Below are 133,294 nucleotides of genomic sequence, written 5' to 3'. Positions count from 1 at the left end.
AGATAAATAGGTACCGCTCTGGTGGGAAGGTAAACAGTGCTTCCATGTGCTGCTCTGGTTCACCATTAGTCATGCTGGCCACATGACCCGGAAAAACTGTCTGCGGACAAACCCCAGCTCCCTCGGCCAGTAAATCGAGATGAGCGCCACAACCCCAGAGTCGTCTGCGACTGGACTTAACTGTCAGGGGTCCCTTTACCTATTCCTACAACATGCCTGTCAGGGACTGGCAAGGTGCTGGAGGGTGTGCAAGGGGGAAGTGAGGCCGGAGTCTGATTTGGGAGAGGGGGTCAGCGCTTTGTGGAGACCTGTACCAGCCAGGAGACAAGATTTTGAGGCAAGGGAAACTTCAGAGCTGGAGGGTGGAGCGCAGGATGGGTCGGAAGATGAGGAAGAGGCAGATCAGGCAAGTGAAGGTCCAGGTGCTTCCCCACCCTCTCCTGCCCCACTGTCTCTCAGAACCAGCAGGGGATTGAAAAGGGATGAGTAGAGGAAGGCGCAGTCTCCAGTTGCATGTGTGCAGCCTCCACACTAGATTGGGGTGCCTAAGTCTCCAGAGCGGTAGAAGCAACTGTGTTATCTTCTACAACTATCCATTGTGTGTTTTCCTTTGGCTGGGAAGCATCTTTGATAATGCCCATAGGGCAGCAGAAGCCAACACAAGGCCCTCCCTATATTGATGGACTCCAGCTCCCATCATCCTTGCCCACTGGCCATGCTGGCTAGAGCTGATGGGAGGAGCAGTCCAGCAACACTGGGAGAGCACCATGTTGGCATGTTGCCCTCAGGCCTGGGATCTTCTTTGAGGCACAAGGAACTTCACTGTTTTGCACATGGAAGAGGTAAGGTTGAAAGCCATTGCTCCAGACAGTGGTCAAGGAAGTGGATTTTGCCACTCAGGTGGCCCTCCCTTGGAGCAACAGACTCTTACTACACCGAGTCTCTAAATAACTGTTAGCTGGAGTATTCCATACCAAAGCATCCCAGACTCACATGTGAATGAAAAAAACGTGGAACCCAGCTGATATTTTTTGTTCTTTGTTGTTGTTTTTAAGTTCCCTGAATCAAATTGGGTTGGACTGGGAAAAAATGGCTTGGGGACAGATCTCATCCAAAGGCTGCCAAAGTTAGACACCCCTGATTTAGAGGTATGTAGAAGTAATCCCAAGAAAAAGACATATCCTTATTCATTCTTGGCTAAAAACCAAACAATAATATGGACACATCCAATCCACGTTAAGCACTTTAAAGTCCCAAGGAATTACTTAACTCTCCCATTGAAACTAATGGACTTTGGAATGCTTAACTTTGGCAGGACCATGTCCTGTGTGGGTTATTGAAGGAGGCATTCGAAAGGAATAAGCTCATCCCTAGACAGCTCAAACAGTTTACATGAAGTTCACTTTCTATCTTATCAAAAGCAAGGAGTGACTTAGGCAATGCTTGAGCACAGAAAGCACAAGCAAGTCACACTTCTTCTAGCTGGATACACCACCAATATCGAAAGTGTGGATTTGAGCATCTCTCTCATGAAGCCTGTAGTCCAGCATCTTCTCCACAGCTCCATCTGTTCTCCTAATCCAAACACACCCAAGAGATTTATTGCCATAATGATGCTTCCAATGTGGAGGTTATCAAACTGGGTTGCATCTTGTGGGTGATTTGCATGGATTGAGATTGCTTCTCTCTCTCGTGAGTTTCTTCGCAGGCATTTCTTAAAATAGCTTGACTTCCTATTCCTCTGGAGTTTTGCCAGGTATTTGCTGTCTTTAACACTTGAGGAAGCAGAGCTTATAAATGATATAGTCCAGGGACTGCAAATTAAGAAATTATCTTTACTTACATACTCAAAGCCTAACTCTCAAGCAGAAGCAGGAGTAATAATAACAGCAGTTCCTCAAAATATAAGATGTTCCTTCTAACTAAATTTTCATCCTTGTAAACATCACTATAGAAACACAATTCTGCAACTTTTTCTTATAAGATTTTTTTTCTCACACTCCTTCTCCAAAAAATCTGTTTAGTTTAATACATTTGCTTTAGTATTGTTTTAGAAGGTGCGACGAACCCAAGGACTTTGCCACCAATTAATATGCGACAAACCCAGTCCCAGCGTTGTCACTAAACTTTCGGGGATCCGCTACCACCAATTATGTGACGAAAATGTCCTCCCTCTCTATTACTAAAAATGCGACACAGGAATCCAGGGGGGAAACCACCCTCCCTCTTCTCCTGCCGCCTTAAGATAAACCCCTTTTACTTGTGGGTTTCTTAGTAAAGAGAGTCTTCCAGCTTACGTGGCCTGGTATCATGAGAAACTCTAGGCTGTTTGACGGAATAACCTCCTGCCTACAGTAAAGGGTCTCACTCAGTTTGATTCCCCACTGCAATAGTTTGCCCTTTCCACTCTGGCAACTTTGTAGCACCCCAGGTTATCCTCCTAAGCCACCTCAGTGTAACTCTAAGACACAAACCGTTGCCTCTATTCCCGAGGTAAGTTTTGTCCTCTATTGAGCCACCACTTCTGTGAGTTTAGATACCCAGCTGGAATAACTAAGCACATCCACTAACATTTAAGAAAGCTTTATTCAGACTAGATGACTTTTAAATGCGTAATGGTTTCATGTGTACAGGCGCTTAGATCATATTCTTAGTTTCAATTAACAACGGCTAGATAATACAATTCAATTAAACTCCTCAGAACAATTTAAGATCTCCTACGCCTACCCACACTCTCCCTCGCTCCCACAACCCTCTCCCACTCAAATAACTGCCTCCCATTCCTTTTAAACTCCTGGCAGTCCCGCCCCTCAGGAATGGAATGCGTCATTTATCCAGGAGGTTGGGGTTTAACTCTCTGCACCCTGGAGTTCTTTTGCCCACCAGGCCAATCCGTCACAGAAGGCAACCTTCTAAACATTCCTTTTAAACCAGGCCTTTGGTTGTTTTGATTGACATCCTATGCCCTTTTAAAATGTGGGGTGTTTCTTTGGGAGGGGGTTATTGGGTTGTTGTTTTTATTTTGAATATGCATTTTGTTGTTTTTTATTTTTATTTTATTCTGTGAACTACCCTGAGACCTGCAGGTATAGAGTGGTATATAAATTCAATAAAAAAAATTAACCTGCAAACATCTTGCAACTGTGGTTAAACATAAAAGTGAACATGAGCTGAACAGTGTGTTGTTATTTCTTTTCTTTTTTTGCAAAGTTTGTTTTCTGAGCAGGTTAAGCATGGGTGTCATTTGCAAAGTTACATCAAGAAACAGAAATATGGGCATACTGCCTTCCTCTGTCTGTACATGACCAGCAACTGAAGAGCTCAAGCTTCTTCTTTGGCGATCACTCGTAGCCGAGTAAGATTGTCTTCCATATACACATTTTAACAATGAGTCCGTAGGTGATTGTGGAGGCCAATTCTGGACCCACACATCCTTCCACAGTGGGGACATTGGTTTCTAGGTGGGAGTTGATCACGGTGTAGATATGCCAAGCATGCCTTCCTCTTAGCATGTTTCTCCCTTGCATCCCGAGTTTGAGTGTCTTCAAAGCCCATGACACCTTTGGTAAAGGCTGTTCTCCAATTGGAGTGCTCACAGGCCAGTGTTTCCCAGTTGCTGGTGTTTATACTACATTTTAAAAGATTTGCCTTGAGAGAGTCTTTAAATCTCTTTTGTTGACCACCAGCATTACGCTTTCCATTTTTAAGTTCAGAATAGAGTAGTTGCTTTGGAAGACGATCACCAGGTATCCACACAACACAACCAGACCAACGAAGTTGATGTTGAAGAATCATTGCTTCAACACTGGTGATCTTTGCTTCTTCCAGTACACTGGCATTCATTCGGCTGTCTTCCCAAGTGATGTGTAAAATTTTTCAGAGACACCGTTGATAGTATCTTTTGAGAAACTGAAGAGTTCAAGCAATTAAACAAGAACAACAACAAAATGGCAAACACATTATTTTTAACCATTGCTGAGTGTCATTGAAGCCCTATGCAACTTTGAGAGAGAAATTGGGTATTAACTCCAGGATGGCGACATGTTCGGACCTGAGAGACTTAAGTTTGAATCCTCACTCAGCCATGAAGTTCACTTGGAAATAACTCTGTGCATGTAATACTTACTCTTCCTAGTCCATTTCCCAGGGTTGTTGTGAGGATCAGGGGAGGAAGAGAGTACTAGGTACACTGCCCTGAATTTATTGGGATAAGGAGTGGGACATAAATATAATACTACTACTACTACTACATCATCATCATCATCATCAACAACAACAGCAGCTCTCCAGTTGCTAGGTGACACTGTCAAATTTTATCAGAAAATAATGGTCAATGGCAGTTGTGTGGCAGATACAATCAAGAGCAGAGAGGAGCCACCCCACCCACAGCCAAAGCACCACAGTTGTTGACAAGTCCTCTTAACAGCCAGTGTTATCATTCATAAAATGCTACCGGTGTAGAACATGGCAGAACATCACAAACCAAAAAGGATAGGCTACTATTTCAAGGAACTTACAGTCTCCATTGTGACAGTGGGGAGAGAGAAGGCTTGTCCATGTATGTGGGGGAGACTATTGGGAGCATCTTCCCTAATGTGCCCATTCGAAGCTGCCTAGTTGCTCCATCTAGCTCAGTATTGTCAATATTGTCTGGTATGTCTCTCCAGGGTCCCAGAGAGGAGTCTTTCCTAGCCCTATCTAGAGTTATCAGAGACTGAACCTTAGACCTTTTACATCCAAAAGCTATGACTTGAGTTATGATCTATTGCAGAATGTTTCCCTCAAAAAAAAGCAGAAAAATAAAATTTAACCCACATTGAAATAGGAAATTCAGGCCTGGGAGGTGAGTTGGCTAAGAGTGTTAAGGTGTGGAACAGGAGGAAGCCATTAATAAATTTGTTGGTGCAGTTGTAGTAGCTGTTTGGTGTACAGTCGAGTTAGCTATAAATGGGATAGTTTCAAAGCAACTCCTTCACAGTTGGAAAGCTCAGTAAGACACTCCCAGACAAGTGTGCTTTCTCTATTTTTAGAAGACACATCTATCATCATTTTCTTTCTTCTGTCATGGTAGGTTTATTTTACAGCCAGCAAGGGTGCCAACTACATTTGTGCTTTTTTACTATTAAAAAGCAAAACTCGAATGATACTTAACAAGTGGCAGGCATTGGTAAACAGAAGCATGTTGGATCCTCGGAGAAATGGCAAAGGAGCTGTCCAGGTGCTGATTTCGACTGCTTACAGCATGGGTAGGCAACCTAAGGCCCCGGGGCCGAATGTGGCACAATCACCTTCTCAATCTGGCCTGCGGACGATCCGGGAATCAGTGTGTTTTTACATGAGCAGAATGTGTCCTTTTATTTAAAATGCACCTCTGGGTTATTTGTGGGGCATAGGAATTCGTTCACACACACCCCAAAAATAGTCCTGATAAACAGTGTGAGATATTGTGTTATGATATAAGATAAGATTAGAATAAATAATAGTTAAATGGTAAATAAGGTATAAGAATAAGATTTAGAAATTACTAAAGAGGATTTACAATGTAACGCAGTTAGAAGGGATATGAGGAAGTCACCAATATTAGAATAGATATATGTTGAAGTTTCGGAATTTTTGTTTTTCTTTTCTACATTTTTTCTGTATTTTGTATTTTGAATTTTTTGTATTTTGTATCTTTTGTATTTTCTATTTTTTTGTATTCTGTATTTTGTCTGTTTTTATGTCTTTGTTACAAAATAATAAATATATTTGGGGGAAAAAATATAGCCCAGCCCCCCCCCAAGGTCTGAGGGACAGTGGACCGGCCCCCTGCTGAAAATGTTTGCTGACCCCTGGCTTACAGTGTCTGCTTACAACACACAAATAGCCAAAGTTAATTTTTGTTTGTTTGTTTTTTACCCAGGAATGCAAGTCCGTGACTAGGCAGTGGGGGAAGGGAAAGAGGTTAACCTGAGTATCAAATGCTGCAAAGTGATCCAGCTGAAGTGGTGCAGTATGAATAGAAGACTAAGATGAATTTTTAAACAGCTGGTACAGAGGCCATAACACTATTGACTAAGGCTGGTGCTTCCCATCCCCAAAGGATCATGCAAGAGATGATCGTTTGAAAACTGTTATTTTTATGTTTTATAATTAGGCTGATGGTATAATTTGTCTAGTGAGGTTATGATACTTTTTTTTGTTAACCGTAACAGTTGGAGCCATTGCAGCCCTAACACCAGATGAAAGTTGTTCATCCCTTAGGCTCATACATCCAGATAAGAATTCCTCTTGGGGTGACTCAGTGCTTTGAGTAGCTTGATATTTTATCATAATATGTGAGGATATTAGATTATAGATTTTTATAGCTCTTTTGGAACATTCCTCATGGATGGAATCCGATGCTGCAACCCATTATTAGTCCTTGGGGATGTTTTACATAACGCTGAAAGGAGCAAAACAATTTATCCTTGGCATAATTCCAGTGACAACATGGCAAAAATGTAAGATGGAATAGAATAAAATTAGCCTCTATATTGTCTGACTCAATAACAAATTCAAAAAAAATCTGTTCCTTGAAGATTTCTTTTAAAGTAGCTTTCTACTTAGCCATCTGCGAAGAAGCGAGGTCTTTTCAACTACGTAAAGTTAAACAATGCTCCCTGCCTTTCCCAAACAATCATAGTGCTCAGCATATATAGATGAGCAGGGAGGTGTAGACACAGCATGACAAAGCCATTTCTGACAAAGCCATTTCTGGCGAACCAGAGCAGCACATGGAAACGCTGTTTACCTTCCCGCTGTAAAGGTAAAGGGACCCCTGACCATTAGGTCCAGTCGTGCCATTTACCTTCCCGCTGTAGCGGTTCCTATTTATCTACTTGCATTTTTTGACGTGCTTTCGAACTGCTAGGTTGGCAGGAGCTGGGACCAAGCAACGGGAGCTCACCCCATCACAGGGATTCGAACCGCCAACCTTCTGATCAGCAAGCCCTAGGCTTACCTTCCCGCTGTAGCGGTTCCTATTTATCTACTTGCATTTTGACGGGCTTTCGAACTGCTAGGTTGGCAGGAGCTGGGACCAAGCAACGGGAGCTCACCCCGTCACAGGGATTCGAACCGCCGACCTTCTGATCAGCAAGCCCTAGGCTCAGTGGTTTAACCCACAGCGCCACCTGGGTCCCTTAGTGAGCAAATAAATTATCTGAGTCTGAATCCTGACAAGATGGGGATACTGTGGTTCCTGTGTCTGAGAATCAGATGTGAAGCCTGTTCTGGGTGGTTTGCACTCGCCTTGAAGGAACAAGCATGTAGTTTGGAAGTAATCCTGGATCCACCATTGTTGCTCAAGGCCCAGGTGGCCTTGGTGGTGATTACAGCCTTTCCATTCCTGGATAGGAATAGTCTGGCAAGTGTTGCCCATTTTCTGGTAACCTAGGATTGTAATGTATGTGGGGTTGCCTTTTAAGGTTACGTGGAACTTCAATGAGTGCAGAATGCGGCTGCCAAAATTTTGAACAGAACAATCTAGAGGGATTGCATTATACCTGCAATGGAATCCCTATTTGCTTACATGCCCAATTCTGGATGCTGATGCTCACTTTTAAAGCCTAATTGGCTTGAGACCCAATGACCTGCAGGAGTGCCTCTCCCTGTCTCAGCCTCTCCTTCATCAGTTGTCTGTGAGAGAAAAGAAAATGCACGAGAAAGTAACAAGTGTGCATGGCACAGGGTATTTTAATAGTTTCCCTCATCCTCTAGGGACCCAGGTGGCACTGTGGGTTAAACCACTGAGCCTAGGGCTTGCTGATCAGAAGGTCGGCGGTTCGAATCCCTATGACGGGGTGAGCTCCCGTTGCTTGGTCCCAGCTCCTGCCAACCTAGCAGTTCAAAAGCACGTCAAAATGCAAGTAGGTAAATAGGAACCGCTACAGCGGGAAGGTAAACGGCGTTTCCATGTGCTGCTCTGGTTCGCCAGAAGTGGCTTAGTCATGCTGGCCACATGACCTGGAAGCTATACGCCGGCTCCCTTGGCCAATAATGCGAGATGAGCGCACAACCTCAGAGTCGGTCACGACTGGACCTGATGGTCAGGGGTCCCTTTACCTTTACCTCATCCTCTATTACAGTAATATACTAGAACTGCAATATTATATTTCTTTTTGCAGAACTGTTTTCATCTGTCGTTGTACAGCACAGTTGTCGTTGATAGTTTAGTGGTTTATAAATCTTCCAAATAAATAAATGCCTCAAAAATTAATGCGTCCTTTGATTCACAACTTCGCCTATTAAAATGGGTGCCTAGTTGATTACTCAACTGAAATTTTAGTTCATTTATCTACCAAATAAACCTTGGAGTCATAACTATTTGGCTTTGAAAATACTGGGTGGGGAGGGAGAGATGATGCTATATCCAAAAGGGGCAGATCAGCCAGCCAGATACTGCATGTTTTAATTAAAATATTTAACTGTTCTGACTCAAGTACATCAATCCAATTGCAGCTCACCCCCATTTTCGTCCTTCCCCATTTGGCATGCCTTCTCACCAACTGCGGCGTCTGCCAGATTGGCTAGACTATGAGTCCATCTGCATAATGTAAAGTAAACATGAGAGTTAACTGTATCTGATAATAGCAGGGTCCAGAATACATGGACAACCGTGCCCATATGAGCACCAGGAAAGTTTCTGGTCACATGGATAATTTCAACAGGAATTGAACAGCAGAAATTCAGTTATGGGCTGCTTGGCCAGGATCAATGAGCAATGGAGATGCTGTAATTTCTGAAGGATTTATACCAGCATTTGGCAGCAATTCACGGTTTGCAACAGAATGGCAGGTTTAATTTTAAAAAAGGGTCTAATTAAAAAAGAGTCTAGCACATATTGTTATGTTTACTTTAAATGAAATTCTGTAGAAAATGTACTTGTGATTGAATCCCCATTACAATCCCCATTAGCTTTAAATTTAAAACTACTTACAAGTTGTCAATCTTTCTCAGTTGTCCCACTCTCCCTCATTCATACTGGAGTGGAGAAACATGCAGCTTCCACGGTGCTGCCTGAAGGAGCTCCTCTCCAAAAAGAACTATCTAACAGATGCCAACACAGGCCAGAGCCCACACTTACTTCATAGCCTTGGGCATTTGAAGCAGAAACCCAATCCAAAGAAGGACCCGTGCCTAGAAGTGTATTTCATTGCATTAATCCTTCTCGGTGCACTGGGGGGGGGGGGAAGGACTTCAACAACACAAAACAAGAAGCAAATAAAAGACAAAATAGACCTTCTACAACAGTGATGGGCAACCTTTTGAGCTTGGTGTGTCAAAATTTGCCCCAAAACCGAGCATAACTCGGGTGGTGTGTCACTTCGAGAAAAAAACCCCATAATTTCATGATATTTATAGTTTAAATAACAAAAATGTATAATTGTAATATGTAACTGTATTCAATAAACCAAAAACTAATTATTTAACCAAACCAAACCCAAAAAACCCTTATTTATCACAAAGTGCCCAGAGTTGTTGAGCTTTTTGGGGGGAGCTGCTGACCAACGTTTTGGAGGTTTTTTTGGGGGGGTGCAAAAGTTGCTTTGCTTTTTGGGGGGGATGCCCCAAAGCTGCTGCGCTTTTTTGGGGGGAGGGAAAGAGAACAGAAATAAATGACAAATACAGTGGTGCCTTGACTTACGAATTTAATCCGTTCCGAAGGCACCTTCATAGGTCGAAAAATTTGTAAGTTGAAAAGCGCCATTGGAAACACAATTTCCCATAGGAATCCATTGGAAACAGAAAAATTCGTAAGTCGAAGAAACCCCATCTAAAAATTCGTAAGTCGAAAAAACCCTATCTAAAACCGCTATGGTTTCCATTCGGAAGTCGAGAAATTCGTAAGCGTGCAGCCATTTGCCCCATTCATAAGTCAAAAAATTCGGTTGTCGAGTTGTTCGTAAGTCGACGTACCACTGTAATACCTTCGCTGGAACTAACACGCAGCACCGACATAGTCTGCCAAAGCGCCAAAAAACCCAGCACAGAACGGGTTAAATGGGCCGATGGGGCGCGTGCCAGCAGTGGGGGCTCTGCGCGTCATGTCTGACACACGTGTCATAGGTTCGCCATCACTGTTCTACAATCTGTCAAGGCAGATTCTGGCCTGAAGCAGAACCTGGATGTCTCGGTGTCTCACTGCATAAGGATTCTAGTTACGTACAATCCCCAGCACTTAAAATTAGCAGTTTTGTACATAGCAGATTCCTGATTTGACAAGCTTCACATAATATTGGGGGTATACTTCGGATGGTTTAAGTGTAGACCTAAAAATATAAAGTGTGACTGCGATACACATACATACATACATACACACACACACACTTGCAATATCATACAGGCATGTGCATCAAGGCGCATTGATTTGTTGGCAAACTGAGGTGTCTCCAGCATAACACACGACATGGTTCTCTGTTGTTCACATGATCGTTAAACTTTCAAAGAGGGTCTCAAGCTACTCTTTCAAGTTGTTTGAATTAAAAAAAGGAACAATGGTTTCTTTGGTTCAAGTTTCTCTCTCGGTAGGGAAAATATATCATCGTTGTGGACTCATTTTCCCATCTAAGAATCACCACACAAACTCCTGGGAAGCACTTTTACCAGTTGATATTTTCCTGGGGAGATGGTGGAAGCGGGTGGGTGGACATCTTTAAAAACATTCCTTCTTAGTACATGTTAGTTCAGGGTTTTATTTTTAAATCCGTCAACTGAAGTCAGCTTTGGGTTTAGCAGCAGATGCAGCTACATCTTAGGGTTTAACTCCTGCCAATAACCATGGGAAATAGATTAAAGTCTACATAATTGACATGCCTTTAAATTTTCATTCCAAGTGTACTGGCCTTATGGGGTGGGGGAAGAATTATTTCTGCCTCTTACTTAATTTGAATTGAATTTACCTCTAGGGGGAAAGTTTGCAAAATTGAACGTGGCAAGAGGACTTAGCACTGTACAACCAAATGCTATGCAAGACGACTCAGAAATAAATCCCACTAAGTTCAAGGAACTTACACCCAGCTACATATCACAGGAGTGCAGTCACAGAAACCTGTGACTTGAGATTCATTGTTTGAAAACCACTGCCCTAACATACCGTATTTTCCCCTGTATAAGACACCCGTGTGTATAAGACGACCCCTATTGTTTTAACCTGAAATTAAGAAATTAAGTTGTTTAGCTTTTGGGGGGTGGGGTGGGGGAGGTCACTTCCACCAATCGCTCACCCGCCTGCCCGCCACTGTGGATCACTTGCCACAGCCACTGCCGATTGCACACCTCGCCACAGTCACCAACAGCCCACCCGCTCGCCGCCACCAACAGCCCACCCGCCCACTTGCCGTCAATTGCCTGCCCGCCTCGCCATAGCCGCCACTCACCTTTCTGATTGCCGCAGCCAATCTCCTGCTTGCTCCTGCCATTAATCGCACGCCCCCCCTCTGCATTCACTACCCGTGTATAAGAGGACACCCAATTTTTGCCTAATATTTTTTAGCAAAAAGCATCGTCTTATACATGGGAAAATACGGTATATAAAGCTGCAAGCTACAGCTATTAACTAAAAAGGGCAATTACAGAAACCGTGGATGTAAGGGTGACTCCCTACAGGGAGCCTGCCCCCATCATCCTGACATCCACCTCATCAAGTACAGAGAGCACCAGTGGTTCTGAAGCAGCCAGAGGGGGAGGGGGAGACTCAGATGAGGAGAGAAATCAGAGGGAGGAACAATGGGAAAGCTCAGGGGTGGATACAGGCAGCTGCTCAAGGATGTTGCAGAGCCAGGGCACCGTCCGCTTAGGGAGGAAGCTGAAAGGGCATCACTTCTTCCGGCACAAGAAGTAAGGAGAGCGCTGCAACGCAGGTCAAGGGGGCGGCGTTTGGGGTGCCCAGACTACTTTGCTGGCATAGGAACAGACGTATGCCATTGCCAGATTCTGATTCAGGATGAGAGGTCATGTTTTAAGCTGTCTCTACACTGTAAATAAATAGCACAATAAACGTCTTTGAAGACAAACTGGACTCAGGCGGAGTTACTCTAGAGTAGCCACGATGACCCTCTGACAGTAGTGAAACAGTGTAATATGCCTAAAACCAGGTCCTATTTGCAGCAGATAAGATCGTTCACACACCATGCTCACTTATAAAGAGAACCATTACAATGGACAAAAGCCAGACAAAAGCATTAGTCATGCCAAGAACTGACGGAAATTTTTCTTCTCACTACTGATTTTTGTATAGGATCCATGTAGATGCTATGGAAACATATATTATTGCAATCATACAGATCCACAAAATGAGGCTAAAGTAAGCTTTTACTAGGATTTAATCTTCCTCCTCTTTTTTTAAAGCTGTGACTCCATCATATAGCACAATATAGTTCAGAGAGGACAGATGAGCACACGAAACAATATGCAAACATCTGGGATTATGTAATCCAGATGATGGTACTAATATATGGGTCAGAAAGACTTAGGTTTAAACAGCAAGAGGCACAGGAAAACAATGTGGTTACATGTACTTAAAGACAGTTTCATTCTCCCCATTTCATTTGTTTTATTTTACTAACAGGATGCTATGGTCTATGAAACCTGTTTAGCAGCCAGGGGGTGGGAGACGAGCAGAGAACATTTCGTAGCACATTCATGTAGCTACTGCAAATCTAGAGCCTCTGGAGAAAAGGGCGCCAGCTTTTCGCTTCGTTATGGCATCATGGCAAAGAAGTGAGCCACTGCACACTTTGAAGCAGATGCTGTTTGCCTTCTGCTTGCGGCAACTATCTGGTTCATGTGAATGCATGCAAGGGCCAAGAACTGGGGTGCGCACAGAACCCACTAAATATGGGGTGACATGAAAGGGATCCTTGGAGCTGTCTGCGCCTTCCCCCCAATGTGTTTACAAAGATCTCCTGCAACAGACATTATGCACATCATATATTTTCCACCCACCAACTGCATCCAATTGGGTATTGGGTGTTTAGGGGATGGGGTACCACCTCTGGTGCAGAGATGGAAGTGCTTGGTGACTGCTTAGCGACTGGCAGCCTAGAAAAATTCAGAAAAGATATGAGCCACCGTGGCAAATAGATGGACAGATTTAAGTGGAACCTCCCAGTCCAGAGGCAGTATACCTATGAACAACAGGTGTTGGAAACAAACTACAGGGGAGGGCTGTGCCTTCATGTCGTGTTTGTCAGCTTTCTGGGGCATTTGGTTGGCTTGTGTTGTAAATAGGATGCTCAAAGTAGGTAGAACCCTGGTCTCCATTGGCAGGTTGTTGTTTTTTAAAGTCTTACCATCTTCTGGCATGCTTCACATCTTAGAATTACAACTGTTTTGAGGTCCCCTGAATAAAAGGATAAGGTACAGATGAAGACACAATCTTGGTCAGGCAATGCATGTACATGTTCCTGAATGTGGAGCCCCAAAGAGTTCATGCGCTCGTGTACAAAGATCAAACTGCCATTTCAGCTACGACTTCGAGCCCGTTGACAGGCTTTAACTTTGTAAACAGACCGTATCGACTCAATTACTTTCCCACTTAGGTTTACTTGTCATTCATTAGTAGAGATTAAGCAAGCATACAGGGGACCGCATCTGAACTGCACAATGGTATATTAGGGAACACATTGATTACTTCCTGGCTGCCGGCACTTGAAATCCACATAGGAAATATCAGTGAGCTGGATGATTGAAAGAGTCCCTCTTGCTACAACCACAGCCAAAGTTACATACATATACACACACTGTGTAGCAGGCATTGACAATGAAGCACCGCTCCAGTGAGCCACATTAAAGTAGTCACACATAGAAGAATATAAGCTCTCAACATGCCAAATGTTATTATTTTTTCATCTCCAAGATGGCACTGCCTGGACCTCTGTGTTTAGCACTGCAGATGTTACAGAAGTGTACCGACGAATCCTGAAAACAAAAATAAAACAGTATTGGTTTTGTAAATCTATTGTATATTATTTCCAGGCACATTTGTGCCAAAATACATACACATGGCCGAAAACAAATAGGCTATGGCTAAGATCCAAAGAGCTATGCCTAAGAGCAAGTACAGTGGTACCTCGGTTTATGAACACAATTGGTTCCGGAAGTCTGTTCATAAACTGAAGCAAACTTTCCCATTGAAAGTAATGCAAAGTGGATTAATCTGTTCCAGACAGTCCGCGGAGTACTTAAACTGAAGCGAACTTTCCCATTGAAAGTAATGGAAAGTGGATTAATCCGTTCCAGACGAGTCCGCGGAGTACTCAACCTGAAGCGTACTTAACCCGAAGCATGGGTGTAATTGGTTCCGGAAGTCTGTTTATAAACTGAAGCGTTCATAAACTGAAGCAAACTTTCCCATTGAAAGTAATGGAAAGTGAATTAATCCGTTCCAGATGGGTCCGTGGCATTCGTAAACCGAAAATTCATAAACCGAGGTGTTCATAAACCGAGGTTCCACTGTAGTGCGATTTTGAGCATTTCCCCCATGGCCTTATTCTCCATGGATTTGTCTGACCCTCTTTCAAAGCCACCCAAGTTGGTGGCTGTAAAAAGCAATACTATATCACAGGCGCGTCCAACAGGTACAGGTGAAACTTGGAAAATTAGAATATCGTCGAAAAGTGCATTCATTTCAGCAATGCAACTTATTATTTTTTATTTTTCTTTTAATTGTTACAAATGCTTTCTTTTGGAAATTCCACAGTAATAAAACAAATAGTTACAATAATACAAAAATAAACATCGCTATTACATTTCATTAATTACATTCTATTTATAATTGACCCTAACGACAAATAATTACAATTTCAACAAATAAAGGCTTGACATATCTTGCTTTGCATGTCATGCATCTATCTCATATATTGGTTTCACCTTTTAAGTTGCATTACTGAAATAATTGCACTTTTTGACAATATTCTAAATTTCCGAGTTTCACCTGTAGATCGTTACTGGTAGATCTCTGGCCCCTCAGTGATCTACTCCCCCCCCCAAAAGCTCAATAACTTTGGCTTCCCCAAAAAAGCTCAACAACGCTGGCTTCCTAAAAAAGCTCTACAACCTTGGCTTCCCAAAGAAAGCTCAAGAACTTTGCCTTTCCTACAAAAAGCTCTACAACTTTGGCTTTCCTGAAAAAGGTCAGCAACTTTTGCTTCCTAGCAAAAAAGTGGGCCATCAGATTAAGTTCCATTTCATTTGCTCCCTAAAAAAAGCTCAGCCACCTTGCCATCCCCAAAAAAGCTCAACAACTTTGATCCATCCAATGACAATGGGTAGATCACTGCCAGTTTTTTTACACTATGAGTAGATCACAGTCTATTGGGAGCTAGACGTCCCTGCAATATCATATTAATATTCTTTGAACATCAGCCTCCCATGCCATATAACACCCTAGTTTTGGAAGTGGTTTACCGTGTGGCATAGTGGCTTCCAGTAGTGCCAACTTGAATAAAATATTGGGGGGTGTGTGTCCCAGGTAAGCTCCGCCCTGCATAATTGATCACAACACACCCCATAAATGTTTTGTTGGGAGTTGGCCTCTATGGTGGCTTTTGTTTGAGAACTGTTAAGTCCAATGATCCCTTAATAATACACAGTTATTTAGATGCTAACCTATCTGTGCAATATGGAGCGTATTATTTTTTAGGGATTTATATAATGCTTACATGCCACATAAAAAGAAGATTATGGCAGTTAAGTAAATACAATTTTTAAAAAGATATACGTTGCTGCTACTGCTGCCTTATAGAAAACTCAGTTCACACATTCTGTTTTGCTCTACTTTCTTGTTTTAATACAGTCATACCTCAGTTTAAGTACGCTTCGGTTTGAGTACTTTCAGTTTAAGTACTCCACGGACCCTTCTGGAACGGATTAATCCACTTTCCATTACGTACTTTCAATGGGAAAATTCGCTTCAGGTTAAGTACAGACTTCCGGAACCAATTGTGTACTTAAACCGAGGTACCACTGTATTTCACTATTTTATCGCTGGCTTTTAGATTAAATTGCTATTGTGAAATTTGGATTTTATTCTTTTGCTTTATGATGTGAGCTGTCCTGTTCACTCAATATGATCTCAGTTTAGTAAACTGAAATAAGAGATCGTCCGGCCACTCCATGCATCAACCTGGTTTTGCAGCACCTCCAGGAACAGTGCACCAATAAAATAAAATAAAATAAAACTCTAGCACATTGGAACTTATGGAAAAGATTTAATTTTACAACAAAATCGGTAAAACAAGATGTGTCATGAGATAGAATTATTTCAAAAAACAGTAAACTCTCTCTCCGATGGATGTTACAGGCTTCTCAGCAAGATGGTGAATGCGGAGTTTATATTCACTTCAGTTCCTTAAACTAATTGCCGAGGTGTTACAGCTCAGGTCTTAATACCTGAGTTCTGAGACAAGTTGGTACTTTCTGTCAGCTTCCTAACCTTTTATAAACTCCAGAGGTTCCCCTAGGAGTATAACAGACAAGGGGGTCACCACACCCCTGCTAACTGGTTGGGGCTTGTCATTGTGTGTCTAGGATTGCAACCCAAATACCATGTCTTCAATCACTTGCCAATTATTTTGACTTTGTTATGTAGCATAAGAGTTCGTTCTACAGGTTAAGGCAGGGGTCCCCAGAATAAGGCCCGGGGGCCGGGTGTGGCCCAATCGCCTTCTACATCCGGCCCGCGGATGGTCCGGGAATCAGCATGTTTTTACATGAGTAGAATGTGTCCTTTTATTTTAAATGCATCTCTGGGTTATTTGCGGGGCATAGGAATTCGTTCATATTTTTTTAAAAAATATAGTCTGGCCCCCACACAAGGTCTGAGGGACAGTGGACCAGCCCCCTGCTGAAAAAGTTTGCTGACCCCTAGGCATGGGTAGGGAAACTAAGGCCGGGGGTGGCGCCGAATCCGGCCCAATCGCCTTCTAAATCTGGCCCATGGACAGTACGGGAATCAGCATGTTTTTACATGAGTAGAATATGTACTTTTATTTAAAATGCATCTCTGGGGTATTTGTAGGGCATGGGAATTCGTTTTTTTCATATCGAAATGATTATTGTTCTTTATCTTTGCAATAAAAAGGAAGTATTGCTTCCTTTTTGTCAGAATCAAGTTGAATGTTTCCCCTTTGATATCAAAGTTACATTAAATATCTGGCTGAGTGGAGACCACAGTTTCTTGCTAATGGAAGCAGTTTTTAAAACCTGTGGTGCTGTAAGGCGAAGGGGCGGAAGAGGTTATTTGGATGGGCTCAATATTTTGGTATTAAACACCTACTGAGATCCAGCTAAGAACAATTACTATAATTATTTTATAATCCTTGATAAATGCTTGCCCTGCTCAGCAGACGGCAAAAATAACTTATTTGTCCTTTTGTCTTTGACTATAGCAATTTATAGAATTCACAGAGATTAAGCTGGTTACTTACTGTGCTAAGTTCAGGAAAACACTCTTTGTGGAACATATGCCTGCAGTGAAACACTGTTACGCTGAAAGATTTAGATGCATCTGGCAAGAGAAGAGAGGAAAAATACATGATGTATTAGCAAAATACATGAGCTGAAGGCTATAAAAAGCACCAAGAGAGATGTTACCTCAATATATGGCAGCTTATTAAGCAGCAGCATCCAAGGATATTTTGAAAAGGGTGTTGTGTACACACACACACACTTTTCACAAGGCAGGCAAATTAATTTTGGGTTTCCTACCTTTTTATGGTGACATCACATGACCTTACACTGACCACGTTAAAATAATAAAATAAAAAAGACCACGTCTTTTAATGTTTCCATGCTCTTAGAAACACAGTGCTCGACTGGCTATGCTTCAGGAAAGAGCTTCATGTTCAAGTGGAGATTTGAACCCAGGGCTCTCTAATTCAAGTGCAAAACTGGCTTTCCATGAGTACCCAACACTTCCTTAAAATAAAACAGCTGCATTTCTGGAGACGGTCATAAGCATATCCGCAACATTCTGCTGTACATACATAAACAGATGCGGGGCATGAATCATACTGCATTAAAAAAAACACCCTGTTCTTAGCATCTGTTGTGAAATAAACCTTCAATTCTTGGATCCCACCCCCCCTGGTTTAAGCGAATCAGAAGAAAACCTAGCAGCAAAGGATATAGAGGCTGATTCCTCTACTCCCTGGAGCAACCTAGTTTGTCCCTTCCGGGGAAGCTGCGTAGGAAGAAAAACCACAGACGTGGCTACTGTATGTGGCATATTGTAGTGCATGCCAAGCAGGGCCAGCTTACCAATGAGCTGAAGAAGCCACCTCAGGCTTCATGGGTGCCCTGCTGCTGGTGGAGAAGCAGAGGCAGGACCAACAGTGGCTTCTGGGAAGATCTCCCCAAATCTCACGAGAACTCTGCAAGGAACCTTGCCTGAACCTCCCACCGCCACATGACCCAGGTGAGGGATGCTATGCAGAGTGGCAGCTTCCCTTTTCACCTCAGGTAGCTAAACAGGCCACACCATCCCTGATGCCCAGGTAAAATAGATACCCAGGTAAATTAGATGCCCAGGTAAATTAGTACAGGGTCGCAGGAAATCCCAACGGAAGTGGTTTCATACCAACACCATCAAAGGTGGTGCAAAGGGGAAAGGAGTTGGAGGACAGGCCCCTGAGGACTGGTCTCTATCTTCCACAACCACCACCCTTTCAGAGCACCCTAACAGCCAGGGATCTTCTCTCTGGGGGGCTTTGTATTTTGGACATAAAATATCCCACCTGTAGGCAGTATAGGGGAAAGGCATGTTTCACATATATTCTCCTCTGTAAGAAAAGAAAGAGTTACACAAGTCAACACAATTTATCTGAATAATGTTATATCACCTATCTCAGGCAGGTTTGCACACAATGAGATGGTTTGCACACAATGCTAAGCCAAACTATGGCTTAGAAAGGTAAAGGTAAAGGACCCCTGACAGTTAAGTCCAGTCACGAACGACTCTGGGGTTGCAACGGGAGCTCACCTCGTCGCGGGGATTTGAACCGTCGACCTTCTGATCGGCAAGCCCTAGGCTCAGTGGTTTAGACCACAGTGCCACCCATGTCCCAGCTTAGCAAGAATGAACAAGGGTCCCATGGCTTAGCAAGAATGAACAAGGGTTCCCAGAGAGAAGACTGTAGTTGCTGTACAGCCCCCCAACCTCCCACTGGGCTTATGGTTTGTCTCAAGCAAACCAACCACAAACTGTTTACCTAAAAACAAGCTGTGGATTGTGGTGGGTCTGGAGCATAGCTGCCAAGTTATCCCTTTTTTTAAGGGATTTTCCCTTATGCTGAATAGGCTTCCTCGGGAGAAAAGGGAAAACTTGGCAGCTATGGTCTGGAGTGAGATAAATCATTTAGTCCAGGTTCAGATGACAAACCAAGCCAAACCATGGCTCAGCTCACAGCAGACGGAATAGAGGAGCAAAGCAGCTACAACCTCTTTTGTGGGAACCTTACACATTAATGCTAAACCATAGTTTGGGTTTAGTGTTACAGGCAAAAGTTGCCAATGTATAAAGGTAAAGGTAAAGGGGCCCCTGACCATCAGGTCCAGTCGTGTCCTACTCTGGGGTTGCGGAGCTCATCTCGCTCTATAGGCCGAGGGAGCCGGCGTTTGTCCGCAGACAGCTTCTGGGTCATGTGGCCAGCATGACAAAGCTGCTTCTGGCGAACCAGAGCAGTGCACGGAAATGCCGTTTACCTTCCCGCCGGAGCGGTCCCTATTTATCTACTTGCACTTTGATGTGCTTTCGAACTGCTAGGTGGGCAAGAGCTGGGACCGAGCAACAGGAGCTCACCCCGTTCCAGGGATTCGAACCGCCGACCTTCTGATCAGCAAGCCCTAGACTCTGTGGTTTAACCCACAGCCCCACCTGGGTCCCTATGTGTCAGAGGGCCTGATGTGGCTACTCTAGAGTAACGACTCCAGCATGGTCTTTTTAGGTTTTTATTAAGTGCTGATTATTTACAGTGTTCAGAGCGGTTAATATACATCCTTAAGGTGAGGTGTCAGAACCTCCGAATGGCGATTGGCACGTTTTCCTCCAGCATAGAAGCTTTGGAAGACCCAACCTCTTCCCCCTACGTTTGCGTCGCAATTCCGGAGTTGGGGGAATTGGCCTTCCCCCCCTGCTCCCATCTTCCTGTCCCACCTGGGGCATGGGCTCCGCAACCTTGCCTGAGCCTCGGACACTACTTCCTGACTCTCCGCTGGAGGCAGAGCTCTCCTTGCTCTCTCCAGCGCTTGGGGATGGGCTGGAACTTAAGATGGGAGGGACTTCCCTGTATCCCTTGTCCCTCACACTATGTATAGGTAATATTTAAAAAAGAGACTCTCCACAATGCCCAATAATTGCTACTCCATGAGGATAAGAACTTGGTACCTTTAATATGCCCTAAAAACTATTTTGCAAGCTAAATAAGATAATACAAAATTTGCACAGGTATTTAGATGTTTTCTGTCATGTGTTTTGTTACTAATAAATGTAATCCCACAGTAAAAAGTCCAATAAAGATTTAAGAACCACATACTGCAACCTACATTTTAGGACAGTGTTTCTCAACCAGTGTGCCTCCAGATGTTTTGGGACTACAACTCTCATCATCCCTAGCTAGCAAGACCAGTGGTCAGGAATGATGGGAGTTGTAGTCCCAAAACATCTGGAGGCACACTGGTTGAGAAACACTGTTTTAGGATATGTCAATAACGTAATAAAATGGAAGTTATCCCAAAAGTTTGGATGTGAGCAATGGAAACTATTATGCTTCAGAAATTTCCAGAGATGTGTTGAACATACCATCCACAAGGACTCCTCTCATCTGTGTTCGGTGCATCTTTTTCAGCAAGGAAAGTGAGTCAGCAACAAGAATCTTCTTGCACCCCTCCCGGAGCAAAATCTAAGGCACAAGTGGATGCAACACTGTGACAATGCTTCAGCTGGTTTTCACTCTCATGTTATGCAGAAGTTGAAATTACATGTTTTACATTATTCTTTGATGCCAAGGTCCATTCTCCTACTAGTAAAGCTTTTTGGTAATGACTCACCTGGAGCCTCAAAATGTAGTAATCAAAATTATAGATCAGTTATCCTAGTGCCCTGCTATGGGCACCTGCAGCTATTGGATGGGATAATTTCCTTAAAATAGTCCTTTCCCAGTAAATTTTCACATGCTTGATCACAATATTTAACAGCAACCCTTCTGGACTTTGGACAGTAACAAAATGATTTGGTAACCACAACAGGCCCTGTGTCCCTTGTCAAAGCTACTTCTTAGAGGACCTAACACAGAGCTTTGTATTGCAAAGCGGGGGGACGGGGACTCCATGAGTGGGACTGTTCCACCCTAACAGATGCACCACAAGCTGTTCCAAAGAATAATATGAAAATGAAAAGTGAAAAATTAAGCCAGTAAAAGAGAAAAAAGTCACGCGGAGCTCTTCATCTCGTGAATCGCAGGAACCAAGCCACTTCCACTGGCAGTGTGACCAATGTTCCAGACTACTTGCAAAAGGCAGGTACAACTGGACAGGGTTAGATGTGCCAGAAATCAATGAGCCTTTTATTAATATTATTCAGCTTGTGTTGCATGTCTTGTGTTTGTTTTCTACGCAGGACTGTCCTCAACGCTGCCCGGAGCTCCACTCACGCAACAGGACTTCCTCTCATCTCCCCATGCACCCCGTAAATCTGATAAGGAGGGGCGGATTCTGTGGGTGGGGTTTGTGGGGTGGGGAAAGGAAGGAGAAGTTGTTCCATTGTGCCAGTGGAAGTCTGTTGTGCAAGCAGATCAGCCGTCAAGGACACAACTCCTCTCCCCTCCCTTTTGAACTGCCATGGTCGCTTTCTCTCTCGTACCCCCCATAGCATCCCAGGCCCGGCTCTAGGGGTAGTCTCGGTGGTGCGGGGTGCCAGGGCAGCGGGCTGGCAGGAGGGCGCTGCGTGGCGAAGCCGCACGGAAGCCATGCTGCGCGCGCCCACCAGGGTGGGGGCGCCGGAGCGATCTCCGCGCCACGGTGCCCGACCGGCTTGAGACGGCTCTGTAGGATCCCCTTGGACTGACTTGGAGTGCACAAGGCCTAAAGGATGAGCACAGCAGAGGTGTCGTTTTGGATGCTACTCCCTGGAAGCTGAAGTAGCAAATGCTTTGCTTTGTCAGCTCCCGAAAGATACCAACCATCTGGATGAGCTAAATAAAGCAGGATCTCACAGGGAACAGTCACAGCCCCTCTCCAACAAAAAAGCCCCACTTCACTGAACTAACATTGCCTTCAGGCAGAGCTGTAATCATGGGCTAAGCAGGTGGTGACACGCCTCCTAGTGGCCACTTGGCCAACTTTTGCAAACTGGTTTTAAAACAGAACCCAGTAGGATGCAATTTGCCCTTGCTGTGTGCGCTGGCCCCAGAGAGGTGGAAATGTAAAATGTTCCAGGTTGTTATCTTCATATTGATCGGAGGGCAACAAACAGAGCCTCTTTTGCAAAAGGCAGACCCATGCTCTGCCTTGCGTCCCTTTAAAATGCCCAGAAATATTGACTGTGAAGGGACTCTCTGTGGGGAAGAATGCAATGCATCAACTCGGAAGTCACTGCAAAATGAAAGCACAGACTCAGCTGTGATGGGGAGACACACGGACACAGACCCACACAGACATGAAAGCTCACCTTCAAAGTGTCAGCAAGAAGTGAGGAGGAGTGGGGAGCAATAAATGCAAGGGGGGGGGGATATGCTATGGCACTCCCTGTAGACAAAACACTTTGAGCACATCATGTAGCTTTATGTTTCGGCTGGTCGTGAGAACACGTTAGAGATCAGTTACTAAATGTTTCATTGGTACAAAGCTATAGGAAGCACCACTGCAGATCTCACCCTGCATTTATTCCATCTCCTCGTGTGGCATAGATGTGGCACAACAATAAATTACCCAGGCAAGACTGTGAGACCAACAGGAGGTAAAGAGCCACTGGGAATGAATGTCTTGGGGGCTGTATACAGCCTGCCAGGTTGCCACCCTCAGTCAAAAGGATCTGAGTTGAAAACATAAAAAGTGATTTCTGGGCCCCTTGGCAATGGCCAGTAATCACTTTTTCAATCTGATCTATGAGGTGTAGCCTCAAGGGACAAATCTTTTACACTAGTGTTATCTGTTTAATTGCTACATTTCTCTAATTGGATCTTAACTGACGGGGCAGCTTTAATTCTGGATATTACTTCTGTGCATTTTGATTTCCAAAATCCACACACATAGGGGCACCTCTGCTAGTGGCTGGTCCCATACTGACATGTTGGGGCTAATATGAAGCTGTGACTGGCCAGACCTGGTTCTTGCCCATTCTCTAGTGTAGGGCCTTGTCAGAATTGAAGCTAAACACACCCAGCTCCTTCAACTGCTCCTCATAAGGCTTGGTTTCCAGACCCTTGATCATCTTAGTCTCCATCCTCTGCACACCTTCCAGCGTGTCCACATCCTTCTTAAATTGTGGCACCCAGAATTGGACGCAGTATTCCAGGTGTGGTCTGAGCAAGGCAGAAAAGTGATGATACTGCCCACAACAGAATTTTAATGCTGGTTCTAAATGTGTTTTGTTGTACTTTCACCACTGGTTTGTTTTTCTTACTTCATATTTGAAAAGGATGCTTTTAAAAGGCCTTGAATCCCAACTTGGAAGAAAGGTGGGATGCCAACATGTCAAATAAAGGCCTTCTCTGCCTTTGCAGCTGGGGAAGTCTGTAATAACAGTTATCTGATTTCTGATTTTAAAAATTTTATTTGAGAAGAAGAAGAGTTTGGATTTGATATTCCGCTTTATCACTACCCGAGGGAGTCTCAAAGCGGCTAACATTCTCCTTTCCCTTCCTCCCCCACAACAGACACTCTGTGAGGTGAGTGGGGCTGAGAGACTTCAGAGAAGTGTGACTGGCCCAAGGTCACCCAGCAGCTGCAGGTGGAGGAGTGGAGAAGCGAACCTGGTTCCCCAGATTACGAGTCTACCGCTCTTAACCACTACACTACACTGGCTCTCTTTTTGGCTTTATGTATAACTGTTGCAAACCACTCTGTGTGTTTTTTTTAAATTATGAATAACGACATACAAGTATTTGTTATAAAATAAATAAATATCCATGGTTATGTGTGTGCAAGTGTTCATGTGTGTGTGGTGGTAGAATAAGCACCTTGAAATTGGGTGCTAACCACAAGATAAAACACACACACACACACACACACACACACACACACACACACTTCCCTTCTTCTGTTAGCAAAACTGCCAGCTTGGAATTCAGCAACAGAAAGGACAGGACTAGGCAGGGAAGCCAGGGCTAGAGAAGAAGGTGGGGGCTTGGGGGCTGTGTTGATGGCCCTGGTTGATTTGGGAAGCAGAGCCGGGATGGAGAGAGATGCAAAACTTAACATGCCCCGGTACTGAAAAATCCTACAGCTGACCCTGGGTAAATGGCCATTTTTTTGTTTTTGTTTTTAATCTATATGTGAAAGCAAAATATTGATTTCGCCCAAAAGCTTTCCAAAGCACAGGTGCTGAAAATACAGGATACTTCTCTCTCATATATATCTATATATATAGTCAGGAGTCGACATTAGGAAATTACTGTTTTATTGCCTAAATTTCAATGTAATCTTGCTCATTCTGGCAGGCTTGTCAGAGTTCCAATTGTGATTTAATTATAATAAGAAAACACTGCCAGTGGAACAGCAATTTATTCTCTTCTAGCTAAACACTGCTCCCAGGCATGTGTCACTTTTGATGCACGAGTGGCTCCACTTTAAGAGAATGCACCATTTTATGGCTATATAAATTAAACTGCGGCTGTCAGTAGTCTCCTTTATTTATGATTTAATATTCATCTCATTGAAGAGCGAGATATAAACTACAAGCACTTTTAGAATGCAGCTTTAACTTACTTTCTATTTAATTCCAGACAGACAACTCTGTCTTGCCCTGCCATGAATATTGGAACGCCTTCAACTCATAGCACTGCCATCATTATTAGGCAGACTTAAATCATTCCCACCAAAGATGACAACGGCATTGCTAAATTCATAGATCTTCATGCTGCTTCTCTAAACACAGTAGCGAGCCCCAGAGGCACAGGGCTTAAAGCAAAGCAAGTCTGGGTAACAATATCACCTGGGCCATAGCTATGATTTGGAATTACATTGATCATCTGTGCATTGGGCCCCTCCTTGTTCAATGTCTTTATAATGCTGCAGAAGACAGAATCAGGATTCAAGATGACCGTAACAGATTGGGCCCAAAATAACAAAATGAACTTCAATAGGGATAAATGTAAGGCTCTGCACTTAGGCAGGAAGAACCAGATGCACAGATATAAGACGGTTACAAAAAAGGAGATTCCAGCTAAACATCAGGAGAAGCTTTTGGACGGTAAGCGCTGTGTTTGACAGTGGAACAGACTCCCTCGGGAGGTGGTGGAGGTTTTTAAGCAGAGGTTGGGGGAAATATCAAGAACGACTATTGGGGGGGGGGGGAGGCTGTCCTGAAAAAACCCAGTGCTGTGTTCTTTTGAATATAGGTGCAAGTCTTCTTGAATGCAACTGTGTTGTGCAAATCCTTTGTAAGCCCATAGCTGCCAAATCTCCTGTATTCCCCGGGAAACCCCCGTTTTTCCAGCTGTCTCCAGCCGAAAAAATGGATTTTTTTGTTTCCCCCCGGTTTATTCTGGTGCGACGGCCATTTTGGAACTGGGCGGAGCATGCTCAGAAGCGACTTTTGATGCTGCTCTGCCCAGTTCCAAAATGGCTGCAGCGCGACTTCTGGTGCGACGGCCATTTTGGAACTGGGCACAGCAGCATCAAAAGTCACTTCTGAGCATGCTCCGCCCAGTTCCAAAATGGCGGCAGCGCTACTTCCGGTCTGCTACTTCCGGTCCGGTCCCTTATTTCTCGGGCTGGAACTTGGCAGGTATGTGTAAGCCACTTTGAGAGACTTGTGGGTTTACAGAGCAGGATGAGCATTCTAAATAAAATAGACCATTTTCAGGAGGATTGTGGCGAGGAAGGAAATACCCCAAATGTCCTGGAATTAAAGATTAGGAAGCGGGGGTGCGGGGGGTGGGGGTGCGTGCTGAGATCCACTGATGCCCCACCAAAACATGGGACATAATCCACTTGTGCTGCCATCAACTACAAAATAGCAGCTGCACAGACTCGGTCCCCATCCTGCTGTCAAGTGGTTGAGAAGAGATGGGGATACCCTTCAGTGGTGCGCTGACCTTTGATCTAGGTGGGGAAAGTAGCTCTGCCTTGAATTCACAAAGTCACTACCTCAGCCACAGTAAACAGGGAGGCCACAGAAAGTTTTTGTGAGGCTGTGTTATGAGAATGGTCACATCACAAAAGTAGTAACAGCAGCAGCATTTTTTATATAAAAAATGGTTCAGCATTACAGCACAAGAAACCTTCATAGCATGATTTTTCTTTTAGCTTGATTCTATTCCTTTAAAATTACTGATCTTCCTCTATTCTTCATGCCTGATGGTGGAATGAGAAGAATGATCACTGAAAAGCAGTAAATGTTACCTGTAAGTTATAATCCTGGAGAATTTTTACCAGTGAATCTCTCAGGTTTGGAATCTCCATGCCTTCCTTAATGCGATGGATCAGGAGGATGGGGTCAACGTGGGTCCCAATGTTATTTAACAAGCCGGTAATAAAAGCTGTAGAAACACAAAAGGGGGTTTGTGTAACCTGAAACCTAAACATACTGTTGAACTGCCTTTCTTCGGAGACAGGCCTAGTCTCTTAACTGCATGTACTGCTCTCAAAAAAAGGAAAAGGAAAAGGAAACAGTATGCTGGCACATCTAAAGTGGGAGAGATCTCACTAGCAAGAGGCCTAGTTTTCAAATTTACATTTTATAAAGCTATGCATAGAAATAAAGGCCGCGTACCATATAAACAAGTTGCAATAAACTTGAGATATTCTACTGAACTATTTCTTGGTTCTACAAGCACCAGTAACAGGGCCTCATTTTGTTGTTGTTGTTTAGTCGTGTCCGACTCTTCGTGACCCCATGGACCAGAGCACACCAGGCACTCCTGTCTTCCACTGCCTCCCGCAGTTTGGTCAGACTCATGTTGGTAGCTTCGAGAACACTGTCCAACCATCTTGTCCTATGTTGTCCACTTCTCCTTGTGCCCTCAATCTTTCCCAACATCAGGGACTATTGCAGGGAGTCTTCTCTTCTCATGGGGTGGCCAAAGTATTGGAGCCTCAGCTTCAGGATCTGTCCTTCCAGTGAGCACTCAGGGCTGATTTCCTTCAGAATGGATAGGTTTGATCTTCTTGCAGTCCCTGGGACTCTCAATTATCTTTGTGGCAAACAATGATGCTGACAACCTTCCTGCCTCCTCTTTCCATCAGACCTTTCCATGCTCCATCCCTAAATTCACACAAGGCTCTGCATTTCACACACCATCTGATCTGCAAACTTTCCAGCGTTGCCTTTGCCTCTTTCCTTGTGATGCTTCCCCCTGTCTCCCTTTTTTATAAGTATCCACATTCTTCTACATCAGACATGTCCAACAGATAGATCGTGATCTACCGGTAGATCACTGGGCAATTGTGGTAGATCACTGGCAGATCACTGGCTCCCCCCAAACAGGCCTTCTTCCTCCCTACAAAGCTCAATAACTTAGCCCTGAACCCCAAAACCAGGGCTTTCCTTCCCCCAAAAGCTCAACAACCTTCACCTGAACCCCCCCAAAAGGGGGTAGATCACTGCCAGTTTTTAACTCTGCGAGTAGATCGCAGTCTCTTGGGAGTTGGCCACCCCTGTTCTACATCATCTTTGATTCCTCCAGATCACTATTTCTCAGTCCACGGCTCCTCTGCCTCCACCTTCAGCTATCCTATCTAGATCCTGTCGCTTAGCTTTCCTACCTCATCCACTTTTTCATAAATCACCTCTTTCTTCTCAGCTTCCACCTGCCTTCACACAGGTCCTTCTGTTCCTACACACTGTGGGGTGAATTCCCCGCCTTGCCCCCCAGCCGCAATGGCCTTTCATGTTCCTCATGGGAGCTGGACTGTTTGTGAACACTCTTGCTGATTACAATGCCATTCCATCAAAGCAGCTCACAGCTCAGCCAAGGCATCACACCTGTGGACAGGTGCCCTTGGTTGGCCTATCATCTGCCTTTTCATTTAAAACAATACTTAAGAAACAAAGATGTGTAATAATCAACTTTTGAAGACCTTTGCAGTGAAGTGCAGAGATAGAAAAACATGCTAGCATTTCACTCAATTTGTCAGCCAACAGCACATGCGCCAGCAGCTGTGGAATAATGTAATTACTTATGCTTATCAGTTGCCAGATGCGGCAGGATGACAGGACATTTCCCCCCTCAGTACGCTATAATACTCCAATTATTACATTGCAATTCAGACTTCTGCCCCATGCAAGCTGGCATTAATCCCAAATCAATCTGACTATATTGTTTTTCTACTGTAGAGGGATAAATTATATTCTTTCACTGCTTCACACTTAATTAAAATCTCTCTCTCTCTCTCTCTCTCTCTCTCTCTCTCTCTCTCTCACACACACACACACACACACACACACACACACACAGTAAATTAATTGAGCAAGGACTACTTTGCTTACGTGGTTTGTCAATGGAATACAAGATGAGATCTTCCCACAATTCTGCATCATCTTGCTCCTTAGCAAATTCAATAGCCTTATCCACATCATATAATTCCTCCATGATCATCTTCAGAGCACTTCGACTATTGCCCATTCTGCCTGAAATGACAAAGCAGGAATTGTGAAAGAACAGCCGACCGTCACCAAGCTAAGCTAGGCCTCAGGGTTTAGGGGAAAACAATGTCCTCTGTTATATTGTCTAAAACATTTCCCACTTACGGCTTATATTTTAATAACATGAATGAGTAGATGTCTAAATTAAAGCAATATATTTCAATCCCATTGAAATACATGGGTCCTGTGTATGTCTTAATAGTTGCTTGCTACATTTGTGATTGTGTCCAGAGATGCAGGTTCATCCTACAACTAAAGCCAGACTTCTCCTTTTGGGGGGGGGCAGGGGGGAGAACAGACTAAGGTTGCAATCCTATACCAACGTACTAGGAAATAAGCCCCATTGAAGTCAATGGGACTTGAGAAAACATGCATAGGATTGAGCTGGGAAGCTCAGTACGCACTTACAAGGTACAGCACAGGCCATTTCAGAATTAGGATGTGCCCCTGCAAGGTTTTAACCTGAACTGCCCTGCAGGACAAAAGGACCCTGGACAGGGTCAGGCTCAACAGCATCTCCTTAACAGCCATGGCCATCATTGAGCAGCAAGGACATGCACATACATGGCACTGGTGACTGTGACAATCTGACATGGAATCATGGATCTGAAGGGTTGGAAAGGACCCCCAAGGGTCATCTAGTCCAACCCCCTGCAATGCAGGAACCTCAACATCCTTCCATGCAGAGATCTGCCACAGTCTTAAGAATCTGCATTTTTCAAAACCAGTGCAGGACTTTTATGTCTGAGTTGATAGATGGTACCTAGAGCTTAGGGACACAGGTGGTGCTGTGGGTTAAACCACAGAGCCTAGGGCTTGCTGATCGGAAGGTCGGCAGTTTGAATCCCCACGACGGGGTGAGCTCCTGCTGCTCGGTCCCAGCTCCTGCCGACCTAGCAGTTCGAAAGCATGTCAAAGTGCAAGTAGATAAATAGGTACCACTCCGGCGGGAAGGTAAACGGCGTTTCTGTGCGTTGCTTTGGTTTCACCAGAAGCGGCTTAGTCATGCTGGCCACATGACCCGTAAAAACTGTCTGCGGACAAACGCTGGCTCCCTCGGCCTATAGAGCGAGATGAGCACTGCAACCCCAGAGTCATCCGCAACTGGACCTAATGGTCAGGGGTACCTTTACCTTTTTACCTAGAGCTTACACCAGTATGGGATCATAATATTGGTTTTACTATCTCTGGGTTGGGGGGGAGGGTAAGACACCTTGCTTGGTCATGAGCTTTTAGGATCAGCAGGGATACAATGTAAGAACCTGCTCCTCGAAATAATGAGCTGTGGATGTCGCCTTTTAATAAAAACAAACCCACCAAGTCATTGCTATTAATCAAAATCCAGCTACTTACTCAAAAGATAAACTGTCTCTTCTACAAAGTTTCTTTGTTGACAGATTTCAAGAGCCTGGGATTTCGAAAGGAGAAAATTAATTATAACCACAACTTAAGTTATCAACCAGCCTGTCTCTGCCGTAAATTAGCAGCACAGCCCCTATAGCTGTTTACTCAGAAATAAGTCACACCCAGTCCAGTGGAATAACAGCCTGAAAATATCACCAGTGCTCCCAAAGTACTTTTCTTTAAAGGCACATAATTCATGTAACAGAAACGGTAAATATTTATAAAAATCTGGACTAAGAATAAAAGAAAAGCAATTACAGCCAACATCTGCTTGAGTTTCTTAAAGAACAACACTACCATGTGTCATGCATTGTTCCCCAAATAAAGGTTTTCCAAAGTATATTTCATAACTACAGAATCTCCTGAATTTTTTTAAATCAAGCTCCACGTACAGAAGCTAATGCTTCCCTTCCTACATGTGGAAAGGAAATGTGACACTCCACAGTTTAATACTAGTCTGTGCAGCATAATTGAGCCAGACGCTCTCTATCCCTCGTGCACCTCAAGAGGCTGTTGTGGAAATACCGGTAGGATGAGCTTCTTGGGCAAAGGGGCTGCATGCCTATGTGATTAATTACTGGGATTATAGCTTCAGTTCTGCATGCTGAAAGGCCCCAGGTTCAATCCCTGGCATCTCCAGGTAGGTCTGTCCCCTGCCTGAAGGCCTGCAGAGCAACTGCCAGGCATTGTGTTTCTCATACTTGGGTCCCCAGCTGCTGTTGGACTACAGTTCCCATAATCCCTGACCACTGGTCCTGATAGCTAAGGATGATGGGAGTTGTAGTCCAACAGCAGCTGGCGACCCAGGGCTGGAGAAACACCATATGTAGACAGTACTGAACTGGAAAGACCAATGGTCTGACTTGGGGTGAGGCTCCTAGGTCATACCTGCCAAGTTCCTGCCGGAAAAATAAGGGATCGGCAGACCGGAAGTAGCGCTGCCGCCATTTTGGAACTGGGTGGAGCATGCTCAGAAGCGACTTTCGATGCTGCTCTGCCCAGTTCCAAAATGGCCGCCACGCCGGAAGTCGCGCTGCGGCCATTTTGGAACTGGGCAGAGTAGCATCGAAAGTCGCTTCTGAGCATGCTCCACACAGTTCCAAAATGGCCGCCGCGCCAGAAATCGCTTCTGCGCATGTCCAGAGACTCCAGACATGCGCAGAAGGAGCCTCCCCCGGCCGGTAAGTAAACCGGGAAGAAAAAAAAATCCGTTTTTCCAGCTGGGAATGGCTGGAAAAACGGGTTTCCTGGGGAATACGGGAGACTTGGCAGCTATGTCCTAGGTTGTCCCTACAATAATAAAGATGTCCCTTGCCCAGACAGATATATTCCTGCATTTCATTCCACACTCACCTAACAAACACCAAGCCTCAGTCATAATTGTAACAAAAACATCTGGCAGAGTGAACAGAATCAGGGGAAAAATGAAATATTAAAAACTCAAATAATATGAAAATTAAGAAGAGGATGAAAAACATTTCTGAGTCATCACGGTACTCTTTAAGTCAAGATCTCTAAACCAATGTGGTTTCCATGCTTTCCAGCAGATGGCAGCGTAACATACAGAGTAGCCAGGACAAGTCGGGTCACAATTACAAACTGAAAAGCCACAGTCGGTAATAGTTTTGCTGAGATCAACTCAAATGTGACAAAGACATGGAAAAACAACAACCTTGCAATTGGAAAAAGGAGGAGGGAAAGGAAAAAGGGGGGACCCACCCCCCAAACACCAACATCTTTATTATTTAACAAGGAAAAAGAAAGGGGAAAGGATTTTCCTCACCTTTTCTAAAGGGCAATGAGTGCTGTCTCTGAGAAATGGAAGCAAATTTGGCCGGTCATATTCAGCATACAGACTGATCTGTTTCTCATGATACTTCTGTCCTTTGTGATGGTCTCTCTTGAACAGCTTGTGCAAGTACTACGAAATCGACCCGAAGAATGAAAAAACAGAAACACCCATGATATGGCCATAGTACCAAACAGGCGCTCCAGAAGCACAATTCCCCAAGGAAACGGGAGTTAAATACTATTGCGTCCCGATGTTACAGACCCCTCTACCATTGCTGACCGACACCGACATGGGGAATGAAGTGGTTGTGTGTTTATGGTGGTGGTGGTGGTGGTGGGGAGATTGCATCAAATTATCCATAGTGGGAAAGAGCTGCTTAACTTTCCCCAGCCCAAGCAATTCTTCTCACAAATAACCTCATTCCAGGCACTACTTTATTCCTCTGAAACCAGGAGCAAATCTAGCTGCAAATGTGGCTTGAATGCTGGACTCAAGAGGTTGCTTCCAACTCCCATCAGCCCCCAGCCAGCACAGCCAACGGCCAGAGGAGATGGGAGTGGTTGGCATTTGCAAGGGGGAATCAGCGGAAGGTAGTTAAACACGCCTCTCACCCTCCACTCCTGTCCAGCAAGGGCTCCGTACCCTGATTATCTCAGCAAACCTGAGATAATCCACCTAAACATTAGGAAGAACTTCCTGACAGTAAGAGCTGTTCGGCAGTGGAATTTGCTACCAAGGAGTGTGGTGGAGTCTCCTTCTTTGGAGGTCTTTATGCAGAGGCTTGACAGGCATATGTCAGGAATGCTTTGATGGTGTTTCCTGCTTGGCAGGGGGTTGGACTGGATGGCCCTTGTGGTCTCTTCCAACTCTATGATTCTATGAGAGAGGCTCTGACAGGGTCCTAGAGTCCTCCAACCTCCTTCCGAAAGCCTAATTAGCACTTTCCCAGTTTGAGAAGAGGGAGGGAGGGCTCTAAGACCCTGCCAGAGCCTCATGCCTCCTTCCCTAAGCCCGGTGCCTCACTTATCCTGTTTTCGGAAGGCATCCTGAGTCAAATGACCTTGTGCTTCCTCACCTACCTCACAAGGCAGTGGGTCTCCTGTGGGTTCTGCATGGAAGTACTCTTGGAGCCCACTTGGTTTGAATGCTATAGAGCAGGGGTGGCCAACTCCCAAGAGACTGTGATCTACTCACAGAGTTAAAAACTGGGAGTGATCTACCCCCTTTTGGGGGGTTCAGGTCAAAGCTGTTGAGTTTTTTTAAGGAAGAGAAGCCCTGTTTTGGGGGGTTTAGGTCAAACTTGTTGAGCTTATTTAGGAGGGAGGAAGGCCCATTTTTGTTTAGGGCTTCAGGTCATAGTTGTTCAGCTTCTTTTAGGGAGGAGGAAAATTTTGGGTGAGCTTTTTTTTGGGTGCCAGTGATCTAGCAGTGATCTACCACAGACATCCAGTGATCTACCGGTAGATCACGATCTACCTGTTGGACATGCCTGCTATAGAGGGCCTAGCGAGCACAAATTTTGTGGGCAAACCATTTGTTTTATTCAGTGTGGTTCCTTACTGAAGTGACTAATGAAATGTCCCCCACGCCCCGCAACCAGCATCTTTTGAGCGTCAGCTATGAAAGTATTCTCCCCCACGCCAATTGCAACCTTGCTGTTGGAAGTTGGAGACCTGTTCAGTTGTCATTGAGGATAAATATTTATCAGTTCGTGCCTCCGGTTGCCCCAGGAACACACCTGCTGGAATCTGCCTGGAAACCTTAAACGGCCACTTACCACATGCTGCAATTCAGGCCTGTTTTTCAATTCTTCCACCACTTTATCAATCTAAGAGGAATAGATAAGATACAGAAAGATAAGAAAAGTTGGCTTCTGGGCCAAATCTCTTGCTCACAGAGAGGGATAGGAAGGAGTCGGTCAATAACATAACGAAATGGTTGTACTCACAGAGATCTTGTCTTCATTATCCAAAAGCATGTCAACTGCTTTCTAAAACAAACAAAACGTCCACGGCAGATAAGAGATATGTAAAATCACAATTTAACACGGTTCTGTGTACAGACAGATTTTGAAGGAACTTACTCTGTCTTGTGAACAACAAAAATGGCTATGCAGTTTATAGTGTGTGTTGGGAAGGAGAGGGCAGGGCTGTCGGTGGAAGAACGAGATGCTCGCTGGTTGCATTACAATGTCTATGGCTACAAGCCCCGGCGTATGTGGGGCTTCCGCGGCCAGCGAAGACAGATGGTGCTTGATGAGAACGCAAAATGCTTTCCGGAATTTGGCTGGCAGTGGAAGACTGCCACAGGTGCCAGATCTATATTGGCATAATCAATGATGCCCCATACAGAACACGTATTAAAGGTGAAAGCCGTAACAATGCAAATTCTCTGTGTAAACTCCTATTAAACTAAACACAATCTTTAGTGGCTTTCATCCCAAGGCTATGTTCACCCTTAGAAAGTGGGCTGCAGATCTGCACACTCCTTATTCTGCTCTTTTCATTGCAGTGAGAAGTGAATGGCTCAACCAGGAAACAGTGATGGGAGTTGTAATCTACAACATCTAGATACTCCCAGAGTTGGTCGTATTTTAAATGCTTACATCTGCCTTAAGACTTGAGAAACAGCTGCTGTCACATGAATGAAAGCAGCTTCCAATGCTCAGTGCCTCTAACACTCCCTGCCCAAAGCTTTTCCAACACTTGAGAGTTTTTGGTCAATTGATTGAAAGCAAAGAGGGTTTTTTCCAGGCACACAACTTTACTTTTTGAATACAGGTTAAAGAATGGAGAGCTTTCACAAGTAGATTAACCAACAGAAAATTGGGGAGGGGAAATGGCGAGAATATCTACACTACATGTGTGATGTGTGCTAAATTAAAACTGTTTCTTCAAACAATTAGCACTTTGGTTCATTAAGTGACATATTTTTGGGGGAAGGTTATAGGGATCTTCAAAAAGGACCTATTTCAAATTTCTCAATGTCTGGATTCCTGCTGTTTATATTTGGCTCTTCCACCTAGATTTATGGATGCAGATCACACAAAATATGATTTCCCCAAGTTTATATGACCATTTTCTTTTCCTTAATGTCAAACAATAAAGATGTTTTTCCCCAAAAGTGTTAGCGTAAAAACAAACTCACTGTAAAAAATTGTTTTGTGAAAATATAACCAATGCAGCCATTTGGTGTCGACATTCTCACACATCAGTTTATCCAAAATATGAAGTTCACTTGGTTAAATAATATTTTTTCCTCTCTGCTAAAATTCTTACAGCCAAAAATATAAAAAACCCACCACTTTAAAGCCATCATACCTCTGAATCAAACTCCATTAGCAGAACAATTTTGTCCCTGATGGAGCTGAAAAGATTGTGTTTGTGGATCAGCTGGAAAACATCTTTATGTCTCAGTGTGAGATAAATTTCAAGGGCCTTTCCGTAGCGTTGGTCATAGGTGTACCTGATAAAGAGGATCACACGTTATGAATAGACCTAGATGTGGGCCTTTTGAAAAAGTCATCCACCAGCATTCACAGTTTTGCTAAAAGCTCGACACAAATTGCTTAAACGTTGGGCCATCATTTAGAATAATGGAAAATACTTCCCTTCTTTATATATATATGTATTAGAAAAGTAATTGGATGCAATTCTCGGTTCTTCATTGTTCTTGTGTACTGGACACCAATGACCCATAACCCATGGCCCATCTTCTCATCAAGAAACATTTCAAAGGTTGTCACAAGCTTCACACAAACGGTGAAGAATTGCACTTCAACACAGGGATGTTTGTAGGGGTGTATTTCTCTTCACCTAGATATCCTTATAAAGGCTTTCTTTTGGGTGGGGGTGGGGTGGGAACATGATGACCTGGTTCATATGTCACAGTAAACCAAACTATGGCTTCCTGGAACCATGCAAATAAATCTGGGCTGCAGCTCATGGCCAGCAAGGATAAAACTTAACGACAAGACTGGGTTGAGATGATAATAATAATAATAATAATAATAATAATAATAATAATAATAATAATTTATTTATACCCCGCCCATCTGGCTGGGTTTCCCCAGCCACTCTGGGCGGCTTTCAACAGAAAAATAAAACACAATAATCTATTAAACATTAAAAGCCTCCCTGAACAGGGTTGCCTTCAAATGTCTTCTAAAAGTCTGGTAGTTGTTTTCCTCTTTGACATCTGTTGGGAGGGCGTTCCACAGGGCAGGCGCCACCACCGAGAAAGCCACTTCCGCGCCTGCGTCGGAGGTGGGACGAGTTGCTGCCGACCATCAAAAACCGGGCTGCTTCACTCGGCTACCCTGACCTGCTGGTGCTGCAGCTAGGGGAGAATGACCTTGCCTACCGTAATGCAGTGGACTTGAAATTGAAAATATTCAGTGACTTTGATATCCTATTGGACTCCTGCCCGGTGATGACGCTGCTTTGGTCCTCCTTGCTGGAGAGGCGCATTTGGCGCGATGGACGTTGCCCTATCGCTCTGAACAGAACCAGGCGGCGCCTGAATTCCTTTGTGATCCGCAGAGTGTTATCCTTGAATGGCCGAGTCGTCTCACACCCAAGTTTGAAACAGAGTGAAGCAGCCCTTTATCGCTATGACGGTGTACATCTGTCGCCTATGGGGAATGATATCTGGCTCGAGAACATAACTACGGGAATCCGAGATTGGTTACGTGTTAGAGTACATAACTAGGCGAATAAGAGATTAGGACCACAGCCCTTTAATAATGTTGAAGCGTTAAAATAATTAAATAATTAATTTCGAATTGGGAAGTAGGGTGGTATTCACATGTGAGCGGATTGGCGGCGAGCCTGGAGGGGCTCGAGTGGCGGTTAGGCGTTGGAAATTTGCATAACAATTAGATGGAGGAGGGGCAAGTTACGTCATCAGCTGCCCTAATTTGGAGAAGTAATTCCGTTAAAGGATTCCGGGGGCGAGGCTTGGTCCTGAGCCTGGAGTTGCCTGGGCCGTAAGGCACGCCCCTTCGGTGGCCACAGGAGGAGCTCTAGTAGATCTACGTCGTGGGGCTCCTTTCTGGTGGTTAACTTCTCACAGACTTCAACACACGGGTTGGAGTCGGATATAGTCTGTTAGGTTCCAACGCCTAAGCCAATTCCGCTCTACATGCATAATTAATAAAGTTGTGGCCTTAACCACCCAATTAATTAAATCTTAATCCCGGTGTCATGAGTCTTTATTCTGGGGAAGGAGGGCATATTGCCACACAAGGCCCTCTGCCTAGTTCCCTGCAACTTGGCTTCTCACAACGAGGGAACTGCCAGAAGGCCCTCGGTGCTGGACCTCAGTGTCCGGGCAGAACGATGGGGGTGGAGACGCTCCTTCAGGTATACTGGACCGAGGCCATTTAGGGCTATAAAGGCAAGCATCAACAAGAAGAGGAGGAGGAGGAGGAGGAGGAGGAGGAGGAGGAGTTTGGATTTGATATCCCGCTTTATCACTACCCGAAGTAGTCTCAAAGCGGCTAACAATCTCCTTTCCCCCTCCTCCCCCACAAAAAGGCTGGGGAAGAGCAAAATGGCCGCAAGCTTCTCTCTGGGGGCCCTAATGTTCATGTGGTTCCAGTGAGCCAGAGTTTGGCTTATCAAAATGTGCGAGCCAGGCCAATGTGTGAGGCGACTGTCTGTCAAATGACTGCACTTGGCCTGAGGACTGGGAGAGATACTCAGAAAGGGGAGAGAACGAAACCACGCTTCCTTGTGCAAAACCAAAATAAAGCAAGAGGGTTCTCCCACTGATTCCATCACTCAGAGTCTGGCTCCATTGAAAATAGGCGAAGATGCAAAAGGCTGAGGATGCGATCTCAGAGAGAGTGGTGCTTTGGTTGTGAAGGCTGGCAAGGAAGGAGGGATGGATGAGGCAGGTTCTCCCAATGACAAAATGCTCACATGAATGTTAGGGCTTCATGGCTTCTGGTATGAGCTGATTGGCAGTATACATGCCAGTGTTCATGCCCATGGGATGCCCCATATGGCAGCACCTACCCGCGTTTGCAAGGGGTGCAGAACACTAGCGACACAGGAAGGAAGGTGCAAAAGGTTCTGATTTCTGGGTGCCCCAGTCTGAGACTCTGCCTCTCCTGTACTTTGCAAAAAACTCTTTGAGTAATACATTCCCTGGCTAATTTTAATTTTAAAAATGGCTTCCTTATGCCACATTCTATTCTGCTTTCCCTAGTGCAACAGATTTTATACACACACACACACACTGAAAAGGATGCAAACCTGCCCAGCGACTGTGAAATAAGGGGTGGGAGGAGCACAAACTAATTCTCTGTAGAGATAAATGTGTAAAACCCTGGCGGTCCAAGGAAGGGCACTGTAGTTAAACATGCTCAGTTCTTTAAAGAACAGAAACAGTTAAAAAAAAACTCAGGGCAGCCATTCAAATGCATTATAGACTTACAACTCTGCGAGGGTTTTCAGCAAAGTCCTGTTCTGTGGATCTTTCTTCAGATGGTCCACTACTGCTTGGACAATGATTGCGTTGTTATAAAGGTTCCCAGGCCACTCCTTAATTAATGTTGCAAAACCCTTGAAATGGGAAAAAAAATCACTCATCATTCATCAACCAGTGCATTCAAACTTTAAAACCAGCAAAGCCATTGCCTAAAAAGTTGAAGATCTTCCCAATAGCCATACCACTCCCTGTTTCCCGGGATTTCAAGTGCTATAAAACTCTGTTCACCACACAAGTTGGGCGAGATCTATCTATCTGGATCACAAAGTGATTCTCTACATCCTGTGGTAGGTTGCCTTTAGTGAGTGTTTGGCTGTATTGACCCAAGGTGATTTATGTGCAGGAATATATACAATACTGCACTGCTATTGAACAAATGGAAGTGGATCCCCCCCCCCATTCTGGGGAGCTTAAATTGCTGAGACATTTTACATTTTTCAAATATAGAATCCAGAGAGTATGGAGATGTTACCTTTACTATTATGAATAACGAAGTGGAACTAAATTGTCACACTTTAGAATAATTGAACAGAGGAAGAAAGTAATATTCTGCTTATTTCAATTCTCCTAGAATAGTTCTAAGATAATACACTCCCAAGACCATGGAAGAGCAGGTCATTGATTATTCATGCATTTATTTGCTCATTTTACAGTTTCCTTTGTTTTCACTTATCACTGCTGAAGGTTAACCTGAAAGTACTTTGGACACTATTGTGCTGTTTGCAGCGCAAATGCAACGCAGCTGTTTTTCATTTAGTAAAACAGATAACTCAACAAACTTATATAAACTGTTGCCTATTCCAGCCTGCAGTCAAACAGCTTCCTAAACATTCCTATGTTTTGCAGTATTCCTCTGTATACCGGATAATTCTGTACAGCAGCCTTTGGCAACGCGGTGCCCTTCTGCACATGCTGTTGGTCTACAATTCCCATCAGCACTAGCCAGCAAAGGCAAAGGCTGATGGGAGTTGTAGGCCGACAATATCTGGAGGGAACGAGGTTTGCTGAAGACTGGTGCAGAATTCAAATTGAGTATGTTGAGTGGATTCTTTTGCATTTCAAGGTTTTATGACATAAACTGCTCTGGGATTTTTACATGGTTGCATATGAATGAATCAATAAACCGAGTTCTTGCATTTTTATATTGCCTTAGAGTGCAAGTGGTACTCCATGAAGTGGGAAGGACAGACCACGCAAGAGCTCTTGCCAGCATCCAGACTGCAAAGGTTTTTCTCATGGAATCATAGAGTTGGAAGAGACCACAAGGGCCATCCAGTCCAACCCCCTGCCAAGCAGGAAACACCATCAAAGCATTCTTGACATATGGCTGTCAAGTCTCTGCTTAAAGACCTCCAAAGAAGGAGACTCCACCACACCCCTTGGCAGCAAATTCCACTGTTGAACAGCTCTTACTGTCAGGAAGTTCTTCCTAATGTTTAGGTGGAATCTTCTTTCTTATAGTTTGAATCCATTGCTCCGTGTCTGCTTCTCTGGAGCAGCAGAAAACAACCTTTCACCCTCTTCTATATGACATCCTTTTATATATTTGAACATGGCTATCATATCACCCCTTAACCTTCTCTTCTCCAGGCTAAACATACCCAGCTCCCTAAGCCATTCCTCATAAGGCATCGTTTCCAGGCCTTTGACCATTTTGGTTGCCCTCCTCTGGACACGTTCCAGCTTGTCAGTATCCTTCTTGAACTGTGGTGCCCAGAACTGGACACAGTACTCCAGGTGAGGTCTGACCAGAGCAGAATCCAGTGGTACTATTACTTCCCTTGATCTAGATGCTATACTCCTATTGATGCAGCCAAGAATTGCCTTGGCTTTCTTAGCTGCTGCATCACACTGTTGACTCATGTCAAGTTTGTGGTCTACCAGGACTCCTGGGTCCTTTTCACATGTACTGCTCTCAAGCCTCCCATCCTGTATTTAGTGTCCTTGCTTAGTGTCAGTTGTCAAGGGAGAAATTCTTCATTGGCTGAATGCAGCCCACTGACCTTACACTGCTTTAAGGGTACTACTCTGTGTGAATGTAACGAGAGCAGCAGCTGTGAACCGCCCCATTGTGCTATACCAGGAAGCAGAGCGGCAGAGGCTGGCCACATGGCGTTATACTGGCTGCTGTGTCCTTACAAGATCCTCGCCTGGCTCACAGTGTCGCGCTCACTGTTGGCTGTGTGACAGCCATGTATCTTTGTGACAGCTGCTATGCCTCACCCCAATCTCTGCTTCACCACTGCGCTGCTAGATGCTATTCCCTGTCAATGGCATTCAAAAGAGATAATGTGGTACCTCATAGTCACTCTCCAGAAATTCATGCAGGACCATTTCATAGATAAAAGGCTTCAGGACCGAATCCCGTCTTGGCAAATAGCGGCTAATCGCCTATGAGAGGAAATGGAACAAAAGAGGCTCAAAACCTTGCATTTGAGAGAGAACAAAATTTTGTGAGTGTGTGTGTGAGAGAGACTGCTCAAATTGCTGTGGAAAACTAGAATGCAGTAAAATGCTATCAACATCAAGACATTCTGAGAGCGTTCTCAATAGAAGGAGTGAAAAATTATACCGGCGGCAATTTTGAAAGAGCTGTGCAATGAAATTTATCCCAGTTGGTCTAAAGAACACCTAATGCATTCAGGTAAATGGGGTTGCATTTAAATAGGGAGGAGGAAAAGAGGGTAGGCTTGATTGGAGTCCTAAGCCGTTTTGGGTTTCTTCCTTAAGGAAATTGTATACTGGAGAACAAACCTAGAATAGGGCACATGACTCCCTGTTTCCATGCCTATGAAAAGGCTCTTGTACAGTTGCTGGGGATGGATTTTGGCCAGAAATAAAAGTGATGCTTAAGAGTTTAAGGTAAAGGTAAAGGGACCCCTGACCATTAGGTCCAGTCATGACCGACTCTGGGGTTGCGCGCTCATCTCGCATTATTGGCCGAGGGAGCCGGCGTATAGCTTCCAGGTCTGGCAAACCAGAGCAGCACATGGAAACGCCGTTTACCTTCCCGCTATAGCGGTTCCTAATTATCTACTTGCATTTTGATGTGCTTTCGAACTGCTAGGTTGGCAGGAGCTGGGACCAAGCAACGGGAGCTCACCCCGTCACAGGGATTCAAACCGCCGACCTTCTGATCAGCAAGCCCTAGGCTCAGTGGTTTAGCCCACAGCGCCACCTGGGTCCCCCAAGAGGGTAACAGAAAGCAAATAATATCTTTTGTCCAAAATTGAGCCCAACTACATTCTGACACAGGATGCATTTCCAAAGCAGCATGGAAGGGGTCAATAACTAGATAGAACTTTTTTTTCCCAGGGCCTTTTAAGTGATCCAAGTTTTTTTAAAAGTTAGCAGCAGGATCAAACTAATTTGCAGCCCAGACACATTTTGAGGACCCTGTTATGTGATTAAATTGGATGCACATGACAGATACTAACGCTTGTTGACTACCACCACGGAACCATAGTAGCTCAAGGTAGATTAGAATCACTGCAAGAGGGATAAAGGCAGCTCATGTTAACATTGCAGCTTACAAGAGAGGAGCTTTATTGCACAGCATCTTCTGTCTTTCTGTGATCTGCTTTCAGAAAGGTGAAAACAACCACCTGTTTAGAAAGGCAGTAATTTAACAGAGAGGCTTTTTGGAAAGCCTACAAATATTTTCTAAATTTTACAGTCTGCTGGATGGCATAAGTGGAGACATCTGCTCAAGACATTCACATCCAAGCGGCAGGAAATAAATTCAGAAGGGAGTGGTGATGGTGAAAACAGCACATCACAATTTTACCTACACACATTCTGAAGACCCTTATTGAAGCGAAATAGAGGCAAACGGACTTGAGAGGTTATCTTTCAATGTGGCAAAGTGCACACCAAACCTCTAAAAAACCCGCAAGCGGTGCTGTTGTCTCCCCCTCTATCTTTAATTCCGTAAGAAGGCAGATGCTACAAGACAAGCCACAATGCTGCGACACCTTCACACTCCCGAGCAGAATTTAACAGCTCAAAAAGCAGCAAGGGGCCACCTGCTGCGAGATCTTAATAATATGCCCCTTTTGGCTCATCGACTTTGAATAGGAAAGCATAAAACTTGGAAAGAAAACGTGTATATGTTATTAGAGGGCATGTTCATAAATGCTTTCTACTGCTCTGGAAGTGACAGTCCTTTAGCTGTATGCCACGGGCAATTTATTAACTTAAAAGCTTGCTAACAAACATGCTCCATTAGATTACTTGGTTTGCTATGCTAGCAAGGCACAGAAAAGTGGCAGAATTCTTTCCTCTCCCTCCTATCTTTTGTAGCACACAACAGAATAGCCATCTGTTCGCCTGAAACGTAATTATTTCTTGGTGCTCTTACTAATGAGTCAAAGGATGTGCAAAAGAAGTGAGTCACAAGGTCAGAGAGACCGACTATGCTCTCTTCTTCCAAGCAGGGGCTTTTGTGAACAAATACAACTCTGCGGGGAAGGAAAAGGGGTAAACTTCAACCTGGGAGGGTTGCAGTTCGGCTGTTAGTCACCACTAAGACGTAACATATTGTACAAGAACCGGAAAACTGTGCGTCTTGCTGCATTTTAAACTTCAGGAACAGTTTTGCAGCATCTTGTGCCAAGCTTTCTGTGTGGCAACGAATACCAATCTGTTAAGTTTTGGAATCAAAAGATACATGATGCTATTCCTTAACTCTGTTCACACACTCACCTAGGAAGGGATTTTGTGTACATGATGGAGGAATATCAATCAATCAATCAATCAATATACTTTATTCGACCGATAGTCAGAAACAAAAAACATTTCTCAATACAAAGATAAACATATAAAACTGAAGGCATCAGAGGGATACATAAAAATATAAAAATATAAAACTGAAGGCATCAGAGGGATACATAAATGGGGTATGACCGTGCTACTAAACCTCCTACAGATAACCCACAGATGGAGGAATATGCAGATACACACAAACCTCCCATGTGGGCAAGGTAACATAAAGCACATGTGCTAGGAATGTGAATGTTCTTTCACGGAAAAAGGGGTGGGGGGAAATGTGGAAAAGCCTATATTCCATAGCTGTAAAAGGGTATAATGCTCACACTAGCCCAGGCATTAGCTTATACGCATGGTGAAGAAGTGCGTTGAGTCACACTTCGCCACATGCATAGAATCCTGGCAGGTGGCTCTATGAACTGACATAACCAGCCAGAGAAATTTCCTGAAAAATATGTGACTCTACATACCTTAAGCTGTCCGATTTCTTTAAACCTGTGCACCTCAAATTCCCAGAGATCTGTGTTCTTGCCAAGTATTTTCTGGCATTTCCTGGTATATAGAAGGGAGAAGAGGCTCATAAATCAGGTTGCCACTTCAAAATCATCTTCCATCTATGCACAGCAGCACCATTTGTGTACCAACCTCCAAGTTATTTGGGATCCTTTATTGTATTGCTTCTAATTCCAGCTTAGGTCACTGTTCAGAACATAAACTTACTGACCATAATCCAGAGCCCAACATGCACAAGGGCTCCTGCAGCCTGCTGAAACTACATGGAGCTCCAACAAGTCTTGGGGCACTTAACCTCAGAACCATTCAGCACAAGGGGAGCCCAAAGAGCAAAACCAAAATGGGGAACCCCCCCCCCCAAATAGGTGGTTATGTACATTAAACCTCACTCACTGTCATCTATATCAAAAGCATACTAACATTAATCTGGGTAAGCAAACAGGCAACGTTTCAGAATAATCCAGTTTATCAAAATATTACCCGCCATGTGTACAGCTTGCACACACAAACAGTGTACACAATCACAGAGGTGCACACAATTGTACCCCAATGCATTCAAACTAAACATATTACCGTGCTGCCAGGTCATACTCTCCAATTTCCATCAGATGGTTTATGTAGGCTAAACCTATATCCTGGGGCGAAAATAAAATACAATTAGTTAAAAGTACATCTAAGAATTGCACACATCCTTCCGCAGCCAAGGGTCTGGCATTTGTATTCAAGTGACTTGTTAGAATCAAATACCAGGATGTGTTGTTGTTTTTTTGTAGGGTATCTCAAGTTTCTTATTCCTCGGTAACAAACATGCTTGTTTGTGTATTATCAAACGGCTTACTATAAAGAGCACTTAAAATAATTTTAAATTTTAAATATAGGTGCAAATCAGATTATATTCTTCCTGGTCTTGTTTCTATTATCTCCCTGTCCCTCCCAGCTCTTGGGTAATAATTCTCCTATGTTGGGAAAGTGACTGAGCAGAAAGAAAGAAAGAAAGAAAGAAAGAAAGAAAGAAAGAAAGAAAGAAAGAAAGAAAGAAAGAAAAAAGAAAGAAAGAAAGAAAGAAAGACTTGCAGAGGTGCAGGGCATTAATAGAGAGGATCAGTCTACACCAGCCTTTCTCAAAGTTGCTGGACTACAACTCCCATCATCCCTAGGCAGCAGGACCAGTGGTCAGGGATGGTGGGAACTCAATGTTGAGAAAGGTTGGTCTAAACCATGAAGTGTTATTGTTCATGAATGCTTATATAACAGGGATGTGAAAACTGTGGTTCGCCCAGGTGTGATTGGGCTCCACACGCCATGACCCCCAGTCTAAATGACCAGGGATGAGAGAAGTTGGCGCAACGACACCTGCAGGGCCACAGGTTCCTTACTGTTGGTTACTAAGATAACATTCCATTCTGCTTTCTGAACTGTCTTAAATCACGAGAAGCCAATGTAATCTAGTAATGTCTGGAGGAAACCACAACATCTGGAGAGCATTCCCTGTCCGACATCTAATCATATTGGACTAATTGCCACTCTTCCTCCTCTGGATAATCATTACTATTTATTAAATTTCTATACCGCTCTTCATCCAAGGATCACAGGGCGGTTCGCAATATTGTTTTCCATTTTACTACTTTGCAACTTTCTAGCATGCTTAGAAAAATGTTTTTGCTCCTAACACACTACTTCACATTTCTGCAGCACGATACATTTACACAGGAAAAGGGTGGGTGGCGGGAACAAACATCCAAGTAGTTAAAAGTAGTGCAAACTGGGTTTCTTTTTTAAAAACAGCAACAACAGTATCTCTGTTCCAGTACTTGCTTCACTGAAAGTCTGAGAAACATTTAACTTTAACTTACAATGGGGGAAACATCAAATACAAATATAAGCACAGAAATTAAGGCAGCCTTGTGCATATGGATTGCATGTGACCCTGCATGCCCAGAGATCATGAAGTTGAGGCAGGCAAAAGGTGGGGAACAGCAGCCAAAACTCTCTCCCATTCTCTCTCTCAATCCCAGAGAAAAAGGTAAAAGAGTCACGAGGCTGAAAGCAAAATCCTGACTTAGAAACTAATTTCACATGTAGGGCAGACCATATTGGCCAAGTGGCAAAGTTTTTGATTTTGTTTCGTTTGCACAGGCTTAGAAGCATGATTTTCTTCGTGATCCTGGGACTGAGCCATGCACTCCATAGCCAAGAACTGACAAGCCCTGGCTCAAACTCCGCTTGGGATGCCCTTAGGTTTAGAGTGGCAAATTAAACTGCCTGAGTGTGTCACTAAGATAAATAGTGTATGTATTAAGGTTGACTGGGCAGTGACTATGATCTGTTCCTGGGCCAAACCAGATCTTATGACAAACAGCAATAATGCGTCTAGTTTCACCCTCTCCTACCATGACATATGCAAATTATCTGCATCCCGATACTGGCATTTCCCTCCCACAGCCCCACACCCAGAGGGAAGAGAACGGTGGGGCACTTTGACTTCAGGGGGCAAGTTAAGTGCTAGTCATTGCCGTCTCTAGGCCTGGGCTGGGTGGCGCAATGCGCAAGGGCGTCTGGCCACCTGGGGCGCTGCTGCTCTGCCCCCCACCTCCCTGCCCATGCTTCGAGCGTGCCCTGCGGGGCCAATGGGAAAAGCTTCTCCCCCGCCCCCTGCAGTCGCCACGGCCTCTGTCTCCCTCCTCCCACAGCTGAGCACCTCGCACTCTGGAGAGCCGAGCGCACTGCCTGAGGGAAAGCGAAAGAGCAGCTCAAGAGAGAGCGCGTGAGGAGGGGCCGTCTGCGCGTCTTCGCCCGCCTACCCGCCCTTCCTTCGTCCCCTCGCCTCAGGAGTGGCAGAGCCCAAAGTCACTGTTCGCCTGGCGCTTCGCAGGGAGGTGGGATGGCATGGAGACCCCCTCTGCCGCTGCCACCCGCTGCAGCCGCCTTCGCGGCTTCTCCTGCTGCTCTCTGCCCTTTGCCTGAGGCCAGCTGAGTGCCGGGCTCCGGCGAGGCGCAGGTGGGGGGTATTTAATAGGGGCTGGGGTGCCCGGTAGCTGCGTGCGTGGGGGGGGCTGTTCTGGAACTTTCCGAAGGAGAGGCGGGGGTGGGCAGGGGCGAGCCCTGTGGAGGAGGCGGCTGCAGGTGGTGGGTCTGACTGGCCCCAGGTCGTGCGCTCCCTCGGACTCGCCGCTTCCTCCTGCTGTCTGGGAGAGAGAGGCTCCTTGCCTCGCGATCCCCTTCCCTCCCTTGTGATCTCGTGGCACTCACATATTTTGCATTTTAATAAAGTTATGGCCAAATTTATGCCCAAAACCTTAAAAAATTCTGTGTGGAGTGTGTTTTACTTTGAGGGGTGGTTTGGGGACCTCGACACGCAATAAACAGGCAACAAAAAACAGTTTGTTTATGTTTCCTGTTTTCTTTTCCCAAGCAGAGATAATATGCAAGTGTGGTATCAGCTCCCTAAAAAAGGTCAACAACTCTGGGGATCCCTTCCTAAAAAAGGTCAACAACTCTGGGAAAGGGGGGGTGCCGGAGGGATCTTCGCACCACGGCACCGGATATGCTTAAGATGGCCCTGGTGCCAGTAGATTTTACAGGTGGAATGGGGGGAACTAGGCACAAAACAACCCATACATGTAACCTTAGGCCTCGCTTAGCGCAGAGGGAAACTATTAATTTATTTCTGAAAGGTCGGGAGCCTTTTGTATGCCTTCTTTTTCTTAAAAGAATTCAAATCAAGCTTGCAGACTTACCTGAATCTTGTGCTTTTTCATGGTCTTCTGACTGATCTCAGCTGCCATCAAAGCCTCCTATATAAATACAAGCAAAGATGACACCCGAGTCAAGTATTCAAAACTTCTGTAGAGAAATCTGGAAAACTGTGGCTTTGTCTCTTGTGCCTTGTGTTTGAAAACACTAGAACGTTTAATGTCACGGTCGAATGAACAGCTTTGAATTCATACTCAAACAAAAGCAATTGTTAAAAGAAAAGGGGGGGGGATCTTGGGATCCATCTGGGTTCACTCCACATTAGTGCATCAAGATCAAATTTCAGGAGGATGACACCATATGAGGTACAATCACAGGAGTTCATTTTCCAGCAGAAAAGCCTCTGCTGTAGAGACACCTGTCAAAAAAGGTACCTTGATTTGTTTTCTGAGTGCTCAACTAAAAGACAAAGAATAAATCCACCACTAGTAAGAGAATGATTTTTCATTAAGTTTAATTTGTGGCTTATCCATTGAGCTGGCATCTCGTGGGTGCAGAAATAGAGCTACCTTCTTGCTACCCAAAATGAAAACTGAAAGCTTAATGCGGGTTACAACACAAGCTATTCCCTGGCTATTAAACAAAGGGCTTTCTGTGGAATATGCCTGAAAGCCTTTACAATCCAATGAAACAGTGCTTTGTGCATAATGAAGTTCAATGTGGACCAACTTGCATATATGCCTTAGGAAGAATTAACCCACTTGAACGTTTTCAGCGTGAAACGCAAATGAGACTATAACAAACCGGGAACAGAAGCATGTGTTTGCTCCCTTTATTTACTTGTAGTTATTCACAGCATAAGAGAGTTCACAAACTTCATAACAAAAACCTGTGTTAGAAACTACCACCTTTTCCTGGGGAACCCAGCCTTAAAGGCAACTGAATACTTAAATGCTGCATAAAGTGTTTATCACATACAGTGGTGCCTTGGTTTATGAACACAATTGGTTCCAGAAGTCTGTTCATTAACTGAAGCGTTCATAAACTGAAGCGAACTTTCCCATTGAAAGTAATGGAAAGTGGATTAATCCGTTCCAGATGGGTCTGCGGCGTTCGTAAACCGAACATTCGTAAACCGAGATGTTCGTAAACCGAGGTTCCACTGTATATTTTTCAGGTTCCCTTTCTTTGATAAATGAAAAGCCTAACAGATAGCTTGATGAACCCCAACAATTCCTAATGCACAAGCTGGAATTCTGAGCTAAAAGTGCTGTATTATGCAGTCAAATGAACTTAAGATGATTAAAAACTGAAATAAAGTATGCAAAATCAGGAAACTAACTTTCATTTTCAGCGTCATACTTCATTTTGACTGCTTGCAGCCACTGCATCAGGAATTTCCGACAACTGTTAAACCTTAGACCAGGGTATGCAATCTTTTTTCCTGGTGGGGCCTGGTGGGTGGAGCCAGAAGCAAAAGTGTTCTGGATGAACTAAACTAGAACAGAGATCACTCCGCCTCAATTTTCACCATGGTTATCTCAAATCAGAACTCCTAATCCAATGCAGGTCTATTTAGATGTAAGGGCTTGATGGGGTCACTCTCATGTATACAGAGGATTTCTGTAGGACAACAGACTATTGGTCTCTTCTGATAGGCAAGTGAAAATAATTCCCAAATAACTCCTCTGATTTTAGTCTCTCTCTCTCTCTCTCTTTCACACACACACACACACACACACACACACACAGAGCGAGAGAGAGAGAAATTCTCCAGTCTGGTGGACAGTTTCATTCTTTTAAAGCAACTAACCTATATATTTTTAAGGAAATGCTGCTAATTCTAATTGTTGTGAAACACCACAGAGGAAGGGGGCAACACTTTAAAGGACAGGAAAAATAAAGTGAACACAAATAGTACAATTCAGGCAGAAGCAGATGCTGCTCTCATATATGTTGCTTATAGTGCAATCGTATACATGTCTACTTATAAACATGTCCTACTGAATTCGATGGGACAAACCCCAAGCCTACAACACTATGGCAAATGCACAGCAATGAGCTGTGGATGGAGAGGGCAACCTCTTGTCACCTAAACCTGTTGGGTCTTTTCTAATTAACACAGGAATGATTCCTGTAAAAAAACCTGAACTCTATTTAAGAAGTCATAAAACAGAAAACAAGTCACTCAGAGAGGTCTACTCATTGACACTGACAAGAATTTAAAGAGGAAAGTGCAAAAGTTACTTCATATTTCTTCTTTTCCAAGAGCCATTCAATATGGTCATCCTGGTCACGTTCTTTGGCCACAACAACATCTCTTGGGCTGATGATATAAAACAGGGATTCGCCCTCTGAATATTCTGCAAAAGACAAAAAGCTTTGACTTCTTTGAAAGCAGGTGCTCTGGATGCCTTTTGCTTGAGTAAATTAATGTGGCATCTCAGTATTTCTTAAATTCACCCATGTGCATTACCAAAAATAAACCCAGCAACAAACAACCCCCCAATGAAACAAACAAAACACTCCTTAACAATGGACCTCTGCAAACAGTCGCTGATCTCTCTTAAGGGACTGGTTAAGAGATCAGAAACAAATGTACTGGTCCATTAGAAGGACTAAGGGTCCACGGGATCAGTTTCAGAGTACTGCCACGCAACCAATTGCAAGGCTCTTGCTGAAATCATCCACCATCAACACTGTAACATTTGGACATGCCGATCCTGACAACCGGAGCAATGCTCTAATTCCACCCTTAGCGCCTTGTGCTTCGCAGAACAATGGCTTAACCCTAATGGAATCCTGGACCTGAACGCAAATTGACAATCAAAACAGCATATAAAATAATGGCCAGACTACTGCAAATTTCTCACCCAAACAATAATCACGGCATTCGTTTTCTTGGAAGCGCCTCACAGTTAGAGCATCGGAGGAGATTTCTTCACAAGATTCAGGAAATGGCTGGATTATATCCAGCCTAGGTCTGGCACAACACTCCTTTTCCTGGGGGAAAGAAAACCACATATTCAGCACTGAAGCACACAACGTGTTGTTGATGTTTTCTACCGGTAATATACCTGAAAAGATCGTCTGAATTGTATCCTTTTGCAACCAAGTTTTTTTTCTGCATAAGCAGCCAATGGAAACCCCCCGAATAGATTTGCCTTCTAATGTGTCAGCCAAATAGCTCCCATTTAACCAAGTGCTGCCTTCACTTTGACTGGCAGCGTTTTCCCAGGGTCTCAAGAAGATGTCTTGCGCTGCTCCCTAAAAAGCTTTTTGCCTGATGTGTGCAATAATGGTGCAGGGGGGGGGGCAATTCATTGGGATGAAAGTTTGTGCTAGGGGTCAGATGAGAAGTCCCAAGCATTTCCAACTGCTCATTTGGATTCTCTATTGCCAACACTTAATATAGCCACAGAAATATCACTTGTGTTGTAACAAGGTTTGCTGCCTTGATTATTGTCAGCGGACCTACTGCTATATAGTTTTGAATGACCTGGCATCTGCTGAAAAGCAAGAGAACAGAATGGTGCTTAGGAACTGGAAATCCATCTCAAGCCTTTGTGACGTCACAACTTCCAGCTAGTGGAAAAGACAGAGGAACATGTCAGGGGTTTCTGGTGACTACTCTCGAGTAACGACGCTCCTCAGGTTACTTTTCCATAACGTGTTTATTAGTGCTAATATGTACAGTGAAGCAGGTGCAGAAACATGTCTCCTTACTCCGATGCAGAATCCGGAAGTGCCCCTCGGCGCGAACGCTCCCAACATAAAAGGCGCGGGACACTGAATCTCCTCCCCTTTCGTCTTCTTCGTGATTCCGGAACCGGAGGAAAGGGTCTGCGTTCCATGTTTTCCCTCTCTCCCTGGTCCCCTTCTCTCTTCTCCCGTCTGTGGAGTCTGGGCTTTTTCATCCTGCCTGAGCCCGGGCACTCTCTCTCCGTGTCCTGACTTCCCTCCCCGGAGTCTGTGTTTCCTTCGCTACTCTGTGAGGAGCTACACTTGATGATGGGGGGGGGGGGTACTCTGTACTCCCTCCCCCTTACAGAACAATCTGGTGCTAGTTGGGTAGAGAGATTGTCAGACTGAGCTGGGAGCTAAATAGGAGTTAGCTAAACTGGAAACAGCCATGGAGGAGCTATAGGGGCTCATAAATGTCATTCTGTGGCAATGTGATCTAGGATTAGCTGTTGTGTTCTCCCTGTTTACAGGAGTCTGCCTGCTCCCCAAATGTTCTGCTTGTATATTTGCACATCTGGTTGTTCAAAAACATGTCTCTAGGACTCTCTCTATATAAGGAAATGGACTCTGTAACGATCCTCTGAACTTTATAAAACTCAAGGAAGTCCTTTTTGTAACAACATCATGGCTGCACATGTATTCAAACAACAAAATCGTCTCATCCTTGTGATGGACTGAGCGAATTTTTACTACTCTGACTACCTATATTGTAATACATGGCAGAATCTGGTTGCAATATTGTATTTGTTGTTAAAGGAACAAATTTATTGGGCCAGATTCTGCTGATATATGCGAGCTGCTGGGTTACACAAAAAATCTTAAATCAGGCAGAATGGAAAAGCCAAACGTTAATTGGTCGGATTTCTTTACACATAAGCTTACGATATACAAAGTGCAATGCTGGCTACAAATGATCACAAATGTCTCCATTCTGCAGCTGGATTCATAATATCATTGGGATGTGAACAGAATGCCTATTAAACTTGAAATTTTCAGAGAACTGCACCAAATCATGAAGATCTTTATATAAGCCATTTCCCTTTACTTTAAAACTATGTTAAAGATCGAGAATTCCCAGAATCTGTCTCTTTAAACACCACAAATAGCAGCTGCATCACACCCTTACACAAATATTGCATTTTCCCGTCTTGCGCAAATGTGACGAGCAGCACTGGCTTCCTAGCCCATGTATCTCCTATGGCTGAAATACTGTGGTATTGGTTTTTTCAGTTTATACATAAAAAGTTTCAGGTGTGCATGTTCAAGATTAAAAAGTTTTTTTTTTAAAAAAAAATCTAACATCCGTGAAGGAGCAGCAAGCAGGTGATAGGTGGTATGTGTTCTTGATAAGTTTTCCTCGTGAATTCTCAAATAATCCCCAACACAGTTTCATTCTTCCCGTGTTGTTGCCAAACACCTGCTGTTACAAAAAAATCTCCTAAATTTTATATAGCTATCTAGGGCATATCATCGCTTTGGAAAATGAACCTCTACCCTGTTGGCTTTTTGACAAACAGGGGTAAACTTTGATTGGCCAGATTTCTTTATCCTGACTCATTGGTATTACTAATTGCATCCTACCATCCCCTCATTTCCCAGCATCACCTCCTCCTTCATAAGTTTTCTTTGACTCACTCATCGAGAGGAACTACAGCATTAGCTCTCTCGGGAGAAGCTGCACAAGCACCTTTGTTCCTTTTCCTTAAAATAATAAATAATAATAATCTGGCTGTCCTGCAAGAGGGCTAGAAGCTGACCCTATTGATTTCAATAGACTTGAGCGTTACCATGAGCCAACAGCATTTCATTGCCTAGCAACAGTGCGCACCCCATCGCTCAAGGTTACTATAGCAATGGCTGTCTAATGCCAGCTTGCTATCAAAGGGACGATCAAGAGCATCTGCCCCTCTCAATGCTGTAACTTCAAGGGTTTCTCCTCTTCCTTCCTGTCCTCTCTTTCATTTTGTATTGTTAAACTAATGCGTCGTGAAGACTCTGGAGATTCACTCTCGAGAAGAACTGGTGATCCAATATATCCTTTGTCTAGCTGGACACATATAACAGAGGCAAGGGTACCAAGCAGCTGCTCTCCTCACATCGCTCACAGCGACATGAGTGACCTGCAGCCAATCATCTTTACAGGCTTTATTTAAGAGCCTGGGCAACGTCAAGGCAGCACTCTGCAATTTAGCTTTAATTCCTGTTCACACACGTGCCAAAAGATTAAAGATTTAAAACAAACACAGAGGAATGAATGAACAACTTCTGGCTCTTCAGCATTCAATCCGTTGTTTGCTATGAGATGGGCAAAACACCTCCCCATCCACCCCCCCAAAATATGACTTTTGCTGCTTTAAGTGTGAAGAGTACTGCAATGGTACTGCAAAAGCTAAAACTGCAGCCTAACCTGGAAAATGAAGTAGCTGCAACAGTCCGTCACCCCACTTAAATCCCTTCGGTTACTACTAGGCCAGTTTTGGCCAACATGGTACCCTCATGGTATTTTTGGACTCGTTTCCATTAGCCTTTGCCAGCATGGTGGTATTTCCTAGTGGTGAGAGCTGTAAGTCTGGAATTTTCTGTGAACTTCCCTCAAGGGTGAGTAGGGTTGCCAGACTCAATAGAGGACAGGACTTCTGTGCCTTTAATTGCCCTGCTCTCTTTTGAGTCTGGAAACCTTGAAGAGAAACCAGCAGACCCTTTGCTTGGAAATTAAACAAAGGGTCTGCTGGTTTCTCTTTAAGGTTTCCAGACTCAAAAGAGAGCAGGGCAATTAAAGGCACAGAAGTCCTGTCCTCTATTGAGTCTGGCAACCCTAAGGGTGAGTCCCACCGAGCACATTGGGGCCAACTAACAAACAGGTGTGGAACACCTGCAGTCTGAGTGCTAAAGAACCTTTTTGCCAACTAACAAACCTGCATGCCTGGCTCACAACTTGTGTGTGTGTCCATTTGGAAGTTTGCGTGCAGAAAAATACTTACCGTTTTCTCCGAAATCTCCTTTACGTATGAAAGTAGGACAAGCTGATCACAGAGAGGTGCAATCCCACTGATGTAAAATTCAGTGTTGAACTGGGAAACTGAGTAACAAAAAAAGGAAACAGGCTTTAATATTGACCTTAACTAAGAGTTGTATTGTCATTATGAAGCACCATTCATATACATAGTCCCTGAAGCAGGCAAATGAAGTTTGTAATCCTAACATTTATGCCAATAAATTCCCAGAGAAATAGATCAGTATTTGTCTTCTAAACATTTTACATGTTGTTTCATTTGTAGCAAATTCTATGATGGTAAAAGGTGCGCACATTTGAGTCATGACGGGGATCACACAAGTCTTTTTAAATCCTGGGTGTGCACAGTGGAATCCAATATGTTTTCCCAGTAAGGGAACTGCAGTTCACTGGAAAGCAAAGGAAGTATCCATTTTTTTTATTGGTTGAATGATTAATAATGAGGGACCACCGTGGAAATCTACCACGAGTTGAAGCTGTAGCAATCCACTCATACATTCCATTGTTCTGACTAATTTAGATACTACTTGCATGAATACAAAGGACATGGTAGAGGTCCACTGTGGATGAAGCTCCAGGGAAGCAGGCTGGACTGGCATATCCACAACTGCCATTAATAACATATAGATTCTCATTTTTTTTAAAAAAAAAGTTAAGTGTTCTTTCTAAATCCAGTACCTGTATTTCCCAACCAAAATATAGTTTTGCTGTAATCAACGGAACCTATAAAATCCACTCATCTAGCCCACATCTTTGCTAGGCAGATGCATTTTTGCTAGAGTTTTTATAGGAGGCATCAAGAACAAGGCAATCAATGAATTGAAAAATGAAAAAGGAGAGATAAAAGTTGGAAATTATGACATTTTTTTCCTAAATGCAAAAAGGGAAGGGAAGCAAGTTTTGCACCTAACGCCACCTTTTAACAGTGTCAAACCTGATCACGTTTTATTTTGCTACACATAAACCCAGCATTATCTTGTAGCACCAATCAAAAGATGCTTAACAAAGTTCAGGCAGGAAAATGTTTTCCTTTTTGTCCCTTGAAAACGACTGCGGCACCACAACAGAATGAGGAGGTGAGGAAGCAGTACTTCCCAATACTGTGCTCCAGAGATAGCAAAACTTAAAGGGGCAAGTGCTCAGGGTTTCTATCTCCCCCCCCCCCCCCCCCCCGCGGAACAAAGCGGTGAGCCAGTGTAAAATACATTTATATAATGCCAAACTAGAATATACTGTTATCACCATGAGACTTGTGCTGCATCAGACACACAATTCAAGTGCAACGGTTAACTTTAAGTGGGAATTATTAGCTACTGTCAGATGCTGTAGGATGTAGCAGGAAGGACTTAGGGCATCAGTCTCCCTCTGTCAGACAGAGAGACTGTAACAAAAGCATTGCCCTATAAAGACGGGATAGTCAGGTTTCCAACAGTCTGCCCAGACAGAGGGAAAGAGAGGCAGCCCTGCCCTGGTAGCTACCTCTGGAAGAGCCTAATTTCTTGAATGCTACTGACAGCACTATACTAGAGAGCCCATGCAGATGGTGAATGGAATCACAACTCTAGTCTTATATTCTCCACCTAACAAACTACCACAAGGCAGCTACGTGGTTTGAATGCACACAGGTCTGCCTCTCCTGGCTATGTTTGGAAGACATTGCAACTGTGTTCTGAGGATCTTCTTCACTAGCAAACAATTTAAACGATCAATTGTTCCCACTCTCACATACCAAAGAAACAAGGAAATTCCACCTTCTTTGATTCCATTTCACCCAGCTATGCACGCAAGTTTCTCTTTCAGAGAGTCCCGGTTTTTAATCTGTTCTCCAGCATACATTTTAACCCAGAACACCACTGAATCTCTTGAGTGAGGGATGACGTTCTGAAACAAGGACTGCACCTACTTTTTAAAAAAAAACAAGCTGAACACCACTCCAATCCTCCATCTCCCAGCTACTGCTCTTCACTAACTCACACTTGCAGACTACCGCGCTACTGTGAAATGTGCAAAACTTAAACCAAGCCCTTCAAGATATACAAAGCAACCTGCCCTCAGAAGGGAAGCAGAGCTAATATACAACACAAAAGGAAAAGGAAACATAAGCGACTTTCTCCTCCAACACTGCAAAAACTTTGGAAGCCACAACTTTAAACAAAGACAGTGTAACAGAATAGGGGGATGTGTATGTACAGTATGTGTATGACTGTAATTCTGTTTTTGTTTTGTTTTTAAGGGAGGGCATTCAATTTCGTTGTACTATTTAAAGTACAATGACAATAAAGTATCTATCTATCAAGCAAAGTATTCAGGTGTGCATGCTTACCCTGTGTTTGGAAACACAGTGGGCAGAAATGAATGGGAGCAATTGGTGGAGCTGGGTAAGGTGGCTCTGCTTACCTGGCTTCTGAACACTGCAGTCGCTCCCAGCAACAGAGGGGAGAGGTGGTGGGCAAGGCCCTCGCAGTGCCCCTCCTCCTATCATTAACTGGCCAAGATACCCAATGCCAAGAGGCCAGGTAAACAGCACAAAAGAACCCATCGGTCTTACTCTAGAACAGCAAACCCCTTGAACTACAGGGCTGCTCTGGACCAAATCATTTGTCTACTTTTGTAGCCTCTCTACAAAACTAGGGAAGGGACAAAGCTATGTGGCACAGCGGCTGCTTTTGCATGCAGAAGGTCCTGGATTCAGCCACAGGAATCTTCCGACAGGGCTGGGAAAAATTCCTCTTCTGAAACCCTGGAGGGCTTCTGCCAGTTAATCCTGAGCTAGATGGGACCGTTGGACTGACTCACAATAAGGCAGCTTCCCATGTTCCTACATAAAGACATTTTGTACCTTTATGTGCATCCTTACAGAGAGGAGAGGAGAGGAAGTGCTACAGTTGTGATGCAAAACAAGGTATGAAAAAGTTGAATAAACGGGAGTGGGGAGGGGTGCGCACCATAGACACTCCTCCCCTGGAAAGGCCAGTCATGCAAGCAAATGTTGTATATGAGCCAGTCCACACTGCACTTGATAGGCTACATTTTGTGAACAATAACAAAATCGCAACTGGTCACTGGGGGTATCTGGTATCGTTTAAGAAGATTATCATATATCATGAACTGCCTCAAGTGAAAGCTTAGACGACTATGAATCAGGAGGAGATGTTCTGGTACGACATGAGAATGTTAAGCAAGATGCCCCTAAATGATATAAAAAAGGCATTGTAGTCTCTGTTACAACGTGGATAAATGACAACCTTCCCCCCAGCCTCATCCAGCCCCTGTTTAAAGGAGTGATGTTCAGAGCATTCAACAGAGCCGAAGTGCTGTGAACTGAAACCAGAATGGGAAATCTCAAACGGATTGTTAGAAGCTAAGTGAGATAAAGCACTGATCCTCAAATATGTAAGGGAGACTCTGTGCTGGAAGACGGAAGATAAAGAAGCTGTCTCCACAAATACTCCACCCTTACTATATGTGTCTGGGCAGATTTATGACAACATTGCTCTTCTCTGGCGCTCTCGCCTTCCTCGTACTCTTGGCAAATCTAAAGAATATGTTTAAACAGCCTCTGTTATCCACTCATATGCTTGAGTCAACTGCAACTGTTTACTCATCAGGAAGACTACATGAAGGATTACTGGTTTTTGGTTTTCTTTTGTTTTTCTGCCTATTAGAGGGATCCTACCAAGAAGACAGGGATGCAGGTGGCGCTGTGGGTTAAACCACAGAGCCTAGGGCTTGCCAATCAGAAGGTCGGTAGTTCGAATCCCCGCAACAGGGTGAGCTCCCGTTGTTCAGTCCCAGCTCCTCCCAACCTAGCAGTTCGAAAGCATGTCAAGTGCAATTAGATAAATAGGTACCGATCCGGCGGGAAGGTAAACGAAGTTTCCATGTGCTGCTCTGGTTCACCAGAAGCGGCTTAGTCATGCTATCTGTGGACAAACACCGGCTCCCTCGGCCTATAGAGCGAGGTGAGCGTCGCAACACCAGAGTCGTCCACGACTGGACCTAATGGTCAGGAGTACCTTTACCAAGAAGATATTTATTTGTTTATACTTAATTATTTTTTAAAATATATGAACAAAAACCACAAAGAAAACACGCCCCCGCAACCCAAAGCAGGCACACCTTAGGAACAAATAAATCCCAAAAGCCGAGGACATACATACAAAAAAGGAAGTAAGTATGACAAAGTTACATTAGCGGATTACATACTATCTTAATATTGTATTGTTTCCTGGATGAAGTGATGGCAAAACTATTCCTGTTAAAGCAAAAAAATCACCATAGGTGGGTAAACACTGATGGCAGTGAAAGGAAATGAAGGAATGTTTAGGAAGCAAACAAAAGAAGACCAAACAGATTCCAAAGTGTCATATTCCTTTTGTCCTAAGGCTACTCTAATTTTTTTTTGGCGGGTGTTAATTTTTTTCAATAAAGTGATTTGCCATACTTTGCAATACCACAGCCCTAAATCTACCCCTACAAAGTATTTCCAAGTGAAATGTTGCATGCACTGAATTCTGCTTCTGCAAATGAGGCTCACATTTGAAACGAAACAAAAAAGATGGCATTATTTTTAGCAGCTATTTGCAAAAAGCTTTTTTGCAAATTAATGGCAAACATGTCCTACTCATACCTATTTCCACATAACGACTTGGCAGATCTCGCATTTCACTGGCATGTCGCTCTTTCACTGAGCATATCTGTAAAATAAGATCATTATGTTAGTTAATTGTGATTAGTTAACTTAGGAAATAGAGTTCATTAATAATAATAATAATAATAATAATAATAAAATAAATTTAATTTGTATTCTGCCCTCCCCAGCCAAGGCTCAGAGCAGCTAACATCATAAAAACAACACAATATGCATAAAAACAGACATCAATTAATTAAAATACATCTTAAAATTAATTCAGACAATTAATTCAAACTATATATAGGCAAAGCCTCCCAAGAACTTGCAAACGTGATGATTACAAGATAGCATTTTAATAAACAGATCAGGAAAGAGCACAAATAAAGCAAGAAAACATCTCAGGAGAGAACGGAATTCTAGAAAAGTTTGAGCTTCTTCGAACTGCTAACATAGCAGTAATTTTACTGGTGCTTTCGCATATTCCAGATGAGGAGTTACATTAAGCTGTTGTAGCAAATCAAACTTTTAGATCACTCTGATGGCTACAAACCAACTGTTCTCCTTCATCAGATGCATCTGAGAAGATTCTTGTCTAGGAAATCTGATGCCATCAAAAATTTGGCAGCCTTTAAGACACCACAACTCTTTCGTTATCTACAGATTAATTACCCCCCCCAAAAAAACCCACTTTCCATGCTGCTAATTGCACGTTAACATTATGAATAACAAAATGTCAACCCCATTTATATTAATAAACCCTTTACTTTCTTGGAAAATGTCTACTTTTTCAAATGAGTTATGATAAAAACACTTCCAGAACTTTTAAGCTTTATTTTTTTTTTAATGACAAATTGTTGCCCAAATGCCCATGTTAAGTACTTCCTGCCTGGACTAAGCAGAGCGAATGAATTTCACGACTCTCTTTTAACAGCTCTCAGAATGCATCTCTCGAAGACAAAGAAAGGAGGATCAGCCCCCACAGCCTTGCCTTGCCTACTGCACAAGCTCAGAGAAATACGCCTGACCACTGGGCATTTGTCATTATTCCTTCTTATGAAGGTCAGCCCAATGACATTTCTATGGCAGCAGGAGTTCGCCACACAGTAGTCAAATCAAATTCTCTTCTCCCCCACCCCTATCGCCTTCACTTTTCAGAAATAATCCTCTGTTTGTCTGTGATAGCAGCAAGCATTTATTACAAAGACAGGTAATTGTACCTTTACTGAATTTCCCCAGCCAATAATCAGTGTTAAATTATCTTTCCAGCAAAGGCTGCAGGGATACATATCAGGACGGAGGTTTATATCGTCTCGGGGCACATTGGTGATTCTTTGCTTAGCAATCACGTCGAGTATCTTCACGCCCTGCAAGTTTAACACACAGCAAGAGAATTCAGTGTGGCACCACATACACAAACCATGGTCCAGAAATATCAGATTACAGGTTATGCTAAGGTGGCAGCACAGGGCTGCTGGCAGGCGCAGAAAAGGATCCTGGCAATTGTGTACAAAGAGCTAGAGCCAGCTGAAGGAAACTGCCCGTATTGGTCTGTCTCTGCCACAGCAAACTATCATTTTGCTTGAAAGGACATGAATGAGCAAGGCAGGCAGTGACAACTTAAATCTCTGCAGGCACATTGTGCTATCAGGACTTGCCTATGCATAGAAACATCTTTGTCCAAGAGCCAAATGTGCTGTAACACTTCTTTAGTAAATTTAGAGGATTATTTATCCGCGACCCATTCAATTTTTATTTATTTTTACAAATTATGACAAATTAGTTGTTTGCATCTCATGCATGTGCTTGTTGTAGAAGGCAACTTTCCCCTTGACTATCTATGGCTATGCTATGGAAATACAGTGGTACCTCTACTTACGAATGTTTCTACTTACCAATGGAGCTCCGTCCGCCATCTTGGATGCGGTTTAGATAGGATTTTTTCTACTTACGAATTTTTAGATAGGGTTGCTTCGACTTACAAATTTTTTCTCCCAATGCATTCCTATGGGATTCGACTTACATTTTTTTTTCTACTTACGAATGTGCGTTCGGAACGCATTAAATTCGTAAGTAGAGGTACCACTGTACCGTGGTGAAATCTTATTCTGGTTCCTACAACCGTCTCTGCCAGTGGCACCTTCTCCTCAAAATGACACAACTAAAGCCTATATTCTTCAAGGATCTACTGGGTTTAGATGTGAGAGCTGAACACCAGCCTCCCTTGAGACGAACGCAGAATACCACGTCACACAGAACCAACAAGGCCCAACAGATCTATATATTTACGAAATGAAGGAACACTTTAATCTGAAACTGAGCCCATTTACTCAAGAACTGCCTGTGATTTAATAAAATGAATGTGGTTAACAACCAACCTGATTTGTGTATTTGTCTTTTAAATTTCTAGGCTTTTGTGTATTACATTCCAGTCTTGCTTAAAAAAGAAAGAGGTGCTATCTTCCACCTAGGGACAGAATGGGGGGGGGGATATTCGGAAGTGGCACATTTCTTTAAGAAATTTGGGGGAGGGAGTAGTTTTGCAGAAGCAGCTTCTTTCGTTCCTCTCTCTCTCACAGGCCTCTTGGCACTCAGTGAAAGCTAAGGGATACCTACAGGGAAATGGACCCAGCTAAAAAAATTTTTTTATAGAATGCCAGGGACGGAAGAAGTCTAAAAGTGCTAAACTGCTATGAGTACAAATGTGAAGAAAATGCAGTACAGTATAAGGTTACCAGACATCCCCGTTTACAAATCAGTCCCCATACAAAATCCATTGAAGTTGAAAAGTGTCCCTGGATTCATTGAAAAAAAATCTGGTAACCTTAGTATAGTAGTAGCTGTAGTTGTAGGTCTAGCAATCTTTAGGCATACAATCAACATGAGTGAGAAGGACATGTTGGCAGCGCCAGTGACAGGAAGGTATATTCATCTCGGCTTCACCCCAAACCTTCCCATCTCCTCTGGCTCCACCCTCAAATGTTGAGCATTGAGGCAGAAGGTGTTGTTGAGGCAGAAGGGTATTGGAACTTTAGGGGGTTTTGTTGCCGCTGCTGTTGTTGGTATTCAATTTCTGTGTCTTTATTTTTAGGCGTTATAATGATTTGTGTGGAAGTTGTTCCGTTATGGCTGTGTGCTTTTTGATGCGTTGCATTTCTTGTTTATGACTACTTTTGTTAGGTTTGTAGTTGTGGGGAGGATTCCGAGTGTGTTCAGTTGGGCTCCCAAAGAACCCCCTTGTCAAAGGGGGAATGTCATGAGTGGACATGGCGAGGATGGAGATATTGGGAAAGTGGTTGGTGTAAACACCCCTTCTTTGAATGCCTGAACAGGGCTTCAATCAGGGCTCACTCTGCAGTTCTTTGTGATTTAATCTCTTGAATGTCCTCTGTCAATATTATTTACACATGGGTTAAAGATTATGACCAAACCTATTCTTGTGAGCTCGGGTAGATAACGGAGGGCAACAATTTCAAGGTAGCACTTCCCTTGTAACCTTTGTGTTTGCTACATTTTAGGTTGCTATTTTCTGACTCCTGTTTTTGATGTAATTAAACATACGGTTTATCTTAATGCATGAAATGTTAACTTGTGGCCACGTGGGCCTTGGAAAAGAAGTAGGAAGATAAAAGAGACTTTGAAACATTGAACATCGAGAAAATTAAAACATATCAAGGCATCCAGTGCAATGGCAATTTAGAAATTTACCCAGTCACATAATGAAAACAGCTAACTCTGGAATACCTACCATATTATTGGCCCAAGCAATCAGGTTTCCTCTCCATTTAACATTTCTGATATTTCCCTCTCCTTCATGTAAAACTGAAGGTTTCCATCTGTTCATCCATGACTTTTCATATAAAAACAACTAGGAAAAAGAGTCACGAGAATTTACAGCGCTTTTGATAAAAGATAGGTACAAAAGGAATCTTTTTTAAAAAACCTTTGTCATTTTACTCAAGTCGTTCATATGAAATTTAATACAAAATAGACACAGCAAAAAAAAGAAAAGCTTCTAATTTACAACAAAGTTAGCTCCTACTCAAAAATTGGTATGAAGAACAAACAAAACCTTTTCCAGTGTACAGTAAGTGGTAGAATAACAGTTTTAAAAACACAGGCATGCTTCTCATATAATGTGGAGGCCATCTTTAGTGTTTTGTGCAGATGTGCTCCACCCTACCCAATCTTCCTTCACTATGGCTGCAAGAAGATTGGAACCATTCACTTCAATTTCCAAGCAGCTGTGGTTTCCTGTTACAATGAACTAGAAACTGTAGTTAATACAAACCATCCAGGATTATTAACCACGATCTGAAAGTTTGACTTGTTTCAAAAACCAGTGTTAACACTTAGCATTGTTTACCCAGAAACCACAGTTGGTTGAATGGCAGCTTCCAATGACTTCCTTGCAAGCATGAAGGAAAGGGGAAGAGGCACATAATGCTTCAGCCTCGGCCAAATGGTCCGGGATGGATGGCAGTTAGGTCCAGAAGCATAAGGAGGGCCACAGTTTAGCCCCTCCTGACTTACAGGTACATCAGGAGCAGCTTTCTGTTGGGTATCGGCAACCACCTGCAGAAGGCAGTGGGAACTCACCCAAAATCAGGTGTCTCACCTTGCGTGACCAGAAGTACTTTCTGCTGGTCTAAAGCCCCCATTGGAATCAACCCAAAGAGTCCTGGTTATTCTCACCTCTTCACAGAGTAGACAACCAATGCACCCTCTCTCCTCGACACATTATAAGCCTCACGTATAATGCTTGCGTTCCACTACTGATACCTGATTGTGCAGGTTCCCAGCTCACATGGTCTTCTTTCCCCTTCCTTTTTATGGGAGAGAAAAGTGCAAATTGGGCGCCCTAGCAATGGGTTATTCATATCAAGTCCCTGCTTCGTAAAAAAGGCTTTTCTCTACAGCAGCGATTTACAAGCTGTGGAGCACAGATCCTTGGCTGGAGTCTGCCGAGCTTTGAAAGTCATGCTCCTCGTCTAGCGATGCACACTTTATTGTTGCAGACTGGTTGGAAACAGAGGAATGGTGGGAGGAAAGAGCTGGGGAAATCACAAGGGAAGAAGGCTCAGAGCCTAGGCCAGGCATCCCCAAACTGTGGCCCTCCAGATGTTTTGGCCTACAACTCCCATGATCCAGCTAACAGGACCAGTGGTCAGGGATGATGGGAATTGTAGTCCAAAACATCTGGAGGGCCGAAGTTTGGGGATGCCTGGCCTAGGCAGTGGTGGTGGGACAAAGATGAGAAGTCAGAGGGAGAAGACAAAAAAACCTCTTAACAGAGCCTAAAACTACAACAGTCAGCATGTAGAAGTCTGCAACAACAACAACAAAAGGTTAGAAAGGGTCCTCATACTCATAAAGGATGGCGATATCACTGCTCTACAAAAAAAGCCAGACTTCTTTTTTATCCTCAAAACTTAAAAAAGTTGTTGTCAGGCTGCAAGAAAGGAAACAGTAGGGGAAAGCAAGATATAGGTTCCTGGGGTATCTATTACACCTTGTTTGTGTAACCACCTTCCACTGTATGTCAGTCCTTTTTTGGGGGGGGGAAGAGACATAAAGAAATTTTATATAAAACAGCTATTACTCAACTGCTTAAAAGGACTTTTTGGCTGAGATGGATACAGAGTGACTATTATATATACAGCCACAAGATGGTACCAAAGGACAGAGATTTCAGCTGAAGCAGTTCAGAAACAAACGTCAGGATTGGTCACTGCAAATAAAACTGAGGAAACTTGGTGGAAACGGCAACAACCACCTGCCACGGAAAACAGAAGCCTCGCATTCCAAATTACATCACAGTTTTGGAGCGCCAGTAATAAAAACTAGCTGAATCCCATTGACTTCAGCAGAGCTAAATTCACTCCACTGAAACTAACACAGCAATTGTCCGGTGGTGGTGGAGAAATTCTGTGGCAGGTTAACCTCAGCTTCCTAAGCCCTTTGCTTCAGTGAGGGCAGGAGACAACTTTTCCCTACTTTTTTCTGTTGTTGGCAATTATATATTTCACTTTCCCTTCTCATTGCTCTAGGACTAGGGTAGCTAAAGGGTCCTTCTGGGGAGCGATGGCAGAGGAATGAGGGGGGCCAAGGATCCTGTGGATCATTGGCTATCCCGATACAACCCAAAACACACTTTTCCCTGCCTACAGCAAACAACTGGTGGCGTAAACCCATGAAGCTTATCACAGGGACCCATGGGTGGGGAGGAGAGCTCCAGTAGTACAAGCGCTAACCCACCGGCAACCGCCCTCTCTGGACAACACCCCATGATCCCACAACTGGCCTCTGATAATAGGATTTCAGCTTAAATCAATGCATTTGATTAAACAGATCGTGGACTGGATAGGGCAGGGAATTAGGAAACCAGATCATTTATGCACCAGCAGAACTGATGATTTCTTTCGCGTGATGTGCTATTTCCATAGTAGCAGAAGCTAAGGTATAGAGCGTTTCTATTTTTCTTTGTAATATCTCTAATCCTTCTAATGGGGATGTCTAATATCAGTGAATCATAGAATCATAGAGTTGGAAGAGACCACAAGGGCCATCCAGTCCAAGCCCCTGCCAAGCAGGAAACACCATCAAGGCATTCTTGACATATGCCTGTCAAGCCTCTGCTTAAAGACCTCCAAAGAAGGAGACTCCACCACACTCCTTGGTAGCAAATTCCACTGCCGAACAGCTCTTACTGTCAGGAAGTTCTTTCTAATGTTTAGGTGGAATCTTCTTTCTTGTAGTTTGAATCCATTGCTCCGTGTCCGCTTCTCTGGAGCAGCAGAAAACAACCTTTCTCCCTCCTCTTTATGACATCCTTTCATATATTTGAACATGGCTATGATATCACCCCTTAACCTTCTCTTCTCCAGGCTAAACATACCCATGAGTGCATGTGTGTTTAAATATTATCTATAAGCAGCCTTGAACTTGCTTGAGAGTAAGTACTGTGTGTAGTCTTAGGTCAGTCACTGATAATCCATATGCTGAGAAATTATTAATTATCTCTTGTGATTGGGAAGAGCAACCCTAACTGGTTGCAGATTTGCCTGGTCTGAACAAAAGGCAGGTTTTTTGGTTTTGTCTTTTTTGCTGTGCCAGCTACATGTTGGTGCAGCAGAAGGACCCAAAACAGCCCCCCCGCCCATTCCCTTGGAATTCAGCAGATCAGATCCATGGCCAAGCCAGTTCCACCCCCCATGTCCCACTTTGGGACTGCCTACCCCCGGGGGCAGCACTGCCTCCATCAAACTTTCTACAGCTGCATCCGCTAGTGCAGTAGGAAGGAAATAGAATGAAGTCCCCCCCCCCTTAAAAAGAGGTGTTTATCTCAATATGCTTAAACTTTGTAAGAGAGTCAAGCACTAGTATTATGAAGAATTTATTAGACTTTTCAGATTGATGGCAACACTATGCCCAATTTCAATTTTATTTTAAAATGGAATGGAATAAGCAAAGTGCTCTTTAAGTCAACAACCTACAAAGGCACTTGTAGCAGGCACTATACACTTACACTTTTCACTTCATCTAATGGAGCCTATGAGCAATGTGGAGAAAAAAGTGGGCTTGTTTCGGAGTTTTAGATTCACCTATATTTTGAGTTTTTTTATTTTATATCTTTATGCTGTGAGCTGCCATGAGATAGCTGGATGCAAGTCGGTACCTTACCTTCCAAGTCCCGGACTGCAGAATCCAGGACCGGCAGCCGTGTGACACCGGAAGTTGCGTCAACGTAACTTCCGGTGTCGTTTTGCCCTTCTATGGGCACCAAAAATGGCCGCCGCCGGCTTCGAAAGTCGCTTCTATGCATGTCAGGAAGTGCGTCGATGCAACTTCCGGTGTTGCTCTGCCCATCTATGGGCACCAAAAATGGCCGCCGCCAGCACCGGAAGTCGCGTCTATTCACTTTCGGACATGCGTAGATGCGACTTTTGAAGCCGGCGGCGGCCATTTTTGGTGCCCATAGAAGGGCAAATCAGAAAGGAAAAAAATGGCCGCCGGCAGGAGAAAATAATGGAGAAAAAACGGGAGATGAAGTGATACGGGGGACCACTGGGAAAAGGTAAGTAAAATCGGGGGTTTTCCGGGGAAAACGGGGTACTTGGCAGCTATGGTCGGTACACAAATTTAATAAATATAAATAAATAAATAAATAAATAGGTATATTAATCTTTCCTGGGATATCTGGTCAACTCCCTCATCAAAAATACTTATTTACTTCGGGTAAAATTACTAGAGAACCACAAATTTATTGTGGAATGAACAGAGGATTTTAAAGCATTTTAACTTCTCAATAATTTAAACACATTCTGAGGGGCAGATCTGAAAGTTGCATTTCACTCTTTAAACCATAACATATACAAATTCAAATGCCTTATGAAATTCAAAACAAATTCCAGACATGGACCCAGTTTCAGAATATCAAATGCCCCTGTTTTGCATAACATAATAATGACAAACAACTAAAATAAAATACTAAATGAAAATAGATCCAATGTTTGTACTTGAGTTACTTCAAACTAATTTAAATTCAAAGTTCTGCCAAAGGGGCAAGTAGTCATCCAAAAACACAAATATTAATATTTGTAAAGTTCTGTTTGTTTATACTGTCTTCATTATTAAAGCACAAATGTCAATAGGAATAGTTTTCCTTACTCAGTAGTAGTATTAACAGTCTGATTCTCTACGAAACCAGTGGAAATTAAAAAAACTGACTTGCATTGTAAGAGCTTGTATACAATTTACTTAGACATTTACCGGTATTTTAATTAGGAAATTAGTTTTATCTCGGGGCAGCTGCCATCAGCATGCACATCAGGCAACGATTTAAGAGATTCATAAAACTGAAGGGACCATGGTAAATTCTTTTACCCCTAATGAACTGAAATTAAGCTACCAAATTGAGGTTGGCTGATGGAAACTTAAGAAGAAAAAATGGCAGTAACCTCTTCATTCAGCAACTAACATGGATATATAGCTGTTAAGATACATCATAGGCCCACAGGCTCTTCAACCAACAATGCACTGGCAGGGGAAAGCAGCTTCACAGCAGAATCTGACCCACTTCTATGCCAGAATGTCTGGATCTCAGGTCAACTGGTGACCCTCTAGATCAGGCATCCTCAAACTTCAGATGTTTTGGACTACAATTCCCACCTTCCCTGATCACTGGTCCTGTTAGTTAGGGATCATGGGAGTTGTAGGCCAAAACATCTGGAGGGCCACAGTTTGGGGATGCCTGCTCTAGATGCTGCTCTTAATCAGCCCCAGCTGATTCTGGCAACAGGCCAAGGATTGCCCACCACTGACGCAACACCATCAGTGCATCATGGATACTTGAAGCCTGTGGGCCGCATGCTGTCAATCAAGAATTTCGGGGCAGGAGGGGAGACTCTACAGAGCAACTGGTCACACAGCAACTACTGAAGATGCCAGACGCAGCTCCATGGCGTTCCACAGCTTAAGGGCTGCCACAGATAATGCCTTTTCCCAGGCCACCTTCTCATGCGTCTTACCTTGATGGAAGAAGTAAGAGGACCGCGCCCCCAACCCGCCAATCTTAACACACAATGGGGTTTGTAGGGAAGGAGGTGGTCTTTCAGCTATTAATTCCAGCCTGAGTCATTTAAACACTTTAACACGAGCGCCTTGAATTGGGCCTGGAATTAAACCGGCAGCCAGCGCAGCTGTTCTAAAAGACAGGCTAGGTGAGATCTCAACAGAATGCCAGGCAGTAATCTGGCTGCTGCATTTTGGACCACTTGAAGTTTCTAAGTCATCTTTAAGGGCAGCGCCGCATAGAGCGCACTGCGGTACTTCAGCCTGGAAGCTACCAGAGCATGGAGCACAGCGGTCAAGTTGTTTCCGTCCAAAAGGGGTTATAGCTGGTGAATCAGCTATAGCTGGAAAGAACACTCCTCTCCATGGACGTCACCTGAGCCTCCAATGGCGGCACTGAATCTAGGAGAATCGCCAAACTGCAAACCTGTTCCTTCCAGGGGAGGGCAAGACCATACAGGACAGGCTGTCTCTCCACCTCCTGGACATGAGAACTTGGGACTCTGTCTCTTCCATTTACTGGCCCACTTCCAGTCCATCACCACCTCCAAGCACTGGTCTGACACCTCAACTACCACTCTTGATTCAGATGGAACAGAGAGATAGAGCTGGGTATCACTTCCATTGCACAGCCTTTGGAGAATGCTGAAGACACCTCTCTTTACCCTGGCATTTTGCACCTGAAATGTATATTTTTAGGGGAGGGGGGGCAACCCTTATTTCTGTGGTTGTGAATTATTTTAAATTCTTTTAAACATTTTGTTCTAATTGTTTAAGCCTGAGACCTTGGGGTGAAGGGCGGGTAATTAACAGCAAGAACGAGAAGTAGAAGTTGGTTAATTTATTTAGCTAATCTTCAACTCGCCTACAGTATCGAATTGTCATTACCACTATACCGAGAGCAATTGAAACTCAATGAGAGCTAAGTACAGAGGGAGGAAAAGCTGTTTTCAAGAAAGGGTTGCTTCCCCCTCTTCTTGGCTGGAGAAAGTATTTTAGGGCTTTATTTCCCATAAATCCACATCCCAGCAGTCAGCATTCTCAGTGCTTATATTTCAATAGCAGCTGTTGCAAAATCACTTCCTCGGCAATACGCTTCATTCGCCTATCTGTTTTCTGCTGGTAAATCTCTCTAATGCTTTGTTACAATACAGCTGCACTTAAGCTGCGAGTCCCGTCCGCTGCCGTATGTATAGCAGATCATTACATAGCCAGGATAATGTGAAACAAGTAAATACGGACAGCAGCAGCACAGGCAATGCTATGTTTTATCACCTTTTTCTATCGCTCGCACCGGGAAGTGTGGACACTTTCATTCTACTGTTATCCTTGGAGCATCTTAATTTGGGGCTTCATAAAGCAGGGACCCAGGTGGCGCTGTGGTTAAACCACTGAGCCTAGGGCTTGCTGATCAAGAAGGTCGGCAGTTCGAATCCCTGTGACGGGGTGAGCTCCCGTTGCTCGGTCCCAGCTCCTGCCAACCTAGCAGTTCGAAAGCACGTCAAAATGCAAGTAGATAAATAGGAACCGCTACAGCGGGAAGGTAAACGGCGTTTCCATGTGCTGCTCTGGTTTGCCAGAAGTGGCTTTGTCATGCTGGCCACATGACCCGGAAGCTATACTCCGGCTCCCTCGGCCAATAATGCGAGATGAGCGCGCAACCCCAGAGTCGGTCACGACTGGACCTAATGGTCAGGGGTCCCTTTACCTTTACCTTTTAAAGCAATGGTTTAGCAACAGTGGGCAGGATTAAGTGGAATTCCTAGAAGAGGTTTAGGGGGCCATGGGGGGCATCCATGGGGAGGAGAGGGAGCGAGTTCTGATGCATGAGAGGACTTAGAATCATAAAATCACAGACTTGTAGAGCTGTAGTCCAGCCCCCTGAAATGCATGAATCCAGCCCACAGCCATCCCTAGGTGGGCGCCAACCAGCAACCTTCTGGTTAACAGCCAGATGCACTGACCCATTGTGCCGAAGAGTCTTGCATAGCCTATAGGGATCATGTATCAATTCTGACATCTGTATTGATGCAAACGTACTTTGTATAGCTAAATATTTAACTGAACCCCCAGTATATTTTATCTTATTCTTAGGCTAGTGGCTAATGCAAAGAAAGTTCCTGTCTGTCTGTCTACAGGGAACGCTGGTGTTCCTTAGAAGCCAATTAGATGGATTTTGCAATGAGATAAAACAACACAAGCTTGTCACTATCAGCGCTAATTGTCTCTTAAATTGTGTATAGAAGAAAGTTTTTGCTCCGGAATGAGCTTGAAGACAACAGAGGGCACTAAGTCTAGGATGCTCTCCCCCATCCCCACAATTACTCTGTCATAATCGGGAGGAAGTTTCAGGGGACAGTACCAACGGGGGAAGTATTTCTCACTTCAGGGATGGAAAAAGAGGGGGCAGGTAGGCATGTGGTGTCACCTCTTTTATTAACGCTTCCTCACTAAGAAAACGCTCTTCCCCTTAGATCTACTTGCTGCTTAGTCCAAGAATGACCACGGCAAGGCAGAGCTTGCAAAGCAAATTTCAGTTACACTCAGAGAAACCTGGACAGCTGAACACGAGCATTATGTTTAGGATCAGGCTGACAGTCTCTTTTGTACAGAGCAGCAGTGAATCAGAGTACGGGTGGTGTTTCGATCTAATGGAGCTTGTCAAACAATTAACACTAGTGCTAATTACATGTAATCCCTGTCTCCAGAGGGCTTAGAGGAATCCTTCAGTCATCTAAATTAGAAGTTCAATTTTGGAAACAACATCAATGGGATGAAATTTAAATTGATCGTTTTCTTCTCTTCGAACTAAAATGAGCAGAATTGTTACATTTTAGAAAACGCTTTAAAAGCCCAGTTCATTCCAAGGTGGCAAATGACAGCATTCAAACTATCAAATCCCTATTAAATAAACTGATCACGAGCATCTTTTTTTGGGAGAACGGAGAGACAAGCCAGGAGGCTGCGCTTAAGCACAGCTCCCTGTTATAGCTGAATCGGGAAATTATAGTTAATGGTTCCCAAGCAAGCCAGGATGGAAAGCCATAGTTTAAGCTGGCTTCCAGATCCTGCCTCGCTTGGAAGTCATTAAGCATCGTTTTCCAGTTCAAATGCAATGGGAAGCTATGGTTAATTGAGGACTCCCGCCCCCCCCTCCAGCCTTCCCTGACCTATCACATGATTCTCTTCTTGCAAAAATGTTAGGAGCCTGCTTGGAGAGACAGATGTGCTATTGGGTGGCGGGATCCAGTTCTCAATGGCTATTATCCCACCCACAATACTTCATATATTTCAGAGCTCCTGGCAAGTAAAGATGCTCTGGTCTCTGGTTCAAATTATAAGACAGAGGTACCAAGAGGGAGGGAGCAACTGAGGGATAAGAAGAAGCAGGGCGTATGGAAGGAGGAGATACCAGTTTCCTGTTCAGCCATAGCTGCCAAGTCTCCCATTTTCCCCGGGAAAACCCCTTTTATCTTACCTTTTCCCGGTGGTCCCCCGTATCACCTTGTCTCCCGTTTTTCTCCATTATTTTCTCCTGCCGGCGGCCATTTTTTTTCTTTTCGATTTGCCCTTCTATGGGCACCAAAAATGGCCGCCGCCAGCTTCAAAAGTCGCTTGTACGCATGTCCGGAAGTGCATAGATGTGACTTCCGGTGTTGGCGGCGGCCATTTTGGTGCCCATAGATGGGCGAAGCGACACCGGAAGTTGCGTTGGCACACTTCCTGACATGCGTACAAGCGACTTTTGAAGCCGGCGGCGGCCATTTTGGGTGCCCATAGAAAGGCAAAGCAACACCGGAAGTTACATTGACGCAACTTTCGGTGTAAAATGGCTGCCGGTCCCAGATTCTGCAGTCCGGAACTTGGAAGGTAAGTGTTCAGCTTTGGTACCACTTGCTAGGTTCAGTTTTTATATTGGTGGGGGCAACAAGGGTTTTTTGCACCACTGGCTTTTCTGTTGTAAATACACATGGATAGTGAGTCATGTAAACATTCTAATGGTCACCCATTTTAGACAGCAATTTCAAGCTAGAAGCTACTGAGGCAATAAAGGCGTACAACGGTTTAAGGCAAATCGACCAATACCTGGACAGAGATTGCCTTGGTATTTACTCTTACTTCACTTAAATGGGACCTCTCAGTATTTACTGACTGACATTTTACAGCTTACAAAGCAATCTGCCTTTCTTGTCTGGTACTCTTCATCTCGCAACGCAACGCCAAACAGCTGACTACCCTGTTTCTAAAAATGGACTGTGCTGCAAACAGCATCCTGACAATTTAATAATTTGTCAGAGTGATCCAACCAGTTATTATGAAGCACATATTGTGGAGTTCAGAGGTAAAGGTCACCTACTTACTCACAAAGCAAAGATAAACCGGATTTGCTGGCACTAAAAATCAGGGCAATTAAAAATAAAATAAATCCAAGACAGATTTTACAGCAAACATACAAATTCTATCATTACACTTGAAATAACAGCAGCTGAATTTTCAGACTATTTTTGTCTTGACCCAGCTTACTTGCTACCCAAGATTTCTACTTCTTTTGGCCAAAGAGGCAGATAAATATAGATTAAAAGTGCAGGAATTTCAGCCACTGTGGAGGAGTCTATCTATCTGGATGAGTTGGATCAGAAAGAACTTTAGCTCTTTCCCGCCCCTTTATAAATTCTAATATTTAGTCAGAAAATGCCAACGACCACCACACGCTGGCAATTACTTATTTCAGAGTCCCAAGATCAGCGGCAAATACATGTTCTTCAAAAACAAAGATTCCAAAGCCAGTGAAGGGATGAAAGACATCAACTCCAATTAACCACAGAACACCTCTCCAATTAATGTATTATCTTCGGCATTATAATTAACAGGGGCAATGAGTAGTATATTAATTGAAAATTGACAATGAAAAGTCATCAACAAAATTTCATTTTCCTAGCAACAACCTATAGATGCATCATCTTCATTAATCATTTTCTTCTGTCAAGTTTTACCAATATTTTTTATGACACCATATTCGGGTTTAACCCATAAGTTTAAACTATTTAGAAGTATGGGTAGTGTTCAACAGTTTATCTGGAAAGTTATATATCTTTTCATTTTCTTTTGGAATTTTTAAACCTCTAGGCAATATTGGTGCGTTTGTACTCTCTAAGTTCCGGATTCATTTAAGCTGGCAGGTTGGAAAATGTGGCAGCTCTTTAAGGGTTAACCAAAGAACACCTTTATTTCAGCTTTCCCACCTCCATTTAGCAAGCTTTCACCCTGTTATTTTTTAAGATTAGACCCTCTTTTAAAGGCAGAAGGTTACGGCCTACAATAGCACTATTTGTCTTTCCTTCTTGCCTCAAAGCTCCACCGCCCTCCTGGACTGGGGATGCCCTGTTATTTACAATGTATTATTATTGCAGGGTTGTCATCATCTGCCAAGTGTTCCATTCAAAACTTGCTGAACTTAATTGCAGTGTGAAATGGGCAAGAAGGGCTCTGTTAGTTAGTAACATACCCATCGGTCAAAGAAGATCACTGTTTCTGCTAAAACCTTTCAAGAGCCTTTCAAGAGCTCATGTTGTTCGGTGCCACAAAAGCAACCAATATCAGGAAACAGTCGCTTTGGTCAAAGAGCAAGCGTTGAGTTCAACATCTGATGGTTAACAATATTCCTGTTTCAGCTGAATACTGTAACACAGAGCTTTCCAAACTTTTCACGTTGGTGACACACTTTTTAGACGTGCAACATTTCGCGACACAGTAATTCAGTTTCACTAGCAAACCGGAGGTTTCCAGCCCCAGGAGGAGTGTGGGGAACATTCGCGAGACACACCTGCACACTGCAGCCGACACACTAACATGCCGCGACACACAGTTTGGAAAGCTCTGCTGTGTCACATCTTAATAACCAAACTAATAATTTGACTGGCACTTTCGAGTGCTCAAAAGTGCTTTGCATACAGTGTGACAGAGTACAGTGGTACCTCTACTTACGAATAACTCTACTTACAAATGTTTCTACTTACGAACGGAGCTCCGTCCGCCATCTTGGATGCGGTTTAGATAGGATTTTTTCTACTTGCGAATTTTTAGATAGGGTTGCTTCTACTTACGAATATTTTCTCCCAATGCATTCCTATGGGATTCGACTTACAAATTTTTCCGACTTACAAATGTGTGTTCGGAACGCATTAAATTCGTAAGTAGGGGTACCACTGTATGACTGAAACATCACAGCGAGCTCTAACCAGACACTGAAAGCAGAGTCAACTGCTCTCCATACTAGCTTGGAGCAAAACTGTAGAATGTTAAAGCCATACAGTGCAAGGGTGAGAATTATTTGTCATTCTTTTTGGTCCCACCCTTCTTTCCATGAAGCTCAGGTTAGCACAGGTAGGATTATCTCATTTCATCATCGAAACAACCCTATTGGTCTGAGAGTCAAAGGCTAAGAGCTAAAGGCTGCTTGGTTCCAAGTCCGAGCCCTCTCGATCACATCAGCAACACTCAAAACACGTTCACCATGCTTTCACAAGGCACACTCTTGTACTTTATTTAGTGTAACATCCCTGTAATAAGTGAACTACCGGTAATCATTATTTCTGAAACCCAGAAATAATGCACCGCGTAATTACAGGCAAACTGTATAAATTGGATTCTTGTTACTGATTAGACTTTTCTAAAATCTTTTTTTTTTTTTTACGTTAAATCTCACCCACCACATTCAATAAACTCTGAACACATTATGCCATTTATACATTTAAAAGGTCAAGGGCCAGTAAAAAGTAATCATAGTCACAATTTCCTGCAACCCAAAGCTCAATACATTTGCACTCACAGTGTTATAGCACAAATAAAAGTTTTAAGTTCAGTTTATTTTTAATAAATCATGGGTTTGCCATCCTAAGCAACCCAACCTCCGGAAAACAACAAGCCTCAGTCAGTTCTGGGGGACTTCATTCTGAGAAAATAGATCACAGCCCTATTATCGCCTTAAATATTTAGGGCTATGCTTCCTTAATTCAGAGGAATTTTTAAATTTTGGGAACTTTTGATGGGAAAATGACACCAGCTTTTGGAAAACTAAAAAAGCCTGCATTCCTTAATGTGAATTCTGTAAAAAAAATCAATTCAAATAACAAATTTCCAAAAGTACACACTATTCTCAGGTTTTGGAAAAGATTTGTCCAGATTCCTGTTCACTGAGACTGAAATCTCAACCCAGGTAAACAACACATAACACTAATCCAAACCATGACTTAGAGTAAATACACAAATGAGTGGGCTCACAGCCACTGAACTCCTCCCATTCTGGCTGCCGCTATGCTATCAGAACTAAGCCATCCTATGGCTCTGTCCAGCCCCATGCTCATGGCTTGTTTCCCCCCAGAGAAGCTGTAGCGTGTAAACCAGGCACCCCCAAACTGCAGCCCTCCAGATGTTTTGGCCTACAACTCCCATGATTCCTAGCTAACAGGACCAGTGGTCAGGGAAGATGGGAATTGTAGTCCAAAACATCTGGAGGGCCAAAGTTTGGGGATGCCTGGTGTAAACTAAGAACAAATTCTGCAGTTCGTGGTTTGTCTGGAGCAAAACAAACTATGAGCTTAGGTCAAATACTTCAGAAATCGGCAGAGCAGGGCGGACACCCTTCCATGCCACCTCTCCCAGATTGCGGTGCTCTGAGGCAGATCCCGTTCCCTTTCTTAGAGCAAGGCAGAGAGATGGGGGAGCAGCATGAGGAACAGCCAAACAGTAAAAGTAAGAAAAGGATAGATCAGAGAAGGGTACAGGGCCACCTCTTGTGTTGACTCTGGTTCGGACTCCTCCGTGTTCGGCAATTAGGCATAGTTGTTTTGCCAACTGAGCCTAGGGCTTGCCGATCAGAAGGTCAGTGGTTCGAACCCCTGTGACGGGGTGAGCTCCCATTGCTCGGTCCCAGCTCCTGCCAACCTAGCAGTTCGAAAGCACGTCAAAGTGCGAGTAGATAAATAGGGACCACTCCGGCGGGAAGCTAAACAGCGTTTCCGTGTGCTGCTCTGGTTCGCCAGAAGCGGCTTTGTCATGCTGGCCACATGACCCGGAAGCTGTCTGTGGACAAACGCCGGCTCCCTTGGCCTATAGAGCGAGGTGAGCATTGCAACCCAGAGTCATCCGCGACTGGACCTAATGCTCAGGGGTACCTTTTTACCTGTGTCTCATCTCCCCATAATTTTCCTTTGGAAGCATCCCTGAATTACCTGATGCGGGGGACAAACCCCAATGAAATATGTGCACATGTCCCTTTGGAACTTTAACTCTGCCTGTCGAGAACTGACACAGTATTATGAAATGAGAAACTTACTTTGTTCCCTCCAGTAACAAACTGCTTGCAGTGTGATCTCACAAACTGAGGGTGAACAGCGACAATCTGAACATAAAGAAGGAAAACTATGCATTATTATTGATATGGTTCTTGTGTGGTTTTATGAGCTGCAGAATTATTTAGGTATTATTATTATTATTATTATTATTATTATTATTATTATTACTACTACTATTACTAGCTGTTCCCAGCCACGCGTTGCTGTGGCTCAGTCTGTTAAATGGGAAAGTAACTCCCCCACCCACCCGCATTGTGGAAAGTCCCCCCACCCCATCCCGACCCATTCATCCACCCCAAACCCATGGCCCCCAAACCCATCAGCGCCCCCGTTCCCCACCCCAACTGAATGACATTACGACACCTCTCTCTCTGCCCCCCCCGCCGCGTGATGTTATAATTCTCCTGTGTGACGGCATTCGCCACCCCGATCCCCCTCTCTCTCCCCCTTGCATACCCCATGCACATCTTGGGGAGGGCCGGGCCAGTTCCCGTCCCCCCGGCGGGTCCCGGCGGACGAAGGGACAGGATCCAGCCCCCACCCTCCCCACCCACTGGACAGCCACTCCCAGCGGTGTCTGCACGCTCGCACATTTATATTCAGTAGGTTGTGATGTCACAGATAGTCTTTAGCCAATGGCAGCAGCTGAGGCCTGAGATTATAATGCAGCATCCTCTGCTGTGTTGCTTTAACATCCAGCAGGTGGTGCTGGTTTTCTAAAACAGCATGTTTTTACCTGTCACAGGTGTGACATCTATACAATCTAGGTATACAAAAACACTCGCGTATACGAATGCAACGTTGTGTCAAAATTTCTAAGCAATCAGTCAAGTACTTTCGGAGAGCATAGATTAGTAACAAACGGACATTTACATTTTTATTCATACTATTATTAATTAAATTTCTATACTGCTCTACATCCAAGGATCACAGGGCAGTTTACAATCTAAAAAACCAAACAAACAAAGAAAAACAATACTCCCCAACACACATTTTAACATAAGATTGTTTAATAAATTGAAGGCCTGGTTATAGAAAAACATTTTTGGCCAGCGCCGAAAGATGTATAATGAAGGCGCCAGGCAAGCCACCCTGGGGAGAACATCCCACAAGCGAGCAGCCACCACAGAAAAGACCCTGGAATTATCCAGAGTCCATGATCCTGTTCACTATAACCCCACATACTATCTTAAATCAAACTCTACACCCATCAGCTAGTTTGGTTTTGCAGAATTATCACATATTGTTGGTCTGTGATTTGCTTCTCATTGTTGCTTCCTTTGGCTTGTCAAGGCGCAGATTATTCTATTGGATCTGACTTTGACCCACATCCCTTGGAAAGGAAACATTCGTGTGCATTTGTGCTCTGCCCTTCTACCTTTCTGTGGGGCAGGCTGATCTGGGGGACGGTGGGGATAAGTGAGGAGAGGAGGGTGGCACCCATAGCCTCACTCTAAATTCCAAATGGGCCCATGGACCTAAAAAGCAAGCGGAAAGAGGACAAATCCCTCTGCTTTGCAGAGGAATCATGAAGGAACACCATCATTGTTCATACCAAATTTTTTGAATGAAATCTATGATGTATTTATGGAATCTATGATGTATTTGAGAAAAGAAATGGTCATGATGATTTGCTGAATGTAACAACAGTACATTTGTTAAGACTTAACTAAGCTCTTACTTTAATTGGGCAATCGAATGTTTCGTGGAATTCTTCCCCTGTGTACAATCCAAACACCTGCACCTGAAATTAAAGGATATGCTTTTAAAACCATATTAAATTGTCTATTATTTATCCCACTTCAGAAGTCAAAGGTGAGTATAAATGGCAACAGCAAATGCAAATACATTTGCAGCACGCTGTAATAGTTTAAAATTATCCAAAGCTTTCCTTGATTCCATTAAAGTATTTAATGAAAACACGAAAGTGCTTCTACGCAATTAAGCTGCTGGAACCACCAAAAGGACAAAGGACTCTCCGTGCTTTATGCCAAACACTTTTATTGAATTGATAACCACCTGACTAAAACAAAAAATAATTTCCCTTTTTACAATAAATAGAACATAAATGGAAACCTTCTATTATCTCAGAGGCTCTGCTTTTCTACCATTATACATATTTTCATTATGTTTTAAAATGCAGCTTCAAGGGCGCTAAATGCTAACAGATTTACCTTGTGGAATACTCCCAGTTCCATTTCAGTCATATCATCATATCATATATTTGTCCCTAATAACTGCCAAGCAAAGCTTTTAAATGTTGAGATAATACAGTGGTGAATATCTGAATGACAGCCCCCCCAAATGCATAGTAAGAAATGTGTTGTAAAAGAAACTACCCCTTTTTAGCAACACCTCCTTTTCCCAGTTATTAATTCAGTAGGATAAAACCTTGAATTAGGATTGGTGGGGCAGTTGCAATCCCATCTCAATCCAAGGGTGCTCAATCTTGGGCAAATCACTATCCCTTAGCCTAATCTATTTCACAGGACGGCTGAAAGAATAAAAGGAGGGAAACCAACATCCTACCACTCCGCCAAAGGGTTTAGAAAAGTGTGGAAACTGGAAAATGTGAAAAGGCATTCACATGTACATAGCAGGAATAATACAGCGGAGAAAGACTTGTGGGTCTTTGTGCAAAAATACCCACAATCATATCCAAGTTCTGAAACCTCAGTTGGTCCCAAAAGCTGCAACTACACTACAGTGGTGCCTCGCTAGACAAATTTGATTCTTTCCACGGGTCAATTCGTATAACGGAAAATTCGTCTAGCGAATCCCATAGGAATGCATTGAAATCCCCCCATAGGAACGCATTAATTGAATTTCAATGCATTCCTAGGGGAAACCACGATTCGCTAGACGAATTTTCCGTAAAACGAATTCGTCTAGCGAGGCAACCTCCGCTCGAAAAACTTATCGTTAAGCGAAAAAATCGTCTTACGGGGCATTCGTCTAGCGAGGCACCACTGTATAGGCAATTTTGTGGAGTATATTATTCCACTGCTATTCCATCTGCACTGGCTTTCCATTTATTTCCAAGCATGTTGCCTTTAACACTGTCAGCAGCTTGGTGCCAAACTATCTCCTCCCACAAGTGCTTGCCTGTTCTCTCAGATCTTCTGGACTTTGGGGGTCACTTGACTCCATGTCCTGCCACCATGAGAGACTCCAGGGGAGTCCAGGCTGTGAAACCTCCTGCTGAGTTCAGCCTGACCCTTTCAGCTATGGCCTTTGGATGCTACACCAAAGCACTTTTAATTCTGCGGGCTTGTGGTATGACTGGCTGCTAAATCTGCTGTGTTCTTTCATACCTTTTGTTCTTAGCTCATTGTCTGGTTGTTCTTAAAAATACACGGCTGCTAGTCAACTTGAGGGTCTCTGTGTGGTTGGAAAGGTGAGCTATAACTACCAAAACTAAATGAATAAACTTGGAGAATGAAAATGTATGGCACTTGGAACCCCTGCCTGCCCTCCCAAGCATGTGTTGAGCCTTCAGTGTGCAAATACACAGCCAGTCTCAACTGCAAAATAAAAATATTTTTGTAAACTAAATACATCAAATCACACCAAAACTTTTACTTCTTGAATATATAAGCACATCACTTTCGATTATCGTATACAATTATTGGCTTCTGTCTTATCTTCCCAAGACAACTGCATTACTCTTAAGAGCCCCTCGCACTGGTTATAAAATTCTACAACCTCTTTTACCAGCAATAGTATCTCAATTATTGTGTCAATTATTGCAACATCAAGATTTCTTCGGAGGACAACACACTGGGAACCGTAAACTTATTTATGGCATTTATTCACTCACACAGATTTAACAAGTTTACTGCTTTTTGCTCCTGTGGGAAGAAATATATATATATATATACTTCAGTATTTATTTTAGTTTACTGTTCCTAAAAATCCTGCCTAAGAATGCGATTAGTAACAAATAGTGTTCTATCCAGTTAAGTGAGATGGATCTTGGGAAATGACATTAATACACTGTGCCTTGCTAGCAGCATTATTCCCAGAAAAAGCATCCTGAATGGGTTACGATTTGGAATTTTATTATCACAACCAATATTAGCAAAGGCTGCCATGGTCTTAACAGCAAACAAATGAACAAAGACATTCTAATAAGTGGGGAAATCGATCATCAAAATCACTAAAATGTCACAGCTCTTAACATTCCAGGAAAACAATGCTAATTGTTAGCTGTGCGGTACACAAAATGATGTATGTCTCCAGTCGAGGAAGAAGGTGCCACATTTTTAAGGAAACTGTACATGTATTATATGTATTGATTTCACATTTGTTTAAAGGAGCAACTGCAAGGCACTATATCCCTCTGATAAACTATGCTTATCAAAAGATTTCTGAGGAAACAATCATAAGGTGTTGTTGTTGTTGTTTTAAAAAAAAACAGAACCAAAACCACCAGCCCAAAGAAATCTTGCCCACAAAAATCCAATTTTGTGGATTTATAGCAGGGAAGCATTAAGCTACTGTCTTGCAGGAACATCAGACTAGTCAGTGAAGTATAACTGGCACAGTGGTAATGATTACAGTGACAAGTCCCTGTGCCACAGCTGTTAATCAGTTTAATACCAGGAACATTATTGACATTTCTTGTAATTACTTTTCCTTAGGCACATTTGGACCAAATATATTTGACTTTAATTATGGGGGGGGGTTGCAAGTGAGTCAGGTACTAAAACACAAGATCCAGGTGCTGTTGTCATAGGACTTCGCTGCGCAGAGATCTCCTGACGACTTGGGAAGTAGAAAGCAGCACATCGCCATTTCATGCTAAATGTGGAAAAGGGAACGTTTCGTCATACCTTGCCATCTTCAGAGCAAACTCCCATGTGCTCTCCACTTTCATCCAGGCTGATCTGATTGATCTTAACTGGACTCTGTTAAAAGTTGGTTTGGGGGGGTGGAGAGAGAGAGAGAGAGAGAGAGAGAGAGAGAGAGAGAGAGAGAGAGAGAGAGAGCACTTTAGAATCCACAATGCAGAAGAAGCGAGTTGCTTCCATCTCCCACCCAACACAAAAACTGGGTGTACAGTACTAACAACCCACCAAAATAAATGCTGCCCACTAATCATATGTAGAGGCTCAGCAGAAGCTCAGCCTGGTTTTGCTGCCTGCCTGGGACTGCTAACAAAAGGAATAACAAGTGGGGGGTGGCCCCTGGGCAGGCTACAACAAATGACTAGTACTGCTGCTGTTTGGCAGTAATGTGCAGACTTACTATCTTCCCAGAATGTTTTCCCTATTGGCGTAATTTAGACAATAAAATCATGAGAGAGAGAGAGAGAGAGAGAGAGAGAGAGAGAGAGAGAGAGAGAGAGAGAAAGAGAGAGAACCATCCATAAAACATTGGTAATCCAGACATATTTCAAACACATAAAACATATGAAAGACGGCAGCCACCATTAAGTACAGTGGTGCCTCGCTTAACGAATGCCCTGCTTAACGAAATTTCCGCTTAACGAAAAGATTTTTCGAGCGGAGGTTGCACCGCTAGACGAATTCGTTTTATGAAAAATTTGTCTAGCGAATCGCAATTTCCCATAGGAATGCATTGAAATTCAATTAATGCGTTCCTATGGGAAAAATTTTTTTAAAAAAAATTCAATGCATTCCTATGGGATTCGCTAGATGAATTTTTCGTTATAAGAAAAGACCAGTGGAATGAATTAGATTCGTCTAGCGAGGCACCACTGTAGTTTTAAATTTGACTTTTAAAATTCGGCTAAATATCCTGAAACAATCTCAAGAGTTTGGGGTACATCATTCCTATTCATTTGTCCACTGCACATTACAAAGAATTCTGGGGCATAATATAATAGATTATCTACTCAAGTCAATTTAGATCCAGCTGTTCCTCCTGATGGAGCCCAGGGTGGCAAACACTTCAATAATAATAATAATAATAATAATAATAATAATAATAATAATAATAATAATTTCACCTAGAATGGCTTTGGCACTGCATGTTACAATATAAAATTGGCAGCAGTGGGCAAGGTGTCTGCCATTCCTTGTCTTCTCACAGAAGTATCCCTGATATGCTTCTAAGGATTCCATGGAATGCCAATTTTCAAACAGCCCAAGAAAGCAAGGAGAGCGGTGTCCCAGAAAACAGGTCTACTCATCAAACAGGTTACTAATCTGCGACATTAATTGGGGTGGGAAGAATAGACTTCCATAAGCCTTCTATGCCTAGTCACAAAGAAGCTGGTGACCAGAAGAGCAATGGATTCAAACTACAAGAAAGAAGATTCCACCTAAACATTAGGAAGAACTTCCTGACAGTAAGAGCTGTTCGGCAGTGGAATTTGCTGCCAAGGAGTGTGGTGGTGTCTCCTTCTTTGGAGGTCTTTAAGCAGAGGCTTGATGGCATTCTGTCAGGAATGCTTTGATGGTGTTTCCTGCTTGGCAGGGGCTTGGACTGGATGGCCCTTGTGGTCTCTTCCAACTCTATGATTCTAAGTATATTTGCAAGCCTGTCCAAAGTCTTTATGGTGCTAATATGTCACAGACGATAGCTTAAGTTCCTTGGGAGCTAGCTTGATAATATGAAATATTTTCTGCTGGTGGCAGCCATTACCAGACTGAAGAGCTGTGAAGGGTTATGTCTCTTCCATTACACCTTGCTGCCCTGCAGAGATGTCTAACTGTTCCTGGCAAGTGAACGGCAATTACCGTCATTGTGGTGAGTCAGGTCTAACAATTAACCAGGTGCTCATTTGAATTCAGAAAATGGTTGGGGAAATCTTGTGAGTTTGTGTCTCCATTACAACTCCATTACAACTGCTCACATGAGCAGATCGTTCCCGAGAGGAGATTTGTGGATGCAAATCGCTGAACGTCTAGCCCAGGGGTCCCCAGACTTACCTGACTTTGGACCGGTGCCCGCCGCAGCGATTGCGCGGCGGGCCGGAGGGCGGGGGAGTGCGCGCCCGTGCGCATGCGCACACACAATTACTGGTGCGGTGGCGTACTTCCAGGTCGGAAAAAGCGCCGGAAATCGTTTGTGTGCATGCGTATGGGCCTCCCCCGACCCGGAAGTGCACCGGGAATGACCTCTTCTGGGTCAGGAGAGGCCCATATGCATGTGCACAAACGATTTTTGGCGCTTTTTTCCAACCTGGAAGAGCGCCGCCACGCTGTGTGCTGTAAGAGCGGGCGGCAGCAGCGAGCGGCGGGGGTCGTCGTGGGCCAGATTGGGAGGCCAATTGGGCCGCATCTGGCCCGCGGGCCGTAGTCTTGTTGACCCCTGGTCTAGCCAAAGCAGCTCCCCACTTACGTGGGCAGGCAGGTCCCAAAGTGAGATTACTCACGCTAGTGTTCAGAGGATTCAGATTTTGTGCTGCAGCAATGTGAATATTACATTATACCAAGGATAAAGTATAAAAGCAATGAATGATAAGACTGGAAATTAGCTGAGTTAAGTTCCCTCTCTAAAGAACTTTTGGAGTTAGATGATTAACCTGAGGACAAAAATCAGTCTTGAAAGTTGAATAAACGTCCCTCACTGAATTCCCATTAGCTGCAGTTTTATTTCTGAGGGAGGGAGACCTGTTTGGGATTCTGGACAATATAAGTTTGACTGTTCAAAAGAAATCAATATCGTCAGGCTGACACTATTAGAACAAAAATGTAACTTTAATAGGAGGGAAAAAGTTCAGGAGAAATGGTTTGTGCGTTGGGCAGGGGAGGAGGCCAGTAAGTATCGGATAAGAAAAGCTTTCTACAAAACCCTAAATTTGAAGAAAAGCTTCCACTTGCAAAATACAGCCTGTGTGATAATCAATTACCTAATGTAAAATGCTTGAAATAAATACACTTAGTATGGATTATGTCAGCTCTTCAATTAGGAATAAATTCATGGCCATTCAAAGAGCCTCTTTTAACTGTGTGGCAACTTCCTTTCCCCAGATGCTCATCATCGTCCCACCTCATAGTGTCAAGTCCCTCAACGGTGAACCTGAGAAATCAATCTGCTAATGTATAATTTGTAAAGCTCCCCTGACTAACAAATGGATAATTGATTCTTTCAGAAATGCTGCATCCCCGTGGATGGGAGGCAGAATGAATAACAAACATTAAGGCTGGATTGGACTCCATTTCTGGGAGAGGCAATATTTGCGAGCTGGAATTCTAAACGTTTTAAAAAGTTGACTGTGTGACTTCATGCCTTTTAGCCACGGTTAACAAGCATGCAGCACACAGATTAGGGGTGTGAAAAACAGACTAGTGCTCAATTGCAATTATTGCAAAGCACATTTCATTACAGGAGGGACCTGCTGACTCACCCGCTAGAAACAAATCTCAGCTAATCCCATCACAGCCTAGGCACAACATTTTGTCATATATGCAAATGTATCCAAAACCAGCAATGGATCCCAAAGATTTTCCTCGAAACAAAGCGATCAATGTGATGATCGGAAAGTCAACAGCTTTGATCATTCATCTGCCATGGGGGGCACAGTCCATGACTTTTGATATATCACCAGCCCGGGGGGGTGGGGGGCCAGCGTGTTAAAGCTGCAATAGATCGGACGTCACAATAAAATAATAATAATAATAATACCCCACCCATCTGGATGGGTTTCCCCAGCCACTCTGGGTGGCTCCCAACAGAATTAAAAGCACAATACAACATGAAACATCAAAAACTTCCCTAAACAGGGCTGCCTTCAGATGTCTTCTAAAAATCAGATAGTTGTTTATTTCCTTGACATTTGACGGGAGGGTGTCACTACTGATAAACCATGGGGTATGATGACTTTAAATAAACTGTAACAACTGCTCAGAAATTATGCCTTCTTTAAAGAAGTCTGAATAAAGTACATCACTAGATTTCAACAATTGGGGGGGGTGATAAAGAGTCAGTATAAAGGTAAAGGGACCCCTGACCGTTAGGTCCAGTCATGACTGACTCTGGGGTTGTGGCGCTCATCTCGCTTTACTGGCTGAGGGAGCCGGCATACAGCTTCCAGGTCATGTGGCCAGCATGACAAAGCCGCTTCTGGCGAACCAGAGCAGCACATGGAAACACCGTTTACCTTCCCGCCGGAGGGGTACCTATTTATCTACTTGCACTTTGACGTGCTTTCGAACTGCTAGGTTGGCAGAAGCTGGAACCGAGCAACGGGAGCTCACCCCATCACAGGGATTCAAACCGCCGACCTTCTGATCAGCAAGCCCTAGGCTCTGTGGTTCAACCCACAGCGCCACCTGCGTCCCTAGTCAGTATAGCATAGTCCTTAAGAGTGTCAGGACCTGAGAGACCAGGGTTTAAATCCCCACTCGGTCAATAAGTTGCTTTGTGACCGTGGGTAATTCAGAGCCTCTCAGTCTTACCTACCTCACAGGGTTGTTGTGGAGATTAAATGAGGAGGATAGCCATGTTTTCACCACCTTGAGCTCCTTGGAGGAAAATGTGGGATAATGGAATAAATAAGTAATAGGAGATGTTTATGTAAAAATTGGGAGTAAAAAGAGCCAAAGTGCCAATTTGCAACACGTTTTAGCTTGCTCTAGTAAAATTGGATTTGTTAGAAATTTGGCACATTTATAGACCTCATCAGGCAGATGAAGTTTTAAGGTTCAATCAACAGGTGTCATTTTTATATGCTATAGAAATTTGAGGCTTATAACAGCAGATTTTTAAAATCTTGTAAGTGGCCCCTTAATACATACAAGACTCTCTCTCTCTCTCTAACGCAGGGGTGGCCAACTCCCAAGAGACTGCGATCTACTCACAGAGTTAAAAACTGGCAATGATCTACCCCCTATTTAAGGGTTCAGGTCAAAGTTGTTAAACTTTTTTTTAGGAAGGAGGAAGACCGATTGGGGGGGGGGGTTCCAAGTCAAAGTTGTTGAGTTTTTTCAGGGAGGAGGTAAAATGTTGAACTTTTTTCAGGGTAGCCACAGTGGTTCAGCTTCTTTGCAGGGAGCCAATGATCTACCAGTGATCTACTGCAGACGTCCAGTGATCTACCGGTAGATCACGATCTACCTATTGGACATGCCTGCTCTAATGTATCTGAAGAAGTGTGCATGCACACGAAAGCTCATACCAAAATAAAAATTTAGCTGGTCTTTAAGGTGCTGCTGGAAGGAATTTTTTTATTTTGTTTCCACTGCAATGATAAGCACCATTTGAAAAGTTAAGTATCCCCCTTTCCCTCACACAGTAAACCATGCCTCTTTCTAGGATGATGCATGCTCCAGCGTATGCAAGCTTCAGAACAACAGTTTCCATTCATATGCAAATGTAATAGTTAATTAACGGACTGATCCCAACATGATTCCCTAAGGCTTCAGGCAGGCAGGTAAACTTGCCTAGGATGACCTGAACATAAGTTGGTGGAAGCCCTGCTTTTATTCCTAGCTTCAAAATCAAGTGACTTGCACCAGCTGCTGCGTTTTAATTTCTGATGCATAAGATAGCTCTATGTCTGCATTTCTTTATTTCTTAAAGTTGGAATGGGGCTAGGCAGAGGCTTCCAAACCCACTTATAGTTTTCAGTGCAATGAGGGACAGGCCTTCCCCGGGGCTGTAATTAAAGGCCGGTTCTTAGATGGTGGAGCAAGGAAATCATACAAAGACTATTTCTACATTTGATGTCTTCTCCTTCCTTTTTTAAAAAAGGAATTGCCACCACAAATTGTCTTTGAATTATTTAGCATTCTATCAGGAATGCAATAATGAGCAATCATATACTTTGTCATGGCTTTTAAAATGAATGAGGTTCAACTTCCTGGTCGAGGTAAAGCTGTTAGCTATACAAAGTTCATTATCAACAATATCTTAAGACCCATTGGGAATAAAGGATTGTCATACTCGTGTGCTTTGTTCACCATGTTATTTCCCTGACATGTCATTTTTTTTATTCTTAAGAATTCATGCCTGGCTTTCTTTTTAAATAGCAACAAAGGGCTGCAAGTCCACCATTAATGTCACCTTATTTAACAAGTGCTGTCCTATTTTAATTTCATTGCTTTTGACTTTTGAACAAGAAAAACATCTCAATGTAAACAACATTCTATTAATGAAAGAACTCTGAATAATTCTAAGTGGTTGCATTTGGCATACGAGCACACAAGCCCTCCCCTTAATAGTACACCGGCTTTTCTCTCTCTAACCTTTCCCTCAAGTGATTTATGAGATCTTGAATGGAACTGGAGTCACCTACATGCCTTATTATTTTTGCCACCAATTCTGAAAAGCACCCAATCTGAATTCAAAGCTATTTCCCCCTGTATAGGCCAGCAGCACAGTAACAAAAACATGACAATCTGCCATTTCTTTTGTTCTCTGAGCACTTGGATGTATCGTGAGACATCCCGATCTTTTCTGAGCGGACTGGGAGTTGCTGCAGAGTGGCCCTCACCATCCCTCCAGAAACATCAAAAAATGTAGGCCAAGATAAAAGAGCTCTTTCCTTTTCCCATTCCTGGGAGTGGCAACGTGAGGTGCGGAGAAGACACATCACTAACTCCTACGTACAGCCAATGGCATAATCCCATGTTAGGAAACGTTGTTATTTAGTCGTGTCCGACTCTTTGTGACCTCATGGACCATAGCACGCCAGGCACTCCTGTCTTCCACTGCCTCCCGCAGTTTGGTCAAACTCATGTTCGTAGCTTCGAGAACACTGTCCAACCATCTCATCCTCTGTCATCCCCCTTCTCCTTGTGCCCTCCATCTTTCCCAGCATCAGGATCTTTTCCAGGGAGTCTTCTCTTCTCATGAGGTGGCCAAAGTCTTGGAGCATCAGCTTCATGATCTGTCCTTCCAGTGAGCACTCAGGGCTGATTTCCTTCAGAATGGATAGGTTTGATCTTCTTGCAGTCCATGGGACCCTCAAGCGTCTCCTCCAGCACCATAATTCAAAAGCATCAATTCTTCGGCGATCAGTCTTCTTTATGGTCCAGCTCTCACTTCCATACATCACTACTGGGAAAACCATAGCTTTAACTATACGGATCTTTGTCAGCAAGGTGATGTCTCTGCTTTTTAAGGGTTTGTCATTGCTTTTCTCCCAAGAAGCAGGCGTCTCTTAATTTCGTGACTGCTGTCACCATCTGCAGTGATCAAGGAGCCCAAGAAAGTAAAATCTCTCACTGCCTCCATTTCTTCCCCTTCTATTTGCCAGGAGGTGATGGGACCAGTGGCCATGATCTTGGTTTTTTTGATGTTGAGCTTCAGACCATATTTTGCGCTCTCCTCTTTCACCCTCATTAAAAGGTTCTTTAATTCCTCCTCACTTTCTGCCATCAAGGTTGTGTCATCTGCATATCTGAGGTTGTTGATATTTCTTCCGGCATGTTAGGAAACATGGTGCTTCCCAAATATTGTGGACTACAACTCTCATCAAACCTGACTTTCTGAGGGTGATGGGAGTTGGAGCCCAACAACATCTGAGGGGCACCAGACTGGCTACTCCCAAAATAATGCTTTGCCACTGGGAAACCTAAAAAGCTAATAGGCAAAGCAAAAGGACACTGCTGAGTTATTAACAGCTGCGAGACCCCCTCAAAACATTATGTTTTCTATGGCAGTCTTTGTTTAGACAAAGAGATCTTGAAGGCAAACGTATACTGTATTGGATCACCGGACAGCAATTCCTTAAGGTATTGTATGTTAGAGAGCACTTGACTGTTTGAGGATGAATTATAAAAACTTGGAATTAAAATGGATATACTTTTATCTTTACTCCTCATAAGGTTTGAGGACTTGCAACTTTTAAACAACTACCCATTTCCCTGTCTCTTTCTCACACGAAAAATGGTGGGTGCAAGCAGAAAATGAAGCTTAAAGGGAAAGGGGAAAAGCCATGGGAATCAGCAGTATGCTAGCTTCTTAGGAGCCAATCCTTTCCAAATCCCCCAATACTTTTAAAAGGTTGTTGGGATTTAGCAAACGCACATCTATCTAATAAGCTTCCTGTCTCTTAAATAAGAGTTTGGCACAGCATCGTCTTTTAACTCTGCTGAGCTCCTACAACAGGGAACATACCAAAGCCAATATGCCAAAGCAAGGTGGTGACTTCATGCAAGTAGTTCAGTGGTTCAGCAACTGGTTTGCTTATCACAACACAAGGGATTGCTCTGCAAGAGCTCGCAAGTGTCTCCAGACAATGCCTCAAGCGGCAGGATGCACAGCTGCAGTGGATCAGGCCTCCAAGGATTGCTGCTGCCGCCACCACAACCCCCCCCCCTCCGCCGTTCCTCATGCATATCTTTTATTCCTCTGCTGTTTCTGAGGCAGGTCTTCACACACTCCTTCTTCCCTGGCAATCTGCATAAAGTTGCGATTGCGCAAGCAAAATCTGTCTAAGTTGCAGCACCAATGTCTGTGAATGTGAACAAGGGAGGGGATTTGTCCTATTGATTTCAACAAGAATTCAATGCAACTAACATTTCTTGAATTGCGCCCACACAGTTAATAAGCAGATTATTTTCAAACGCACGTAAACATTCCATTCTGCAGTCTACTTGGCGTTTCGCTGCTTTGTCTTCTGTGCGACTGACAAAGACAACTGAAATGATGCCGTTAGAGTAATAAACAGAAACATTTACACGGCCTGTCAAAACGTGTGAAGTGATAAAGACTAACGCATATGAAAGTGCAACCCGAAGTAAAATATTTCTCCATTTAAATCAATAGAAGTAAACTTCCTTGCTATGTGGGGGCAGGGGGAGCGAAGCATTATTTTTCTGAAAGCAATTAACTGGGTTCTTTATCTTTCACCGTAATAACACCAACAGAGTCATTATAAGGCTTGCTTCCCTGTCAAATGTAAAACGGTATCAGGGCTATTTACAAAATGCCTCACCCACCAAATGTGCATGGGATTCGGGAATATAAACTTGTGAGAAAGGAGAGATTGAATATTGGTTGAAGCAGGGCAAAGTGTGGCAGTGGGTGGAGAGATGGTTTAAAAGGACTTTCGAAGCATGACACGTTTTGTGGATAATCCCATCAAGGTAATAAGAAGCCTCAGGTCAACCTCAATAGTTCCTGTAGCATGAACTCCTTAAAAAAGGTAAAGGACTCCTGACAGCTAAGTCCAGTCACGAATGACTCTGGGGTTGCAGCGCTCATCTCACTTTACTGGCCGAGGGAGCTAGCGTTTGTCCGCAGACAGTTTTTCCGCATCATGTGACCAGCAGGGGTAAGCCGTTTCTGGCGAAACCAGAGCAGCGCACGGAAACGCCGTTTACCTTCCCGCCGGAGCGGTACCTATTTATCTACTTGCACTTTGACGTGCTTTCGAACTGCTAGGTTGGCAGGAGCTGAGACCAAGCAACGGGAGCTCACGCTGTCGCAGGGATTCGAACCGTCGACCTTCGGATCGGCAAGCCCAAGGCTCAGTGGTTTACACTACAGCACCACCCGCTTACCTGTTGACAAACCAAGGCAGTGTACCAGAAGTTGCCTTCTACTGAGAGGAGCCATTGGTCCATCTAGCTTACCACTGCCTATGCTCGCTGGCAGAGACTCTCCAAGGCTTCAAGAGGAGGACACTCCCAGCCCTACCTGAAGATACCGGCGATTGACCCTGGGACCTTCTGTGCTGAAGCAGGCACTCTACCGCTGAGCGATAATAATAATATAATAATAATTTATTATTTATACCCCGCCCATCTGTCCGGGTCTCCCCTGCCACACATCAAAATACATTAAAATATCACAGACTAAAAACTTCCCTGCCTTTAGGTATTTTCTAAATGTCGGGTACCGGTAGTTGTTTATCTCTCTGACCTCTGATGGGAGGGCATTCCACAGGGCGGGTGCCACTACCGAAAAGGCCCTCTGCCTGGATCCCTGTAGCTTTGCTTCTCGCAGTGAGGGAACCGCCAGAAGGCCCTCGGCGCCGGATCTCGGTGTCCGGGCTGAACAATGGGGGTGGAGACGCTCCTTCAGGTATACAGGACCGAGACCATTTAGGGCTTTAAAGCGATGGTCCTCCCCCCCCCACAAATGGGATTGGACAGATTTGTGGAGGCTATGTCTGTCATGCCCTAAAAATGAAACCTGCATAGCTAGAGACAGGACACTTCTGGCAAGAGATGCTTTGCACACACATCGGGAGAAAGCCGCAGCTTTTCCGTCTTGCTCACAGAAGCATCAAGCTGCCCACTTCAAGACACAGCATGCTGGGCTTCAGCGGACCTTTGGTGTGATCCTGCAGGGTTCTTCAGATGTTCTTAAACACTGAAACTTTAATATGGCTCTAAGTGCTACAAAAACCTCTGGGTTTTCAAGGTTGCAAAGAGGCAACCTGACTACTTTTAACTTTTTCTGCCATTCTGATTAAACAAAAAAAAAAATCGAATTCTCAAAGCCATCAAATATTTAAAAATAGCCCTTGAAAGAGTGTGCAAACACATGTTAAAAAATTCCACAGCAAGGGGTTGGTTCTTAAATATTTCATGCTATTTTCTTAATTCCCCCATTTGAGAAAGGCCTTGGAAGAACAACATGCTGAAAAGATTTCAATTTCCTTCCACCCAAAGAACGCTTCAAAACATTATATATTTAAATTTGTTTTCCACACTCATGCATCACCACTAAACCATTAAATATTAAAAAACCAACCCTGCTTATAAAGCAGTCTGCATTTTCTCCTCTCCAAGGGAAGTGCAACACTTTTGTTGGCACAAGCCATTTCTTGTTACTGTACTTGCTCTAAATATGTATTTATTAAAAACACCAGGCAACAGGGCATGAATTCTCTCCCTTCCAAAAGCATTTTTTTTTAATTCGTTACTTAGCTAAATGTGTTTGTACAGCTCTCACATCTACAACTCTTGAATCTACAAGGATGTCAGTCACGGCAATAATTATATTAATAAATTGTAGCCATCTTAAGAAAAGATGAAGAGACATTTGGAATTAATATGCTGTAAATCGCTTCCGCACCCTCCTTTGTCAGTGGAGTTAGCCAGCCTTTTCTTCTCCATTGCCTTTAAGTCATAATTTTCCACTCATTTGACACATTTCATCTCACTCAAAGCACTGAACCCTAATACAAGAGAACGCCAGTATGTCAAATGCTCAGGATCCGAGAACACAGATCGGTTAATCTTAAGCAGGTGTCACCGACAAAAATGCGGCCATGTTTGTGAGAGGGAAGGTGGGCGAGAGAGAAACCTATCAAAATAATCGGCATACGGTCAGGAGTCGCTGGGGATTCTGCAACGTTTTCAGAAGACCCGTCCTCCGTTTAAGTTAAGTTGCCTCCTCACTGTATTTCAGGCTGAAGCTTGGAGAACGGGAGCTCTTTTGTGGACCAAAAATAGCCTTTTGCCCTTTCGTATCTCCCATTACTTCCACCTTTCAAAGAGGGCTTGAAACAGAAGTTGGATAAACAGTTATATTTGGGCAATGGTCATGAGCTACTCAGAACTAAGATGGCAATAGATACCTCATTTTTCGTCACCTACAGATTGATCTAGAACAGGCATCCCCAAACTTCGGCCCTCCAGATGTTTTGGCCTACAACTCCCATGATCCCTAGCTAAGAGGACTAGTGGTCGGGGAAGATGGGAATTGTAGTCCAAAACATCTGGAGGGCCAAAGTTTGGGGATGCCTGATCTAGAACTTCAGAGGCACCTGGGGGCACAGAGTGGGCACAGAGGGAAGTCCAGACACATGCCCTTTGTGTCCCATTCCCCACTCGCCAACTGCTTCTCCTGTTTCCCTCTCCCCTCATTTCCCATTTTTTTACCCTACCAGGGCAGCGGAAAAGGAGTGTCTCTTTTTCTTTGTTTTCACCCCCAAAACAAAAGAACACAGGATTTGTTCCTTACCACAAGCAACCCAACCCTGTTGCCTTTCCAAGGCAGCTGGGAAGGATCCTTCTTCTTCTTCTTACAACCCCTTTTTCTTACCAAGGCTGTTGGACACACCAGTCCTAGCATAATCCTACCCCTCTGAGTTCTACAGAGCTTACTCCCAGGTTAACAGGCGACAGATCCAAGGGCAGCCAGCAAAGCAGGGTGGCCCATGGCATCTGTCTGCCTGTCTATACATAACACACACAAACACACACACACACACACACACACAAACCTTCAAAAAGTTGCTCTTAGCAGTGGGTTTGGGGGAACAATTGTATACAGTGGTACCTCGGTTTACAAACACAATTGGTTCCGGAAGTCTGTACTTAACCTGAAGCGTATTAAACCTGAAGCGAACTTTCCCATTTAAAGTAATGGAAAGTGGATTAATCCATTCCAGACGGTCCGTGGAGTACTTAACCTGAAGCGTACTTAACCTGAAGTGAGCTTTCCCATTAAAAGTAATGGAAAGTGGATTAATCTGTTCCAGACAGGTCCGCGGAGTACTCAACCTGAAGCATACTTAACCCGAAGCATGGGTGTAATTGGTTCCAGAAGTCCGTACTTAACCTGAAGCGTACTTAACCTGAAGCGAACTTTCCCATTGAAAGTAATGAAAAGTGGACTAATCCGTTCCAGACGGGTCCGCGGAGTATTTAAACTAAAAATACTCAAACTGAGGCGTACTTAAACCGAGGTATGACTGTAATTAGATTTTTTTAAAATAAAAAAGTAACCTTTCACCTTTCACATAAAAGACCGCTGCGTCAGCATCAGAGCACATGTTATGTTTTGCAAGCATGTTGACACCTTGTGATGGACACTTTGATAATTGGTGACAACGGTCTAAAAAAAAAAAAAAGCCTACCGGAACATGCGACAACGCAAGACAAATACTATAAATATTGTTCTTCAGCAGCAACTGCGTACGGCCTGCAAGAGGTATATTTTATGCCCCAGAATATGACTTTACATAAATTCTGCGTTGTGTTTGTTCTCTAAGATTCCAGGAAATCACATGGAGAGAGAGAAAAAATCTTCCTCTTCTCCTTCAATCAATACAATCCCTTAAGAGACCAAGCTTCAGGACATTCACATAAAATATTAGCTTTATATATTTGCAGTAGATAAACTGAAGTAGCAAGGCAATCAATCAATTTTCAATTACTTTCGGCATCTCAATATGATAGGACACATACTAACTATCAACAATAGTGAAGCTAACGAACTGCTTCATGCCTATAGATGCCACAAGGACCCAAGGCATGCAGATGAGTTGTGTTAATTGTGACCGTGGCTACAGCACCAAGTGTGGCTCTGAAAACAGCCATATTCCAAGGACAATGTGGGACCAAGCCACCAGCATTGGCCACAATGCTTTGGTAACACATGAACTGGGCCCTAGTTGAGATGGTCGGGGGAACCGCGGGCTGCTATTAGTTTTTCAATGGCTGCCAGTTTGCCGTGCAGGAGGAGACTCTCCTTGTATGGTGCAGTGGATCTGAAGGCTGTTGTGTTGTGCTACTTAAGTCCAGGTCACACAGCTGGCAGTAGCACGCTTGTCAAAAAAGAGGCTCAAAGGAGATCAACGAAATTCTGGATGTGGTTGGTTCTTCCAAATATAGCATGAGGCTGCAAAGAAGTAGCTGTACTTACGATGTCAAACTTCTGGGTGATATTCCCCTGGACATCGAGTAAATAAACTTTGCCATAATGCGTTCCAAGTGCCAAAAACTGGAGAGGGGAAAAAAAGAGAGGAAAAAGAAGATACTCAGTGAAAATTCGAATAACTCTACTTACGAATGTTTCTACTTATGAATGGAGCTCCGTCTGCCATCTTGGATGCGGTTCAGATAGGATTTTTTCTACTTACGAATTTTTAGATAGGGTTGCTTTGACTTACGAATTCCCCCCCCCCCAATGCATTCCTATGGGATTCTACTTACAATTTTTTTCGACTTACAAATGTGCGTTCGGAACGCATTAAATTCCTAAGTAGAGGTACCACTGTACGTACATTATTGTGCTGGTGCATGCTAGCTGTCAAAGTCATTTACTGATGACGAATGTTGGCCAGCAGTCTCCTCATGCTGCCTCCTAGTCTATTGTGGCAAATCACAAACGCAGTGTGAAGACAGGGGCTCATCCTGGCAAATGCTTAAGAATAAAATGATAACATTTGATGAACAATCACTTTCTGTATTGGCTTAGCTAGAACAAGGAGTTGAAGCAAAATATTCCATGACTATGGCCACCATCGATTTTTAAAAAGCCAGTTCCCGACTTCTGCCTCTTTCTTGCACCTTCATCATGACGGAAGCAACAAGCCAGTGTGTGTTAAGCGTGTAAAAGTGGAACTTCTGCTAAGCTACAAAGGAGGAGTGGATACCCAAAACAACATGTCACAAGCAAGCTTGGAGGAGGAGGAGGAGGTAGCTTCGCATCTGAGAAGTGGGAGTGAAAGAAGAAAGGTGAAAGTGGAGTGAAGAAGCCAGGACACTGGAGGAGGGAGAAGGAAATGGGGGTTTTCTATGCCACTGCCACCACCTAGCCAACTCTCATCTTTGAAAGGCATGTGGTTAAATAGTACATATACAGCTTTGTAAAGTAAAGACCCCTTCATCGTCTGTTTAACTCGTTGCTTGTTTTCCTTCTCTTCCTGTTTTGTGGGATGAATTAATTTTGTTAAATTGTTAAATTAAATTGTTGTTAAAATTAAAATGTGGGATTTTAATTTTGTTGGGATAGTATGTAATGAATTTTAACATTTTTAATTATTGTTGTGTTGATATTTGTGTACAGGCATGGTCCTCACAATAAACGGTTTGGTTGTTGTTGTTGTTGTTGATATACAGCTTTGTGGCACAAAAACAAGTCACTTAAAAAACAACAACAACGTATAAACGGAATTGCTTGCTTTTAAAGCTGCCCCTCCATTTTAAACCATGTCTAAAGTCCCAACAAGCACAAAGGTTTTCTCAACTATTTTTTTCTTGCATCCAGTTCTTAAGCACGTGGGGAGATATAATAATAATAATAATAATAATAATAATAATAATAATCAACTTTTATTTATATCCCGCTCTCCCCAGCTGAAGTCGGGCTCAGGGCGGCTAGCATCAAATACATAACATTAGTATAAAATCAAACAATAATTAAATTACAGTGGTGCCTCCCTAGACGAATTTAATTCGTTCCATGGGTCTTTTCTTATAACGAAAAATTCGTCTAGCGAATCCCATAGGAATGCATTGAAATTTTTTTTGAAATTTTTTGCCCATAGGAACGCATTAATTGAATTTCAATGCATTCCTATGGGAAACCGTGATTCGCTAGATGAATTTTTCGTAAAACGCATTCGTCTAGCGAGGCAACCTCCGCTAGAAAAAACCTTTCGTTAAGCGGAAATTTCGTTAAGCAGGGCATTCGTTAAGCGAGGCACCACTGTACCTCCTAAAAACAGGTAGTCTAATTCGGTGACGTTCCGCAGGATTAGGGTTGGGAACAGTAAGTGCTCATCGTCCCAACTGTTTATGCTGCTCTTATATGGGCTTGTGAGAATGCTGGAAGGCCTCTTTCATATTAGTTCTTATACAAAAAGAAAAGGGGAATCAGGCTGAGCCCTGACCAAAGGCCAGGCAGAACAACTCCATCTTGCAGGCCCTGCAGAAAGATGTCAAATCCCGCAGGGCCCTGATCTCTTGTGGCAGAGCGTTCCACCAGGCCGGGGCCAAGGTCAAAAAGGCCACCCTAATCTCTCTGAGGCCCGGGATCTCCAAGGTGTTATTATTTGTAGACCGTAAGCTCCTCCGTGGGGCGTACCAGGAGAGGCAGTCCCGTAGGTACGAGGGTCCTAGGCCATATAGGGCTTTAAAGGTTAAAACCAGCACCTTAAACCTGATCCTGTACTCCACCGGGAACCAGTGCAGCTGGTAGGATAGCACTGGATGAACATGATCCCACGGTGAAGATCCCATAAGGAGTCTCGCCGCAGCATTCTGCACCTGCTGGAGTTTCTGGGTCAATTTCAAGGGCAGCCCCACATAGAGTGAGTTACAATAATCAAACCTGGAGGTGACCGTCGCATGGATCACAGTGGCGAGATCAGGGCGGGAGAGGTGAGGGACCAATTGCACATATGAGCAACTTAGCACATAATCATGGCATGCATTCCTTGAAAAGGTTGCTCTCTCTCGCTCACTCTCTCTCTCGGACAGGTCAGTCCCAGTTTAATATACAAAGAAGATGGCAATGCAAATGACCCAGCCTGCTCTGGTCCTGCGGTTAAACCTTTCAACCATAAAAACAGGTTGGGAACCAGCATTAAGTGTGTGCAGTGTGCATAGAGCACATGTGCTGCATGAGCACATAGAATACCTCCCAAAAAAACCCACAAAATAAGTGCTCTACTTGCTATTTCATAATACAACAAAAACCCATGCAGGGTTATTATTTATATATTTAGATTCTAAAGAGAGATCTAGTTTATGCTACTGAATTCTGTGCACTAAAAACAAATTAACCAACCAAATGTTTGGTGCTTCTTTATATAGAGGCGGATGCATTCCTCCCCCCCCCCCACCTTTTCTTTAGCATTACTCAAGTGGTCAGACTCCTAAATTCTCTGTATTTCATTCCATGTGAGCATGCTTCATTGCAGCCTATAATGAAATGCTCAAATTTACAGGCACTACTAAGTGTGTCAGTCAAGCAGCACAATCTTTTTTTTTTTTATAAAAAAAAATAACCTTACAGAAAGTCAAGGTTCAAAAGGATTTATCAAAATGGAATTGCTTAAAATGAAATTTCAGTTGAGGCACTTAAAATATGAAGCCACATTAAAGAGAAGTCAAAAAAGAGGGGGGGGGAGAGAGAGAAAGAGAGGAGAGAAGGGGTTCATTAGAAATTCATCCCCTGCAATGCCTTTCACTCCTGCAAGGTTGCCTTTTTACAGGAAGAAAAAAGTCCCCCGGGTAAGAAAATCAATACTAGTTAATAAAACATCAGGTGTGCAGACATAACTAGGTATGACTATTCCACTGCACAGGGCTGCTTGAATGCACCAGGTGCCATGACGATTAGTCATCCAATGCAGACAGCGAGACCAGTGAAAATATGTTTTAGCATTGCAAGGAAAAATAATAATAATTCTGGAGGGAAATTAGTCTGAATAGATGCCACTCTTCGGTACTCCAAACAAAGCCAAATTGTTCTAATCACAATGTACATCTATTCTACAGGCTACGGTTTTATTTATGATGGCTCTTTCATAGGGTTTGATTTCTCCTCTTTTTTAAAGGGATACACATGCGCGCACACCACCCTCAGTTTTTAGCCTCAGCATTGTAAGAGACCAATTCCTAAAAGACACCTAGACTTCAGCTTCTAACATTATTGATCCTACTCATAAATAGTGTAGTTTGCTAGAAAAACCAAAAGTGCTCAGTTACTTAAAACAACTCTGCTGTTGTGTTGTTCTTTGTGACACTATAATTAGGGGAGAACTTGGACAGTTCCAAATATAGAAAATACTTATAGTGTTGCCCAATAAATTTACTTCTTCTTTTTTTTAAAAAAAGGGAACGCCACAGTTCCAGATTAAAATTGTCAGCTGTCAGATCACAGAAACTTTCAAAGATCAGCTTTGCTGAACCTTTGGTGATCCATAATCTCATTAAGCACTGGGCACTTCCTGTTAAGAGGAACCTTCTATGACCCGGGGCATGCTCTGTTTGTGCAACAAGGAATCTCTGCAAAATAACATAAAATCAGAATGGGAAGGGACCACGAGGGTCATCTAGTCCAACCCCCTGTATTTTTCCCTTTTCTTAAAAAAAAGGAGGAAAAAGAAGTGGGAAGGGGTAGAGAAAGAGGTGTGGGCTTTTAGATCATATCCCTTTATGTCATTATTGTGTGAAGGGCTGAGAAACAGTTTATTTCTTATTACAAGTAAAAAGGTAACCAGCTCAGGAGGCTTTACATCTTTTCGCATGTAGAATCGTAGAATTACATGAGGCGGCTGTTTTATGTAACATATCTGAAACCTTAATATAGGAAGGATCAAGGTGTATTGGCCAGGGGGGTATAATTCTAATCTCAAGGTGAGGTGGGTGCCTTAAAGGGATTTGGGGCTTGCCCAAGTCGAACAAGGAGATGTATGACACTACCGTGTTTCTCATATTTTAAGACGTAGCCATAAAATAAGACGTAGTAAGATTTTCAAGCATTTGAGAAATATAAGCCATACCCCAAAAATAAGCCATAGTGGTAGGCGCTATTCTGAAGGGCGCCAAGGAAGAGGCGAAGCTGCCCGCACCTCTCCAGTCACCTCTGAGCCTCCGGGAGCCAGCAGCAGCAATGCCAGCTGCGGATGGAGGAGGAGGCGGCTTGTCAGGTCGGCACCCAGCAGCATGTGCAGAGCGCCCCAACCCTCCAGGAACCAACGCTCCTGCTGGCTTGGGGCTTGGAGCGTGCGGCGCTGCTGGGCGCCGACCCGGCAGGCCGCCGCCTCCTTCTGCTGTGTTGCTGCTGCTGACTCCCGGAGGCTCGGGATGCACTGGGCGCCGACCCGGCAGGCTGCCTCCGGAGCCCTGACCCGGCGGCGGGACGTGGCAAGAGCCGCAGCGTGCGCCGCTCCGAGCCCCGACCCAGCAGGACCCAGCAGCGTGCCCTGCTGAAGCGCCGACAAAGCGCCCACCAGCGCAGCAGCAGCAGCAGCCAGTTCCGGGCGCCGAGCAGCAACAGGAAGAGGAGGTGATTTTTTTATTAAAAAAAATAAGACACCCCCGAAAATAAGCCATAGGCTTATTTTCTTGAGTAAAATAAATATAAGACGGTGTCTTAAATTATGAGAAACACGGTATATGCAAGAGAAAAACCTATATCCCTAAGCTTAAATCGAACTGTTCAACTAAACTTATCCTGCCCAGGTAGGTGGACCAATCATCGGTTATTTGCAGAGGTAAACCCTGGAAGATAACCATTGCACCAACCTAGGGGGTAAATTACATAAGGCAACATTGCATATCCAAGGTAATGGAAGTCTAATTTCAGATGCCTGTTCACGCTAACATATAGTCACATCCTTGTACATATATATATATATATATATATATATATATATATAAAACAACCCTTAGCTTAGATTCCTTACATTACATCTCTCTTTCCCCCTCTATTACCTCTAACTTAACTGGGGTGCACTTGACCCCAGGAATATAATGTAAGGTTTTCAAGCATAGGTGAATGGTGGGTGACTTGAAGAAAAATAGTACATGCAAATAATTTATCCCAGCACGGGGCTGAGTGGAGGTCATGTTTATTCACCAAGCACTTGACAAAAACGTCAAAAAAAGTGATTGGATAATAGGTGGCTGCAGGAGATTTGCCAAGTAAAGAGTTTAAATCAAAACCACCTCCCCTGTCCTCCACTTCTTCAGAAGTGGCAGGTAACACAGAACTACTCCAGGGACAAATTGGGCGGCGTGCAAAGAGCTCACAGTAGTCAGAACTCACTTAGCGCATCTCTAAGCAAATAATTACCTCTACCCGCATACTTGCCATGAAACAAATTCTCAGCAACTGGAAGCATCTCTACAGTGTTTGTTACCACAATGTAGAGCTTCTGGTATATCATCTATATCCAAATCTCAACTGTTTTGGTGAAGACGGCACAAATCTACATTTTAAAAAATATTACATGTGTGTGTGCATTAAAAAACAAACAAACTCTTACCTTCTCATGCACCATCATGCAACTGGCGACGTCCTTTTGAAGAATTTCCGTAACACCGTTAGAAAGCCTTTCATACTTCAGCTTGGGCTCTTCTTCACTGTCATCTTCCTGGATTCATAAATTTTAAGAGAAAAGAGGGATACTGGTTTTCCTCAGGTTTACACAGTCCTACTCTTCCCACTACACCCCAAAATAAAAATACTGCATAGCAACAGCCATAGATGGTCCACCATGAACTCTTTCTAACAACCACTAAGAAATGGAAGCCAAAATACCAACTTGCAACTTTGAAATTCCTGGGGCCCGAATTCTGACTGCATTTTTTCCTTTTCCTCAACATGTTAGTCAATACTGCTGTAGCTCAGGAAATGTTTAATAATCTCTTAAAAGCAGGAGGGGAGAATCCAGAAGTGTACTTGACAAAATAAAAGAAAGCCCAATACTGTATTCTAATAACTACACAAAATACATCACATATTTACTTATTTTCAAAATTTGTATACTTCTTAACTGTTGAAACCTCCAAGAGGCTTACACCGAACAGGAACATACAGTGCACATTAAAATCATCAATGAAAAGTAAGAAGTTAAAAACAAGTTGACTAAAAAAAATTAAAATATCCAAGTATACAGTCTATTTTGGGCGAGGGGAGAACACTTTCTCTAGACTTCAAGGAACTGCTCAGAAGCAAAAGGTCACTTGCAGTTCTGAACATTAGGCACGCAGCTCCTGTTTGGCACTTACCGGTAGGTGCCCACTTAAAACTTTTTAACCAGGTTTTCTCTGTGGAGTGATCCGGCCATGTTGATGCACCAATCTGATCCACTGATTTGTGACACATTCTGTATCTGTTATATTGATGTATTTTCACTGTTGATTTTTATGCCATGATATTTTAAAAATGTTGGTGGTATAGAAATTATTACAAATAAATAACAGTGTCGAAATGGAAACCTCGAAATGGAAACCCTATGGGTTTTAGACAACATCAAAAAGGATGTTTCTGAAGCTTAGGAAACATACATTTTTCAGTGTCGTTTCTTTCCATTTGTATCCTACCCACTCCCTCTTGCCAAAGTAAGCAACCGTTTCTTTAAAAGAGTATTCCCAACACATTGTTTTTCCGTGTGCATAGTGCTTTTACAAAGAATGAAAGGATGGCTCTCTACCACAAGGGGCTTGCAATGTAGAAGAAGTGGAAGGAAACGAAGGCTGGAGCAGAGAGGGGGAGAATGTGCAGTGATTGATGTTACATCTACTGAAGCTTACAGGAATTACAGATATAAAAAAGTAGAATTTACATATTACTTAACGACATGAAAAGCCAGCCACAGAGTGGAAGCCTCACAACATTCCCAGTTAGAGTAGACCACTAGAGCAAAGAGGGTTTCTGACCTTGAAATCTTGGGCAGAATCAAAACACTACAGTGGTACCTCGCAAGACGAAATTAATTTGTTCCACAAGTCGTTTCGTGTTGTGATAATTTCGTCTTGCGAAGCGCGGTTTCCCATAGGAATGCATTGAAATTTAATTAATGCGTTCCTAAGGGCAAAATAAAAGGTCCGCCCCTCGCTTCCCCAACTCCCAGCTCGCCCTCCTGCCTCGCGTCCGGCGCCGACTCACCCGCCGAGCCCAGGAGCAGCCACAGCAGCCACAGCAGCCACTCCAGAAAGTTTTGCGGCTCTGCTGAGCGCCTCCGCCTCTCGGCCCAAGCCCGCCCCAGGCCCAGGCGGCTGTGTGGGCGGGGAGGGGGAAGCAGGAGGAGGGCCAAGGAGAGGCTCCATCCCTCCTTCCCCAGCAGCTGGACCCTCGCGCCCAACCAGACAGCCTGCCTGCCTGCCTGCTGTCTATGCTACTTCGTCTTGCGAAGCACGGCCATAGAACGATTCGTCCTGCGAGTCTCCCAAAAATCGCACGATGCTTTCGTCTTGTGAGTTTTTTGTTGGACGAGGCATTCGTCTTGCAAGGTACCACTGTATTTCAGTCACTTGAGCCTATTCTTTGGGCAGTATCCGCCATTGGCTAACTAACGGTGTTAACCACACATGGACAATGTGCAAGTAGCTTTGCAGGTTCGTCAGAGGGTGCTCAACCACACACCTGCACTCATTGTCCTGTGCTGGCAATTGCATTCCTGCGACCCTCCAATCAGCGGATTGTCTGCCAGCTGGGAAGCAAGGGCAGGTGCACAATGCAGCTGTCAAGATTCTTTCCCGTGCTTTCCCTCGCCCTTACCCCCTACCATACCTGCCAAGTTCCGGCCTGAGAAATAAGGGACTGGACCGGAAGTAGCAGACCGAAAGTAGCGCTGCCGCCATTTTGGAACTGGGCGGAGCATGCTCAGAAGCGACTTTTGATGCTGCTCTGCCCTGTTCCAAAATGGCCGTCGCACCAGAAGTCGCGCTGCAGCCATTTTGGAACTGGGCAAAGCAGCATCAAAAGTCGCTTCTGAGCATGCTCCGCCCAGTTCCAAAATAGCCGCCACGCCAGAATAAACCGGGGGAAAACAAAAAAATCCGTTTTTTCGGCTGGGGACAGCTGGAAAAATGGGGGCTTCCCGGGGAATACGGGACACTTGGCAGCTATGCCCCCTACCCACCTAGCTGGCAGTGCGAAGAGCCCATAGATGTCCACATTCCTCAGTTGTTCCCACCTTTGCTCATTGCTGGGTAGCAGGGAGGGAGGAGGTGCTATGGGACCAGGAGGAGAGGTTTAAAACTCCCCATCACCTCGCGACAAACTGGGGGTGAGGGAGTGTGTACATGTGTGTATACATGAGAACAGTGTTAGAAACTCAGATATATAAGCTCGGTGCCAAATGGCTCCTGAAACCAGGGATACAGTCGCCAAAACGGAATTTTTTCAATACAACTTCTTGGTTCCGGAAATTCATTCTGATTGTGCAGACAAAATATAACGGACAGAATTCTTCAGGATGTATTGCTAGTGTGTGAAAACAGTCAAGATGCAAAGATCCTCAGGTATGCACCTCCAGGTGGTGGAGATGTCAGGCACCAAACTGGCGCCCAGGCATCTTCACTTGGTCACAAGAGGCCAACAGCCAGGTGCAAAATTTTGCCTGCCACCTGGCAAACTTTGAATGCCGTGTGAGAGTGAGTGGGCAGAAGGCTCTATGTGTCTGTGATTGAGACTGGGGTGCGCTTGTGGCTGTGTTTGTGTATAAGGAAGGGGGGGGGGAGATTTCCTCCTGCCAGCTTCTCTGAATCCAACCCAATGTGTGAAGTAGCCCTTTCATTGAATAATTACTGCATGTTCATAACACTGTTTTTTTCATATCTAAGATTTTTTTTTAAAAAAAACCTCAGGAATCCTTCCACAATAGGTGTTGGGGGTTATATAATATCAGTTCCTTATATTGGGAGCCAACTAAGAAGCAGATACAGTCATACCTCGGTTTAAGTACGCCTCAGTTTGAGTATTTTCAGTTTAAGTACTCCACGGACCTGTCTGGAACGGATTAATCCACTTTCCATTACTTTCAATGGGAAAGTTCGCTTCAGGTTAAGTACGCTTCAGGTTAAGTACGGACTTCCGGAACCAATTATACTCATACTTTGGTTTAAGTATGTTTCAGTTTAAGTACTCCGTGGACCCGTCTGGAACGGATTAATCCACTTTCCATTACTTTCAATGGGAAAGTTCGCTTCAGGTTAAGTACGCTTCAAGTTAAGTACGGACTTCCGGAACCAATTACACTCATACTTTGGGTTAAGTATGCTTCAGGTTGAGTACTCCACAGACCGACTGGAACAGATTAATCCACTTTCCATACGCTTTAGTTTAAGTACTCCGCGGACTGTCTGGAATGAATTAATCCACTTTCCATTACTTTCAATGGGAAAGTTCGCTTCAGGTTAAGTACAGAATTCCAGAACCAATTGTGTTTGCAAACCGAGGTACCACTGTACCTTCTTAATATGACCACATTTGCAGGATTTAAGTGCCACCATATGCTGGTTTGCACACCAGTGAGGTAACTCACAATTTCACTAAGTTATTGAAATAGTATCCTGACAAAACCACAAAGTACAAGCTACAGTAGAAAGGCCTAAATTTCAACTTTCTTCTTCACCTACAACAGCCAGGGACTTTGGTGTTAAGTTTTTATGACAGAATTTTTTTTTAAGGAATTAATATAGGTATGTCAGCAATCAACGACACAGTTGTCGAAAACAATGTGTCAAGATGTCCAGCAAGATGCAATTTTTATTCAGTAAATCCAACACCGAACAAAGTTGTTACCAGTCAGACAGACTCAATGTCAAATTAGAGTGCAGGGCATAATCAGACAAATTACCTGTGCTTCTTGCTTCTTGACAGATGCAAAACAGTTAAAATCAAAAAAGTTAGCGCCGTCTGCAGCTTCTACGTTATGTGACAATTAACACATAATTGCATTTACGTACATTTTTATTATGAATAATAACAATGTACAAATGATCTGCACACTCTGGGGATAAACATGCAGAGTTGAGAGTGAATTCTAGGCATCAAAGTCATTATAATAAGACCCAACGTGTTGCTGAAGTCTGGACATCAAATGTGCAACCAAAGTGAAAAGTTAATTCTAGTCTCTCAAGTGTTTTGCATAAAAGCATTCATCCACGGACCATTAGATAAAGTTACTGTAAATAAGTTTTGCCTGTCTTATTTATGAGTGAAAACTAAGTAATTCCTCCTGCGCATGCATATACAAAAAACATATACTTTCAAAAACTCAGCTCACTGAAGCATTCTGCCAGGCTTCAAGAAAAAAACATAAATAAAGCGAGAAACTTCAAATATTGCGCACACTGATGTACCCATTTCATGATTTTCTGACAGGTATCTCTTATGTTAAATAAAAGTCAAGCTAAAGGTGAATTTGAGAGGCTTTTTCTTTGCTGTAAACAAACAAAACGAAAAACTATTTGCAAAATACAAGATTACTCCATTTCTGCAGACTATATATCACCTTCTAAATAAAGAGACGGAAAGCATCAACAGCAATTGATGAATCAGAGTTTAACATATATATATATATATATATATATATATATATATATATATATCCCCATCTCTCTCCCTCTCTTAGGAGAAGCTTTTATGCAGCATGAACTTCTAAAGGTAAACACACGGCAGCGTAAATAAAAAGCAAATCAATAATTTTTGTTAAATTTTAATAATCCTGCAAACCTACAAATAAAACCATCATCAGCCTGAGTTGAGATGACAGTTAGCTCCGTTTCTATGACAACCGGCTTGAACAGTACAAGTCTTGACTCGTAGCAAAGCTTAAGATATGAACAGAGTGACATTTACTCCATACAGGAAAACTCACAGCTTTCTTCTTCTTCTTCTTCTTCTTCTTTTAAAAAAATCAATTTCTCAACTAACATGGATTTTTACTAAGTATATGGCACTTTTAATTAAAGGCAAAGTCCTGTATGCTATCCTAAAGGATTCTCAAGTCGTTTGGAAAAATAATAATATCACTGTCGCTTGCACTGTTTTGACATTCCCGTCTGTTCTCCCCTCACATTTCTGTTGCAGAGAAAATACACTCAATTTTAAGACGTATGAAATAGTTGTGATCTATCCCTCAGCTCTTGGTGTCGTATTTTACTAAGTCAAAAGATTAACATTTTACATTTTATTAACATTTTATTAACATTTTATACCAGGACCACAGGCTTATTTCACTTCCTACAGCTCCAACATACTTGAGATATTTTTTTTTACTTTAAACAGCAGACATGTTCCACCCACAATGTATAACAAAATACTGCTCAAAATCACACACCCCTTTTTAAGTTGCCTTTTCTTTGCATCCGAGAAACTACAACCACAGTCCAATACAGAATTCAATCACAGCCAAGAAATATGAGCCATAAAATAAATGAGCTTACTGAAATTAACGTACTGTATATGTATATGCGTGTTGGATTGTGGCCTATACATAAATGGCGTTTCTATGTGCAGGTGTGCAGTTCAGGACTTGAAAGAAAACTTTAAACCGCATTCACGGAAAATGTGAGGTTCAGCCTATAGCTGGGATTTTAAAGAAAACAAGCATAGAACTCAGCTATTGCATAACTAATTGCGAATTTGACATACCGGTAGTAATCAATTCAAAATCATTTTCCAAATGTTCACTATTTACCTTCTCCACTTTGCATCTGAAAGCACAGGAACAGCCATGTTATTACCCAGCAAGAACCTCCGTTTTCTATGGACAGTTTCTGCTAAAAGCTCCACACATAAGACTAATGCAATTAAGTAATGAGATCAGAAAACTGCTGAGGGTTGTGTCGTTCATTAAGACCAAAATCCTTTGAGCAAATCAATGGCCTGCTTCTCTTTCCCTTCCTGTAATCAAACTACAGGTTGGTCTACATTAGCCTTCCCCAACCTGGTGCCCTCCAAATGCTTGGGACTACAACTCCCATCGGCTCCACCCAGCATGGCTGTGATGGAGAGCACTGGGGGCTAGTGCAAAATATCTGGAAGAGCTGTTCAACCGTGGAACAGTCTCCCGTGGAAGGTTGTGGATTCTCCTCCTTTGGAGGTTTTTAAGCAGAGGTTGGATGGCCATCTGTCATGGATGCTTTAGCTGAGATTCCTGCACTGCAGAGGGCTGGACTAAAGGACCCTTGGGGGGTCCCTTCAAACTCTAAGATTCTATGATTCTTTTTTTTTAATTTATATTTATTGGAAGGTTTTTTGATACAAAATAGAAGAAAAACAATTTTACATAGCCAATACAAATAAAAACAACAAGAAGAAAAAAAGGGAAAAAACCACAGAGGAAAAAAAACACTTCAAAAAAGAAAAAAGAAAAAAAAAAATAAACATTCTAATTTATAATCCATGATTATAATCAATTCCGACTTCCCTGACCCCTCTTTTCCGAGCCCTTTTTTATCCCCAAAATATGCAACTTCCAATTCATTTTAAAAATACAACTTTTTACATTCATTTTCCAATCTAAAACAATTCCAATTTTTTCCCCTAATCCAAACATTATAATCTTATTTATCTATTATAATTCCCCATTGGCCTCTAATTTTCCCTCAAAAATGATTCACAAAATTATCAAATCTCCTTATATTTCCCTCTTTTACTTCTAAGTTCAACCCCCCCCCCCAGTTCCGGTTTTCCCGGATGCTTCAACTAGCTCCTTAAAAATATCCATTTCCAACCAATTTAATCCATCCAAAAATTAAACAAACATCAATTTTTCATCCAATCCCAATTCTGACCCACTCCTGCCCAGTCCTTTTCCCCACAACCCCCTTTCCTTCGTCCTGTTTCTTTTTATTATACATTCCATCGCTTTCCAGAAAGTTTCTCTCTCTGATATAAAATCCATTGCCGCTGCTGGGGCCGCGCTCCTCTTCTCTCACAGGAGGAGAGCGACTCCCCGCCTTCTTGTCTTTACCCATTGGAGCCTCTTGGATAGCAGTTGTAATCTGAGCTACCCCTCTCACGGGCAGCGTCGGATTTCCTTTCGTTTGCTCCTCTTCGTTACAGTCAGAGTTGTTATGTAAATCAGTTTCCATTGGGGTTGTGTATTGTTGTCCCTGGCCAGTCTGGTTTTCGTCAACGATGTCTCCTCCATTTGATTTGCAAGCGGCAAGAATTTCTAACGCTTTTTCCAACAATATCCCCCAACAGGTTTCATCCATCTGCGTAAGTTGTGTCTTCTCCATTTCCGTTCTTTGTTGTCTCAAATTACCTCGGGTAGCTACGCTGTTTTGTTCAAGATGGCGCAGTCCCTTGATTCAATATCCTGACTGGATTAATAAATAAATTTCCTCTTATCAAATTCTTTTCTCTTGCTTTTGTTACTTCCTCACCATTATTTCAATTCAAAAGTCAGTCTTTTCCGTTTAACACCTCCACCATCCAGCTCAGAGATCTACAACACTGGAGACCTTCTTTCCCTTTGAAATGTAAACGATGTAACAATGTGGCTAGTCTCCGCTCCCGGTTCCCGTCCCCAGGCTACAGGGAGTTTGTCCTTTTACAAATTTAACACAGTTTCTTGCAGGTTCCAATTATATATGCTTTCTTCCCTTAGTCCTGCCACTAAGGGAGGTCAAATGTTCTTCTTTTTGAAAGTTATAAAGTTCAGTCCGTGGTAATGGCTGCCGGCAAGATAGCTGCGTCATAAACCACTCGGTGAGGAAGGGACCGACCTCCGTTTTAAAATCCACTTCCTTTCGCCAAATTTATTCCAAATAAAACGATTCTTGAAATTACTTACAGGCAAATCAATGTTTTGGAGGCATCTGCTGCTCATTTACCGTCGGCACGGAGCTTTGCGACTGCGGAGGAAGCGAATCAATCCAAGGCTCCGTCCCCTCGACCTGCTCTCAGTGGCTCTAACTGGCCAACCGGGCAGTAAAGGGGACTTTAAGGGGCACTGCTGGATGACCATGCTCTCAGAAAGCCCATTCTGAGATTTTTCCGGGTAGCCACATCGCCCTTGTGGCATTACCCCTTCTCCGTAGTGCTAGGAACCTCGGAGCCGAGGTGATCCTCGCCTTTCGGTAATGGCAGCAAAAGCGGAAGTCCAGATTCTATGATTCTTTAACTCCTTTTGGTACACTTGCTCAGATCTCAGCTGCACCTATCGATTGGGCGACAAATATGCATCTGTTAATAAAACGTTAGCTGATTAAGCTGCCCATCTTGGCTGTGAATCCTGGAAGACCTGCTCTCAGTCTTGCAGGCCCTTTTCCACCTGGACTGGGAGAGCGAGGCCCTGGCGGACTGACTCCAGCTACAAAAGCTGAGGCTGCAGGAGAGGCCAGAGAGCATCTTGGCTGACCCACGTCATGAACTATCATTGGCGGCATTTATGTTCCATGCTCGTGACAATATTTAATTCTCTTCCTAATTATGTTGTTTTAAATGTACATTTTATATTTGACTTCCTTTAGCAAAGCTTTCTCTTGAAATGTTTAAGAATTTTTTTTTTAAAAAAAATTGTTAACTTTGCTGTGTTAAATGTGCATTCTGTGGTTGACCTCCTTTGTAATGTTTTATTTCGAAATCTTTAAACGTAATTAAAAGTTTCCTGTTAATTACGTTGCTTTGAATGTATACTTTATATTTGACTTTCTTCAAATATGGATTGTTTTGTTTGATGTTTTAATGTGTTGTAAACCGCTTTGAGACTTGTTTCTTAAAAATATAAAGTGGTATAGAAATGAAACGTATAATAATGCCCATTAACCCCATTCATACTGGCAGCCCATGTAGAGACCACATAAAGCTAAACCAGCCAATGGAAGAACTAAGTTATTTTCTCTTTTGGCAGTGAGTTATATTTAAATGCACCATCCTTGCTCTCACCACCTCCCCTGGAATTACACCTTTCAATTCATTTCATTACCAAAGTTAGATTCCCGCGAGCCTAATCACCAAAAGCTTATGGTTCTTGAATTGGTCAAAATGGATTATGACATTTGGCTTTCTCTCAGCAATCTCCCTCTCCCTCTTTTTATTCCTTTCCCACAGAGGATTTATTTAAGCTTTTCGCCTTCTCGAAGAAACATACTACACAGTACGGCAAAGAATTATGATGATATGGCTACTACCACTGAATATATATTAAAATACGTAGTTGTATTGAGAGCACAGAATGCAATATGCAGGTGGAAAGAAAGCAAACATTTTCTGCTCTTCCGAGTTGCCACTAAATTACAGCCACGCTATCAGCGTGAAATGCCAACTTCACTTTCACTTTTAGAAGTCTGCCAGCAATGGAGATGAGTTAGGTTATGAGAAGCAAAGGGTCTGCTGAATTCTGCAATGTGTCACAGGATCCCGTACTGAACCATCCACCCACAATCCAGCGCTGTCCTGACTTGCCCCAGCGCCACCATAGGAAGTCTACGCTGGCAAATCCCAGGCAACAGCTTCTGAGAAGGTTGCACACCAGCGAATAGATTAGATTTTAATTTAGATGCTGCTCTCCTGCAAACGATTATGCTCAAAGTGGCTTGCAACATGCACCCAAAACAGCAGCAACAAGTCTCTCAGTGCATGTGGGATGAGGCGTTTAAAGTTGACTGTGTTTGCTCACAATGGCGAAAGCTGAGTTAGTTCATCCCGTATGACCCAATTCAATTTCTATACATTTCCTTCATGACAAGAGGTTATGTGAAGTAACCTATAGGCCATCTGTTGTCTTTGTCCATGGAGTTTTCTTGGCAGGGATACTGGAGTGGCTTGCCAGTTCCTTCTCCAGGTGGATAACGTTTAGTCAAAACTCTCCACTATGACCTGTCCATCTTGGGTGGCCCTGCATGGCATAGCTCATAGCTTCTCTGAGTTATTCAAGCCCCATTGCCATGACAAGGCATTGATCCATGAAGCTGAAGCTGAGGCTCCATTACTTTGGCCACCTCATGAGAAGAGAAGACTCCCTGGAAAAGACCCTGATGTTGGGAAAGATTGAGGGCACTAGGAGAAGGGGACGACAGAGGACAAGATGGTTGGACAGTGTTCTCGAAGCTACGAACATGAGTTTGACCAAACTGCGGGAGGCAGTGGAAGACAGGAGTGCCTGGCGTGCTATGGTCCATGGGGTCGGACACGACTAAATGACTAAACAACAACAACATAGGCCATCTGAGCCACTGTGATAGGGAAAAAAGGTTTCTTCAGTAGAGGAAGTTGCCTTATACATTGCCAGAATAATGGTCTGGTCCATCTGGCCCAGTATTGTCTGCACTGACTGGCAGCAGCTCTCCAAGGTTTCAGGCAAGCAGCCTTTCCCAGCCCTATCTGAAGATGCTGGTGATGGAACCCAGGACCTTTTGCACACAAAGCATGCGCTCTACCACTGAGCTATGGCCCAGTGCTTTTGCAAGCTACAGGAAAAGCATACAGTGGTACCTCGGTTTACAAACACAATTGCTTCCGGAAGTCCGTACTTAACCTGAAGCGTACTTAACCTGAAGCGAACTTTCCCATTGAAAGTAATGGAAAGTGGATTAATCCGTTCCAGACGGGTCCGCGGAGTACTTAAACTGAAAATACTCAAACTGAGGCGTACTTAAACCGAGGTATGACTGTATTGATACTTAAATACTACTTCAGAAAACCCATGAATGTGAGCTACCATTGCATGGGACTATGTGCAAGGAGGATTGTTCTGAAGTATAATTTTCCCCTGTGATAACAAGATGTCAATGTCTTGCAGCTGCAATAAACTTCATGTGGCATTTATATAGGGGTTTGGCCATCTGCTCAACCCATTTTCTGAAGGCTTGCGATGGCATGTCCAAAAGTCCAGTCACAATCTAAGCCAGCCAAGATGTCCTGCTAAACCAGTTTACATAGCGAACAGTACTATGAAGTCAAGGATGACCTTGCATATGGGGCAGAATAATATCGTTTTCCTGCTTCAAGTTGTCGTCTGACAGCAATGGCAGAAGGGAGAGCTCTTTGCTCCCCAGCAATATAGGAATCGGGTACACATGCATGCCCCTGCTCTAAGAGGAGACATCTCCCATGCTTCAACACACTCCAATAGGCTTCTTCCCTCTCCCGTCAGTTGGCCTCCTCCAGAGCCAGTGTGTAGTGGTTAAGAGCAGTAGACTCGTAATCTGGGGAACCAGGTTCATGTCTCCGCTCCTCCACATGCAGCTGCTGGGTGACCTTGGGCTAGTCACACTTCTTTGAAGTCTCTCAGCCCCACTCACCTCACAGAGTGTTTGTTGTGGAGGAGGAAGGGAAAGGAGAATGCTAGCAGCTTTGAGACTCCTTTGGGTAGTGATAAAGCGGGATATTAAATCCAAACTCTTCTTCTTCTTCTCCTGGCTATGTGATATTCCTATGTCTCTAATAAAGAACGCATAGGCCAGTGTGAAACACAAAAATACAGAGGCCTGTTTCAGATGTAATGTTGCCACAAATGGAAATTTATTGCCATAGGAGCAAGCAACAAGCCTGAGCTCGCGCGCGCGCACACACAACCATGCACTTTCTTCTTTTACATTCAACTAAAGAAGGAACTTCTTGACTTGATAAATCCCATGGCTTCCAAACTGCTTGGAAACAACGGTTAAACCACAATTTCATAGTTTAGACATCACAGAAAACTGATTTAATAATCCAGAAGACTCGTCTTAAAGGAAGAGCCTCTGTGGGATTTGGAACTGACTCTGGGAACTTCTGGAAGATGGCCATTTATTTATTTTAGAATTAGCATCATTCTCTCTGATCTATTACTGCTTTAACAAACTATGTGTTAAATATCTGATTGGCTAATTAACACAATGTTTTTGGCTCATCAAATGCAAAGTGAATTTGACATCTCTCCTATCAATCTGCTTTTTAAGATGTCCCTCAATTACCCTTGCAAAAATTATCACTTACCTCCGACTGTGCACTGGACCAAACTAAACAGGGAATGAGTATCTGCCAAAACTGCTTTATCCACTCATACCTCACCTGGACAACAGTACAGTACAGCGAGAAGCAAAGAAACTATAAAATCAACAGCCTGGTACACACAATAGGAGAGGCGCAGCAGCTCCTCCCTTTCTCCAGATAAAGTCAGCCAACTCCTCTCAAAACTTAGTAATTGTCACCCTTCAAAAGGACCGCTTGGTTTCTCACCAAGCTCCACACACCTTCCAAGGTACCACATAATCCCATACTCTTTCCTCAAAACTGAGCCATTGTTCAGAAATGTTCCTTTATGTCAGAACATGCAAGCTCTGTACAAGAGACGTTGCCAACTTCATAAAGATCCATGAAAGCGCTCCTACAAAGTACTGTCTCTTTAAAATATTCTCCATCCTGAGCAAAACCCCACTGCTCTTTATCGCACCACACTTTGTTGCTTTCTGTTCACTGATGTCCCCTGTGAGCGCCCTCTTTTCAAGGCCGTTTTGTCTCTGGCCACTCCTCATTTGGCAAGTATCTGACCTGGGTGCAAAGAGCTGTAGTGAGTGAATACACAGCACTGCTCGGAATTTCTTTTCCTTCTCCAGAAATAGTAGGCAGTGTTATGTTCATGCACACAAAAATGTAAGGTCAAAGCAGGAAAGAAAACTTCCAGCACTGCTCTGTCCACATCAATGAATTAATATTGGGAGGACATAACAATTCTGTTGGTATAGTAATATTTCAAATTGAATTTCATTCATGTCGTATGCACTGCAGCATTTTTATACTTTAGATATTCTACCACACTCAAATAAGAGAATTGGAACTTCTAGTTAATATTAATAGCTCATTAAATTAGCCATCTAATTTTCACCCAAGAAAAGTAGATACTAGAAAATCCTAAGAGTCATCCACTTGGTTTACAAGTCAGTCCTAATATGACGTACGGTTATCTTTGTTACACATCACCAGAAATTTGTTTTTTTTTTAATTGATGCAGCAAAAGATTCCATTTAAACTCCAATATATTATTTAAAACTCATCCTATAGGTTCAAAACGATGAATTATTTCTAGTCTCATTCATTCTTTTGCCCCTTTTAAACAAATTTTAAACTCTGATAGCTCGTTAAGGCTTGTCAGAGAAATTTTCTGTTGCAGGGCAGGGATAATTTGTGCGCCAATAACAGCACAGTGATTGTGAAATCTTCTGCGCTGAGATGCATGCCCAGTACCAAGTGATTAGCTACCAAGCCAAGCTTAAGGTGTTAGTTTGGGCTTTAAAAGCCTTGAACAGCTCAGGACCAGGTTATTTGAGGGGTTGTCTCCTCTCATATACATCGTCCTCTGGTCCACACCACAACCTGCAGAAGGTCCTACCAGAGTGCTGAGAAGGGCCTTCTCTGTTGTGGCACCTCCCATGTGGAATGCTCTCGCCTTTGAGATCAGGCAGGCACCAACTGGGGATGCTTCCAACAGCTGTCAAAGATGCATCAGTTTGCACAGCCGTTTCCTGAGCCTTAGTTCTGGTTCCCTGACTCTCTGGTTACCGTGACGATGCTTTAATGCTGATTAAAACAAGTTCAATACAGTGATACCTTGGTTTACAACCATAATCCATTCTGGAGGTCCGGTTATAAACCGAAACAGGTTGTAACCCAAAGCGCACTTTCACCAATGGGGCCTCCAAAAAAGTGGGTTGTAATAAAAAAAAATGGGTTGCAATCCAAAAAAAGGGACACACACTTCAGGGTTTGATGTGGTTGTAATCCAAAACGGTTGCAAATCAAGGTACCACTGTACCTTGCTACACAAATACAGTTGTCACAATGCACGAAGCACATACAGGTTGTATGATAATAATTGCAAACATTTTACTGGTTATTTCCTATTGTAAAGGTCTAGTCCAGGCATCCCCAAACTGCGGCCTTCCAGATGTTTTGGCCTACAACTCCCATGATCCCTAGCTAACAGGACCAGTGGTTGGAGAAGATGGGAACTGTAGTCCAAAACATCTGGAGGGCCGAAGTTTGGGGATGCCTGGTCTAGTCCAGTATGTGCAACATATACAGTTTATATGTACAGTACAGTGTATAATCTATGGGGCTAATTCCAATGTTAATATATTTCTTCTTTTCTTATCTTTTCTTGCTGCTGCTTCTTGTAAGTTCTTCTAAGTTCCCGTATAACACAATCCTTAGGTAAGAATAGAAAAGTCCCCAAGGTAATGCTGATTAAAGCTATGCTGATGATTTATTATCAGAATATTTAATTGAACTCACCTGAACCCAGTTATGTTGGTGTGCAGTAGTAACAAGAAGGGATTTGTTTATTTTTGTAGTTTGTTGGGGTCTAGCTGCACAATTAATTCCAGGCATGCCCAATGGGACATCTGGCTTACATTTATTCAGTAGGAAATTTCCGTGCCACATAGAAAGCCACTTTTGAAACAGAGGATAATTTCAAAAGTTATTTGATATGGAAGAGGGATGTGGTTTAATAGGGAATGTCAAAAATTCATTGAGTACGCCCACGCTTGTGTTCTACTTTGTCCTTCCTTTACATGAGCCTCAATGCCACAAAATGTAGTCAAACTTTATTCTCTACTTTACGAACAGTTTATCCTGCTATATCCCCACCCCAAATGACCTCACCTGCCTTAATGTGTAACTCCAGATTCTGCACAAAAGCATCAAATAAGCAAACAAAACTAAATTGCCTCTAGGAGTAATCACTGAAACAGAAACCTGCTCAAAAGTAACACTTTTGATCATTCTCTTTATCATCGGTAGGGTGAAAGAGAAATGGAAAGGAAAAAATAAAATTAATGTACATCCTACATGCAATTTCAGAAACCTACTATACAAAGTTACAGAAAAGATTTTAGTGCTCCAAGATTGGAAATATACTTTTCAGCGAAAGCAGTTTTCCCTCCTGAGAATTAAAATACTATTTGAGATTACTTTTTTGCTCAGCATATCAAGGAGGAATAAGTAGTCCGTCTGCTTCATAAGAAAGAGTTCATACTGGTCCAAATCATATGTAAGATAGTAAACTGACGAGCACTTACAAAAAATGAACTGGTACAATTACATGAAATATGGGGGGGGGGGAATCACCTCCACTGCCTCAACTAAAATGTTTGCTTGACACATGGAGTAATGTGATAAATATGCAACCTTATAGTGAAATATTTTATATGTACTATTTTAAACACCTGGAAAACGACAGACACTTATAAATAGCTCTAGAATTGCAATCCTATGCACACTTACATAAAGATAAGGCCAAATGAGCACATTAGGATTTACTTTTGAGTAAACATGCATGATTGTCTGTGAGACTGATAAGATACAGAGCCCACAGTTAAATGCTACCTGAACTTCGTAATAAAATGCCTCAATTAACATTTTAGTCAGGATCTGCTCAAGTTGTAATTATTTTTTTTTACTTTGAGACAGGGCACAAACCATCAAGAAGTTTGCGCAGATGGTCCCTAAAAAATTCCAGAGGAAACTCTGCTGTTTACACCTGAGTCAGTCGGGTTTTCTCAAGGTTGACATTCACTCCAATGTAGCGCTAAAGAGAGGGTTGGGGGGGGCCCCACAAGGACAAAACCGCTGGGACCTGTAACTTCTTACTCCAGTAACATGTAAGACAGAGAAACCAGTAGGAGAACACTTCAATCTCCCAGGACATTCTATACAAGATCTCAAAGCAGCTGTTTTATTACAGAAAAATTTCAGGAACAGACTGGAAAGAGAAGTTGCTGAATTGGAACTCATTACCAAGCTTAAAACCATGGAGTCACCTGGGATGAACAAAGACATTGGATTTTTATCTCATTATGCATGATCAAGCTTTCTTTAGTGCCTCAGCCCTTGCTTTTTCCCCGCAGGACCAATTGCAGTCATCAGCAGTCGTTAACAGCCATCAACAGGTTTACCACTCCCATCAGCCCATCACCCATTCCCACCCACCCCCACCACCCTCTGTATATACATAAGGGTCTGACTCTTCTGTTTCACGTGTATCTGAAGAAGTGTGCATGCACACGAAAGCTCATACCAAAATAAAAACTTAGTTGGTCTTTAAGGTGCTACTGAAGGAATTTTTTATGTAAGTTACTGGCATTCAGAATACAACAAAAGGGTGGAAAGGAAAAGGCGAGGGTGACAAGGAATCGCTTTAAGCAAACACAGTTAACACATGCTAAGGTTTTGTCCTTGTTAAGCCAAAGACTTTAAGGAAGAACTGGATTCATGGGAGGGGCCACTCAAACCCTTGGCTGCTTTAAGATGCTGCAATTAACAGGCACTCAAAAAGAATGAAAGTGTGAGAAGGTACAGAGAAAAGGGGAGCAAGCTTGAATGGGCACACAGAGAAGTTTAGACCAGAGAGAAGATACTTAGAATCATAGAATTGTAGAGTTGGAAGGGATCCCAAGGGTCATCTAGTCCAACCCCCTGCAAGGGATTCTTAGAGGGGGCATGCAACAAACCTTGCATGCAATAAACCTAATGATCTACTTCAACCCACCCACACCCAAGTTTTGCTGTTTCTTCCATTTTGCCAAATTAAACTTCAATTTACCTCAGAGGCTTGCAGGCACCATACCATAAAAAATATTGCCATTATACACCTATTTTGTGTCTCTCATTCTCTCCATTCCGAAACAAAAACTGGACCATCAGAATTAGCAATGCTAAATATAATATTATGTGGCATTACACAGAGCAGGACTCAGAGCCCTTGGCAAAGGTTGATATTTACATTTGGGCTACAAGCTGCCCTCGCAGCTCCATTTTTTACGTGAAAAATCAATAATAATCTTATTGTTGTTAGAATTGGTCTAAAGAATTATTGCTTTTTCAACTACCTTAAAGAGCCAAAAAAAGAGTCCCCCACCCCTGCGACAGAGCTACTCTGGGCACATCCAACAGCTTGGGCGTGAAGTTTTTTTTACTTGTCATTATGACAAAGAGTCTTTGCAAATTCTGCCTCTTTGAAAAGGTTTGCTATGCAATAGTATGGCAGCTACCACTCATAAAATCCAGCCTCAAATTCCTTTAGTTATGCAGAATTACATATTGTTCCTTAGGATCCTGACCATGTTTTTATCCATTTTTTCCATGATCCTAATGCCTTTTGTCACATCTCTTTCCTACCCTTTGGATAGTCTTTACATCTTTCTCCCCTAAAAAAAATTTAATTTTTTTTTAGAATAAACATGCACCCAAACAACATGGGTACTCATGCCTTGCAATGTTATTTTGCAAAGCAATGATAGGAGACATAAATCTAAGCTTGGTTCAGAGCACCATTAAATACCTTTTTAAAAAATCTGTAATATACAAACATTGTTTGAGTAAATGAAAACGAGATTGACACGAAGCAAAACAGGCAGCATTCAGCTTTCAACTTTCAACAAGATTTATTTTGTCAAGAGTCATTATTTTGCCAGAGCTGTGTGACTATCCATATTTATTTTTAAATATCATCCACTTTTGTGTTTTCAGTAGCAACACAGTTCCCTAATTGTAATCGAAGCCTAAAAATCACTTGCCATAAAACAATCATAACTTCTCTGCAAATAAACAGCCTCCCAATTTGAAATGAATCAAAGGAGCTGGAGGAGGTGGGGAGAGGAGCGTGTTTTCCTTGCTTATTGACAAAGGACTGACATTTAATAAAACTGGAACATCACCTGGCAGTGCTCAGGTATGAATTCCTTTTGAAGCAACCTTACCTCAGACTCATCTGTAGATTCTTCATTGGACCTGGGCTCCTGAAGACAATACAAAAAAGGGAAGGAAGGAAGAGGTTAGAAATGCAGACATAACATGCAACGGACATGCAAAGGTTTGCACTTAGGCTGTTCAGAAGTACATGGGTATAGGATTTTGCTTCTGAAAGTTAAAAGGCAAATAGCCAGCAAAGATTTAGAAGATTCTGGTTATATTCTAGAAGAATATGATTATATTCTCAATCAGCGATGATGTTGATTTCTGCATCCTTTGTAAATATGTTATGTGAAATCATTCATTGATCGCAGTGATTGTCATGAGTGATTGTCATGCTGTTAAATAAAAAAAATCCTTCAGTAGCACCTTAAAGACCAACTAAGTTTATATTTTGGTATGAGCTTTCGTGTGCATGCACACTTCTTCAGATACACTTGCTGTTGTCATGCTGTTGTGAGCTACCTATAGCAGACAACACACAACACTATAATTACTCAGTTGTTTCTAGGAATGAAGAAGACACAGAAAAATCAGTTGCCATTGGCTTGATCCAGCAGTTTCTTCTTATGTTCTTCAGTGGTGAAGTCAATGTATTATTTTTATCCCACAGGGCACTCAAGGCAGTTTCATATTAAGAAATAAGCAAACTAAAATTATGTAACAAGAGACCAAACAGTGAAACATTCTCTCTTACAAGTGCATTTTGGGCTCTTCCTTGAGCAATTGTTAACGTATTTATTACGCCAACCTTTTGCGTAACAATTTCATGGATGTCAGAGATGTTCAGCAACACACACACACAAACATGTTGTTGTTGTTTAGTCGTTTAGTCGTGTCCGACTCTTCGTGACCCCATGGACCAGAGCACGCCAGGCACTCCTGTCTTGCACTGCCTCCCGCAGTTTGGTCAAACTCATGTTCGTAGCTTCGAGAACACTGTCCAACCATCTTGTCCTCTGTCGTCCCCTTCTCCTAGTGCCCTCAATCTTTCCCAACATCAGGGTCTTTTCCAAGGATTCTTCTCTTCTCATGAGGTGGCCAAAGTATTGGAGCCTCAGCTTCACGATCTGTCCTTCCAGGGAGCACTCAGACATATATGCCATTATTGTTGGGTATATGATTAATCCCACACACTTCTATTTCTGAAGACCTCTCTTCACTTTTGTGGCTCACATGAGATAGCTGTTTCTCTTTACATGAGCATTTTGATTACACTGAATTCCCTTTAAAGGATTGCTCAATTCTTTATTCACTCAAGAACTCTTGGTGGCACGTATGTTAAAAACCAACATTATTCTTCTTGTTACATTTCTCAAGCCGTCAAAGAACGTACCCTGTTTCTCATATTTGGTATGACTTAAAAATCTCTTCTTCACAAGGCAATGAATCTTACTGCCGCATACACACAAACAACACACACAAGAAATTGAGTCTATTCTTGCTAATCTCTCACCTGTCCAGTGGTAAATTCTGCTGATGCCATGCCTCCACAGAGGTCAGCAAAATGAAGATTTACTTAACGCATTTACAGTTATCAATAGCAATAAAAGGTTACAACTAATATGCTCACAGTGAACGTAAGCATTTTAACAACTGCATGATGGAAACAAAGACTATACAAGAGAGAAGGCAGTTCAAACCTTATGAGGCAACATTTTGACAATAAAATGAATAACTGTAACAGGATGGGTACAGGAGAGGGGGCGGGAGAGACCCAAAATGGTAAGATCCCCTGTCTGCGTTTACACCACAGGGTGAATTTTGGGCAGTAACATCACGAATTGGTTCTTGTTGAAACAACTTTTGGAAATCACGACTGCGCTACCACTATGAGCTCTATAAAATTCAGACCTGTCTGATACATGGTGGTGATACAAGAACACTTCCAACATTGCAAAATTATTCTTAAACTCTTTTGAGTCCTAGCATCATAGGGCTGGAAAACACTTCTAGTTCCTAGATGCCTAAAGCAAGCGCTGCCGGGTTAGACCCAAAGCCCACACTGTCCAACATTCTGCTTCCATAGTGGCCTTTGACATGTCTAGAGGAATCCCAAGACAGCAGGGCATAAAAGAGGACTCAGCTCATGACCCCCAGTGTCAGGGCTGGTTCAGCTTCACATCAGCATGGAAACTCAGATGAGCTGTAAAGATTGTTCTTTGTTCAAGGAGACAGAATACAGACAGAGAAACCTAAGGCGAGACTGGCCCCAGTAAAGCAGTTGCAGGAACTGACTTCCTCCTAAGTCTCCTCTCCAGCTAGCTGTTTTCCAAACAGTCTTAAACTTTGTCAGGGAGGGGCTCCCTGCTCTGCTACATGCAAAGCCCTCTTGTGCCCTTGGAGACAAGGGAGCATGAGAGCTGAATACAGTATGACTGGCAGCCTCCGTCCCCACCTCCTCCTTCTCAGCTGCCTGTCCTACGTCTACAGTGCTTTCTGCCTCTTCTTCCTCTCTCTCACTCAAGCCTGCTGCTTGTTCAGCATCCAACCATTCTGCCCCCCATCCTCTGACCTTTCTCCCATGACCCGCAACCACTCCCCTGCCTTCCTCTTCTGAGCTTCCCTGTGGAGTTTTCCACTTGGAGCCTCCAACCCACCACTCCTTGTCGTCCAGCCAGCCCCTGACACCCAGCAACTAGTATTTAGAGGCATCCTACCTCTGAAATTGAAAGTAATGCAGCCATCTTAACCAGCCCCTTGAATTTATCTAGTTCCCTAGCCATCACAATCTCAAGATCCCTTTCCTAGTTAATCACCACCAGTTCAGACTCCATCAGAATATATGTGAAGTTCTTCCTTTCAGTGTGTGTGTGGCTCCCTTCTCTCTTGTTGGCATTTTGATTATTTGGTGGGATAATTCTTATTCATCTTTTGCATCTAGACTTGAGTGACATACTTATTTTTGCTAGTTCAGATCATTCCAGGAGTTACCTGAAAATGAAAGCACTCTGCTGATATGGGAAGATAGAACTAGTAAATGGTAGCATCACAAATCTCACCAGAAAACATACATATAGAGACTGGTACTGACTGAGGCAAGGGGGGACCTAGTTATCTCGAATTTTGACACTGGAACTAGGTTTAGAGGCAATGCTGGCTCCTTGATGTAGATCTTCATACTACATTTCCTAGCCGTTGATGGGTACCTATTCAAAACAAAGTCCCTTGCAACCATGATGGTTTGTATCTATTCAAAAGTGATCATAATGTCATGGTTAAGCACCAGGCAAGAAACAGGGGAGAAATCACTCTGGAAAGGGTCACGTATTCATGAGGCTGGCTCCTGATTTGCAAACCAGTTTGCAGAAAGCCAGCTCTAGGGACTGGTATTTACAACTGTAAAATACTACTTTCATCCCTGAGAGCTAGCAATAATATAGTTTCCTGAAACATTTGTGTATGATAAATCTAGTAACAGTCACATTATTACCAAATGAACAAAACTAAAGAAATAATCCAGAGGGGTTTCCCCTCCCCCCCAATGGCCCAGCTTCTTGCTTTGTCTGTCTTCCAGTATAATATTCCTCTCCCAGTCAAAAGATAAACTTCTTTTCCTCCCACTGCTCTGTCTTTGATCTTCTTGTGAACCATGGCAGACAGCAAGCAGCAGTCAACTGTGACACCTGTCACTCTGTCTCAATATTACATCCAGCTCCCGGATTCCAAAAATCCTACCTTAAACCTTCCCTGTTGGGATTTTGAAAAACTGGCCTAAAAACATAGAGTCCCTCAGCGTTAGCATGTATTGATTCTCTTTCCTGACTACCAAAAAAAGAATCTAGATGAACCTGGATTCTCTAGAGACAGAACAATTCTCCAGAGGAGAACTCCTGTAGATTTAAACCTTCTCACACCATTGTTGTTCTTGCAAGCAATTAAGCATGCAGGACAGCATTTTAAAAAGCAAACAATGTGGTTACACACATCAGGTTTCCTATAGTTATATAAATTAAATATCTGCTTTTTAAACCAAATAAAAAATGAAACCACCAAGATTTAGGTGCTGTCTCTTAAAGCCAAGCACTCAAGCATTTACAGAAGCCGTACCATGCCTAACCGTTAATTGTAAATATGTGTGCACACACATGCAAGCATGTTCATCAAATGAAATGAGATTTTAACTGTAAATCTGCAGGCTAATATTCTAATTGCCATTATTAAGGATAGAACAGCACGTAAACAATTTTTTAGTTTCTTTATAAAATCATTTACAGCCCGCTTTTTCACCCTAAAAAAGAACTTCCATAGCAGCTTACAGTGAAACATGAATACATGTTTTAAAGTAGGACAATAGTCCTTGCTCTACGTATTCCCCCCCAGCAACAGTTGCTGACAGACATGCACCCACTAATCCTGGAAATAATATATGGCCTAGTGACTAGCAGATATTGACAGTCTGATTGTCCATGAATTCATCTAATCCCCTTCTGGAGCCATCTAAGGGGGTAGCCATCAAAAAGTCTTATGACAGCAAATTCCATTGTTTAGCTATCTGCTGTGTGAAGTAGTGAGTCCACAAAAGTTCCTAGCTTTCAAATACATTTACTAGCCTGCTGTGGGCTGGCAGAAGAGGAATGGCAAGCTGCTGTCGTCCTGCAGCATTTTGATGCATTTCTGTGCTGGCGGATGGAGCACTTGTCTGCCAGACCACTCACTCACCTGCCTGCATCCTTCTTGGCTGTGGTTACCAGGCTTAAATATAACTCTGGATTAATTGACAGATTGTCTCCAGGTCAACTAATGAGTTTCAAAAGTGGGATTTTAACCAAGGAATTTAGGACTAGTATAACTAGGAAGTGTAGCTGCTCATTTGAAATTTACTTGCCCTCCCATTTTGCCTTGTCAAGGCAATTTCTTTAAAATGCCTTTCTGAAATCAGATCACAGGTTTCTAAATCTTAGTGATGCTATAGAGAACCTCTACTAAACAAGTTAGCCATTTCCTATACTGCAGTGTGGATCAGTTTCAAATCACATTGTGAACGATATATACTGTTTAAAGATGGCTTCAGAAACCAGTGTGCACATTATAGCTTTTAAAGACTAACCATGGAAGTCAATTAACTCAAAAGTAAGTCATACTTTGCTTTGCGGGGTTTACTCATAGTGAAGTGTTCATATGATTGTAGTCCAGGTCCAAATCATATATTATTAAAATTAAATTACAACTTTAAATAAAATGCTACATTTGCTATTATGTATACTTTAATATTTGGAAAATAAAGAAAGATTCCAAATGTTTTTAAAACATCACAGTTGCCAAGGAAATGAGTATACTAATATAAAATTTGTTAACTGCTTAGACATGCTATTTGCAATCAGGAAATATATAAATTTTGTTAATAAAGTAAATGTCTACAGACAAACCAAACGAAGTGACATTTTTGTATGTTGCCATCTGTTTCCCTGATACTAAACACATTTGTTGCACAATCTTATTCCCAGTGCTTTTTTTCAGGCGGGGACACATCCCCCTAAACATTTTGTGAATCTAAGTTTGGCCTCATTGAGGGACAGTATTTCAATGAGTAGGAAAATGAGAGTACCCCTAAACGTTTAGGGAGGCTTTTAATGTTTAATAGATTACTGTGTTTTATTTTTCTGTTGGAAGCTGCCCAGAGTGGCTGGGAAAACCCAGCCAGATGGGCGGGTTATAAATATATTATTATTATTATTATTATAGTATATACAGTCATACCTCGGGTTGCAAATGTGATCCATGCGGGAGGCACGTTCGCAACCCGCAGCATTCGCACCCTGAAGCGCTGCATCTGCGCACGCGCGTGACACAATTCGGCGCTTCTGCACATGACGTCATTTTGTGCTTCTGCGCATGCACTGAAACCCGGAAGTAACCCGTTCCAGTACTTCCGGGTTCCGCATGGTCCACAACCGGAAAACACGTAACCCACAGCGTTCATAACCCGAGGTATAACTGTATTCACAAGAGCAACAGGACCCCTAAGCAATTCTCCCCCAGCCCAAGCTGTTCCTCCCAGCCCCCAACATCATGGGGGGCACTTTCCTGAATTCCCCCCGAACCTTCCCCCTTCCTGCTCCCTCAAGCACCCCACCCTCTAACTCTGCATGATTCAGGCTGCCTTGGGGGTGCTCCCAATATGCTCCCCCATGTTGCAGTTGTTTATTGTTTCGGGGGTTCCGTTTAAAATTCCGCCACGTCCAACAGGTAGATTGTGATCTACTGTACTGGTAGATCACAGGACGTCTGTGGTAGATCACTGGCTCCCCCCAAAGAAGCTCAACAAGCTTGGCTCCCCTAAAAAAAAATCCTGCACCCCCCAAAAACATGGCTTTCCTCCTCCCTAAAAGAAGCTCAACAACTTTGACCTGAACCCCAAAAAACAGGGCTTTCCTTCCCCAAAAAAGCTCAACAACTTTGACCTGAACCCCCAAAAAGGGGCTAGATCACTGCCAGATCTGAACCTCCAAAAAGGGGGTAGATCACTGAGTAGATCGCAGTCTCTTGGGAGTTGGCCACCCCTGGTTATATGAAGAGCTTTGTGGAAAGGGGCTTTCTCCCTCCAAGCCTCCAACTGGGGAAAGCAGAGGGGGAGCCGCTCTGGGGCGCAGCAGCTCCTGCTTGCAGGCCCCCCAAGCCCCTCATGGCCAGCCCCGAATCCCCTCTCAGGCCCTCCGCTTCCCTCCTCTCAGCCCCTGCAGTGCAAAGCTCTCTACCTGCGGCTCTGCTTCCGCCATGGCGCCGGCGACGGTCACGTGAGAGCGCCGGGGAGCGAAAGGCACGCTGGGAAATGTAGTCTCTGCCGTCTCTGCCGGCTGCCTTGCGGAAGAGCATCCTCACAAGCAGCTCGCGCCGCTTAGCAGAGGGAGGGAGGAGCGCGGCCACTTGGCGCCTGGGCAGCATCATCGCCGTGCCCAACCCGGCTTGCAAGCATAGGATTGCATGGCGGGTCACCTGGTTCTACCCTCTGCAACGCGGGGAACTTTTTTAAAAAAAATTATTTATTGCATTTTTAAATTTACATAACAAGAAAATCCTTACAGCCACATTAACAGAAAAGAAAACGATAAATAAACAAAATATGAAATTAAAAAAGAACAAAAAATAAAAATATTTGAAAGGGGGGAAGCACAAAAAATATTAATCAAATACTGTATACAAAATTATTTAAGGATTACAAACCATAATTTAAATACTCTATACTGTACTGAAATTCCTAGAGCGACATTACCTTCATGAAGTTTATTTTTATAAAGTTTATTTATGTATTTATTTTGATTTTTTATATATTTTTTATATTTATTTTTTATTGTATTATTATTATTTTTTGACTACATCAGACCAACATGGCTACCTACCTGTAACTAGATCTGTGAAGTTAATCTAGGCACAGCCAAGTTTTGTTGTTGGAACCATATTTTGTTGGATAATTATTAAAGCAATCCCATTCTTTTTTAAACTTATCACCTGAGCGGTTTCTTATTAATTCCGTCATTTTAGCAAGTTCAAGTTCAAGATTCACTTGCCATTCATCTTTTGTTGGTGTTAACTCATTTTTCCATTATTTTGCTATTAACGTTCTGGCTGCTGTTGCCACGTAAAGAAACACTCCTTTTCTGCCCGAGCGGGACTCGAACCCACAGCCCTGAGTTCTAAGTCTCGTGCTCTGCGCGCTGAGCTATCCCAGGTTGCCCGAGAGACATCACCGCTGGATTCAATAGGGTTAAAGGTTGCACTTTATGGATATATTTTGATTTATTTTCAAGGATTATCTCTAGGGGCAGGAATAAAAAGGTCTCCAGCAGTACAGGTATTTGTCATTTTTGAGTCAGTAGCAGTGAACTGCAAAGGTGGGTTGAGTGCAACAATACAAACGATAGAACAAATAAACTCTTTGCAAACAAATAAACTCTTTGCAAACACGCACGCACGACCCCACCCCCTCCAAATAAAATTATACTTTGGTTAGCAATCCACACAAAAGTGCACCCTCCCTTATAGCACTTCAGGAAAACCCTGTTACAAGTGGGAGACAAACATCCTTTAGAAGTTATTTAAGTGACCACTGTAAGCAGATGGAAACAAGAGCAGGATTTTCAATTCATTTGTAGTGTAAAAATTACAATGGGCAATATGGTTTGATATAAAATATGGAGTACAGATGAATCTGCAGTTGTAGATGTTTAAATTGAATCTCCATGGGGGGGGGGGAGTCCCGAGATTCAGAGAATCTCTTTATTTAGTTATGTATCACTTTGTTGATTTGTAAAACCAATAAAAATAATTTCACATATTGGTGATAGTCTTGCTGTCATTAATAAGTGCCCGATTAGATCTTAATCTCACTGTATGTAGGATTTGCAGGCAACGTTTCTAATAAAAATCCACATAAAAGAGGGACTGCCTGTGCAGCCCAGTTCTCTCTCTCTCGTTCTAAAAAATTAAATTACAGTAAAAAAAAATCAGAGCATCAAGCTAATATTATTAATAATAAAGACAGCCATAAGAGCAAGAAGAATGTCTATTTACTCAGATATTGGTCTTGCTTGCTGAGTTCCTAGAACCGCAGCCTTATTCTGCCAGTTAATAAATAAATACAGGAAAAAGATGTAACTGAATTATTGGGTAAGTATTGCTTTTACTTTTGTGTTATTAAGCCCTTTTGTGTTAACTAACCCCTGCAGCATATGGATTAATGCCTCCTTTTGAAGCAGGACAGTCCTTCATTATGGCCTTTTTCAAACTGGTGGTCTTGCTTTCCAGGAAATTATATGCCCACCTTGTGGTAGGGTCTCCTCCACACCTCAAGCTGCAGCATCAATTAAATCAAAAAGGTTTGTTGAAAACTTATTACTTTGAGATCTGCTGGTCCCTTCTGTTATCTTGGGACAGGACCCAGTAATACTGGTGTTCCATGGGGCTGAATAAATAACCGGAAAAAGGAAATAAAAAGTAATATTTCGCACTGGTTCACCTGCACTCCTTCCTCACATAACAGAAGGTGTTAACAGTAGCTTTGGTGCACAGAATATAACTTAATTAGAGAGGCAGCATGTCACCTCTTTGCAGTTGTGTGTTTATGTGTGTTTTAGTTTTTTCTGCAAAATATACTTGTCAGCCTGGAAAAACAGTGCAGCCTCTGAATACCATTTTAAAAAAAAAAGTGGGACACCTCCTGTATAGCACTACCAGCTTCATCTTTTCATTCAAACTAACAACAACAACAACAACAACAACAATTTTTATTATACCCCACCCAACTGGCTGGGTTTCCCCAGCCCAGGCATCCCCAAACTTCGGCCCTCCAGATGTTTTGGCCTACAACTCCCATGATCCCTAGCTAACAGGACCAGTGGTCAGAGATGATGGGAATTGTAGTCCAAAACATCTGGAGGGCCGAAGTTTGGGGATGCCTGCCCCAGCCAGTCTGGGCAGTTTACAGCATATAAAAAAATTGTAAAACACCAGACATTAAAAATTTCTCTAAAGAGGGCTGCCTTCAGATGTCTTCCAGAAGTCAGATAGTTGTTTATTTCCTTGACATCTGATAAGAGGGCGTTCATTTATTCATTTCGTATAACTTATGCACCGCTTTTCTAAACAAGGATGTTTTTAGCGGGCGCCAAGAAGAGTGCAGTGAAGGCTCTTGCTTGATCTCAAGAGGCAGGGAGTTCCAAAGGGCAGGTGCTGCCACACTAAATGTATCCTTTCCCCCTGCCTGGGTTTCTGTGCTTTTAATAAGTGCATAAGAAGCAGAAAAAAAATCAAAAGGTGTTGATTGCAATGGCATTGCAATGGTGGGTAAGAATTTCCACGCTCGATTTCTATTAGGCAGGCAGATGCTAAAGACACAGGAGCTTTCATGCCAACTTTCATAGGCATTATAGTGATTTAGGTGTAAGTAAACATCATAGAAAGAAATATTAATTTTTCTTACTGCCGCCTATTTCCATGTTTAAGGATTCTGAATCTGGTGTTTTTCTCTGCTCATATGCCACCTGTATATTAACATGTATCTCGTTCTCACTTTTTCCTGTCTTATCCTACTACAAGCTTTGATGATGTTGCTATTCATGTTAAGAAGATCAGTCAAAACTCATTTATATTTTACTCTGAGAAACATTTTATTTTTCCTTCTGACATATATGTAAGGAGAAGTACTTAGCCTTCCACCTACTAAAGAATTTGTGTTTTGGCATAGAGAAATGATTGGCAGAGGTTGTCAAAGTGTAGTTCCAGATGAAAACACTTGTTTCTGTTTTGATTTCTGTAAATAGAAGCAAGGACCATGTTTAGGGAGATATATATAAATGAAAACCGAGAGTTGTTCTTTGCATTTTAAAATATTTGCAGAGCCAAGTCCTTCTCATGTTTTATAGGCCTTGCATATGCTTAGCTATGCAGCACAGACATACAGCAAACTAATCTACACTCTGGGAGGGCATAATGGGAATATGCACTAAAACTTTATATAGAATATGCCCTTTAATATATTACTTTGATAAATGTCACGGACTGGTTGGATGCAGAGGAATGGGGGGGGGAGGCACCAGCTGGAGAACCCCCCAGGGGAGAAGACACAGAGCCCAGGGATTGCTGCTGGGATAACAGTGAGTGGTCAGAGGGAGAAAAGGAAGATGACTGGGAGGAGAAGGTAACAGGATTTAGTGAGCAGGGAGAATCTGTGGCAGAGAGAAGTCCAGAACCAGAATCAGAAGCTGAAAAGGAGAGGAGGGAGGCCAAGAGGTAGAGATAGGTCAGGCAGGTGAAGAAGCATGGGGGGCCCCTCCTCCTGCTGTGACAAGCTACCCCCACCCCCGTCTCCAAGGACCAGGAGAGGCATGAAGTGGGAGGAGCAAATGTAGGCATGCCAGCATAGTCTCAGATTGCTTCAGGAAAACCCTGGAGAGAAAGAGACTTAGGGAGCTGTGGAAATGTGGGGATCTGCGAGACCTACCGAAGAAGCTACGCACATCCTGTTTCTTCTTATAAAATGGAAGGGATGCTAAACAGGTTCTCCATCCATGCTTTTCCTCTAGGAACCTCCTCTCTCAAGCTGCTTTTGTCACAGCTGGACGGACTCCAAAACCAGAAGCAATCCGCATTGGGAATTAAATGGCTGGGGGAAATGGCTTTTGGGGGGGGGGTGCGTATGAGTGTCGGTGAGGCATTCAGATTTATCCCTTAATGAATGAAGGGGAAGTTTGCTCATGTCAAAACATTCATTAAGTTTCAAAAATGTTCCTGGGTGAATTGGGTCCATGTAATTCTGCAATGGCAGTGTGTAGAATTTTTTTAAAATCCTTTCTTGGTCTTGTTTGTTGTTATTCAAAAGTTTGGTTCTTTAAAAAGAACAAGAAAGCTTCCCTATAAATGTCCATTAATTTTGATAGTGGATTCCAGCTTCTAATACACCCAAGATGTTTATTGGCACCTTTTTCTGTAAACAGCAACACTGATTTCAACATGAATTGCTTAGGACACACCCCAAAATCCCAGTTTTAGATCCATTTTCTGAATTGGTATATTCAGAATGCATGGACCATTCCGCACTTAAGATGGGACTAAACTACAGAAATGCCCAGTTTGTGGCCCATTGAGGTACTGGACCACTAAAATTCAGTAGCCATTAGGCATCATCCAAAAAGAGAAGGAAAGATGCATAACATTTACAAAATGTTAATTCATATCTATAGATGAAAATTCCAAAACAATTACTTTGTTGTTCCTGTTGGCATCCATCTGTCTCTGTGACCTCCTTGGGGTGCAAGCCTAGGCAGAGTGTATGGAGGTCCTGGATTGCTCAGGCAACAAGACCCCTCTCTCAACCTCATTGATGTGGCCCAAAGGAAAGCACAGCAATGGTTTGGCACCAGTTTGGGACTCCATTCCGGATTTGTGTAGGGTTTCCTCCTTAGCCTTTTCTTCTCCCAAATATGTCTCACAAGGCAGCAGACGTTTAGCAGCAGAGTTTTCTTCTAGATGGGCTCCCATCCCAGATTGACAAGCCCCATCTGCCCCCCACTTCCCTCTACAGTACGTGCAGAAACTGCCTTCTTAGCCATTGGGCCCACTATTCATCTCATCTGCTCAACCCACCAGAACCTGTCCTCATATGCAGGAGAAGTCCCTAACTCATTGAGGGTTTGAGACCTATCAGAAACCCTCACCCGGTTTCGTTGGCCAATCAAACCATTGCCCGGGGTGGGGGTGGCTGCTGACATGTGTCAACAGCTTCTAGGAGCCACAGGTGAGAGCTGAGCGCAGGGTGGAGACAAACTACCCCAAAAGGATCACAATGTGTCCCCCCACCAGAGGTACTACCCCTCCCCGGACAAAAATACATATACAGGTCATATGGAAGACTGGCCTAGTGTGTCTGCTCAGTCTGCAGTCCAGGAAAGTGTGTAGGAACTAAGTATGAATGGAAAGCACAGGGTCCCTGTTCTCGTGTCTTATGGCTATTTACCTTGAAACCAAACTTGGACCAGATGGCACTTCAAGCAGAAGGCACCTTCAACTAACTGTAATTGGGAAAGTAAAACACATGCCCACATTGGAACAAAGGCCCTGAACTTCAGGTGTTTCACCCTGAGTCTCAAGTTCCAATATCTAGGAGAGGCCTTTATTCTTCTTCATTTTTTTAAAATGCAGAACCCTGAGCAATGCATTTTCCAAGCTCTGTGTCAAAGATGAGAAAGAAACAGCTGCTTCACTACATCTTCAACTGCTTTTCTCCTTGTGCAAATGGCATTTTATCCATCCTGCCCCCTCCTCTTCCCAATGCATGCTCCCCCCTCAGGAATTGACCTTAAACCACGTCCCTGAAGCCTGGCAGGTCACCCCAGGACAATCCTTGATTATGAAGCAACGTCAGAGTCACATCCAAATCCCTCGTGTGCAGGTTAGGGCCTTTCAGTGGTGCCCGAGGTGATGATATGCAGGCAGTTTAAGCATTTGCTGTCCACCAGTAGAATAACTGGAGGGATTTCTAATGAATTTTCTCTTTGATCTTGGGGAATGATTAAGTTAAGGTTTTAGAGGTCAGAAAGTAACCTAAAAATGTCTGCATGTAAATAAGCAAATATATAACTTTGTGAGTTATAAAGACCCCAAATCTTCTGATTTTGAGGAATGAGGTTCAGCTTTTCTGTCTTCTCCCTCGGAAGCAAATCTAATGAAAGGTAAACAGACATTGCTGAGTCAAATATTCACCTCCAAGAGTTTGAAGAGATTTCAAAGACAGATTCTGGATAGTTTGTTTTGTTTAAAAAAGATTATGCCTAATTCCAGACGCATATGGTCTGGACATGAAAATGTTAATGAGGTGGCTGCTGTCTTCATATACCGTAGGAGAGGTATGTGATTATAGTTGGGTCTTTGAAATAAAAGGAGGCTGCAGCTGTAAAAGCAATTTTGTTTCCATTCTTCTCATTCTTTAGACCAAGAAGGTATTTGGTGAGTAATAAAAGTTTTATGTGTACATGGCCTAAATATCTAAGACTATAGTAACTATTTGACTGCTAGTTTGTAACGCAGTAGGCAAACAAAGAAATTTGCTGCTTTAAGTTTCTAGTCCTGTTTGTGGGATGCAAAGTGGTTTCAACTGGAAACTCAGCAAACAGATCAAGCATTTTGACGTTTTTTTCTTCTGATGGACCCCCTGTCTCTGTTTTGCTGTGAAAATGCTTGTATTCTCCTGCTTTATCAGTTACCCTCTGTGCTATTTAGAAACAAGAAGAAATAGACATAAAAT

The 133,294-nt window shown here is 43.2% G+C and overlaps 1 protein-coding gene across 1 annotated transcript; it reads right to left on the bottom strand.

The window, feature by feature from the left end:
- Positions 1-12,315: 12,315 nt before the first annotated feature.
- Positions 12,316-126,304, bottom strand: VPS41 (VPS41 subunit of HOPS complex). Its single transcript, XM_060280561.2, has 29 exons — positions 126,255-126,304; positions 119,565-119,603; positions 101,405-101,512; positions 95,326-95,403; positions 81,639-81,713; positions 78,485-78,547; positions 76,785-76,850; positions 62,625-62,744; positions 60,097-60,243; positions 58,877-58,943; positions 54,215-54,312; positions 50,363-50,492; positions 49,737-49,852; positions 47,534-47,590; positions 44,370-44,431; positions 43,754-43,835; positions 40,815-40,907; positions 38,463-38,590; positions 35,342-35,486; positions 33,970-34,011; positions 33,799-33,849; positions 32,013-32,150; positions 30,179-30,233; positions 28,670-28,810; positions 26,584-26,720; positions 20,822-20,921; positions 18,759-18,803; positions 17,451-17,530; positions 12,316-13,941 (listed from the first exon to the last, which is right to left on the bottom strand). Exons 1-29 carry the CDS (start codon positions 126,273-126,275, stop codon positions 13,861-13,863), a joined length of 2,565 nt encoding a protein of 854 aa, XP_060136544.1. The 5' UTR covers positions 126,276-126,304; the 3' UTR covers positions 12,316-13,860.
- Between the last annotated feature and the right edge of the window lie 6,990 nt (positions 126,305-133,294).

The sequence above is a fragment of the Zootoca vivipara genome, chromosome 11 (genome assembly GCF_965207765.1).
Source record: "Zootoca vivipara chromosome 11, rZooViv2.hap1.1, whole genome shotgun sequence".
Taxonomy (NCBI): Eukaryota; Metazoa; Chordata; class Lepidosauria; order Squamata; family Lacertidae; genus Zootoca; species Zootoca vivipara.
The sequence above is the reverse complement of the archived record's forward strand: the minus strand, read 5'-3'. Positions and strand labels throughout refer to the sequence as shown.

Excerpts from the sequence above, each read along its gene's own strand:
- VPS41 (XM_060280561.2), bottom strand. The coding sequence starts at position 126,275 with ATGGCGGAAGCAGAGCCGCAG. Across the intron at positions 101,513-119,564 it reads AATCTACAGATGAGTCTGAG|GAAGATGACAGTGAAGAAGA; the intron begins GTAAGGTTGCTT and ends TTATGAATCCAG. Across the intron at positions 81,714-95,325 it reads TCACCCAGAAGTTTGACATC|AGTCCAGTTAAGATCAATCA; the intron begins GTAAGTACAGCT and ends AACTTTTAACAG.